This window comes from Meles meles, chromosome 7, assembly GCF_922984935.1.
Source record: "Meles meles chromosome 7, mMelMel3.1 paternal haplotype, whole genome shotgun sequence".
NCBI classification, from domain to species: Eukaryota; Metazoa; Chordata; class Mammalia; order Carnivora; family Mustelidae; genus Meles; species Meles meles.
The window spans coordinates 123,107,637-123,251,815 of NC_060072.1; the positions used below are offsets into that span (position 1 = coordinate 123,107,637).

A 144,179-nucleotide genomic window follows, 5' to 3' on the forward strand; every position below is an offset into this window, starting at 1 on the left:
GCCTCTGCCTTTGGCTTGGTCATGATCCCAGGGTCCTGGGATAGCACCCTGTATCAGGCTCTCTGCTCTGCAGGGAGCCGGCTTCCTCCACTCTCTCTCTTCCTGCCTCTCTGCCTACTTGTGATCTCTGTCCAATAAATAAAATCTTAAAAAAGGGGGGAAAAGGGAACTACAAGTTCTTTTTCTTTCTTTCTTTCTAAGTTTATTTGAATAATCTCTACACCCAACATGTTGGTCGAATTCATGACCCCAGCCTGAGGAAATAAGGTTCCACCAACCAAGCCAGCCAGACACTCCTTCCTTCTTCCCTTCCTTTCTCCCTCCCTTCCTTTCTCGCTCTCCCCTCCCTCCCTTCTTCCCTTCTTTCTTCCATCTTCCCTCCCTTCCCTACCCCTTCTTCCTTCTTTCTCTCATTTTTTCTCTTTTTCTCTCTTTCTTTTTTCTTTTCTCTTCTTTCTTTCTTTCTTTCTCTTTCTCTGTCTCTTTTTCTTCTTTTTCCAACAGTTTAAATACTTCAGGGACAAATAACCAGGATTCCAGCCACCATCATCAAGGTCATACACATCCATCACCTCTCAAAGCTCCCTCCCACATTCTTGCCCTCATTATTTTGTGTGTATGTGGTAAGGACACAACCATAAGATCTACTCTCTTAGCAAATTTTCAGTAGATAATGCAGCATTGCGAGCTAGGGACACTATACTGTATTGTAGATCTCCAGAACTATGTACCTAGCATACCTGAAACTTGGTAGCCTAAAACCATCCCCTCTCCATTCTCCCCTCCCTTCACCTCTAGTAACCACCATTTTCTCTGCTTCCAGGAGTTTGGCTCTTAAAGTCCTCCTATAAGTGGTAGCGGGTAGTATTAATCCTGTGATTGGCTTATTTTGCTTAGCATTGTGCCCTCAAGCTAAATCCATGTTGTCACAATGTCATTTGTAGTCACAAAGGGCAGGATCTCTTCCCTAATTAGAGTTGAGTCATATTCCATTTGTGTGCCTACCATATTTTCTTTATCCTTTCACTTGATGACAGATGCTGAGGTTGTTGCCATACCTTGGCTCTTGTGAAAATGTTGCAATGAACGTAGGAGTGCAGATATCTCTTTGAAATCTAATTTCAGTTTCTTTGGAACTGGAATCCAGTGAGATTCCTGGATCATATGATAGTTCTATTTTTAATTTTTTGAGGACCTTCTGTATTATTGTCTATAATGGCTATAAGAACTAGAAATTCTTTCTGGAATATCTTTCCCATCTAGTGTCTGCAGGTGACTGACACGGCATGTCACTGTTTCTTTGCTCTCCCTCTTTTTTCTCATTATTTCTTTGTCTTAAAGAGTAACTTCCTGAATGTCTCACCTTATAAACATGTTATTTCTTTCTTTGTAAGATTTTATATATTTATTTGTTCATTTGGGAGAGAGAGAAAGCAGGGGGAGGAGTAGAGGGAGAGGAACCAGCAGACTCCGAGCTGAGTGCTGAGCCAGAGTCCAGGCTCAATCTCCAGACCCTAAGAACACCACCTGAGCTGAAATCAAGAGCCAGTCAGTTCACGCATTGAGCCACCTGGATGCCCCTAAACATGTTAGAGTTTCTTAAGGCATGTCTTTATGGAATGTGGTGAAACTGCCATACTCACGGAGAAAAGCAGGCCAGGACTCAGAAAAGAGTTTCTTAGCTACTGCCTATTTCCTCTGAGGCAGGGTGGACAATCGTCAACACCCAGAGCAAGACTAGCCCTTTGGCCTTCATCTTTGGGTTCTCTCTCCCTTTTTCCATGATTCCTCCCCACCCAGACTCTCAGATTTGTTTAGGTTGACAGAAATGTCCTGGGCCTTCCCTCATTAGTGCTTCACCTCATCGCCCACAAATTGATCATCCCAGAGCTGGAACCTGATCCTGAACTCGTTGACTGGATTGCCAGGGGTCTTCAGGAGAGGCGCTTATGTTTATCATAGTTTAAAGTGAAGTATCTGGCCTTTGGTAAGTAAAGGAAAGGGATTCTCCATCTTTCTGCTTCTGAGAAAAAGGGCTCCTAGACAGGGCATGGGTTAATCCGTGAGTCCTTACTGCCCTCGCCTGGTGGAATGTAGGCACTGCAAATGTATATTAAATTCAGGCCAATCCAGATTATTTAAAGATCAAGGCACTGACCCACACAGGCCCTGAAAGTTATTGACTTCCCTTACCAATGGGAAAGACAGTGAGATGAGACTACCTACACCTGTAGTTTTAATGTCCACCCCCCGCAAATACCTCAATTTACAAGTGTGTGAATATCCCTGTCACTCTACTGTGAGCTGGTTTAACTGGATGGTTGGTTGTTCAGAGACGAAGGAAATCTTTGAATGCTTCCAATTATTGTCTGCCCCTTTATTTTTATTTTTTTAAGATTTTATTTATTTATTTGACATAGAGAGATCACAAGTAGGCAGAGAGGCAGGCAGAGAAAGAGAGGGAAGCAGTCTCCCCACTGAGGAGAGAGCCCAATGCAGGGCTCGATCCCAGGACTCTGAGATCATGACCTGAGCAGAAGGCAGAGGCTAACCCACAGAGCCACCCAGGCACCCCCGTCTGCCTCTTTTAAATGAAAGGAGGATGGGTATAAAATGTCTCATTGAAGATCCCACGGGGGAATTAGAACAATAATTTCTCCATAGGTAATTTGATGAATGTTCCCAGTTTTAAAAACAGTGATTTGGATTATGTGGAAATTCCTTAAATTCACATCTTTAATAACTGTGCTATTAAAATAAAAATATTTGAGAACTTTTGAAATGGAACATTAATGAAACCAACATTATCACAAGAATGATCATTTCTTTCTCCTTCAGCATTTGGCATTTATTGTTATTAAAGTTAGAATTTTGAAGATCACTTCATAATCACCTTTCCCCATCCTATTCAAGCAATGTGCTTCATTTCCCAAAGCACTGAAAGTGTCCTTGAAGACAAATATTGAAACACAACGGCTTTCAAAACCATCTAAGGAATACTTCTCCCCAGATGTGTAAGAAGTTAAAGAAAATGGTTTTTTAACAATAGCCATATTTGAGCAGTTAAAAAGATTAACATAACCAAAGACTCTTCAATTAAGTTGTTTACGAGTTGTGCACACTTATGACCATTTTTTAAAGATTTTATTTTTAAGTAATCTCTGTACCCAGCTCAGGCCAGAGCTCACATCCTGGAGACCAAGCGTTTCACGCTCCACCAACTGAGCCAGCCAGGTGCCCCCAAACTCTTTCATTATATGAAGGAGAAATTGCAATCAATCTCAGATTCAAATATGCCATTCTTCCCTGAGAAGAAGAGATGATCATATTCCAGTAATTCAGGACCAAGGTTTAAAGTTGGTCAGATTCATTCATGCATCAAACAGAAGCCAGCATCTTGGCCATTACCTGCAGCTCTCCCCATCCTGGACTGTCTCAGCTATGGTGGCAGTTCAGCGCTCCCAGCGAAGGCCAGCCCTCCCCTTGGGCAGTGACACCTATCTCCTGTCTTGACTATTCCAGAACCTTGTGCAAGCGATTCTCCTTTTCTTTTCCACCCTGTTGTATCCCCTCTTCCACCATTAGCATAGAAGCCTGCTGTCAGCTTCCCATCTCTTCGAGGCTCCCTGCCTTCAAGATGACATTTCCTCCATCTCTCACTCATACATTTCTGCATTCTTTCTGCAGCAAAGTTTGAAAAAATTGTGTACATTCCCTGTCTCCAGTTTTTCTCTTCTCCTTTTCTTTGGAAGCCCATCCATCTTCCATTCTGCCCAAAGTGCCTGTCAAAGTGGACCAGCGATTACCATGTGGTGCTCCCAAAGGGCGATTCTCATTTTGGAGCTTATTAGACCCCAAGCATCACAGGACTCAGCAAAACACACACACAACTTCCCTCCCTGTTCCTTCTCAGCCTCCTTCACTGGGTCTCCCTCACGCCCAGGCTCCTTTGACAATTCTTTTCTACACACACCACTTTCCCAGTAATCTCCATCTTGTGACTTTAATTTCCTTCTGTAACCTGATGATCCCCAAAGTTATATCTTTGGCCTGAACTCTCCAGAGGATTCCAGACCCTGCTTCCACATCGTCTAACAGACATCTCAAAACAGAATTCCCGAACTTCTCCCCTCAACAGTCACGCTCACCCACCAAAAAAAGTATGTTTATGTCCTAACCCCCAAAAAGTGAAAGTGACCTTCTTTGGAAAAAGTGTCTTTGAGGGTATGATTAAGGATCTCAAGATGAGATCATCCTGGATTATTTGGGTGAGCCCTCAAACCCAAGGAAAAAATCTCTCCAGGTGACGACATCTGACCATCCCCACTCCCTTTCTGCTGAGCACCACTGATCTCTCGTATTTTGTGATGAAACAGAGAGGGAGGAAAGAAGCAAAAACATTGGAGGTAAGGAAGAAACACACACACACACACACATACACACACACGTACCCAAGCACACACTCCACCCATTTCCATTCTTTTAGACCTGAAATACAATTTCAGAATCTGTCCCATAAAGATCGTGGTCTTCTCACATGAAAAAAATTTAAGAAAAACAGGATAAATCTAATTCTAGGAGCACAAATATAATTTAGCTAAGTGTTGTAGCTATAAGACAAGCTTTCTATAAATCATTTCCACACAAAGAGATGCAAGTGAATTTTCTCCGAGCCTGTTTCCGGTATCAGCCATAATTAAAAGTAGTCTGAGGGACTGACAGGGTGTGCGCTGCCCAGATTTGTGATCTTTCAGCATGAACTCGAACCTCAAAGATACATACGTATCAATCCAGCAGAAGATGAAAGGATAAAATTACCACTTACAGAATTGTTCCGGTTGAGAAATATCAAGAGGCCTGGCGTAAATTACGTAGCATGAAGTGAAGAAACATCAACCCACAAACCTTCGCACACTCCTTGAGCACCTCACTTGTGCAGGGCTGTCTGCAAAGAAGAGGAAAAGAGTGGACAGCCACCCTTCCTGTGAGCAGAGCGTTCATGTCCTAGCTGGGGAGAAAGACAGTAAGACTCTGGCAAGGGCAGGCATGCTGCAGTTGGAACTTCTTCCCCGGGCATGTGTGTGGCCAGAGGAGAGGGAGACAGGCACCAGGAGACTCTGCTGGGGGAAGCAGGGTTAACGGTCCTGATGCCAAATTGCCCAAGAATGAAAAGACCTGTCAGTCCTGCTGGAACATTCAGCCTTCCATGGCCCCTTGTGTATATTCCAGCACAGCATTTATAATTTTCATATATGTACACATGTTCAGGGGTGTTTGGGTGGCTCAGTCAATTAAGCATCTGCCATCGTCTGAGGTCGGGATCCTGGGGTCCCAGTGGGGAGTTGGCTTCTCCCTCTGCCTCTTCCCGTCCACCCGCTTGTATTTTCTCTCACTCACTCTCAAATGAATAAATAAAACTTTAAAATATATATTTAAATATATATATGTGTGTGTGTGTATATATATATATATATTTAAGGTCTGATGTTTTGTGATCAAATGTAGTACACATATGTATTGTAGAAAAATGGAAACTAGAGAAAGAATTTTTCAAAACTAAAATTCACTCATGATCCTGCTCTCTGGGAGAAAACTTGTGTTAAAATCCCGTGTATTTTTCTCCATTCATGTATAGTTGGAACAAGGAACCTGACGAGGGACTGGATCCCAAGACACTGGGATCAAGCCCTGAGCTGAAGGTAGATGCTTAACTGCCTGAGCCACCCAGGCATCCTAAATAGCTACTCTTAAAATCCTCAGATCTTGGGGCACCTGGCTGGCTCAGTCTAAGGAGCATGTGACTCTTTGTCTTGGGCTCATGAGTTCAAGCCCACGTGGGGTGTAGAGATTATTTGCATAAACTTCAAAAAAAAATCCTCAAATCTTACTAGCTAGGGTATGGATGTACAATATCGAGGTTTTCAACATTCCAAGGATTAGCACTGAAGAAAACTTAAGGTGAATGGACTGGAGACATTTGGGAATATCTTCAGTATTCATCTATATTTCAGCAACTGAGTATCCTGCAGCCATACAATGGAAAACCACAGGGGCGTCGGGGTGGCTGATTGGGTTAAAGCCTCTGCCTTCCGCTTAGGTCATGATCCCAGGGTCCTGGGATTGAGCCCCGCATAGGGCTATCTGCTCAGCATGGAGCCTGTTTCCCTTCCTCTCTCTCTGCCTGCCTCTCTGACTACCTGTGATGTCTGTTGTCAAATAAATAAATTAATTAATTAAAAAAAAAACTTAACATTAGGGTTAACATTAGGGTTAACATGAATGTGGATATTTCTGTGAACTATGATTGGGAATTATGATAGAAAATGATAGGAAGTTATGTGTAGGACATAGTAACTGAGAAGAAACATTTTGCTTAATTTTATATATATGTATATATTATGTAAAAATAATTATATATGTGACTATATATATATAAGTATATGCCAATTTTTTTAAAAAGATTATTTTAGAAAGACAGAGAACATGAGTCGGGGAGGGGAAGAGGGAGAGGGAGGACAAAAGCATTCCTCCTGCTGTGCATGGACCAGAATCAGGGCTCCATCTCGTGACCCTGAGATCAGGAGCCGAGCTGAAACTTAGACGCCCAACCGACTGAGACACTGTCCCTATGCCAATATTTTAAAAGTTGCACCTCTCATTTGATATTTCTCTTATTTTTGCTCACCTCAGTGATTTTATAAAATCTGCCATGGTAATGCTGTGGCTAGATTCATGGCACTCTGATCACCTGAAATCATCTGATCGTCTGGGGATGTCCCCACCCGCCACTTGACAGTGTCACAATGTCTGCAGTTTACTTATGACAGTGACCCTACCAAAACAACAAAGGAATGTTTACGTCTATGTCCGTATGTGTGCGTGTCTGTGTGCATATGTTCTACATAAGCAGGTGTGGTAGGATATCAGCAACTTAACATTTCTAGAGGTATCTGTTCTACTATTGTGTTAGTTCTTGCTTAAACTTGCTCAAAATAAAAGTTGGGAAACAGAAAGAAATGTCATCTGGATTTTAAGCACCCCACAAACTTACTGGAAGTGGATTTACTAGACTGATTTGACTCTCTGAGTTGGATGATGGCTATTTAGTTTTATTTTTAAAATTTTTAAAGATTTATTTATTTCTTAGAGAGAGACTCTCATGCACCTGTGCAGGGGAGTAGAGGAGGGGGAGAAGGAGAGAATTCAAATAGACTTTCCGCTAAATGCTGAGCCCAATGTGGGACTTGGTCCCATGGCCCTGAGGTCACAACCTAAATGGAAACCAAGAGTCAGATGCCCAACCAACACAGCCACCAGGGTGCCCCTTTACCGTTAACATTTTAATGTCCTGGTTAACAGTCTCATTCTAATACTTAAGAAATCCTTTATAGATGTATCTGATTCCTTTGTGTCTGGTGGGGTTTTTTTAGATTTTATTTATTTATTTGACAGACAGAGATGACAAGTAGGCAGAGAGGCAGGCAGAGAGAGAGGAGGAAGCAGGTTCCCCGCTGAGCGGAGAGCCTGATGCGGGGCTCAATCCCAGGACCCTGGGATCATGACCTGAGGCGAACGCTAGGCTTTAACCACTCAGCCACCCAGGCACCCCTTCTTTGTGTTATTTCTTAATGTGCTAGAAACAGAATCTAGCTTTTTACTTGAAACTTAAAACAGGAGTTCATGGATGGATCTAGAGGGTATTCTGCTAAGTCAGAGAAAACTGTACCATATTTCACTTATATGTATAATCTATTTTTTTAAATATGTGGAATCTTAAAAACAAACAAAAAGCAGAAATAGACCCATAAAGACAGAGTGCTGACAGTTACCAGAGGGGAGACTGGTGCAGGGATGGGCAAAGTGGGTAAAGGAGAAGGGAGGGGCAGGGACAAGTGTCCAGTGATGGAAAAGGTAAGATACAGAGAGGAATGGTACAGCAGAGGGAATATAGTTATTATTTTAATAGTGGTGACAGATGGTAGCTGTACTCATGGGGAGCACAACATGAGCATGGTAGGGTTCGACTACTATCATTTTCTTAATTATTCAGATGGACCAAAGTGGGGCCATGTTCCAGAAATCACTATATATCATTCTTCTCTACTAACCAGGCAAAATATAAGATGTGATATTAACTTATTATTTCATAGGTCTCCATGAACCTCTAGACGCATTTGCTTATGTTCTTGAAATACGGATTAAAAATATGTTGGCTATCCTGCAACCAGATCTCTAGAACAGGGAATTTTCTCTTTCTTTCCACAAAGTTTTGGCGGGCTTCATTATATGCCAGCCTCCCAAGCAGGAACCTCCTTCCACAAGCAACAGGACTGGGAAGGACAATCAGAAACCACTAAACACCCACTCTGTACCAAGTCAGAGATCAAATATTGACGAACTTAAAAATAGGAAATACAAGAAACCCTACAGAGAACACACCTGAGAACTATTCACCTGATGTCCACGGACCTACCCAAAGCAACTGGGAGACTTGGACTCTGAAACTCTTGAGCACATCTAGACCTCCAAGGGCACCCTGTCCCACCGATGGTTTCACTTGGGGATGGCCAAGCGAGACTATGGTTCACTAGGTTGAGCCACGTTTACATTCAAGACATGGAGACTCAACCAGAGGCAAAATGCTATTCATCATGCTCCACTTTAAGGAACTGGTTTTTGAATCTGTTGGCTTTCCTTGTGCACCTTGGCAGGTTCAAAAATTTCAATTGTTCATGTGTTGACTTTTTATGAGAAAAGGTACAACTTCCCGTTGAAAATAAAATTATATTATCTGGGCCACTAATACCTCATCTAGAGAAAAACGCTCATCTGAGCATGTGAAATGAGCAGCTCAGGGACGTAGGTAGAGAGAAATCCAGATCTTTCTATGTATACACACACTTGCACACACATGACAGTTAGTTATCTGAAGCATCATTATTTGTGCTTGCTTTATTACTTCTGAAAATAAAATACAGTAGTACTAGGAGTATAGTATAGCTATTCTGTCTCTCTTTATGCAGAACTGTAAAACTTAGAATTCAGATTTAACTCTTTTAAAGGAAACGCTAAATTCAGACTGAAACTGCTGGCTCATTCATCTAAAATCAGAACTTAAACACTCACATTTATTCATCATAAGGCATGCTGAGCTTGGGAGACTAGAGAGTACTAGTTCAAAAAATATTGCCCAAAAAGTACATATTGCTTACACAGTATTTTAGAGTCTCTTCCTGGAAAGAAATACTGGACAGTCCGTGTTTCCACACAGCCTGTGCAAATAACAAGCTAAGCTTGGATATTCTTGGGAAGTCACTCCTGTGGCCTGAAGGATAATTGAGCTCACCAGGGTCCCGCCTTTTCAGACTGTATGTAAAAAAATTCGGTACACATCCTCATATCAAGGAGATCATATGATAGTTGTCTTTCTCCGATTGACTTATTTCACTAAGCATGATACCCTCTAGTTCCATCCACATCGTCGCAAATGGCAAGATTTCATTTCTTTTGATGGCTGCATAGTATGGGATTGGGAGGGAGAGAAACCATAAATGACTCTTAATCTCACAAAACAAACTGGGGGTTGCTGAGGGGAGGTAGGATTGGGAGGGGGGAGGGGGTTATGGACATTGGGGAGGGTATGTGCTATTGTGAGTGCTGTGAAGTATGTAAACCTGATGATTCACAGACTTGTACCCCTGGGGATAAAAATACATTATATGTTTATAAAAAAAAAAAAAGGACTAATAGCCAACTTTTGTAGCAACATGGACGGGACTAGAAGTGATTATGCTGAGTGAAATAAGTCAAGCAGAGAGAGTCAAGTATCATATGGTTTCACATATTTGTGGAGCATAACAAATGACATGGAGGACTTTGGGAGATAGAGAGGAGAAGGGAGTTGAGGGAAATTGGAAGGGGAGGTGAACCATAAGAGACTATGGACTCTGAAAAACAACCTGAGGGTTTTGAAGGGGCGGGGGTGGGAGGTTGGGGGAACCAGGTGGTGGGTAATAGGGAGGGCACGTATTGCATGGAGCACTGGGTGTGGGGAAAAAGCAATGAATACTGTTATGCTGAAAAATTAAATTGATTAAAATTAAAAAAAAAAGAAGGGCCATCTGTACCCCAATGTTTATAGCATCAATGGCCATGGTCACCAAACTGTGGAAAGAACCAAGATGCTCTTCAATGGATGAATGGATAAGGAAGATGTGGTCCATATACACTATGGAGTATTATGCCTCCATCAGAAAGGATGAATACCCAACTTTTGTAGCAACATGGACGGGACTGGAAGTGATTATGCTGAGTGAAATAAGTCAAGCAGGGAGAGTCAAGTATCATATGGTTTCACTTATTTGTGGAGCATAACAAAGAACACGGAGGACATAGGGAGATGGAGAGGAGAAGGGAGTTGAGGGAAATTGGAAGGGGAGATGACCATGAGAGACTATGGACTCTGAAAAACAACCTGAGGGTTTTGAAGGGGCAGGGGGTGGGAGGTTGGGGGAACCAGGTGGTGGGTATTGGGGAGGGCACGTGTTGCATGGAGCACTGGGTGTGGTGCAAAAACAATGAATACTGTTACGCTGAAAGGAAATAAAATAAAAATTCGGTACATTTTAACAAGCTGTATTTTTGGATGCAGCTACACCATAGGATTTAAAGAAAATAAATCACTATACCGAGATCATTGTGAAGTTTGAAAGTACTACCAGGAAGCCAAATAATTGTCTATTAACTACTCACCAAATTTTAAGATACCTTACACAGATTTTGCTAGAAGTCAAAGATGCATCACTTGATTCAAGAAACTTTCAAAATAACGTGGGGTTTTTTTGTGTGTTTTGTTGTGCCCAGATGTCAATCCCCAGCGTATTCAAAATGGGAAAGAACAATTCCAGGACAAGTGCACTATGAGAGCAACTCCACTGTCCTCCCTCCTTGGCCTCTCCTGGCCCTTGGTACCTAACTTTGGCACGCTTGGCCACATTGGGGGTGTGTGTCCAGGTCGGATTCCCTAGACCACCCAAGCTCGGACTCTGCACGTCTGTGGCGTGACTGGAGAATGTGCCTGTGACAAGCAGCCCCAGCTGATGCTAAGGCAGGTGATCTGGAATGCTCTCTGGGAAACCCCACTTTAGAGACCCGTTCTTCCCCCTCGGGATCACACGAATTATCCAGACCACCAGGTACCCAGCATTTTCTAAATACAAATCTTCGGGTGCATAATCTGCTTAGCTCCCTTCCTCTCAGCAGGCTTGCCACTGAGGAAATCAGCATTCAAGACACGATCAACATTAAAAAGAATTCAGAGTTAGTCATCACTAGTGAAATTAAAAAAAAAAAAAAAAAAGCCGAACAGTCTGTTCACCTTACTCAGAGGTTTCCAACACATTTTATTTTTGTCGACCACTGGTCTTTAGCTTTTGAGGACCAACATCTGTATAAATCCCTAGAAAGTCCAACGAATGTCCGTTCCGAAGCAGCCTTTTGGGTCCGGCACACCGTATTCAGGGCTTGAGTTCCAGCTACACTTGCCAAAAGGCTGCCCTCTGGCTCCTGACGGAGGGCGCATCCAAAGGGAAACCTCTTCGGGGGTGTCCTCTCCACAGGGGTGGCTTCCTTTGGCAAGAAGATGTGTCGTCACGGCTTTGGTGCCCGGGCGCAGGAGGCATCAGAGACTCGCAGGGCCGGTGGCTGCTTCCCTCAGGCGGACACTCGAGGAGTCAGCGCGCTGCTTACTGACCACGATCCCTCCTTATGGTTTAGTGGGTTAAAATAGAAGGAAGCCTCTGTTTTTAAGTAACACAGATAAACACCTTTTTAGATCGTCTATTTGTTCTAGCACTACAAAATTTAATTCAAGAAAATATAGGTCCCATGAAAGACTTAAAAGTTTTATAAAACTAAAATCTAGTTTTCCCCAATAAATTGTACTTTTAGCCAAAACCCTCCCAACACTTCTCAAATGATACTAAAGGGGGCATCTGATTATACAAGAACAATAAAAAAAATTAAATATTTATTTGAATAACAAGTTTCAGTTCGAGCTGCGACGTTGGCAATGCAGATTTTTAACACAGATCACAAAAAGCGTGCACAAAAACGTACTGGCGCCAAGGACAAATAATGCTAAGAATTCGGCTAAAGAACTGCTGAGTTCAGGAAAACAAAAAGATTGAAATCACTATACAAAGTATAAAATGTAGTAACCACTACCATCCACAGAACAGTCTTTATTATTGATTATATTTCAAAATTATTTGTGTAGTTAATTATAGACTGAATTGTAAATGAGTATTATACATAAACCCCCTTCCGGAAGGCTGATTCCTTGTTGCACTAGCGAACATCTAATTACATTGCAGTAAGGATCCTTGCTTGCTGTCCATAAAGAAAACAGTGAATAGTATTACTGTAAATATTAGGAAGGCTACAAAAAAAGAAACTAGCTTTCTTTTTTTGTCTTCAAAGTGCTTTCCATGCAGAGTTAAGCACTTGCCTTGCTGAACTGAACACACTACTGGGGAAATGTCCTGGGTCCAAAGAGATACTCTCGAATGAGGAGACTGGGCTTTACAAAGCAAGGACTAGAAGGAACCATGCAACCCTCTCACTCATGGGATACCACTGTGTCACTTACCAATTCCATCTTTCCAGAATACCATCCAAGACACTTACAAAAGACCAGACTGAGAATGATAAATACGCACAAAATGGAAAGACACCAACTGCTATCTGAGACCACGACGGGCATGTCTGTGCTACGGGAAAGCACCTTTAAAAAGAGCCTATGCGGCAAGAGATAAGTGTCTAAAGATTCAAAATGAATCAACAGTATTGGATAACAGTATAATTCTCAACTCAGAAGCTGCCTCAAGATTAGGTGCATCTTCAGTTAATGTAACAGGAAAAAAAGGCGATGGATTTTATTTTATTAATTGCATCCACTCACAAATCGACCTACGGTCACCAGATGTGTAGACACAATGAGATTTTTTTGTGGCCGTTTATAGTCTTTAATTGAAATGATGAAAAAGGAAATAGATCTATTTAAAAACAAAACCAAAGAGCTACTTGGGTCGAGATTAAGAGGTGGCCCCCGGGGTGGGGTTCACGTTCTGAGTGGCCACCTGCGGTGCGACTTCGATGATCCGGGGCTTGTCTATGATTCTGGCCGTGCGGTTGCCCTTCTCCACGATCCCAATAATCCATGCTTGGTGGCCTTCCCCGTATTCGGGAGACTTGATCTCTGTGCAGAACCGGGCGGCTTGCTCTCGTGGTAACAGATGAGGAGGCCTCCTGGCAAAGGGAAAAAGAGAGAGAAAGGATCATCGTCTACTGGGATGCCCTGTTGGCGGTTTCTCGGCCCCTGGCTTTCCAGGGCACGTCCACCCCCACCGCCGGCTGGCCACCAACCCGTGTCTGCCTCTAAGTGAGCCGCCCTTTTCAGTCAACGGACTTTCCGCTGATGACACGGTAGAGCAATGTGCGGCTTCCTGGTGAACTGCTTACTCTATTAGAGGAACACACGCAGTGAACCTTAAGCTCTGAAAATGACCTCGTGAATCCCTGAACATCGTGCACGAGTGAGGGGTGTCAGGGCTCAGTAACACACGTGGTAGCTACTTTCTTCTTCCCACACTGAAAGTACTTGACACGGAAAGAGAACTTCTCTGACTTGATTTTCTACGTGGATTCCTCCTTTTATAAAAAAGACTTTCTCTATATATATTTGTTTAACTTAAAAGTTAAGACCACGAAGGGGTGCATGTCTCAAAGTACCAAAGGTCCTGTCACTGGCTCTGTCACCTCCAAAAGAGAAAAAGCATAAAATATGTTACAAAAGCCTTCACCGCAATGTCGCTAGCTAGGACAGAAAATTTATGTATTCGTAAACAGAAATGATACAATCAGGAAAAAATATAGATCCATACTTATTAAAAAGTAGAAACTTCTCATTTTTGAGTAAAGGAAACAAATGGAATTTGATGGTACTATTTGTTTGTTCATTCAACACTTACTCCAGGCCCACCAGGTGGCGGGCACTGTTCTAGCCCGATGCAGAACCAACCGTTCCCACTGTCCGCCTGGAACTTTCTTACTAGAAACTGGATTTTGGTTTGTTGTTGTTTTCAGGACAGGAAATTGCAGGCTCCTGGACAGCGGCCATGGGAAGCCTGTAGGCGAAGCACAGGCCTGTCTAGCTGGTGGGTGGGCAGAGCTCTGTGGTCTCGCCTCTGGCTGTACCCCCAGAAGCCCACTGGGGTGCTGGTAGAATTCCTGCACACCAGGCCCACCCCAGACTGCCACAGTCAGGTTTCCTGGTGGTCAGGTCTCGGTACTGGTATTTTTAAATCCCCAGATGATTTCACTGCTTTGTTAGGGTAGGGAAACTACAAAGTTCGAAAGAAAAGAGAAATAAGAAAAATTGAAAAGAGTGGGAGGACATCCAGAGCAAAATACAAGAGTCCAGGTAAAGGGCACTCTGGAGACATCAGATACTATCTCATTCTTTTTTTTTTTTTTTTAAAGATTTTATTTATTTATTTGACAGACAGAGATCACAAGTAGTCAGAGAGGCAGACGGGGGCGGGGGGGGGGGGGGGGAAGCAGGCTCCCTGCTGAGCAGAAAGCCCAGTGTGGGGCTTGACCCTAGGACCCTGGGATCATGACCTGAGCCAAAGGCAGAGGCTTTAACCCACTGAGCCACCCGGGCGCACCTATACTATCTCATTCTTAAAACAGCAATTTTGGACATTTTCTTCAAGGAAAAAAAATAGCATGTTCAATGTAACCTATAGGGAATCACAGTTCATTCAAATGCTAAGTTTCCCAGGAAAGCCGAGGAAGGACTCATTTTCCCATATTCTCCCTCCCTCCTGTCCTGTCACCAAAAAAAGCCACAGATTTCATGCCACCGGCTCACACACAGACGGGCAGGAGTCAGGTGACCTCAGCCCCCAGGGCCGCTGAAGACATTCATGTGAAGGCCTAGGTTATCTGCCAGCACTGACCTCACACAGTGGGGTCGTGCTCATGTACTCGGCTTCCTCCTTGTCAGGGGACTTTCCACTAGCCTCGCTAGTTTAATCCTCAGATCTGGACCCAGGATCCTTGTACCTGATGTCTCCGGGCAAGTCCCGTGCATGAGGCCAAACATGTTTCCACAGGCCTTGCTCACAGCAGCCATCTTGGCCAGGACAGGAAGGTTGTGGATCACGAAGGACACCTCGTTCCTCTGCTGCTTGGCCAGGTTCTGAGCATGACCCAAAATTCCAAAGCCTGTGATATCAGTGGCAGCGTGGGCATTGAACGTGTGCATGAGCCCTGCAGCTAAGAGAAAAGAGAGGAGCCATTTATGATCTGCTGACATAAATGAAGATGGACAAAAAAGCCACCTTTCCTCAACTCAAAATTGTACACACTTTGATCTCAAAATTGCAAATTTGTAAGGGAGGTGGCATATTGGAATAATGAAAATGTAAATTCTAAAACAAAACAAAAAAAAAGACCAGAGTGAAATTGTGAATGCGGATTTTTTTTAAAGATTTTACTTATTTGAGATAAAGCAAGAGAAAGAGAGAGAGCATGAGCCATGGGGAGAGGCAGAAGGAAAAGCACGCTCTCCTGAGGAGAGGGCCTGACATGGGGCTCAATCCCAGGACCCTGAGAACATGACCTGAGCTGGAGGCAGATGCTTAACTGACTGAGCCACCCAGGTGCCCTGAAAGCTTGTTTCATATTCTACAAGAACCATTTAGAACTATTAGCAGCTTCAATCAACAGTAATTTTCCAGTAAACTTAAAAAAAAAAAAAATCTGTCCGGAAGAATCAGATCTAAGCCATTCTAAAATCAAAGAACAAGACTTTGTAAGACAGACATAATTCAAAGCACTCTTAAAAGTGACTTGCCTAGAAGGTTAATTTTCTAATTAAAAAAATAGTTCTCTAGTTTTAGGTTTAAAGAAAATTGAGCAGGATTACCAGAGGTTCCCATATAGTCCTGCCTTCTCCCATTATTCTTATTATTTTTTTAAGATTTTATTTATTTATTTGACAGATAGAAAGATCAGAGTAGGCAGAGAGGCAGGAGGAGAGAGAGGAAGAAGCAAGCTCCCCGCTGAGCAGAGAGCCCTATGTGGGGTTCAATCCCAAGACCCTGAGATCATGACCTGGGCCAAAGGCAGACGCTTAACCCACTGAGCCACCCGGGTGCCCCCTCTTTTCCCATTATTAACATCTACACCTGTTACAAGGGATCCAAGCCATTACATCAATAATGATGCATTATTAAGTGAAGTTCATAGTTTACATAAACACCCACTTTTGATGCTGTACAATCTCTGGGTGCTGATGAGTGTATGATGTGGACCCATGATTACAGTATCATATACACTAATTTCACTACCCTAGGAATCCTGTGCTCATACCACCCCTCTCCCCAACTCCTGGCAACCACTAATCTTCCAACTGTCTCCACAGTAGTGCCTTTTCCAAAATACCAGAACTGGAATCAGAATATTTTCTCTTTTCAGATTGGCTTTTTTCACTCAGAAAGATGCTTTTAAGTTTCCTCCACGTCTTTTATGGCTTGATAGCTCATTTCTTTTTAGAACTGAATAATATTCCATTGTCTGGACGGACCTGTTTACTTACCCATTCACCTGCTGAAGGACTTCTTGATTGCTTCCAAGTCTTGGCAAATATGAATAAAGCTAGGACAAACATCCGTGTGCAGGTTTCCGGGTGGAGAGGTTTCAGTTCAGTTTGGTAAATACCAAGGAGCATGACTGCTGGATCGTATTAGTGTTTATTGTATTATTATGTGTGGTATAAGGACTTTCTCCCAGTCTGTGGCTGGTCTCCTTTCTTAGTGTCTTTCACGGAGAAGTTTTTTATAAAGTCCAATTTGTCAATTTTTTCTTTAATGGATCATGCTTTCAGTGCTGTATCTAAAAAAGTCATCACTAAACCTAAGGTCACCTACATCTTCTCCGAGGTTACCTTCTAGAAATTTAAGAGTTTGGGCCTATGATCCATTTTGAGTTAGTTTTTATTAGAAGTGTAAGGTCACTGACTTGGATTTCTGCCTGTGAATGGCCAGTTGTTCTGAGCCATTTGTTGAAAGGATGATCCTTTCTCCACTGAACTATGTTTCCTCTGTCAAAGATCAAAGTACAATTCATGTGGGTCCATCTCTGGACTGTGTATTCTGTTCCACCGATACATCTACTATTCTCAGACCAATATCACACTGTAGCTTACAGTGTCTTGAAACTGCTCTTTGGTATCTGTCCTCCAAATGCTCAACACTGTGTTGGCTGTTCTGAGTCTTTCCCTTCTGTATATAAACTCAGAATCAGGGGTGCCTGGGTGGCTCAGTGGGTTAAGCATCTGCCTTCAGGTCAAGTCATGATCCCAGGGTCCTGGGATCAAGGTTCGCATTGGGCTCCTTGTTCAGCAGGGAGCCTGCTTCTCCCTCTGCCCCTCCTCCCATTCATTCTCTCAATCTCTCTCTCTCAAATAAATAAGTTCTTAAAAAAACAAACAAAGAACCCCTCAGAATCAGTAATAACTGGCTAGGATTCTGAATGCGACTACACTGAATCCATACACTAGGTTGGGAAGAAGTGACATCTTGACAATGTTGAGGCTTTCTATCCCTGCACCTGGAATACTTCTCCATTATTTACATCCTCTGACTTCTGCCGTCAGTTTTGCAGTTTTCCTCATATGGAGCATGCACATACTGGTTAGATTCATACTCAAGTATTTCACTTTGGGGGGAGTAACTGAAAGTCTAATTTTTTGAAAATTAAGTATCATGAAATGAAATACATCCTACATTTACAGGAATACCCTGGAGGGAATGTGGTTTTTTGGTAAATATTCTCTTTGTAGTCCAACATTCTCAACCACAGAGGTGGAGAGAAGACTTGACATTTTCTGGTCCATCGTGGTAGTTACGCAAGCAGACATTCCATTCTATTAATGCATTTGCCCCACGGCAGTGGGGGAAGAAGCCAAGACCTGCACTTCAGAAGCTCTTCCTGGTGTCATCTTGGGTGAGCTTAGAGGCCCAGAGGATACAAAAGGACATGCTGAATCCTAGTCAGTAACAGGGATTCCATTTTTAGGTATCATCACCACCTTGTCCCTGTAAAGGAAACTACTGCTGCTAACATTTCCTATGGAAATTTTAACAAAACACAGAAGCCGAGAAGAATAGTACATTCTAACAAACTCCTGTGTGCCACACAACACCCAGCTTCATCGACTACCACCTTTCCACTAGGGTTCCCTCTCTTCTGGACTACTTGTTTGGGGATGTCAGAAAGGAGGATGGATCACTTTATTTTATTTATTTATTTGACACAGAGAGAGAGATCACAAGTAAGCAGAGAGGCAGGCAGAGAGAACGGGGGAGAAAGCAGGCTCCCCGCTGAGCAGAGAGCCCAATGTGGGGCTCCATCCCAGGACCCTGATATGACCTGAGCCGAAGGCAGAGGTTTAACTCACTGAGCCACTCAGGCGCCCAAGGGGTGGCTCACTTTAAAGCAAACCCTAGTCCTACTACTTCACCTGTAAATATTTTGATATGTAGCTCTTAAGGAGTTACGTATCAAATATGTCTTAACCACAATACCACTGTTATTCCAATGCAATTAATATTGTATGTAACAGATCTCTCTTAAACCTCTGAATTTTTAAGCTTCCCCTTTTCTCCCAGACGCCCTCTTTGTTATGGAAATGGAGTCAGTAGAATTTCCTGCATTCTGGATTTGGCTGTCCTCCCTGATGAGATAGATTCAAGTTCTTTTTTCTGGCAAGAGTACTTCATTGGTGGGGATAAGGAGCACTTGTCACCTCCACCCGAACCCTTCGACTAAGGGTTTTAGCAGCTGTTAATGCTTGTTGAGATTCCTTAAATCAAAGTGGGCAGCAAAAGTGGCAAGTGTGTGATTCAATCACTCTTCCTGCATTTATGAGAAGTGACTATTCTAAAGAGTTTAAAAAACAATTATTTGGACTTCCCGAAGTACAGCCCATACAAGAAAGGTGAAATGTGTGATTAATTCCTTTATTTTCAGGATGCATTGGTGTTCTAGCAACTTCCAAAGGTGGCGGCCCAAAATGTTAATTATTGTTATGGTTTCACTGATGTTTAGGTATGTGCTTCAGCTGGCTTCAGTCACTCTTCTTGCTGATGTCCACATGGCCCCTCACCCGCTGGATTGGTGGGAGCCTCCCCAAGTTCTGGTGCAGTGACATGACCCTGTTAGTTGACACCTCCGTTACTTTCAGGCACAGGAGGTCCCAGCCTTATCTTCTGCACTTCCTTTCCCAGAGCTGGAATCAACCGTTTCCCCCGGGAGTGCTGGCACTTTTTCGTGGAAATGTTAATTTTCAGATTAGAATCTGGGCTCTAGAAGTTCATTACTACAGGCTTATTATCGCTTCTAGGCTTAGAGATAAACATATTTGGGGGGGGGGATAGTCCTGAGTTCATACTGATAATCCAAAGTAAAGATTATAGTCTTTAACTTAACTTCTTCAGTCTTCTTTTTATTCTTCAAATCTTTTCTTCTAAACTGTATTAACTTACTTGCTTTCGGGGGTGCCTGAGTGGCTCAGTCAGTTGAGCATCTGCCTTTGACTCAGGTCATGATCCTGGGATCCTAGGATCAAAGCCTGTTGGGCTCCCTGCTCAGTGGGGAGTTTGCTTCTCCCTCTCCCTCTGCCCCTCTCACCTGCTGATGGCTCTCTCTCTCTCAAAACAAATCAATATTCTCACAAACGCAAGCCCGGTGAATACAATGAGATTTCTTTTTGGGTTTTTGTCCCAAGGATACACATTGAAAATAGTAGGCTCAAAGTGACTTGAAATAATTCTTCCCCAAGTGGTTTTGCCACTAATTTAGTATGTTAGGCAGCTTTAAAAAAAAAAAAACTGGTTTAGAATAGTAAGCAATGCTATTTTTTACATAATATTTAACCATAGAAAACATTCATTTTGAAGGCAAACTACAGAGAGTTCTATCTCCTCTTACATGGAACTTTTTTTTTTCAATATTTCATTTATTTATTTAACAGAGAGAGAGAGATAGAGACAAAGACAGAGAGAGATATCACAAGTAGGCAGAGTGGAAGGCAGATAGAGAGGGAAGCAGGCTCCCTGCTGAGCAGAGAGCCCAATGTGGGGCTCAATCTGAGGACCCTGAGATCATGACCTGAGCTGAAGGCAGAGGTTTAACCCACTGAGCCACCCAGGTGCCCCTACATGGGTATTTTTATTCATGATTCATTTTCCCGTTGTTCCTTTGTGAAAGTATAAAATACATATTATTCACATAAGAATGCACAAAATGTAGCAGACCATATATGTTCTTCTGTCCCTTTCTTGTTTGATTGTATCTTAGAGCATCCAGGAATAAAGAGCCTTCTTTCCTTTTCATGGCTGTATAGTATTCCACAGTGAACACACAGACTAGACAACTTAACACAACCAAACACTCTGTAACCTACTGGTGGACATGTAGATTGTTCCCCTTTTTTGCAATTATAATCAGTGCCCAATGCATAGTCTTATAGACATGCCATTTCATATTTTGGCCACTGCAGCTTTGAGGCAGTTATAGAAGTAGGACTGCTTAGGTCAAACTAAATGTACACATAATTTGCTACATATGATCAAATACTCCCCCATAAGCTTCTGCCATATTGTCACTACCAGCTGTGCACAAAAAGTAAGGACAGGGAATCTTAAATGCTCAAATACAAGGAAACTGAAAATTTGAAAATTACTGCAAATAAAAATTAATCCATTACAAATCCCTTACTGTTAAACGACTTACCTTAAAGAATCAGAAAAGGGAAAAAGACTCCTTGTACAGTTTAAATGGCACAGGAATAGAAAGGAAAAGCCTTGGTGGTACATGAAGAGAGCATCAGGGGACAAAGAATTAATGAATTATGATTTCACTTTGGAATAGGGTCAAAGAAATATTCCTGGAATGCAGAAAACAAACTATGGAAAAATCTGATGCCCCAAAAAACTATTCAGGAGTGGGCAAAAGGTAAATTACGGAGTACCTCTTTGGTAGACCATCCAGGCATTAAAAACTGTGTTCTAGGGTTATATAATGTGAAAAAAAGAACTCAAAAAGCAGACTCGAATACAAATAAAATGTATGATAACCACTAGCTGAGAACATGAACAATAAAGCAATGATACAGAAAGCCCCTATCAACCAGAGGAAAAAATACCCTGGAAGGAAACACAAATATACAGTAAGAGAAGCTGTTTTGGATGGTGAGACTATGGAAAAAGTTTCTTCTCTCCTTTTTTCATTTTCTAAGAACTTCTATAATCCGCCTGTCATGTTATTACAGTAATATATATATATACAATAAGTAGGAAGAAAAAACATATTACAGAAATTTTCTGAATGCAGCGGATCACTGGATGCCATCGTGTGTAGGCCCCCCGGAAACAGTGAGCGCCGGCCACAAAAGCCACAGCACCGCTGACCTCTTACACGTAGTATCCCCAGAAGCCCTCGCCTAGAGTGTTCTCAGCAGGAATGAATGGCCACCAGCAACAGACCATATAAGTCAGTCATGAAGTGGAAAAGTATACAGGGGAGAAAATGAATTAAACACAAGTGCACACACCAGGAGTAATGCTCAGGAACAAAACAGCAAGGAAAACACACAGGTAGGATTCAAATAAGCAAAAATTTAAAAACTAATTGCTTAAAGATACAAGTCTCTGCGATGAAGACTTTACAGTGCAGAGAATGAACATGAAATTCAGAGCAGTAGCTGCTCCCGCCCCGCCCCGCCCCGCCCCACCCCGGCAGCAGTCCCGGAGCTGAGTGTCGGGGGGGTACCTCTGGGCTTCCAAGGCCAGACTCTGTTTCTCATGCCAGATGGTGCTGCACTGCTGATCCTGAAGCCCTGCACAGATTTTATAAAGTTCTTTTGTATCAATTTGGGATCTCATAAAAAATTTTAACTTAAGAGGGGAAAGGCAAATACTGGAAAAAAAAATGTTCTCACATTTTTAAGTACCTTTAAAATCAGAGTGTCAGTCATCAAGATCTTTTCAGATATGCTGATCAACCCTAACATTTCTTCTTCTTTTAAATAACCGAAGACTCCACGGTTAAGTATTATATACATTTCGTTCAAAATCATTTGGAGAAAGGTGAAGAATAGAGGGAATAAGGCAGAGAAAATCCATTCAAATGCATTTCTTTTTTTTTTTTTTTTTTAGAGAGGCAGGATCTCAAGCAGGCTCCACACCCAGCAAAGAGCCTAACTCGGGGCTCGATCCATGACCCTGAGAGACCGTGATGTGAGCTGAAATCAACAGTCGGACTCTTAACCCTCCGAATCACCCAGGCGCCTCACATTCAAATCCATTTCTGGTTGGCGGCTTAGCGAACCCAGAAAAACTAAACGAAGACTGTTTTTTTGTTTTTTGTTTTTAAAGTAGGCTCCATGCCCTGCATGGAGCTCAGTGCAGGGCTTAAATTCACGACCCTGAGATCAAGACCTGAGCTGAGATTGAGAGCCTGATGCTCAACCAACTGAGCCACCCAGGTGCCCCAAAAAGTGACCTTTTTAAGGAAAAGATTTCTGAACTTCATTTTTCAAGTTACAAAATAAAATGTCACCCAACCCACATCCTTAAATACAACATGGCAATAATGATGAGAAAGAAAACTGGTATTTCCAGAAAAAAAAATCATAATAATTTCCATCACTGAGCCTATCAACATTGATGAAATGTGGTACTACAGAAAGAGCAGTGTTTATAGTTATACAGTTTTGGGTCTGAGAACAGGATCTGCCCATATTAATGCATTTCCTCTCAGGCAAAGGGGAGAAACAAGGTCGCGTTCTCATGATTATGAAAAAAAGGTCTGTGAAGTATCATAAAGAAAGCTAGCACATGGTATACAAAGTGAACTCATCCGGTCCATATTTAACGAAGACCTACAGTGAGAATGAGTCCCTCGTTCTTCGAAGCACTGGGGCCACCACAGTGAACAATACCAGTGGAAATCCCTGCCCTCTGGAAGCTGACATTCTACATGCTGGTTCGCTTCCAAATCATTTGCACAGATGCTTTTCTAGAAACACTTCCTCTGGCATGTCAGAGGTCAGGACTTCAAAGACCCAGGAGAAGAGCTTCCTTCTTAATTACACAATATGCCTGATATTTTCTACATCCATATGAAAGTCAAAAAAGGGGGGAGGGAGTATAAGATGCTTGAACTATATCAAGTAATTCCCTTGGCAAGCCTTGCTGCTTTCTAGAAGATGAATTGTGGTTCTTGAACTTTCCTGTTTCATTTTAATCTGCTTCTGAAACTTAATGTAGTACTAAAGCATTCACTCACTTACCGTGCATAAAGACTGTGGAATGGCCTCAATCTCTTACTTAACTGTTCAGAGATGACAGATAATAATACTTGAATGCATTGTAAGTGGTAGTTTAAAACCCCGGGTCACCACTAAGCACTGTGGGTCCCTGAGCAAGTTACCGCTCCATAACCAGATGAGCACTCCCACCCCAATACCTGTTCTGTTAAGCCTCGCCATGTTCATCATCGCCTCCTAGTACGCCAACTCGACGTCTTCTTGGGTGACCACTAGTTTGATCTTATTCCATTTTTCAGGCTAGTAACAGGAACAGAGGTTAGGAGGAAAAGGGGGGGAAATGTGATTAATCTTCTAACCACTGGAAGAAAAAGAGTATTTGTGGGGTTATCTTCTGGGGGTTTTGTTTACCTAATTTTGTACATAAAGTTAAGTTTCCAACTTTCGCTTCCTGTGACCAGTGTTTTAGGTGCCCCCATTGGATGCTGAATCATGCAATCTTTTCTGTTTTCTATCCCCGCTTCTGTGGTCCAGTCGTGCAGTTTCCTGGTAGGTAAAGGAAAGGGATTCTCCATCTTTCTGCTTCTGAGAAAAGGGGCTCCTGGACCTGGCATGGGTGAATCTGTGAGTCCTTACCGCTCTCGCCTGGTGGAAAGTGGGCACTGCAAATGTAAATTAAATTCAGGCCAAACCAGATTATTTAAAGGTCAAGGCATTTACCCACACAGGCCCTGAATGTTATTGACCTCCCTGACCAGTTGGAAAGACAGTGAGATGAGACTACCTACACCTGTAGTTTTAAGGCCCCGCCCCCCACCAAATTCCTCGTTTTACAAGTGTGTATATCCCTACCGTTCTACTGTGAGCTGGTTTAAGTGGATGGATTTTAAGAGAGATGAAGGAAATCAAATATTTCCAATTGTTGTCTGCCTCTTTTAAATTAAAGGACGATGGGTTTAAAATGTCTCATTGAAGATCCCATGGGGGAATTAGAACAATAATTTCTCCGTAGGTAATTTAATGAATGTTCCCAGTTTTAAAAACAGTGATTTGGATTATGTGGAAATTCCTTAAGTTCACATCTTTAATAATTGTGCTATTAAGATAAAAATATCTGAGAACATTTGAAATGGAAACACTAATGAAACCAACATTATTACAAGAATGATCATTTCTTTCTCCTTCAGCATTGGGTATTTAATCTTATTAAAGTTGGAATTTTGAAGATCACTTCAAAATCACCTTTTCCCATCCTCTTCAAGCAATGTGCTACGTTTCCCAAAGCACTGAAAGTATCCTTGAAGACAAATATTGAAACACAATGGTTTTCAAAACCATCTGAGGAATATTTCTCCCCAGATGTGTAAGAAGATAAAGAAGATGATTTTTAAAGAATAGACTATTTGAGCAGGTAAAAAAAAAATTAGCAAAACCAAAGAAACTTGAATTAAATTGTTTAAGAGTTGTGCACACTTATGACCAATTTTTAAAGATTTTATTTTTAAGTAATCTCTGTACCCAGCTCAGGCCAGAGCTCACATCCTGGAGACCAAGCATTTCACACCCCAAAAACTGAGCTAGCCAGGTGCCCCCAAACTCTTTCATTACATGAAGGAGAAATTGCAATCAATCCCAGATTCCAATATGCCATTCTTCCCTGAGAAGAAGAGATGATCATATTCCAGTAATTCAGGACCAAGGTTTAAAGTTGGTCAGATTCATTCATGCATCAAACAGAAGCCAGCATCTTGGCCATTACCTGCAGCTCTCCCCATCCTGGACTGTCTCAGCTATGGGGGCAGTTCAGCGCTCCCAGCGAAGGCCAGCCCTCCCCTTGGGCAGTGACACCTATCTCCTGTCTTGACTATTCCAGAACCTTGTGCAAGCGATTCTCCTTTTCTTTTTCACCCTGTTGGATCCCCTCTTCCACCATTAACATAGAAGCCTTCTGTCAGCTTCCCATCTCTTCGAGGCTCCCTGCCTTCAAGATGCCAGTTCCTCCATCTCTCACTCACACATTTCTGCATTCTTTCTGCAGCAAAGCTTGAAAAAAAATGTGTACATTCCCTGTCGCCAGTTTCTCTCCTCTCCTTTTCTTTGGAAGCCCGTCCATCTTCCATTCTGCCCAAAGGTCGATTCTCATTTTGGAGCTTATTAGATCCCAAGCATCACAGGACCCAGCAAAACACACACACAACTTCCCTCCCTGTTCCTTCTCAGCCTCCTTCACTGGGTCTCCCTCACGCCCAGGCTCCTTTGACAATTCTTTTCTATACACACCGCTTTCCCAGTAATCTCCATCTTGTGACTTTAATTTCCTTCTGTAACCTGATGATCCCCAAAGTTATATCTTTGGCCTGAACTCTCCAGAGGATTCCAGACCCTGCTTCCACATCGTCTAACAGACATCTCAAAACAGAATTCCCGAACTTCTCCCCTCAACAGTCATGCTCACCCACAAAATATAAAAAAGTATGTTTATGTCCTAACCCCCAAAAAGGGTGAAAGTGACCTTGTTTGGAAAAAGTGTCTTTGTGGGTATGATTAAGGATCTCAAGATGAGATCATCCTGGATTATTTGGGTGAGCCCTCAAACCCAAGGAAAAAATCTCTCCAGGTGACAATATCTGACCATCCCCACTCCCTTTCTGCTGAGCACCACTGATCTCTCCTATTTTGTGATGAAACAGAGCGGGAGGAAAGAAACAAAAAAATTGGAGGAAAGGAAGAAACACACACAAACACAGACACACACACGTACCCATGCAAAACCTCCACTCATTTCCATTCCTTTGGACCCAAATTACAATTTTAGAATCTGTCCCATAAAAATCATGGTCTTCTCACATGAAAAAAAAAATTAAGAAAAACAGGATAAATCTAATTCTAGGAGCACAAATATAATTTAGCTATGTGTTGTAGCTATAAGACAAGCATTCTATAAATCATTTCCACACAAAGAGAAGCAATTGTATTTTCTCCGAGCCTGTTTCCGGTATCAGCTATAATTAAAACTAGTCTGAGGAACTGACAGGGTGTGCGCTGCCCAGATTTGTGATCTTTCAGCATGAACTCGAACCTCAAAGATATATACGTATCAATCCAGCAGAAGATGAAAGGATAAAATTACCACTTACAGAATTGTTCTGGTTGAGAAATGTCAAGAGGCCTGGGGTAATTGCCTAGCATGAAGTGAAGAAATATCAACCCACAAACCTTCGCACACTCCTTGAGCACCTCACTGGTGCAGGGCTGTCTGCAAAAAAGAGGAAAAGAGTGGACAGCCACCCTTCCTGTGAGCAGAGCGTTCACGCCCTAGCTGGGGAGAAAGACAGTAAGACTCTGGCAAGGGCAGGCATGCTGAAGGCAGAACTTCTCCTCAGGGCGTGTGTGTGGCCAGAGGAGAGGGAGAAAGACACCAGGATACTCTGCTGGAGGAAGCAGGGTTAACGGTCCTGATGCCAAATTGCCCAAGAATGAAGAGACCTGTCAGTCCTGCTGGAACATTCAACCTTCTATGGCCCCTTGTGCATATTCCAGCTCAGCATTTATAATTTTCATATATGAACACATGTTCGGGGGCATCTGGGTGGCTCAGTCAGTTAAGCATCTGCCTTCAGCTCAGGTCCTGATCCTGTGGTCCCAGTGGGGAGTCAGCTTCTCCCTCTGCCTCTTCCCCTCCACCCACTTATATTTTCTCTCACTCACTCTCAAATGAATAAATAAAACTTTAAAAAATATATTTAAAAAATATATGTATATATATATTTAAGGTCTGATGTTTTGTGATCAAATGTAGTACATACACATTGTAGAAAAATAGAAACTAGAGAAAGAATTTTTCAAAACTAAAATTCACTCATGATACTGCTCTCTGGGAGAAAACTCGTGTTAAAATCCCTTGTATTGGAGGAGTCAAGATGGAGGAGAAGCAGCAGGATGAGACCACATCTGGTAGCAGGAGATCAGCTCGATAGCTTATCTAAACATTGCAAACACCTACAAATCCAACAGGAGATTGAAGAGAAGAAGAACAGCCATTCTAGAAACAGAAAATCAGCCACTTTCTGAAAGGTAGGACTGGTGGAGAAGTGAATCTAAAACGACGGGAAGATAGACAGCGGGGGAAGGGGCTGGCTCCCGGCAAGTGGTGGAGCAACGGAGCACAAAATCAGGACTTTTAAAAGTCTGTTCCACTGAGGGACATTGCTCCAGAGGCTAAACCGAAGTGAAGCCCATGCGAGGTCAACGTGGCCCCACGTCCCGCAGGGTCACAGAAAGGTCGGGGGTTTCAGAGTGTCACAGAGCTCACAGGTATTAGAACGGAGAAGCTGGCTACAGAGACAGAGCCAAGGACTGAACTCCCAGCTTGGGGTTACCTTGAACTGGTTGCAGGCTGGGTGAGCTGGGAGCGCGGCTGGAGGCTGGGGATACGGGAGTGATTGGGTGCTGTTCTCTGGGGGCGCACTGAGGAGTGGAGCCGCAGGCTCTCGGCTCCTCTGGGCCGGGGACTAGGAGGCCAACATTTTCATTCCTGTCCTCCAGAACTCTACGGAAAGCATTCAGGGAACAAAAACTCTGAAAAGCAAACCCAAGCAGATTACTTAGTCTGGCCCCCGGTAAGGGAGGTGCAGTTCCACCTTGGGCAAAGACACTTGAAAGTCACTACAACAGGCCCCTCCCCCAGAAGATGAACAAAATATCCAGCCAGGATGAAGTTCATTTATCAAGGAAAGCAGGTTCAATACCTAGGACAGAAGCGGAATTCCAGAGGAGGAGAAAGCAAAGCACGGAACTCATGGCTTTCTTCCCATGATTCTTTAGTCTTGCGGTTAATTCAATTTTTTTTGTTTTTGTTCTTCTTTCTTTTTTCTTCTTCTGCTAAATTTTTTATAACTTTTACCCTTTTCTTTTTAACGTTTTTTTAACTAGTTTATCTAAAATATATATTTTTCTTTCTTTTTTATATTTTTTCTTTATTTGTTTTATTTTTAAAATTTTTTTTCTTTTTTTTTTTCCTGAACCTCTTTTTATCCCCTTTCTACCCCCCACAATTTGGGGTCTCTTCTGATTTGGTTAGAGCACATTTTCCTGGGGTCTTTGCCACCATTTTAGTATTTTATTTGATCCTTCATATCCTCTTATCTAGATAAAATGACAAGGTGGAAAATATCACCACAAACAAAAGAACAAGAGGCAGTACCGAAGGCTAGGGACCTAATCAACACAGACATTGGTAATATGTCAGATCTAGAGTTCAGAATGACGATTCTGAAGGTTCTAGCTGGGCTCGAAAAAGGCATGGAAGATAGTAGAGAAACCCTCTCTGGATATAGAAAAGCCCTTTCTGGAGAAATTAAAGAACTAAAATCTAACCAAGTTGAAATCAAAAAGCTTTTAATGAGGTGCAATCAAAAATGGAGGCTCTCACTGCTAGGATCAATGAGGCAGAAGAAAGAATTAGTGATATAGAAGACCAAATGACAGAGAATAAAGAAGCTGAGCAAAAGAGTGACAAACAGCTACTGGACCACGAGGGGAGAATTTGAGAGATAACTGACACCATAAGACTTAATAACATTAGAATAACTGGGATTCCAGAAGAAGAAGAAAGAGAGAGGGGAGCAGAAAGTCTATTGGAGAGAATTATTGGAGAGAATTTCCCTAATATGGCAAAGGGAACAAGCATCAAAATCCAGGAGGTGCAGATAACTCCCCTCAAAATCAACAAGAATAGGTCCACACCCCGTCACCTAATAGTAAAATTGACAAGTCTTAGTGACAAAGAGAAAATCCTGAAAGCAGCCCAGGAAAAGAAGTCTGTAACATACAAAGGTAAAAATATTAGATTGACAGCAGACTTATCCACAAAGACCTGGCAGGCCAGAAAGAGCTGCCATGATATACTCAGAGCACTAAATGAGAAAAACATGCAGCCAAGAATACTATATCCAGCTAAGCTATCATTGAAAATAGAAGGAGAGATAAAAAGCTTCCAGGACAAACAAAAACTGAAAGAATTTGCAAACACCAAACCAGCTCTTTAGGAAATATTGATGGGGTTCTCTAAGCAAAGAGAGAGCCTAAAAGTAGTAGATCAGAAAGGTACAGAGACAATATACAATAAGAGTAACCTTACAGGCAATATAATAGCACTAAATTAATATCTCTCAATCATTACCCTGAATGTTAATGGGCTAAATGCCCCAATCAAAAGACACAGGGTATCAGAATGGATAAAAAATCAAAACCCATCAGTATGTTGCCTACAAGAAACTTATTTTAGATGCGAAGACACCTCCGGATTTAAGGTGAAGGGGTCGAAAACAATGTACCATGCTAATGGGCATCAGAAGAAAGCTGGGGTGGCAATCCTTATATCCGATCAATTAGATTTTAAGCCAAAGACTATAATAAGAGATGAGGAAGGACACTATATCATACTCCAAGGGTCTGTCCAAAAAGAAGATCTAACAATTTTAAATGTCTATGCCCCTAACGTGGGAGCAGCCAACTATATCAACCAATTAATAACAAAATCAAAGAAACACATCAATAATAATACAATAATAGTAGGGAACTTTAACACTCCCCTCACTGAAATGGACAGATCATCCAAGCAAAAGATCAACAAGGAAATAAAGGCCTTAAATGACACACTGCACCAGATGGACATCACAGATATATTCAGAACCTTTCATCCCAAAGCAACAGAATACACATTCTTCTCTAGTGCACATGGAACATCCTCCAGAATAGATCCCATCCTGGGTCACAAATCAGGCCTCAACCGGTATCAAAAGATTAGGATCATTCCCTGCATATTTTCAGACCACAATGCTCTGAAGCTAGAACTCAGTTACAAGAGGAAAGCTGGAAAGAACACAAATACATGAAAACTAAACAGCATCCTTCTAAAGAATGAATGGGTATCCAGGAAATTAAAGAAGAATTGAAAAAATTCATGGAAAGAACTGATAATGAAAACACAACGGTTCAAAATCTGTGGGACATAGCGAAGGCAGTCCTGAGAGGAAAATGTATAGTGGTACAAGCCTTTCTCAAGAAACAAGAAAGGTCTCAAGTACACAACCTAATCCTACACCTAAAGGAGCTGGAGAAAGAAGAAGAAAGAAACCCTAAACCCAGCAGGAGAAGAGAAATCATAAAGATCAGAGCAGAAATCAATGAAATAGAAACAAAAAAAACAAAACAAAAAACAAAAAAAAACAAAAAAAAAAACAATGAAATTAGGAGTTGGTTCTTTGAAAGAATCAAAAAGATGGATAACCCCCTGGCCAGACTTATCAAACAGAAAGGAGAAAGGACCCAAATAAATAAAATCATGAATGAAAGAGGAGAGATCACAACTAACACCAAAGAAATACAGACAATTATAAGAACGTACTATGAGCAACTCTCCACCAACAAATTTGACAATCTGGAAGAAATGGATGCATTCCTAGAGACATATAAACTACCACAACTGAACCAGGAAGAAAGAGAAAAACTGAACAGGCCCATAACCAGTAAGGAGATTGAAACAGTCATCAAAAATCTCCAAACAAACAAAAGCCTAGGGCCAGATGGCTTCCCAGGGGAATTCTACCAAACATTTAAAGAAGAACTAATTCCTATTCTCCTGAAACTGTTCCAAAAAATAGACATGGAAGGAAAACTTCCAAACTCATTTTATGAGGCCAGCATCACCTTGATCCTAAAACCAGACAAGGATCCCACCAAAAAAGAGAACTACAGACCAATATCCTTGATGAACACAGATGCAAAAATTCTCACCAAAATACTAGCCAATAGGATTCAACAGTACATTAAAAGGATTATTCACCACGACCACGTGGGATTTATTCCAGGGCTGCAGGGTTGGTTCAATATCCACAAATCAATCAATGCGATAGAACACATTAATAAAAGAAAGAACAAGAACCATATGATACTCTCCATAGGTGCTAAAAAAGCATTTGACAAAGTACAGCATCCCTTCCTGATCAAACCTCTTCAAAGTGTAGGGATAGAGGGCACATACCTCAATATTATCAAAGCCATCTATGAAAAACCCACCACAAATATCATTCTCAACGGAGAAAAATTGAAAGCTTTTACGTTAACATCAGGAACACGGCAGAGATGTCCAATATCACCACTGCTATTCAACACAGTACTAGAAGACCTAGCCTCAGAAATCAGACAACAAAAAGAAATTAAAGGCATCCAAATTGGCAAAGAAGAAGTCAAACTATCACTCTTCACAGATGATATGATACTATAGGTGGAAAACCCAAAGGACTCCACTCCAAAACTGCTAGAACTTGTACAGGAATTCAGTAAAGTGTCAGGATATAAAATCAATGCACAGAAATCAGTTGCATTTCTCTACACCAACAACAAGACAGAAGAAAGAGAAATTCAGGAGTCAATCCCATTTACAATTCCACCGAAAACTATAAGATACCTAGGAATAAACCTAACCAAAGAGGCTAAGAACCTATATGCAGAAAACTACAAAGTACTCATGAAAGAAATTGAGGAAGACACAAAGAAATGGAAAAATGTTCCATGCTCCTGGATGGAAGATTGGAAGAACAAATATTGTGAAAATGTCTATGCTACCTAAAGCAATCTACACATTTAATGCAATACCTATCAAAATCCCATCCATTTTTTTAAAGAAATGGAACAAATAATCCTCAAATTTATATGGAACCAGAAAAGACCTCGAATAGCCAAAGGAATATTGAAAAAGAAAGCCAAAGAGGGTGCCATCACAATGCCAGACTTCAAGCTCTATTACAAAGCTGTCATCATCAAGACAGCGTGGTACTGGCACAAAAACAGACACATAGATCAATGGAACAAAATAGAGAGCCCAGAAATAGACCCTCAACTCTATGGTCAACTAATCATCGACACAGGAGGAAAGAATGTCCAATGGAAAAAAGACAGCCTCTTCAATAAATGGTGCTGGGAAAATTGGACAGCCACATGCAGAAAAATGAAATTTTACCACTTCCTTACACCACACATGAAAATAGACTCCAAATGGATGAAGGACCTCAATGTGAGAAAGGAATCCATCAAAATCCTTGAGGAGAATGCAAGCAGCAACCTCTTCGACCTCAGCCGTAGCAACATCTTCCTAGGAACAACGGCAAAGGCAAGGGAAGCAAGGGCAAAAATGAACTATTGGGATTTCATCAAGATCAAAAGCTTTTGCACAGCAAAGGAAACAGTTAACAAAACCAAAAGACAACTGACAGAATGGGAGAAGATATTTGCAAACGACATATCAGATAAAGGGCTAGTATCCAAAATCTATAAGGAACTTAGCAAACTCAACACCCAAAGAACAAACAATCCAATCAAGAAATGGGCAGAGGACATGAACAGACATTTCTGCAAAGAAGACATCCAGATAGCCAACAGACACATGAAAAAGTGCTCCACGTCACTCGGTATCAGGGAAATACAAATCAAAACCACAATGAGATATCACCTCACACCAGTCAGAATGGCTAAAATTAACAAGTCAGGAAATGAGAGATACTGGCTATTATGCGGAGAAAGGGGAACCCTCCTACACTCTTGGTGAGAATGCAAGCTGGTGTAACCACTCTGGAAAACAGCATGGAGGTTCCTCAAAATGTTGAAAATAGAACTATCCTATGACCCAGCAATTGCACTACTCGGTATTTACCCTAAAGATACAAACGTAGTGATCCGAAGGGGCATGTGCACCCGAATGTTTATATCAGCAATGTCTACAATAGCCAAACATGGAAAGAACCTAGATGTCCATCAACAGATGAACGGATAAAGAAGAAGTGGTATATATACACAATGGAATACTATGCAGCCATCAAAAGGAATGAAATCATGCCATTTGCAACAACGTGGATTGAACTAGAGGGCATCATGCTTAGTGAAATAAGTCAATCGGAGAAAGACAACTATCATATGATCTCCCTGTTATGAGGATGTGGAGATGCAACATGGGGGGTTAGGGGGATAGGAGAAGACTAAATGAAACAAGATGGGATTGGGAGGGAGACAAACCATAAGTGACTCTTAATCTCACAAAACAAACTGGGGGTTGCTGCGGGGAGGTGGGGTTGGGAGAGGGGGAATTGGGTTATGGACATTGGGGAGGGTATGTGCTATGGTGACTGCTTTGAAGTGTGTAAACCTGGCGATTCACAGACCTGTACACCTGGGGACAATAATATATTATACATTTATTAAAAAATTAGAAAAAATAAAAAATTTTAAAAAACCCTTGTATTTTTCTCCTGTCATATATAGGTGGAACAAGGAGCCTGATGAGGGACTGGATCCCAAGACACTGGGATCCAGCCCTGAGCTGAAGGTAGATGCTTAACTGCCTGAGCCACCCAGGAATCCTAAATAGCTACTTTTAAAATCCTCTGATCTTGGGGCACATGGCTGGCTCAGTCTAAGGAGCATGTGACTCTTTGTCTTGGGCTCATAAGTTCAAGCCCATGTGGAGTGTAGAGATTATTTACATAAACTTCAAAAAAAAAATCCTCAAATCTTACAAGCTAGGGTATGGATGTAGAATATCGAGGTTTTCAACATTCCAAAGATTAGTCCTGAACAAAACTTAAGGTGAATGGACTGGAGACATTTGGGAATATCTTCAGTATTCATCTATATTTCAGCAACTGAGTATCCTGCAGCAATACAATGGAAAACCACAGGGGCGTCGGGGTGGCTGAGTGGGTTAAAGCCTCTGCCTTTGGCTCAAGTCATGATCTCAGGGTCCTGGGTTTGAGCCCCGCGTCAGACTCTCTGCTCAGCGTGGAGAATGCTTTCCATCCTCTCTCTCTGCCTGCCTCTCTGACTACCTGTGAGATCTGTCTGTCAAATAAGTAAATAAATAAAATCTTTAAAAAAACCTACATTAGGGTTAACATGAATGTGAATATTTCTGTGATCTATGATTGGGAATTATGATAGAAAATGATAGGAAGTTATGTCTAGGACATAGTAACTGAGAAGAAACACTTTGAACAACTATATATATGTATATATTAGGTAAAACTAACTATATATGTGACTATATATATATACATAAGTATATGCCAATTTTTAAAAAAGATTATTTTAGAAAGACATATAAAACGAGTGGGGGAGGGGAAGAGGGAGACGGAGGAGAAAAGCAGACCTCCTACTGAGCACGGACCAGACTCGGGGCTCCATCTCTGGACCCTAAGATCAGGAGCTGAGCTGAACTCTTAGATGCCCAACTGACTGAGCCACCCAGGTGATCCTATGCCAATTTTTTGAAAGCTGCACCTCTCATTTGCTATTTCTCTTAGTTTAGCTCACCTCAGTGATTTTTTTTAAAAAGATTTTATTTATTTATTTGACCGACAGAGATCAAAGTAGGCAGAGAAGCAGGCGGAGAGAGAGGAAGTAGGTGTGCCACCAGGCAGAGAGCCTGACAGGGGGCTTGATCCTAGGACCCTGGGATCATGACCAGAGCCAAAGGCAGAGGTTTTAACCCACTGAGCCCCCCAGGCACTCCTTGCCTCTGTGATTTTATAGCCAGAAGTTTTCGCATACTATAAAATCTGCCATGGTAAAGCTGTGGCTAGATTCAAGGTACTCTGATCACCTGAAATCATCTGATCGTCTGGGGATGTCCCCACCCACCACTTGACAGTGTCACAATGTCTGCAGTTTACTTATGACAGTGACCCTACCAAAACAACAAAGGAATGTTTACGTCTATGTCCATATGTGTGCGTGTCTGTGTGCATATGTTCTACATACGCAGGTGTGGTAGGATATCAGCAACTTAACATTTCTAGAGGTATCTGTTCTACTATTGTGTTAGTCTTTGCTTAAACTTGCTCAAAATAAAAAGTTGGGAAACAGAAAGAAATGTCATCTGGATTTTAAGCACCCCACAAACTTACTGGAAGGGGATTTACTAGACTGATTTGACTCTCTGAGGTGGATGATGGCTATTTAATTTTACTTTTAAAATTTTTGAAGATTTCTTCATTTGTTAGAGATAGACTCTCATGCACCTGTGCAGGGGAGTAGGGGAGGGGGAGAAGGAGAGAATCCAAATAGACTTCCCGCTAAGTTCTGAGCCCAATGTGGGACTTGAACCCATGACCCTGAGGTCACAACCTAAATGGAAACCAAGAGTCAGATGCCCAACCAACAGAGCCACCAGGGTGCCCCTTTATTGATAACTTTCTAATGTCCTGGTTAACAGTCTCATATTAATACTTGAGAAATCCGTTATAGATGTATCTGATTCGTGTTTGTATGTGTGTGTTTTAGATTTTATTTATTTATCTGACAGACAGAGATCACCAGTAGGCAGTGATGCAGACAGAGAGAGAGGAGGAAGCAGGCTCCCTGCTGAGCCGAGAGCCCAACACGGGGCTGGATCCCAGGACCCCGAGACCATGACCTGAGCTGAAGGCAGAGGCTTAACCCACTGCGCCACACAGGCACCTTTGGACCTCATTTTTTAAGATCTTCTTTGCTAAAGTGAAGTCTGAGTAGACGTCTCAACAAACAATAAGAACAGGAAAAAAATGTAGCCAATGCTCTTATTTCATTCCCTAACTACCCCCATGAAGCTCCATCTTGTAAATGAAGAAACTGAGGTCTAAGATGTGGAGGGACAGGCACAGCGAGTTAATAACACAGCTGGGATATCACCTCTGGCCTGTCTGAGGAGGATTCCTAAGGGAATCTCCAAGGAAAGCTGAGGACTCTTCTGGTTTTGTTTTGGCTTCTTTGGTGCTGTCGCTGGTCTGGGACATCGCCAGGAAATGCAGGTTTTAGACCATGAGGAGAGACTCCAAGGCACCTGGTGAGGAGAAAAGTGTTTCTTCACAGGGTGAGCCACCCCTGCAGGACTGAATCACAAAGCACCCGGAGTCTGTGCTGAACTGTGTGCAGAACGGTCTGTTCTGCTTCTGCTCAGGACTGACTGGCACCACATGGCCCTGAAGGGAGGAGCACCCAGCTGTGCGCGGACTTCACACGTGGCCCCTTTCTAAATCTTTGCAAGTGGGGAGAAGCCTTTGCCATCAGATTATTAGGGTGGGGTGTTGCAACGGTCCCTCAGAACAAGGTATTTCTTAAAATAGAATCCATGGGAAATTTTACTCGTTACCAAGTATGTTAGATATAGCTTTAAGAAAAACACATAATGGGGCACCTGGGTGGTGCAGTGGGTTAGAGCATTTGCCTTCCACTCAGGGCATTATCCCAGAGTCCTGGGATCGAGTCCCATATTGGGCTCTCTGCTCAGTGGGGAGCTGCTTCCTCCTCTCTCTCTCTGTCTCTCTCTGCCTGCCTCTGCCTGCTTGTGATCTCTGTCAACTAAATAAATAACATCTTTAAAAAAAAAAAAAAAAGAAGAGGGGTGCCTGGATGGCTCAGTGGGTTGGGCCGCTGCCTTCGGCTCGGGTCGTGATCTCGGGGTCCTGGGATCGAGTCCCGCGTCGGGCTCTCTGCTCGCAGGGAGCCTGCTTCTCTCTCTGCCTGCCTCTCTGTCTGCTTGTGATCTCTCTCTGTCAGATAAATAAATAAATAAAAATTAAGAAAAAAAATTAAAAAAAAAATAAGGAAGGAAAACACGTACTGGACTTTCTGGGAGACGACGATGTACGGCCTTGAAGCTGAGCAGCGGGGGACGCTTCATTTTCCCATTTTCTCCCCTTTCTACCCCGGAGAGCACCTGTGGCTACTTAGATAAGTCCTTTGAATGTGCTTGTTCAACTCTAAACTTTCTACTGCTTGACCAGACATATTTTGCCTTCCTTCTTGTTTATCTACAAGGCTAATATTTGGCCTTCTTCGGCTCTTCTGTGGGTTACGGTTTCTATCTAAATAAAAGAGGGCCTGAGGAGTTGTTCAGGACAAAAGTCTTTTCTACTGCTGTCCCCTGCTCCCTTTCTTTGTGGCTGACTTGTTTGTGCCTCATTCTTCTCCCGTGCACCGTCAGGAAGTGGCAGAGTGTATACTCCTTTCTAGTATCTTAGGACATTTGAGTGTTTCCTTTTCTCTGTATTAAATTTTTTTATTTTGTTTTTTAAGATTTTGGTAAAATGCACATAACGGAGGAGTTACCATTACATTACCATTAAGTAAAAGTTACTATGAACGCCTCAACCACTAGACTTAGCCCTTTCTACACCCATCACCACATTCACGTAGGCCTCTCTCCATTTTCCCAAACTGAAACTCGTGTCCCTATGAAACACTAACTCCCCATCCTCCCTGCCTCCAGTCCCTGGCCATTCTGCTGTCTCTATGAGCGTGACTGCTCTAGCTACCTCATAGAGATGGACTCATGCACTGCTTTTGCTTGTGAATGACTTTTTTTTTCTTTGGCATAACATCCCCTTGGTGCATCCCCGTGGTCGCGTGAGTCAGAATTTCCTCCCTTTTTAAGGCTGAATAATATTCTACTGTGTGTGTACCCATTGGTTTATGCACTGACCTCTTGATATACATTTCCTTCTGCCTTTTGGCTACTCTAAGTAATGCTGCTGTGAACACAGGCATACAGGCATCTCTGGAGACTTTGTTTTCAGTTCCTTTAGATATCCACCCAGAAATGGAGCTGCTAGATCGGATCAGTACCTTTTTTTTTTTTAAGATTTTATTTATTGATTTGAACTTGAGAGAGAGAACAGAAATGCAAGCATGAGTGGAGGGAGGGGCAGAGGCAGAGGGAGAAGCAGTCTCCCCGCTGACCAGGGAGTGTGTTGTGGGACTCCATCCAAGACCCCAGGATCATAACCTTAGCCGAAGGCAGAAACAACTGACTGAGCCACTAGGCACCTCCAGTGCATTTTTTTTTTAAGATTTTTTTTTCAGATTTTATTTACTTGAGAAAGATCACAAGTACGCAGAGAGACAGGCAGTGAGAGAGGGGGAAACAAGCTTTCCGCTGAGCAGAGAGCCTAATGCGTAGCTCGATCCGCAGACCCTCAGATCATAACCTGGACCAAAAACAGAGGCTTAACCCACTGAGACTCCCAGGCACCCCGCATTAGTTTTTAATGCAAGTTTCTTTCTTTCTTTCCTTTTTTAAAAAATTCAGTTAGTTAGTTCGTTTGCTTTTAGTAGTCTCTAAACCCAATGTAGGGCTCCCTTTAGTAGTCTCTAAACCCAATGTAGGGCTCCCCAAGATCAAGAGTTGAATGCTCTTCCGACTGAGCCAGCCAGGTACAGCTGGATCAGTGCATTTTTAATAGAGAAGAGTTTCCTAGTATACAGACTGTCCTAGTCACAGCTACATCGTCTGGTCAGCTTTTCTCCCTGCATTTGCTTCACCTAATCCATACCTCTTGTTCCTCAACCTTCATCCCCCACACCATGACACGCTTGACTGGGACTACTACTACTACTGTTAACATTATTTAAGGGATAAGCGGATCATGCTGAGAAATCATTGGATCTGGGCAGGGCACCTCATCTAAAATGAGCCAGTGAGCTTCTTTCCTACGAATCTGGAGTTTCAGGTGCCCAATACAGTGATTCAGCTATTCTGTACGTCACTCGTGATGATCACAACAAGTGCATTACTTAAGCCCTTCACCTATTTTACCCATCCCCACCCAACTCCCCAGTAAGCAGCAGTTTGTTTTCTATAGCTAAGAATCTGTGTCTTGGTTTGTCTCTCTTTTTTTTTCCTTTCAGCGTTTGTTTCATTTCTTAAATTCCACATTTGAGTGAGATCCTATGGTATTTGTTTTTCCCTGATGGACTGACTTTCTTAGCATTATACTCTCTAGCTCCATCCATGTCATTGCAAATTGCAAGATTTCATTCTTTTTTATAGTTGGTTAATATTCCATTGTGTATACATATCACCTCTTCTTTATCCTTTGGTCAATTGATGGACACTTGGGCTCTTTCCATCATTTGGCTGCTGTAAATAATGCTGCTATAAACAGGGGTGCACGTAACCCTTTTGAATTCGTGTTTCTGTATTTGGGGGGTAAATGCCCCAGTAGTGTGATTGCTGGATCTTAGGGTAGTTCTATTTTTAACGTTTTGAGAAACTTCCCTACCATTTTCCAGAGTGGCTGTACCAGTTTTCATTCTCACCAATACTTGTTTTTCCATGCATTTTTTTATGTTAGCCATTCTGAAAGGTGTGAGGTGATGTCTCATTGCCATTTTGATTTTGCATATCCTTGAGAATAAGTGATGTCGAGAATCTTTTTTTTTTAAAGATTTTATTTTTATTTATTTGACAGACAGAGATCACAAGTAGGCAGAGAGGCAGGCATGTGGGTGGGGCGAGGAGAAACAGGCTCCCTGCTGAGTAGAGAGCCCCATGTGGGGCTGGATCCCAGGACCCTGGGATGATGACCAGAGCCAAAAGCAGAGGCTTTAACCCACTGAGCCAGCAAGGCAACCTGTCGAGTGTCTCTTTCATTCGTCTTATTGGTCATCTGTATGTCCTTGGAGAGTTGTCTGTTTATTTCTTCCCCCCATTTTTTTTTAGTTGGAGCATTTTTGGGGGGCAATTGACTTGCAGAAGTTCTTCATAGATTTAGGATACTAAACCTTAGTCGGATATGTCATTTGCAGATACCTTCTCCCATACCATATTAGTTTTGTTGTATTTCCTTTGCAATGCAGGAGCTTTTTATTTTGATGTAGTCACAATACTTTATTTTTGCTTTTATTTCTGTCGCCTCAGGAGACATATGTAGAAAAATGTTGCTATGGCTGATGTCAGAGAAGTTACTGCCTGTGCACTCTGCGAGGATTTTAATGGGTTCCTGTCTCACATTTAGGTCTTTAATCCATTTCAAATTTACTTTTATAAATGATGTAAGAAAGTGGTCCAGTTTCATTCTTTTGCATACAGCTGCTCAGTTTTCACAGCACCATTTGTTGAAGAGACTTTTTCCCATTGGATATTTGTTCATGCCTTATCCAAGATTAATTGACCATAGAATTGTGGGCTTATTTCTGGGGTCTTTATTCTGTTCCATTGATCTGTGTGTCTTTTTTTGTGCAGTACTATACTGTTTTGACTTCAGCTTTGTCATACAATGTAAAGTCTGGAATTGTGATACATCCAGTTTTGTTTTTCTTTTTCAAAATTGTTTTGGCTACTTGTGGTTTTTTGTGATTCCATAAAAATTTTAGGATGGTTTAAGTTTGGTGAAAAATGCTGTTGGTATTTTGATAGGGATGGCAAGGAATCTGAAATTTAAACAGAGGTTTTTACTCTCTGACTACTCTGTTGGACTGGAGAGACATCAACTCAGCACTGTGGTGAAAGCCCATTTCTAGCATCAGCTGGGACCCAGGAGAAGCTAGTTTGTGGGGAGAGAGCTTGAAGCAGCTGCTGGAGAAGGGGAGACTTGGATTCTCTGAAGCACTATGTCCCTGGCCAGGGGGCCTGCGCTCCAACTCTCTCCATGTTATGGAGTGACCCAGGATCCTCATCATAAAGGTCCCTCTGTGCTCATACTGGTTCTGCAACCAAGGTTTGAACTTGCCCAACTCAAACAGATTCAGACTTAATGACTTGCTTCTGTATTGGTATCTGTTAATTTTTGTAGGACAAAACAAAACAAAAAAAATTCCTCAACCCCCCCCTTGCTTATTAGCCTAATGAAAAAGAACACATTGTGGTTTTACCACCAAGAGTCCATTTGCATGAACTTTAAAAATTAATTTTTTAACTACTGGAGTATATGAACACATTCTCTTTATAGAAATTAAATTATTATAGATGTTTCTATAGAACGGTTTATATATAACAGTAAAGTACCATTAGGGGTTTTTAATTCTCCTTTCTTAGTTAACAATCAGTACATTGCAGACACATGTATGAGCCCAGAGACACCCCCCACACACCACCACCACCCTTTGAGCTGAGGGCTCTCATAGCCCAGATGTGAGTTCCTTGAAGTCAGAAAGCATGTCCTAATCATCTTTATGTGATTCACGTGCAGTGTATGCCTGCACACAGAGTGTGGATAACTGAATGAATGAATGAAATCAGGAGATTGGACTACATGATCCTTAAGACCTTATCTGTTATGTCTTATGTATTCTGATTCTATAAACTATTCATTCCCCACTATTTATCAATGGATTGCTTGACACGGTTTCTGTGCATTCAATAGAATCCCTGTACAATGCCGACTACCATAAACATGATCAATTTCTATATTAAAGATTACTCTTACTGTTTGCCACTGTTGCATTTCAAGAAATACAAGTTGAATTGTAGAATAGCTGAAATTTTGGAAAAATTCGAGGTTCTCAACATTATATGGAGTAAAATCATTCACTGAAATTGTATAAATGACCATTTAATGCGTTATTCCAATGACCAAGTGGCAAGGACTCTGCAGCCCAGTTGTTGGGGTTCCAATCCTGGCCCCACAACTTGCTACCTATGTGACTTTAGGCATGTTCCTTAACCTTTCTGTGCTGAGTTGTCTCCTTTGTAAAATAGGGATAATGATTGTGTTTCAACTGTAGAGTTGTTGCAAGAATTAAAAGCATCAATATGGGAAACATAGATGACTCAATCAGTTCAGTGCCCAAATCTTGACTTTGGGTCAGGTTATGATTTCAAGGTCATGAAATCAAGCCCTGCATCAGACTGTGCACTGGGCATGGAGTCTGTTTAAGATTCTCTCTCTCCTTCCCCAGCCTCTCCTTCTGATCTCTCTTGTATATATATAATATGTATATATATTTATAAATACATGTATATAGTTTTAAGCATCAATACAAGTTCAGGGCTTACAACAGTGCTTGGTGCATAGTAAGGCATAATACAGGTGTTAGCTGCTGCTGCATTTACTTAAAGGAAAAGTTGAAATTATTCAAACATAATCAACTGCGAAGGCACCCCATACATGGCACAGACTGACCACAGAGGAACCTCAGAGGTTAACTTCCTTAGCAGTGCTTGGAGGGCCAGAAACACAACCCAAAAGCACAGGGCATCCATACTCTGATAGAAGGGGAAGACTCAGCAGTTCAATTGCTAAACTGCCTCCACACTCTTACTCCCAGAGTAGTGACTCCAGGAAGCCTCTGTGTAAGTGCCCTAGGATAAAGGAACAGGCTGTTTGTGGTGACACACTGGCCATTTGCCATGCACTCCCTGACCTTTCCTGCCTGGTGTCCCTGTCCCTCTTTCTGGTCTCCTGGGGCAGCATTCCCCACTTAAGTGTTGGGACATCTGTACGTGCCTGGGGGGGCTCAGTGGGCTAAGTGTCTGCCTTTGGCTCAGGTCATGATCCTAGGGTCCTGGTATCAAGTCCCAGGCACGGGACTCTCTGCTCAGTGGAGAGCCTGCTTCTCCCTCCTCCCTCTGCCTGATGTTCCCTCTGCTTGTGCACTCTCTGTCAAATAAATAAATAAAATCTTTAACAAGAGTTGGGATATCCACTTCTGCCTGCAGCCCTGATGTTTAAGGAATTGTGACTAAGAGAGACATTTCCCATTGCATATCCTCCAAGCTTCACCAAGGAAAATAAACCACAGCCCATGGTTTTCTTTGGAATTGTGAGTAAAGAGCATCTGTAAGGGGACGCCTGGGTGGCTTAGTAGTTTAAGCGTCCACCTTTCCCTCAGGTCATGATCCTAGGGTCGGTGGATCAAGTCCTGCATCCAGTCCCTGCTCAGCTGGGAGCCTGCTTCTTCCTCTGCCTGCTTGTGCTCTTTCTGCTTCTCTCTCTTTGACAAATAAAATCTTCAAAAGAAAATAAAACAGAAAACATTGCTTCCCTTACCTTAAGTGGTGCTGTCTGATTTCTTCTCTGTTTTCTCTTCTTCATTCTGTTTTATTTTACAGATTGTTTTCATTTGACAGACAGAGATCACAAGCAGGCAGAGAGAGAAGCAGGGAAAGCAGGCTCTCTGCTGAGCAAAGAGCCCGATGTGGGGCTCAATCCCAGGACACTGGGATCATGACCTGAGCCAAAGGCAGAGGCATTAACCCACTGAGCCATGCAGGCGCCCCTCATTCTATTTGATTTTATAATTTTATTTTAAAATTGAGGTTATGGGGCACCTGAATGGTGCAGTCAGTTGAGCCTCTGACTGTTGATTTCAGCTCAGGTCACAGTCTCAGGGTTGTGAGATCCAGCCAGCATTGGGCTCTGCACTGGGCATGGAACCTGCTTGAGTCTCTCTCCTTCCCCCTCCCCTCCCTATGCTTTCTTTCCCTCTCAAAGGAAAGAAAAACCAAAAAAACTGGTGGTGTGACCTACTGCAGTATTGGCAGTGACTCCATACTGATTCATCACCAGAGCCCTAAGAATGCTGCAGCAGGCCAGAGCTCCCAGGGGCCATGGTGTGCTTCCCAGATGATGAGTGATGAGCCTGTCTCGCTCGAGGACTGAGACAGGCACCTAGGACAGGCCTGAGAGGGCCAGTAGAGACACAGCCCTTCCCTTCATCAAGTTCACAGTGGGTTTTACTGTTCCCTGGCAGGCAGACTATGAAATCCAGATGTGTGGCTGTTGTAGCAGATGAAACATTTTGTCCATCTTCTTTCTTTTTGCTACCTGATCTTGCTTTGAGGCAATCCCACCCCACCATGAAGTGTGGTCTTAGGGCAGGTGGCAAAGAGAACCAGGAAAGTCCATGCTCTGATTCTACCTCTGTGGCAGCCAGGAATGGCATGTGGCTCACACTCTGTGCCCAGGGCTTTGACTCCAAAGCAACGTTCCAAGGACTGGGTGGTGGATGGTGGGGGAGGACATCCATCAGCATAGCCACTGTGCTGTGCTCCCATCCACGGCACACCTGGCCACATAGCATTTCCCTAAGTCCTAGAGAGCCTGCTAACATGGTCTAATTTCTGTTTCCCATGCTAAGGGTCAGCTTCTCTTGTTTGCACCAAGATTTTGGTGGATACCAATGTGCATATGTAAGCAGTGTCCTGGAGTACTGTGTATCACCCACCCCATCTCAGAGCATCCTCCTTCTGGGCTATATGTTACACCAGAGGACTTGGGATAATTCTACACAGGGTGTCCCAAAGTTAATCTACATTAACAATTGGCCACATCAGGGAAGAAAAAACAAACAGTTGTGCATCACCTAAGGAAGCAAGCTGTGCCTTGCATGGGGCAGTGCCAGGCTCCCAACACCTTCCTCTTCATCTCAAAGAAACAGGGAAGTGCTCTAAAGCATTGTTCCCTCACTTCCAGGTAGAGCTTTTTGTCAAGGGCCATGACAATTGTTTGCTTTCCTAAATACACAGAGTCATACAGTTCAGGGTAGGCATAAAAGAACCCCAGGGTCAAGACTGGCAGATATCCTGTTTCTGTGAATAGAGTTTTATTGGATCCTAGCCACACCTCTTTACTTAGCTGTTCTCCCTGACTGCCCTCCTGCTGTACAAGCAGAGCTGAGTCCTTGGGACACAGAGAGTATAGCTTGTGAAGCAGAAAATATTTACTATCTGGCTCTTGATAGTAAAGAGCCAGATCCTTCACAGAAAAGCATCACCAGCTCCCAAGAAAGGGCAGAAATCCCTAAAATAACCAAGAGAAAGGTTGTATTTCTGCGTGTCCAGTTTCTAGGTTGTTCATAGTTTCTTCCTGTTCATTTTGTGTTGTTGTTAAGATTTTATTTATTGATTTGAGAGAGAGAGAGAGAGAGCACAAGCTGGAGGAGGGCCAGAGAGAGAGGGAGGAGCAGACTTCCCACTGAGCATGAAGTATGAGGTGGGGACTTGATCCCAGGACCCTGAGATCATGACCTGAGCTGAAGGCAGATGCTTCATGGAATATTACACAGCCACAGAAAAGAATGAAATCTTACCATTTGCGAAAACATGGGTGGAATATGAGAGTATTACCTTAAGTAAAATACGTTGGAAAAAGACAAATACTATATTTCATAATACTATATTTCACAAATACTATATTCCTATTTGAAATCTAAAAAAAAAAAAAAAAAAAAAAAAAAAAAACCAAAACAAAACAAAATAAAAACCCAAGAAACCCAAACCAACAAAATTAATCTAAAAGATACAGAGAATACATTAGTGGTTACCAGAGGAGAAGTGGGGAAATGGTATGAGGGAGGCAACTGTATGGTGATGCTTGGTAACTATACGTGTAATGGTGATCACACTGTAGTGTATACGGATGTTGAATTACAGAGCTGTACATCTGGACCTTACACAAACATAGATATCTATATACATATGTATATATGTATATAAGTGAACAGGGGGACAACTTAGAGATGTCAAGCATCTTTTCAAGTGCCTTTGGCCACCTGTCTCCTTTGGAGAAATGTCTGTTAGGTTTCCACACATTTTTTAATCAGGTTGTTTGTCTCCTTGTTGTTCAGTTGTATGAGTGCCTTATGTATGTTGGATATTAACCCATTATCAGATATATGGTTTGCAAATGTCATCTCGCAATTGGTAGGTTGCCTTTTCATTTCAATGATGGTTTTCTTTGCTGGGCAGAAGCTTTTTGGTTTGATGGAGTCCCATTTGTTTATTTTTGCTTTTGTTTTGCTTGCCTTTGGAGTCATACCCACAATGATGTCACTAAAGCACATGTCAAGGGGTTTACTGCCTTGGTTTTCCCTAGGAATTTCATGGTTTCAGGACTTACATTCAAGTCTTGATTCATTTTGAGTTACGTTTTGTGTGTGGTGTAAGACAGTGTTCCAGTTTCATTCTTTTTTTTTTCTTTTATTTATTTATTTTATTTATTTTTTTAACATTTTTTTAATTTGTTTATTTTCAGCGTAACAGTGTTCACTGTTTTTGCACCACACCCACTGCTCCATGCAGTACGTGCCCTCCCTATTACCCACCACCTGGTTCCTCAATCTCCCCACCCCCCACTCCTTCAAACCCCTCTGGTTGTTTTTCAGAGTCCATAGTCTCTCATGGTTCATCTCCCCTTCCAGTGTCCCTCAACTCCCTCTCCTCTCCATCTCACCATGTCCACCGTGTTCTTTATGCTCCACAAATAAGTGAGACCATATGATACTTGACTCTCTCTGCTTAACTTATTTCGCTCAGCATAATCTCTTCCAGTCTCATCCATGTTGCTACAAAATTTGGGTATTCATCCTTTCTGATGGAGGCAATATTCTCCATTGTGTATATGTACCACATCTTCCTTATCCATTCATCCTTTGAAGGGCATCTTTGTTCTTTCCACAGTTTGGCAACCGTGGCCATTGCTGCTATAAACATTGGGGTACAGATGGCCCTTCTTTCACTACATCTGTATCTTTGGGGTAAATACCCAGCAGTGCAATTGCAGGGTCATAGGGAAGCTCTATTCTTAATTTCTTCAGGAATCTCCACACTGTTCTCCAAAGCAACTGCACCAACTTGCATTCCCACCAAGAGTGTAAGAGGGTTCCCCTTTCTCCACATCCTCTCCAACACACCTTGTTACCTGTCTTGCTAATTTTGGCCATTCTAACTGGTGTCAGGGGGTATCTCAATGTAGTTTTAATTTGAATCTCCCTGATGGCTAGTGATGATGAACATTTTTTCATGTGTCTGATAGCCATTTGTATGTCTTCGTTGAAGAAGTGTCTGTTCATATCTTCTGCCCATTTTTTGATATGATTATCTGTGTGTTAAGTTTGAGGAGTTCTTTATAGATCCTGGATATCAACCTTCTGTCTGTACTGTCATTTGCAAATATCTTCTCCCATTCCGTGGGTTGCCTTTTTGTTTTCTTGACTGTTTCCTTTGCTGTGCAGAAGCTTTGATCTTGATGAAGTCCCAAAAGTTCAGTTTCACTTTTGTTTCCTTTGCCTTTGGAGACATATCTTGAAAGCAGTTGCTGTGGCTGATATCGAAGAGGTTACTGCCTATGTTCTCCTCTAGGATTCTGATGGATTCCTGTCTCACGTTGAGGTCGTTTATCCATTTTGAGTTTATCTTTGTGTATGGTGAAAGAGAATGTTCGAGTTTCATTCTTCTACATATTGCTGTCCAGTTTTCCCAGCACCATTTATTGAAGAGACTGTCTTTTTTCCATTATATATTTTTTCCTGTTTTGTCAAAATTATTTGACCATAGAGTTGAGGGTCCATATCTGGGCTCTCCACTCTGTTCCACTGGTCAATTGTCTGTTTTTATGCCAGTACCACGCTGTCTTGGTGATCACAGCTTTGTAGTAAAGCTTGAAATCAGGTAACGTGATGCCGCCAGTTTTGTTTCTGTTTTTCAACATTTCCTTAGCAATTCGGGGTCTCTTCTGATCCCAAACAAATTTTAGGATTATTTGCTCCAGCGCTTTGAAAAATACTGGTGGAATTTTTATTGGAACGCTGTTAAAAGTATAGATTGCTCTAGGCAGTATAGACATTTTAGCAATGTTTATTCTTCTAATCAAGAGCATGGAACGGTCTTCCATCTTTTTGTGTCTTCTTCAATTTCTTTCATGAGTGTCTATAGTTCCTCGAGTACAGGTCCTTTACCTCCTTGGTTAGGTTTATTCCCAGGTATCTTATGGTTCTTGATGCTATAGTAAATGGAATCGATTCTCTAATTTCCCTTTCTGTATTTTCATTGTTAGTGTATAAGAAAGCCACTGATTTCTGTACATTGACTTGGGGTGGAGTCTTTGGGGTTTTCCATATAAAGAATCATGTCATCTGCGAAGAGAGAGAGTTTGACTTCTTCCTTGCCAATCTGGATACCTTTTATTTCTCTTTGTTGCCTGATTGCCATTGCTAGGATTTCTAATACTATGTTGAGCAAGAGTGGTGAGAGTGAGCATCCTTGTCGTGTTCCTGATCTCAACAGGAAGGCTGCAAGCTTTTTTCCCATTGAGGATGATATTTGCTGTGGGTCTTTCATAGATAGATTTTATGAAGTTCAGGAATGTTCCCTCTATTCCCATACTTTGAATCATTTTCATCAGGAACGGATGCTGGATTTTGTCAAATGCTTTTTCTGCATCAATTGAGAGGACCATGTGGTTCTTCTCTCTTCTCTTATTGATTTGTTCTATCACATTGATTGATTTGCGAATGTTGAACCAACCTTGTAACCCAGGGATGAATCCCACCTGGTCATGGTGGATAATCTTTTTAATGTGCTGCTGGATCTTGTTTGCTAGGATCTTGTTGAGAATCTTAGCATCCCTATTCATCAGTGATATTGGTCTGAAATTCTCCTTTTTGGTAGGGTCTTTGCCTGGTTTGGGGAATAGGGTAATGCTGGCTTCATAAAAAGAGTCTGGAAGTTTTCCTTCTGCTTCAATTTTTTGGAACAGCTTCAGGAGAATTGGTGTTATTTCTTCTTTGAAAGTTTGGTAGAATTCCCCAGGGAATCCGTCAATTCCTGGGAGCTTGTTTATTGGGAGGTTTTTGATCACTGCTTCAATCTCGTTACTAGATATCGGTCTATTCAGGTTGTCAATTTCTTCCTGGTTCAATTTGGGAGTTTGTAGTTTTCCAGGAATGCATCCATTTCATCTAGGTTGCTTAGCTTATTGGCATATAACTGTTGGTAATAATTTCTGATGATTGTTTCTATTTCCTTGGTGTTAGTTGTGATCTCTCCCTTTTCATTCATAATTTTATTAATTTGGGCTTTCTCTCTTTTCTTTTGGATTAGTGTAGCCAATGGTTTATCGATCTTACTGATTCTTTCAAAAAACCAGCTTCTAGTTTCATTGATACGTTCTACTGTATCCCTGGTTTCTACCTCATTGATCTCTGCTCTAATCTTGATTATTTCCCTTCTTGCGTGTGGAGTTGGTTTTATTTGTTGTTGACTCTCCAGTTCTTTAATGTGTAGAGACAGCTGGTGTATTCTGGATTTTTTAATTTTTTTGAGGGAGGCTTGGATGGCTATGTATTTCGCCCTTAGAACCGCCTTTTCTGTATCCCATAGGTTTTGGACTGAAGTGTCTTCATTCTCATTGGTTTCCATGAATTGTTTAAGTTCATCTTTGATCTCCTGGTTGATCCAAGCATTCTTAAGCAAGGTGGTCTTTAGCTTCCAGGTGTTTGCGTTCCTTCTGAACTTTTCCTTGTAATTGAGTTCCAGTTTCAAAGCATTGTGATCTGAGAATATGCAGGGAATAATGTCAGTCTTTTGGTATTGGTTGAGTCCTGCTTAGAGTGCTTAATAGAGTCTTCTATTCTGGAGAAGTTTCCATGTGCACTTGAGAAGAATGAGTATTCTGTTGTTTTAGGGTGGAATGTTCTGTATATGTCTATGAGGTCCATCTGGTCCAATGTTTCTTTCAATGCTCTTATTTCTTTATTAATTTTCTGCTTTGGTGATCTGTCTATTTCTGAGAGAGGTGTATTAAGATCTCCTACTATTATTTTATTCATATCAATATGACTCTTTATCTTGATTAATAGTTTTCTTATGTAATTGGGTGCTCCCATACTGGGGGTGTAGATATTTAGAATTGTTAGATCATCTTGGTGGATAGTCCCTTTAAGAATTATGTAGTGTCCTTCTGTATCTCTGACAGTCTTTAGTTTAAAATCTAATTTATCTGATATGAGGGTCGCTTCCTCGGCCTTCTTTTGAGGCCCATTGGCATGAAAGATGCTTCTCCATCCCTTCACTTTCAGTCTGGGTGTATCCTTAGGTTCAGAATTGGTCTCTTGTAGACAACATATGGATGGGTCCTGTCGTTTTGTCCAATCTGCAACCCTGTGTCATTTTATGGGCGCATTTAGGCCATTTTCTTCTGTTGCGTCTTCCTCCTCCTAGTCATTTTGGTAAGAGATGACTGAACGGATGTAGCTGGATTTATCGATTGTGGTGCAGTCAAGGTGCACCCTGGAACGCTTCTGTGCAATCAGGGTTCCCCACCCAAATGAGAGAAAAAAGAAAAGAAAAAGAAATAGAGAAAAAGAAAGAAAAAAAAGGAAAAGAAAAAAGGAAAAAAAAAAGAGAGAGAGAGAGAGACAGGAAAAAAAGGAAGATAAAAGAGAAGACTCAGGCCAAATGTGCCCCAAGGTAAGATTTATGAAGTATACAAACAAAAACAGACAAAGAAAAACTGATAAAAGTATATGACAAGAGAATTATATATATATATATATATCTGTATATATATTGCATATATATATATATGCAAAAAAAGGGAAGAGCCTCATCAGAAAGAACCCCAAGTATAAGATTTATATATTAGCAGGACAAACACAAATTCACAGAAACACTGGCAGAAGGAAAAATTGGGAGAGTGGTTATAAATTCTCAGTGTGGGTGAGGAAGTTTATTTTGAATCTTCCTGGATGTATCTTGATGTTTTTGTTAAGGGACTCAATTTTCCTAAGTTACAGGGGGATTAGAAACTGGTTTGCCTATAGGGGTAGCATTGATTGGGGAAAGGGGATTACCTTGAAGTTTAACTCTATATGTATAGTAGAAAATAAAAATTAAAAAAGAACAAACTAGACTAAACTAAGTTAAAATTTAAAAAGAATTTTAAAAAATAGAAAAGCAAAAGAAAACACAGGTGTATGTATCAAAAAGTTCAGGTTAGAAGGTTATTAAGGAATTTGATGTACTGGACATCTCAGTGTGATGGTAAATAGGTTAAAAAATTTTCTGTATGTTTTAAAAAAAGAAACAGAATATTGGTAAGAGTTAAAAATAAAATTGTATTTATGAATTAGTGGTGGTTGTTCTCTTGTAGTCTTCTTCCTTTTTTTTTTTTTCCCTTCCTTCCTGGTTGGATTTCTGGGGGAGGGGCCTGCCACGTGGGTTTTCAGACAATAATGTTCCCTGAGTTAGGTCCTCCAGCTCCCCTCAAGGGGTTGGGCTCTGAGGAAATTGTTTTTTTCAGGATTTTGTTCTCTGGGGGGTTTTATGTTCTTTCATCTCTTTTCTCTCGCCTTGACAGCTTTTGATGGTTTTTGGAGTTTTAGAGGAGAGCAAACAGCACCCCGACCTCCCTCTCAGAGAGAATCCTCAGAATGCTCTGCAGAGCTGCTGGCAGAGTCGGTTCTGAGTCAGGGTTCCTGGGGATGTGGGAGCTCCTCCTTTTACCCAATACCAGGGCAGTGGCGGCTGTCTAGGCAGCTCCAGACCACCAGAGAGGTTCCAAGCAGAGGTCACCCACTGAGATTTTCCCGCTGTCCTGGGCTGGGAAAGTCTGGCTTTTCTGGATGCCAGAGCTCCAGGCTAGCATCTATGAGCACCTCTCCCAAGGGAGGGTGTGGGACAGGCGCGTTTCAGGATTGCCGCCTGGCCAGGCTCCTAGCCCCTCACGGGAGACGGACCCCACTTTTTCTTGGGCGCGCTGGTGGCTCAGGCGCACTGGCGGCTCAGGGATGGAGACCTGATTTCTCTGCCGCACTCTCTCTGGCTCAGCACCAGGGGAGGCTGTCCTGGGTCCGGGGACTTAGGTCCCTGTCCCTAACCACCCAGATTCGCACTATTTCCCCCCGCGATTCTTTGCTCTTTGTTTTTTGAGTGCTTTCAACCAGACTCCAAGTTAATGCTGGTCCCCAAACACAGGGCACTCTCGTATTGGGGTATTACTTTCCTATCGGTCACCTCTGATGGCTCTCTCCCCCTTTTGTTTATCTTCTGATATCAGTCCGATGTTCCCACTCTGCTTTACCTGCCACTGGTGTCTTCTGCTCCTGTAGAGATCCAGACGTGTATAATTCTGATCTCAGGCTGATTTCATTGGTGGTCAGAGTTCTTTGGTAGGTAATCAGCTCACTTTAGGGTACAGGTTGAAATGGCGCCTCCTCCTACTTCCTTGCCATCTTGACTCCTCCATTATCATTCTTTTGCATGCGGCTCTCCACTTTTCCCAACATCAGTTGTTGAAGAAACTATCTTTCTTCCATTCTATGTTCTTGGTTCCTTTGTCATCATAGATACATTGTTCATATATGTGTGGGTTTTTTCTAGACTCTCAATCTGTTCCATTCATCTGTGTTCGTGTTAGTACCAGTAACATATACTTTGACTATAGCTTTGTGATGTAGTTTGAAATCAGGGAGGGTGATACCTTTCCTTTTTATTCTTAAGATTGCTCTGGTGGTTTGGGGATCTTTTCTGATTCCATACAAATTTTAGAATTATTTCTTCTACTCTGTGAAATATGCCAATGGAATTTTCGTAAGTATTACACTGAATCAGTAGATTCCTTTGGATAGTGTGGACATTTTAACAATATTAATTCTTCTCATCCATAAGCACAACGTTTCATTCCATTTATTTGTGTGTTCACAAATAGAAGAGGATCTTCCTATTTGCTTTGGTAGAAGGGGATCCTTTCTATTCACTTTGGTGTGCACTTTTAGTACCTCTTATAGTCCTTTGAGGTTCCTCTCCAGGCAAATAAAATGCTCTGCCAGGGTAAATCGCCTTTACACCCAAGGGATTGTTGGGTGTTTGTGAAATGAATGAATGCACAAGAGGGACACAGATAAAATGGGCGATGAATTGTTTCCTGATTGACTCATTGGCTTGCGCTCAAAAGTGCATGAGGGAAGTAACAAATTGTGCTATCTGGTTTTCCTATTGAAGTTTATTTTCTCTACTTTATTTTACATTTGAAATTAATTTTAAAGGCTTTTGGTGGAACAGGGCTCCATATATGCTGTTTACACAGGATTTCCTCACGTACGTTTTATGTCCAATTATACCGTAATCCATTTCCTTAAGCCCTGTCAGGGATAGTCTGGCCTTCTTCAGTTTCCAGCTGGACCTGAGCTTAAACAGGCTGCCCTCACAAAGAAACGGACAAAAACAGTGAAACTCGATTCAGGAAAACCTGTGCTTAGCACATTAACAAGAAAGGGACTCCTTTATTTCTTAGCAAATTGTTATTTTTAAAAATCAAGACTATGTCTCTTTGCTGCCCCAACTTCTGTACAAATCTGGCACTGGATAAAATAAAACCTCCCTCCATGAGGTCCCAAGGTGGCTCAGTGGATGAAGCCTGTGCCTTAGGCTCAGGACTTGATCACAGTGTCTTGGGATTGAGCCCCTTGTGGGGCTCCCTGCTCATCAGGCTGTCTGCCTCTGCCTCCACCCCTCCCGACTGCTCAAGCCTCTGTGTGTGTGTGAGTAGGTCTCTCTCAAAAATAAATAAATAAATAAAATATTCAAAATAAAATAAAATCTCCCAGTTCATGCCCATTAGAATCCTAAACGATCTAAAATTGTCCCTGTAGTTCGAAAGAGTTTAGGTTTTCATAATTCTGAAATTCTGAGGGTTTTCAGCTGCCTTACACAATAAAAAATACCAGATGCAGCCACCTTAGTCTTCCTTCTTCAGGGACAGAGAAAAACAACTTGGAAAGATCCAGACTTTTTTTTTTTAAGGAGGCTGCCTGGGTTGGAGAAGTCATGCAAAGAATCCTGTGTCAGAGCACCAGCATCCCCCTTATTTCTACTCCACAATGCCTTTCATTACATGTGCCTGTGTTAGATGGTGTTCTAGATCTGAGAAGTCTTTCAAGCCCTGAAGTCAGGGGGTGGTGGGTTTTCCAGAAGAGGGATGCAAGAGTCCACGTACCCTGAGTTTCAAAGGATACCTTTCTGCTTGGGCAAAGAGCTAACTGAATGAAAGGAACTGATGGAACACACTTAAATTAGACATGAAGCACATTTATTAGCTGCAACCCTCAGTTTTCCTGAAAACAGTAATCAGCCACTGTTACATATCTTCCTCCATGGAAGCAACAGCTCTGCACACAGAACTAACCACATACCAGCAAGTACTTCATCCTCATGTCATGATTTGGAGAACAACGATAGAAAAGATTAGGATAGCTTGTTAAGAAAACATTTTCCCCAGGCACCTTGATTTGTTCTGGTTTTCTCTCAAAGAGCTCAGCAGATGGCTACCTCATAGGTTGATCCTCTTTCCTTTCACCAGCCGCACTCTAAATCTAAACACATCTTGGAAATAAAACCAAGCAGAGTCAGTTGATGGAACACAGGGATCTGCTCAGCATGAGGCAAAGTAGATTTCTAGCATCTACCAACAGTTAAATGGAAAACTCTGCACAGTAGTCCTATCAACGGGTAAATCAACCATATTCTAAGACTCCAAATAATGTACTTGCCCACATCTAGAATAGTGTTGACCAAACTAAGAGAGCAAGTCCCCAGAAGGTCAGCCTGTGTTATTTGGCGCTGCTGTTGCCCACAGGTGTCTTCAACCGGCTGAGCACAGTGTTTGGTTACAACAGTCCACACTGCCCCTTGTCCTGCATTCCTTTAGACACTTCCCCATTTAGTGATCTGCTTCTAAGTGCAAATGTTGGCATGAGTTATGTCTTGATTTGTTTTTTTTTTCCTTTGTTCTTAGTAAAACAATTCAGACTTTTTTTTTCTTGTTTATTTTTGAGCCAATAGCTAGAGAAGTTGGAAAAACCGGTTTTGGAATTGGACCAGACTCCAAAATGTAGCTCTGTCACTTACATCACTCAGGCCAGCCTCTTAGACTTTTCACTTTCTCCCTAAGAGCGCGGAGTGAGGGGTTCCTGGGTGGCTCAGTCAGTTAAGTGTCCGACTCAGGTCATGATCTCAGGGTGCTGAGTTCGAGCCCTGTCTCAGGCTCCTCGCTCCGTGAGGAGTCTGCTGGAGATTCCCTCCCTTTCCATACTTTCTGCCCCCACTTGTGTGCACTCTCTCTCTCAAATAAATAAAGAGAACTTTTTTTAAAAAGTGAGAATGGAATCCATCAGAATCCTAGAGGAGAACATAGGCAGTAACCTCTTCGATATCAGCCACAGCAACTAGTTCCAAGATATGTCTCCAAAAGAAAAGGAAACAAAAGTGAAAATAAACATTTGGGACTTCTTCAAGATCAAAAGCTTCTGCACAGCAAAGGAAGACAACAAAATCCCACGGAATTGTTGAAGATATTTGCAAGTGAAAGTACAGACAAAAGGTTGATATCCTGGATCTATAAAGAATTCCTCAAACTCAACACACGCAAAACAGATATTCATATCAAAAAATGGGCAGAAGATATGAACAGACACTTTTCCAATGAAGACATACAAATGGCTATCAGACACATGAAAAAATGTTCATCATCACTAGCCATCAGGGAGACTCAAATTAAAACTACATTGAGATACCACCTGACACCAGTTAGAATGGCCAAAATTAGCAGGACAGGAAACAAAATGTGTTGGAGAGGATGTGGAGAAATTGGAACCCCCTTACACTGTTGGTGGGAATGCAAGTTGGTGCAGCTGCTTTGGAGAACAGTGTGGAGATTCCTCAAGAAATTAAAAATAGAGCTTCCCGATGACCCTGCAATTGCACTACTGGGTATTTACCCCAAAGATACAGATGGAGTGAACAGAAGGGCCATCTGTACCCCCAATGTATATAGCAGCAATGGCCATGGTCACCAAACTGTGGAAAGAACCAAGATGCCCTTCGACAGATGAATGCATAGGGAAGATGTGGTTCATATACACGATGGAGTATTATGCCTCGATCCGAAAAGATGAATACCCAATTTTTGTAGCAACATGGATGGGACTGGAAGAGATTATGTTGAGTGAAATAAGTCAAACCGAGAGAGTCAAGTATCATATGGTTTCACTTATTTGTGGAGCATAACAAAGAACACGGAGGACATGGGGAGATGGAGAGGAGAAGGGAGTTGAGGGAAATTGGAAGGGGAGGTGAACCATGGAGACTATGGACTCTGAAAAACAACCTGAGGGTCTAGAAGGGGCGGGGGGTGGGAGGTTGGGGGAACAAGGTGGTGGGTATTAGTGAGGGCACATGTTGCATGGAGCACTGGGTGTGGTGCAAAAACAATGAACACTGTTATGCTGAAAAGAAAAAAAATAAAGTGATATATGTTTAAAAATACTTTTTTAGGACTTTGAGAAAACAATAGATTTCTATTATGGTTGAACATTTAAAAAAGTGAGAATGACTAATGCGCTGGGTTTTGGTGAAGAAAGTAAGACTAGAGATATGAAAGAGCTCTCATTACTCACAAAGAACTATGTAGCAGAAATTAATATCATTATTCCAAGTAAAGCTGAGGAACTATATCTGCAAGACTGACATTTTCAAATAAATACAGGCGGGGCACTAGGGTAGCTCAGTCCATTAAGCATCGTTCTTTGGCTCAGGTCATGATCTCAAGGTTCTGGGATCCAGCCCCTCATCGCGTTCCCTACTCAGCAGGGAGTCTGCTTCTCCCTCTCCCTTTGCCTGCCGCCCTTCCTGCTCGCCCTCTCGCTCTCTCGCTCTCTCTCAAATAAATGAAATAAATACAGAAGGCAATCACTTACCACAACCTGACAAACCACAAACATAATATAGGCCTGGGTAGCTCAGTTGGTTAAGTGTCTGCCCTCAGATCACGTCGTGATCCCAGGGTCCTGGGATTGAGCCCCTTATCGGGTTCCCTGCTCAGTGGGGAGCCCGCTTCTCCCTCTCCAGCTCTCCCCTTGTTTGTGTTCCCTCTCTCGTTATCTCTCTCTGTCATAAATAAATAACATCTTTTTTTAAAAAGGCCCAAATTAGTGAAACTCAGGAACACTCAAATTACTTATGTCACTGTGGCTATACCTCCTGCATGCACACATCTGAGGGCCATGTTGGTAGAGAGTCCATTCTAGTCTTTCTTTAAAATGATGGCATTGTGCCCATCATGCATTATTTATTCTTTTCTTTTTTTTATTGTTATGTTGGTCACCATCGAGTATATCATTACTTTTTGATGTAGTGTTCCATGATTCATTGTTTGCGTATAACACCCAGTGCTCCAGGCAGCCTGTGCCCTCCTTAATACCCATCACCAGGCTCAACCATTCCCCCACCCCACCCCCTGCCCTTCTAAAACCCTCAGTTTGTTTCCAGTAGTCCCTAAATTCTCATGGTTCATCTCTCTCTCTGATGTCTCTCCCTTCATTTTCCCCTTCCTTCTCCTAATGTCTCCATGCTATTCCTTATGTTCCATAAATAAGTGAAACCGTATGATAATTGACTTTCTCTGTTTGACTTATTTCACTCAGCATAATCTCTTCCAGTCCCATCCATGTTGATGCAAATCCTTTCTGATGGTGGAGTAATATTCCATTGTGTATGTGGACCACATCTTCTTTATCCATTCGTCTGTTGGAGGCCATCTTGGCCCTTCCCACATTTTGGCCATTGTGGACATTACTGCCATGAACATTGGAGTGCATGTGGCCCTTCTTTTCACTACATCTGTATCTTTGGGGTAAATACTTAGTAGTGCAATTGCTGAGTCATAGGGTAGCTCTATTTTTAATTTTTTGAGGAAACTCCACACTGTTTTCCTAAGTGGTTGCACTCATCTGCATTCCCACCAACAGTGTACAAGTGTTCCCCTTTCTCTACAACTTCTCCAACATTTGTTGTTTCTTGCCTTGTCGATTTTTGCCATTCTAACTGGCGATCTTCTGGAGGATTCGGAGATACCACCTCACATCATGGATATTTTTTCAATTAGTTTTGATTTTCTAAATACTTCCCTAATATTTCATTGAACTTGAATGCTGAGGGTTTGTTTTTTTTTTTTGCACCGTTCCCCCACCCTCATTAAATTTTTTTTTTAATATTTGATTTTTTTTATTTATTTTTTCAGCGTAACAGTATTCATTCTTTTTGCACAACACACAGCACCCTCATTAAATTTTGATCCAGATGAGTGTCTTTCTGCCTCATCTTCATCATGGCCCCGTCATCCTGATGGAAATATGAATAAATAGAAGATGAAAACTGGAAACTAACCCTTGACCTCAGGGAGACAGTGGTAGTTGGTGTGAAAACAGGAAGGTTTCATTCAGCCCCCCAACACTCCCCAATATGTAGTATGGAGAGCCATGTTCTATGGGGAAATGTAAGTCCCCAGTACTGTCAGATCTGTTGAATTTTTGAGAAGCGAGAAGTCTGGGACTATGAGAAATTTTGTCAGTTTTAAATCATTAGGTGTTTCTAACATTCTGAAGCTAAAAACAACTTCTGGGACTCAGGGATGAAAAATATGGCTGCCTGTGAAATCTGACGTCAAGGCAGCCAATTCAAAACGTTTGCTTAGAATTGATCATGGTTTTCCAAATAACAAAGCTATTGTAAACCTTCCTCTTAGTGGTTACTATGAGCTATATACATTCCAAATTTTATGATTTTTATATGTCAGCCTTTGTTTCTGCCTCCAAAAGCACAGGCTATGGGCTCCCAAATATGTTCTTCTTCTGAAGCAATTCTATGAATGTTCATAATTCATTATCAGCAGGATGAGGATCCTGAGCTCACCTGGCTTCTTACTGATATGACCAAAAAAAGCATGAGGTAGCAAATAGATTTCCTAGTAAATAAACCAGACTAAACGCCAGTTTCATTCAATGTCACAAATCTCATGAAGTTTCACATATCTTGACATTTTTCGTTCTAATGTATTCATCGTTGGAAACTACAGTGATATGAATGCATACCTTCCGGTATCCTTGAGTTCTGTTCCAACCAGATCCATGGATGAGCAAAGGATGAAAGAAAACAGTGTCTCCCTTCTCCATCACAAGATGCACTCGGGGGCAGTTTTCATCATAGTCCTGAATCCCGTAGAACATCATGTTAACTCCTCCCTAGATCACATAAGAGAACCAAAACTATATTTGAGGAACCCAATGATTAAGAATTTTATCAATGCCTCATTAGTAAAAGCAAAGGTTTCCTAAGTTCTGCCAAGAGAAAGACATAAAAAGATTCTTTTTTCTTAAAGGTTTTATTTATTTATTTGAAAGAGAGAGAGATCACAAGTAGGCAGAGAGGTAGGTGTGGGTGGTGGGGGAGCAGGCTTCCTACTGAGCAGAGAGCCCAATGTGGGGCTTGATCCCTGGACCCTGAGATCATGACATTAGCCGAAGGCAGAGGCTTAAACCACTGAGCTACCCTGGCGCCCCGAAATAAAAAATTCTTTTTTTTAATAAAAGGATTATTAAAAGCAACTGTAAATATGCAAACCTTTGGGGCACCTGGGTGGCTCAGTGGGTTAAACCCTCCGCCTTCTGCTCAGGTCATGATCCCGGGATCCTGGGATTGAACTCCAGGTTTGGCTCTCCGTTCAGCAGGGAGCCTGCTTCTCCCTCTCCCTCTGCATGCCTCTCTGCCTGCTTGTGATCTCTCTGTCAACTAAATAATCAAAATCTTAAAAAATATATATACAAAAACTTCTTAGATATCTGGTTGTAAAAATCATGGATTTGGGGGACCAAATGAAGAATCTCAAATTTCTACTTATCCGTCATTACTGAATCATAAATGAAGATCTAGACCAACTTTGCATTTTGCAGTTAACATGGGAGATCCCCTTTCCAGCATGAATCTGTAATCACACTTTCCCAACATGATATTCTTCTCCCCCATAACTTTGCCGAAATCATTCTTCTATTATTCAGGAGTACCTCTGGGAAGCAAACTGTTTTCTCAAGCCAGAAGAGAGAAAATGTTCAAGTTTCCTCAGCTCATAAAGCACTCATGTCACAACCAGAGTAAAGAAAGAGTAGTACATTACAACACTGTGCCTTTTAGAACTACTTCCAATGTTAGTTATTGCTTTAAGTAATGGTTATGGGGGGACCACAGTATCCCAGTCCCCTTCATAAGACTGTCCCACATTCTTCTGGAGGAAGGATTCTTTCCTGCTCGACTGAGTTGGGACTTTCATCCAGTGTACTTCTCTCCTGGCTAGGTGGATATGTAACCTCTGCTAAGGCAATCTGACCTCCCACTGTCATCACTTTGTATCTGAACAGAGGATCGATCAAAGGCATTGGTCATGGTCAAGGTTCAACTGTCCCCACCAGGTGCCCCATCCTGACTTCCCACTCTCACACTCCCACTTTCCTGCTTACCAGAGTCAGCCAGCCTTTCCATGGACTCAGCATGTGCCTGCGCCCCTCCAAGACACTCTCTTTGGCTTAAGTCAGCCACAGCCCACTTCTGTTGCCTGCAACAAACTTTCCCTAAACCTCAACTCAGCTTTTCCATAAACGTCAACAGTTTATGAATCTCACAATTTCAGATTTTGTATCAGAATGCAGACTCAAATAATTTCAGTTGGCACCATTCCTCAGAGTACGAATTCTAACTAATTGAGACAGAAGTCCTGAAAGCCATATTCTTTGCTTCCTACAAAAAACCCACATGCATTCTTCCCACCTGAACAACACGTGCTCTTCTGAGGGTTTCAGACATTATTGTCTGAGGTCTACAACACTCATCGTCTCCTCTCTGGTATCTCTGCCTCTGGACTCCTCACTTCCAGTACCTCCTGCTCTAGATCTCAAGATTATCATACTTGAAGAGCCGATTTGATCTCACCATTCATGGGTTCAAAAGCATTCAATAATTCAATCAATAAATCATGCAACAGGCAGGCAATGGAATACGGCTCATCCTTCCCCAGAGCCTTCGCTGGTCTCTCTAGCAGGGAGGAGATGATTCCTCTGTCGTCTTTATCCGGACATCTAGCAATCAGTGGGTAAGAATTACTTGGCAGCAGATACAGGCATCTGGTGTTGTGGGTGTTTATGTCTGACCTCTGCAATGAGGCTTGATGATTGTAGATCCTATACAGTGCCAACCAGGGTTCCCCACACTGGTCAGCTTTCCAAAACTTGTTGAAAGAAAAATGATTATTCTACCTGATATCTTTGAATTTTCCCTGATCCTGGTTGCAAAACCTAAAACAATGTTTTGCTAAGAAAGGAAATGCCATCTCATTGTTAAAGTTCCGTATGGAATCTGATCTAAAATTAAAACAAAAGGGCACCTGGGAGGCTCAGTGGTTTAAGCCTCTGCCTTGGGCTCAGGTCATGATCTCAGGGTTCTGGGATCAAGCCCCGCATTAGACTCTCTGCTCAGTGTGGAGCCTGCTTCCCTCTCTCTCTCTGCTTGCCTCTATGCCTACTTGTTACCTCTCTCTTTCTGTCAAATTAATAAATAAAATCTTTAAAAATAAATAAAAATCAAATCAATAAATATTCTGGTAAAGATTTATCTTCTAGGGGCATCTCATTGGCTCAGGGAGTCAGATATCAGATTCTTGATTTGGGGATCAGGTTATGATCTCAGGGTCACAAATTCAAGCTGCATGTTGAGTTAGTGCTCACCAGAGTCTCCATGTCTGTGTTCCCCCCTTTCTGCCTCTCTCTGCCCACGCCACCTCTCACAAGTATCACGACCAAATATCATAAGCTGTCTCCCTTTATCCCTGTCTCTCTCTGTGTTTGACTCAAATAAATAAATAAATAAAATCCTAAAAAAGAAAAGGGGGGAGGAAGGGAGGGAGGAAGGAAGAAAGGAAGGAAGGAAAGAAAAAGATAAAGAAGGAAGGAAGGGATTTATACCTCCCACTTGGGATAAGCATGTGGCTTCAGGTCGCCTTTGTGACTGCCCGGGAGCACACACAGGCAGCCATTGTTCCGGTCGATGTGCTCCATGGCTGTCCAAACAGCAACTATGTTATTGCTGGGCCTGACGGGAAAGTAGTGCAGATCCTGATGCAAGGGGTGGCAGGATGTCTTCTTGCCTGAAACAGAACCTGCTGTTAAACCACACTTGAACCTCAGAATTCATCTCCTCTGCCTGAAAACCAGATCAGTGACTATCCCTCTAAAACTCAAAGACGTGAAACCACACTACAGACAATCAGCCTGGAGAGATAAGCACCAAACTGGAATATCAAATCGACAGGGTGACTCCAGATCCTACACTTTTTCTTCTGGGTCTCTGACAGCCAGGGATTCACACCATTCTCTGGCAACTCATAACATGTTATGATCTCTATTGTGCTTTATTCCTTTGTAACTCTGGTTGGTGGACAACCAGTATGTTCCCAGAAAAGGTTGGTCAACTGAAGAGAATAACCAAATTTGAAGTTCCCCTTTAGCCCTCTAAGTGGCTGACCCAAACACTCTCAAGTAACTAAATTAATAAAAGGCTTCCAAGAAATTCTTCCCGGAACTAAGAGCACTTGGTGGACAGTCACTATGTAGAATCAGAGATCATAGAACCACATTTACGTGGTTCCCTGTTTTGCACTCTGAACTTGGTACTGTTCCCCTATGCCCAACCTCAACCTCTCTAAGCAAGACATCCAGGGTAGGGAGATTTCGTGGTGCTACACTATAGCCTTGTCACTTAAAGCTCTCCTGGCCTCTTTTTCTCCAGAAAACGTGGAAAACAATAAAGAATTCTGAAGGACCAATTTATTACTGCTAGTAGAGTAGAATTTCTCAGCATGGACCAAGAGCTGTTGGCTTTAAAATTGCAGATTCTTGGGGGTACCTGGGTAGCTCAGTCAGTTAAGCATCTCTTGATTTCAGCTCAGGTCTTGATCTCAAGATTGTGAGTTCAAGTCCCATGTTGGGCTCCATGCTGGGCATGGAGCCTATTTAAAAAAAATTTTTTTTAGTGCACATATCTGGGTTTTAGCTTCCAAATCTCTGGGAGTGAAATCTTAGGAGCTACATTTTAGCAAGCACAAGACATTTTAAGTCAAGTGATGTATGTGATTTATAAAAAAGCTTTAATTTTGATAATAATAATATCTTCAATCAGGAAAACAGAATTCATACCATCATTGGTGAGAATAGTTAACAAAGCTTAGGGATGATAATTATAATAATAGGAGCCTATAGTATATGAACAGTCATGTTTATTAAACCAAACTTTTGAGCAGCAAGCCAGTCAGTCATCCGGAAATCCAACAATAACCCTACAGTAAATATCTGAAATCGCTATTCTACCTCACTATTGCTATGATGTATGCTATTTTGAGACAAATAAACGGACATATATTTAGTTATCCAAATTTAGCTGTTACACACACAGCTAGAGTTAGAACACCTTAAACTCTCTCATTTCCTTTTTTTTTTTTTATTTGGGAGGGGGCTTCTTCGTAACAAATAAGAACCCTTTACCAGAATCTGGAGGTTTGTTTATCAGCATTGTATGCAGGGCCACCATATCACGTCCAGTGAAGCACTCCACATATTTCAGAATCTAAGGGAAAAGAAGAAAAAAAGTTTGATGAGAAATCCAATGCACAAAAGTGTCACAAAGTACAATTACCTGTACAAGAGCCAAGATGCCTTCATTCAACACCTGGTAGGAGCGCCTGGGTCGCTCAGTCAGTGAAGCTTCCAACTCTTGATTTCTGATCAGGTCATGATCGCACAGTCACAGGATCAAGCCCTGCACTGGGCCCTTTGTTCAGTGGGGAGTAGACCTAAGATTCTCTCCCTCTGACCCTCCCCTCCAAACAAACAAATATATAGATATACATATATATATGTGTGTATATATATATATATTTTTTTAAACCACTTAGTATTTCACAACATTGCAAACAAAGCTTGAAAGCAGGAAAAAGTTGTAACAGCAAGTCTGCAACACTCTGAATTAAACAGGCTTTTCCAAGCCAGTGGAACCCTAACCAATTCAATGAAATAGATGGTATTGAATATCCAATTCTGTCTGACTCCAAAAATGAAGCACATTCTACTGCTTTCTCATTGTTTTATCCTGTGTAGAAGGAATATTGGCAACTTGAGCAGGAAATGCTTGAAATGAAACCAAAATCCTAGAAGTCAGGCCTCCTATTTATTTGTTTATAAAGCGTGTTAACTTTTGCAGTTTTCTTTGGCAGTATTTTCTTTCTTTCTTTATTAAATCCCTAATCCCACCATGGGGCTCGAACTCAGAACCTTGAGAACAAGGGTCTCATGGTCCCAAAGCTAAGCCAGCCAGGTGCCTCTGACCAGTATTTTCTCAACCTCAGTGACACTCATGAGCCATTTTACCATTTCTATCCTACTTTACAGAGGTGCCCAGTAGAGTTAGTCAATAATTTTTCCAAAATAACTTACGTCTTATCCTGATTAATAATATTCCTGAGGTCATAGGTTGGATGTGCTGGTTATTTTTTCCAATACACATGAAAATAAACACCTAACTACTAAAAGCATGACGTGCTGCCTAAAAATCATTGCATGAACCAGCAAGTGCATGGTTCAGATTTTAGAGGGGTGGGAAACCTGGATGTCCCAGTTGCGCTTAATCTACCCTGTGCTGCCTCTAACTTCAAGATTTTCCTCCTTGCTGGATGCACACAACTTCCATTTCCAGAGCAGGACTTGAGGTTGGGAAGTCATATCCCCTCCTGGCCCCAGCCCAAGGGACTGGACATCATTGTTGGCTTACCTGTACAGGCTTTTTTATGAGGCAAATTTTCTTTCTTTTTTTAAATTATTTTAAATGTGTTTTATTTTTAAGATTTTATTTATTTCCATAGTTTGGCTATTGTAGACATTGCTGCTATAAACATTCGGGTACACGTGTCCCTTCGGATCACTATGTTTGTATCTTTAGGGTAAATACCCAGTAGTGCAATTTCTGGGTCATAGGGTAGTTCTATTTTCAACATTTTGAGGAACCTCCATGCTTTTCCAGAGTGGTTGCACCAGCTTGCATTCCCACCAACAGTGTAGGAGGGTTCCCCTTTCTCCACATCCTCACCAGCATCTGTCATTTCCTGACTTGTTAATTTTAGCCATTCTGACTGGTGTGAGGTGATATCTCATTGTGGTTTTGATTTGTATTTCCCTGATGCCGAGTGACGTGGAGCACTTTTTCATGTGTCTGTTGGCCATCTGGATGTCTTCTTTGCAGCAATGTCTGTTCATGTCCTCTGCCCATTTTTTGATTGGATTGTTTGTTCTTTGGGTGTTGAGTTTGCTAGGTTCCTTATAGATTTTGGATACTAACCCTTTATCTGATATGTCATTTGCAAATATCTTCTCCCATTCTGTCAGTTGTCTTTTGGTTTTGTTAACTGTTTCCTTGGCTGTGCAAAAGCTTTTGATCTTGATGAAATCCCAATAGTTCATTTTTGCCCTTGCTTCCCTTGCCTTTGCCGATGTTCCTAGGAAGATGTTGCTGCGCCTGAGGTCGAAGAGGTTGCTGCCTGCATTCTCCTCAAGGATTTTGATGGATTCCTTTCTCACACTGAGGTCCTTTACATTATATGTTTATATAAAAAAAAATTGGAAGGGGAGGCGAACCACAAGAGACTATGGACTCTGAAAACAACCTGAGGGTTTTGAAGGGTCAGGGGTGGGAGGTTGGGGGAATAGGTGGTGGGTAATAGGGAGGGCACATTTTGGATAGAGCACTGGGTGTTGTGCAAAAACAATGAATACTGTTACGCTGAAAAAATAAATTAATTAAAATGAGAAAAAAAAAGATTTTATTTATTTGTCAGAGAGAGCAAGAAAGAAAGCAGTAGGTAGAGGGAGAAGCGGTCTCCCTACTGATCAAGGAGCCTGATGCAGGACTCCATCCCAGGACCCAAGGATCCTGAACTGATCCCAATGCAGATGCTTAACCAACTAAGCCACCCAGGTGTCCCATTTAAAAAAAAATTTTTTTTTTAAGTTATAAGTAACCTCCACAACCAGCCTGGAGTTCAAACTCACAACCCAGAGATCAAGAGCCACATGCTTGATCCACTTGGGTGGCTCAGTCAGCTAAGCAACTGAGTCTTGGTTTCAGCTCAGGCCATGATTTCAGGGTCCAGAGATCCAGCCCTATGTCAGGTTCTGTACTCAGCAGGGAGTCTGCTTGAGATTTTCTCTCTCCCTCTCCCCCTGACCCTACCCCTCCCCCCACCCTCTCTCTCTCTGTAAAATAAACACATAAATCTTAAAGAAAAAAAAAAGTAGCATGCTCTACCAATGGAGCCAGCCAGGTGCCCCCATGGGCAAATTCTCTAATAGCACTTGGGGTTATAATTTCTAGCATGTACTATATGCAATGTATCCTTTAAATCCATTCTAAATAAATTGTTCATAAACTTTGATATACTTATACAATGGGATGTTACATAATGGTTTAAAAGTATTATATAGATTAATGTATACATGATATAGAAAGATGTGTAAGATCCACTATAAGTGTAGAAACTAACTTGTAAAGTGGACAACCAGTGTGCTCCCACGTGACAGGAAAGGTGGGGGTAGACAGATGAACCTGCATAGCCAGGAAAGTCTTCTAGTTGAATTTTCCAGAAAGCTCAGCAGTGAGTGGGGCTTGATTGGGAGACTTTCCTTTTTCTCTCATATCGTTCTGGACTATGTGGATGTCTTTGTAAAATGAACTACTCTTAAAGAATATTGATTTTTTAAAAAATGAGTTAAAATCTGAACACAAACCTTAACCCCTACGGAACAGTTCATAAGACAAAAGAAACAATAAATGGATGTCCAGTGAATAGGATCTGCAATGTCCCTACTGTTGATTTGCCCATAGCCACAGTGAGAATGGATCTGTCTCTAAGGCAGAATTCCTGCCCATTACAACCAAGAATAATGACCAGACTCAAGAGGAGGGTTCTCCATCTGCCTACTACTGACATTTTGAGCTGGATAAGTCATCATTTGGGGGAGGGGACTATTCTGCACACGATAGGATCCCTGGGCTCCATGAGCAGCTCACCCACCCACCATGCCCACATCTACCCCTAGAGAAGCACACGGTCCCCACTGTGCGCCAACCCAACACGGCTCCAGGCACTGCCAAATGTCCGCCTCCATTTGAGAACCACAGCTCACCAGCCACAAAACAGAGGGGCCAGATAAAGTGTAAGCAATTCCGGAGGCAAGCATGCAGGTGCGTTATTCACTTAAAAAGAAAACGCAGGAAAGTTCTCGAACCTCAGGGAGAGTGCAGTATTTGAAGAGTTCCTTTCCAAGAAGATATTCTTGGAAATCCTGGATCTTTGAAACCGTCTTTTCACTTGGAGTAAATTATGATTTTGCAATGGTTACATCTCTCATTATCATCATTCCCTCTGGTTTCACCTCCCCTTTGCAGATCCTTTGAAATTCGTTCCTAGAGAATTAAATTGGCAGATGATGTCATTACTGCAGTCTCCAGGCACCTGTCTGGCTAGTGCTGGGGAAAGAGTCTCAGAGATTGAGGAGGGTGGTGTCTCTGCACCAGACTGACCTCCAGGTGAGGCTGGGTAGTTCTGATGATGGAGAGGAGAAAATGACCAGCGCAGCAGCCCCTGTCTCCTCATTGTGAGGCCAGAGCTCATTGCAGGGACTCACCTATTCCTTAGCCTAGCAGAACAGTGAGGAACTGTCTGTGTTATGGTGTACCTGAGTAATAATGGCAAATAACTTCTCTCACGCTTACCATGGGCCAAGCCCTGTTCAAAGGAATCTGTGTGTACTTCACCTTATCCAGTCCTCACAACAACACTAGGGCGTAAATACAATTATCATCCCCATTTTACAGGTGTGAAAACAGAGGAGTAGAAAGTACGGTGCTCCAGGACACACAACAGAAGAAGTCTGGCTAACATTAAAGCCAGCCAGTCTGGCTGCAGAGCTCATGTTCCTAACTGCTTCCCAATGAACCAATCACCTAAAAATATCTGAACACACACGCTAATCTTACTCACATTCCCACTGCAAACACAACATTTTTTTGTAAAACAACCAAGGGTTACTGTACCGAAAGCGTTCAATAGCAGCATCAGACACCAAATTTTTAATGACAGGAAACCCATTTTCTTCATAAAATTTTCCCTGTTCTAGGCTTAGAACATTATTATCCCAAGTATACCTAAAGGAGAAAAAGGAATTACAAATAAGTGTAACTGAAAAATCATAACCCAACAACATGTATCATGAGCCTGAGAAATGCTCATACTCTTCCACCCAGCATTTCTACTTTTTATTTACTCTCAGCAAATAGTCTGAACTTTTTTCTTTAAACAAGTCTAGGGGTGAGGGTCTATTTTTTTAAGTAATCTCTATACTGAATGTGGGGCTCCATCTCACAAACCAGAGGTCAAGAGTCACATGCTCTTCTCACTGAGCCAGCCAGGCCCCTAATCTGAACATTTCTTAAAAAGTTTAAAACTAAAATGTTAACTACTACTGTTACCAAAAAATAGAAGAATCATTAATTATATCCACTCAATGGGATAGGACTCGGGCCTTAGAAATGAAGAGGTTGGGGCCCCTGGGTGGCTCAGTCAGTTAAGCATGGGCTGGTTATTTCAGCTCACGTCATGACCTCATAGGTCTGAGATGGAGCCCCCAAATGGTCTGTGGGCTCAATGGGGAGACTGCTTGAGATTCTCTCCCTCAGCCTCTCCCCCAGCTTGCAATGTGTGCACTTTCTCTCTTAAGTAAATGAATCTTTTAAGAAAATGAAGCACATATACTATGTATAGTACTTATTATAATAAAATACACCTAGATTTGTGTAAAACCAAAACACAGGGTACCTGGGTAGTCAGTGGGTCGAGCATCTGCCTTGGGTTAGGTCATGATCCCAGGTTCATGGGATCCCACATCGGACTCCTTGCTCAGCAGGGAATCTGCTTTTCCCTCTGCTTCTCCCCCCGTTCCAGATCTCTCACGTGCATATGGTCTCTCTCTCTCTCTCAAATAAATAAATAAGATCTTAAAAAGGGTACTTGAAAAAATTGCAAATAAATTAAAAAAACACATTTTTTAAGTGATTACTTTTATGTAATGGAATTGTGAATGATTTTTCTTAATTCCTTTTCTTCCCTTTCAAATTTGTTGGATAATGACTATGTATGGTTGTTTGGGTAGGAGACAAATTCAATAGATTTTATACTTTAAATTGTCTGATCATATGCTCTCAGAAGAAATCAAAGGGAAAAATCCAAGTAAGCACATAGCATATGCACAAACTCAGATCACCCAGTCCATTCTTCTTGATGGGAAATGTGGCTCTATGAGAATACCCCATGGAGATTGATGTCTTCCCTTACAAAGGTAATTTAAGATAAACCAAAGACACTAGCTAATATAGCAATAGGACCACAAGCCATAGGCTAACTTGAATGAGATAAAACATGTCTGAATTTGAATGAAATCAGATTATACACCTCTGATATTATTCCTCTTTCTGAACTTTAAAATATATATAAAATTAAAGTCGTCTTCAAATTTTTTCCTACTTCTAATTAGAATTTGTCCTAGCAACACATGATTTGTGTAATGAATTTTTGGTAAGAATTTATTTATTCTCCGTAGAGATGGGGGGGCAGGGGGAGGGGCAGGAGCAGAAGGAGTGGGTGAAGCAGATTTCATGCTGAGCACAGAGCTTGACCCATGACGGATCCCACAGCCCATGAGATTCACGACCTAAGCCAAAATCAAGAGTTGGATGCCTAACCCAGTAGCCACCCAGGTGCCCCCACATAATGAATTTTCATCAGACAACATAAGATGTTGTATTTTATATCTTAATTACCACTAGGAAATGCTTTATACACATTGTATGGTTAAGAATGACAATTCAATCTACTTACTGGAATTGTGGAGGATGGAAACTGTTAGGAGAAACAGCCCCTGAAGTGGAGTGGGATACCTAGGTAGTGAATTAACGCAAATAAAATGAAATTTATGAGTCAACCTTTTCTAGAAACAACAGTCTGCCCAGAATTAGCTCTCATCAGGGAAGACTGGGTTTCACACACAGCTGCAGACAGGTACACACAGTTGCTTACATCATCTCATTTCACAGAGCCCAGAGTAGGGGCTGGAAGTCCCAAGACCTTCATCACCTTTCCTGCTGCCCAGAGCAGGAGAATGAGACTCACACGGCTCAGTAACTGGGTCCAAGATCATCCAGCAGAAAATGCCTCAGGCCAGACTCGACCCATACTCTTTACTTCATAGCTTTCACCAGTTTCTTCCACGTACTATTCCTTCCACTAAACTGCTGAACAAATAAAAATTGTAAGGTTCATTCATTTCGAAGATGGCGGAGAAGTAGCAGCCTGAGACTACATCAGGTAGCAGGAGATCAGCTCGATAGCTTATCTAAACATTGCAAACACCTACAAATCCAACGGGAGAGTGAAGAGAAGAAGAACAGCAACTCTAGAAACAGAAAATCAACCACTTTCTGAAAGGTAGGACTGGCGGAGAAGTGAATCTAAAACGACGGGAAGATAGACCGCGGGGGGAGGGGCCGGCTCCCGGCAAGCGGCGGAGGAACGGAGCACAAAATCAGGACTTTTAAAAGTCTGTTCCACTGAGGGACATTGCTCCAGGGGCTAAACCGGGGTGAAGCCCACGCGGGGCCAGCGTGGCTCCAGGCCCCGCAGGGTCACAGAAGGATCGGGGGTGTCGGAGTGTCGGAGAGCTCGCAGCTATTAGAACGGAGAAGCCGGCTGCCAAGACAGAGCCGAGGACTGAACTCTCAGCTCGGGGTTACCTTGAACTGGTCGCGGGCTGGGTGAGCTCCGAGCGCGGCTAGAGGCTGGGGATACGGGAGTGATTGGGTGCTGTCCTCTGGGGGCGCACTGAGGAGTGGGGCCCCAGGCTCTCGGCTCCTCCGGGCCGGAGACTGGGAGGTCGCCATTTTCATTCCCGTCCTCCGGAACTCTACGGAAAGCGTTCAGGGAACAGAAGCTCCCAAAAGCGAACCCGAGCTGATTACTTAGTCCGGCCGCCGGTAAGGGCGGTGCAATCCCGCCTCGGGCAAAGACACTTGAGAGTCACTACAACAGGCCCCTCCCCCAGAAGATCAACAAAATATCCAGCCAGAACGAATTTCATCTATCAAGGAGAAAGCAGATTCAATTCCTAAGACAGCAGAGCAATTCCAGAGGAGGAGAAAGCAAAGCACGGAACTCATAGCTTTCTCCCCATGATTCTTTAGTCTTGCGGCTACTTCAATTTTTTTTTTCTTTTTTCAATTTTTTTTTCTTTTTTTAATTTTTTTTTCTTTTTTCTTTTTTCTTCTTCTGCTAAATTTTTTAAAACTTTTACCCTTTTCTTTTTTAACATTTTTTGACTAGTTCATCTAAATATATATATTTTTTCTTTCTTTTTTGTATTTTTTATTTGTTTTATTTTTTAAATTTTTTTTCTTTCTTTTTTTTTTTTTTCTTTTTTTTTCAGAAGCTGTTTTATCCCCTTTCTCCCCCCCACAATTTGGGGTCTCTTCTCATTTGGTTACAGCGCATTTTTCCGGGGTCTTTGCCACCCTTTTAGTAGTTTATTTGCTCCTTCATATCCTCTTATCTGGACAAAATGACAAGGCGGAAAAAATCACCACAAACAAAAGAACAAGAGACAGTACCGAAGGCTAGGGACCTAATCAACACAGACATGGGTAATATGTCAGATCAAGAGTTCAGAATGACGATTCTGAACATTCTAGCCGGGCTCGAAAAAGGCATGGAAGATATTAGAGAAACCCTCTCTGGAGATATTAAAGCCCTTTCTGGAGAAATTAAAGAACTAAAATCTAACCAAGTTGAAATCAAAAAAGCTATTAATGAGGTGCAATCAAAAATGGAGGCTCTCACTGCTAGGATCAATGAGGCAGAAGAAAGAATTAGTGATATAGAAGACCAAATGACAGAGAATAAGGAAGCCGAGCAAAAGAGGGACAAACAGCTACTGGACCATGAGGGGAGAATTCGAGAGATAAGTGACACCATAAGACGAAACAACATTAGAATAATTGGGATTCCAGAAGAAGAAGAAACAGAGAGGGGAGCAGAAGGTCTATTGGAGAGAATCATTGGAGAGAATTTCCCTAATATGGCAAAGGGAACAAGCATCAAAATCCAGGAGATGCAGAGAACCCCCCTCAAAGTCAACAAGAATAGGTCCACACCCCGTCACCTAATAGTAAAATTTACAAGTCTTAGTGACAAAGAGAAAATCCTGAAAGCAGCCCGAGAAAAGAAGTCTGTAACATACAATGGTAAAAATATTAGATTGGCGGCAGACTTATCCACAGAGACCTGGCAGGCCAGAAAGAGCTGGCATGATATATTCAGAGCACTCAACGAGAAAAACATGCAGCCAAGAATACTCTATCCAGCTAGGCTATCATTGAAAATAGAAGGAGAGATCAAAAGCTTCCAGGACAAACAAAAACTGAAAGAATTTGCAAACACCAAACCAGCTCTACAGGAAATATTGAAAGGGGTCCTCTAAGCAAAGAGAGAGCCTAAAAGTAGTAGATCAGAAAGGTACAGAGACAATATACAGTAACAGTCACCTTACAGGCTAATAATGGCACTAAATTCATATCTCTCAATAGTTACCCTGAATGTGAATGGGCTAAATGCCCCAATCAAAAGACACAGGGTATCAGAATGGATAAAAAAACAAAACCCATCAGTATGTTGCCTACAAGAAACTCATTTTAGACGCGAAGACACCTCCAGATTTAAAGTGAGGGGGTGGAAAACAATTTACCATGCTAATGGGCATCAGAAGAAAGCTGGAGTGGCAATCCTTATATCAGATCAATTAGATTTTAAGCCAAAGACTATAATAAGAGATGAGGAAGGACACTATATCCTACTCAAAGGGTCTGTCCAACAAGAAGATCTAACCATTTTAAATATCTATGCCCCTAACGTGGGAGCAGCCAACTATATCAACCAATTAATAACAAAATCAAAGAAACACATCAATAATAATACAATAATAGTAGGGGACTTGAACACTCCCCTCACTGAAATGGACAGATCATCCAAGCAAAAGATCAACAAGGAAATAAAGGCCTTAAATGACACACTGGACCAGATGGACATCACAGATATATTCAGAACATTTCATCCCAAAGCAACAGAATACACATTCTTCTCTAGTGCACATGGAACCTTCTCCAGAATAGATCACATCCTGGGTCACAAATCAGGTCTCAACCGGTATCAAAAGATTAGGATCATTCCCTGCATATTTTCAGACCACAATGCTCTGAAGCTAGAACTCAATCACAAGAGGAAAGCTGGAAAGAACCCAAATACATGGAGACTAAACAGCATCCTTCTAAAGAATGAATGGGTTAACCAGGAAATTAAAGAAGAATTGAAAAAATTCATGGAAACAAATGATAATGAAAACACAACAGTTCAAAATCTGTGGGACACAGCAAAGGCAGTCCTGAGAGGAAAATATATAGCGGTACAAGCCTTTCTCAAGAAACAAGAAAGGTCTCAAGTACACAACCTAACCCTACACGTAAAGGAGCTGGAGAAAGAACAAGAAAGAAACCCTAAACCCAGCAGGAGAAGAGAAATCATAAAGATCAGAGCAGAAATCAATGAAATAGAAACCAAAAAAAACAATAGAAAAAATCAATGAAACTAGGAGCTGGTTCTTTGAAAGAATCAATAAGATTGATAAACCCCTGGCCAGACTCATCAAAAAGAAAAGAGAAAGGACCCAAATCAATAAAATCATGAATGAAAGAGGAGAGATCACAACTAACACCAAAGAAATACAGACAATTATAAGAACATACTATGAGCAACTCTACGCCAACAAATTGGACAATCTGGAAGAAATGGATGCATTCCTAGAGACATATAAACTACCACAACTGAACCAGGAAGAAATAGAAAACCTGAACAGGCCCATAACCAGTAAGGAGATTGAAACAGTCATCAAAAATCTCCAAACAAACAAAAGCCCAGGGCCAGACGGCTTCCCAGGGGAATTCTACCAAACATTTAAAGAAGAACTCATTCCTATTCTCCTGAAACTGTTCCAAAAAATAGACATGGAAGGAAAACTTCCAAACTCATTTTATGAGGCCAGCATCACCTTGATCCCAAAACCAGACAAGGATCCCACCAAAAAAGAGAACTACAGACCAATATCCTTGATGAACACAGACGCAAAAATTCTCGCCAAAATACTAGCCAATAGGATTCAACAGTACATTAAAAGGATTATTCACCACGATCAAGTGGGATTTATTCCAGGGCTGCAGGGTTGGTTCAACATCCGCAAATCAATCAATGTGATAGAACACATTAATAAAAGAAAGAACAAGAACCATATGATACTCTCCATAGATGCTGAAAAAGCATTTGACAAAGTACAGCATCCCTTCCTGATCAAAACTCTTCAAAGTGTAGGGATAGAGGGCACATACCTCAATATTATCAAAGCCATCTATGAAAAACCCACCGCAAATATCATTCTCAATGGAGAAAAACTGAAAGCTTTTCCGTTAAGGTCAGGAACACGGCAGGGATGTCCATTATCACCACTGCTATTCAACATAGTACTAGAAGTCCTAGCCTCAGCAATCAGACAACAAAAAGAAATTAAAGGCATCCAAATTGGTAAAGAAGAAGTCAAACTATCACTCTTCGCAGATGATATGATACTATATGTGGAAAACCCAAAAGACTCCACTCCAAAACTGCTAGAACTTGTTCAGGAATTCAGTAAAGTGTCAGGATATAAAATCAATGCACAGAAATCAGTTGCATTTCTGTACACCAACAACAAGACAGAAGAAAGAGAAATTAAGGAGTCAATCCCATTTACAATTGCACCCAAAACTATAAGATACCTAGGAATAAACCTAACCAAAGAGACTAAGAATCTATACACAGAAAATTATAAAGTACTCATGAAAGAAATTGAGGAAGACACAAAAAAATGGAAAAATGTTCCATGCTCCTGGATTGGAAGAATAAATATTGTGAAAATGTCTATGCTACCTAAAGCAATCTACACATTTAATGCAATCCCTATCAAAATACCATCCTTTTTTTTCAAAGAAATGGAACAAATAATCCTAAAATTTATATGGAACCAGAAAAGACCTCGAATAGCCAAAGGAATATTGAAGAACAAAGCCAAAGTTGGTGGCATTACAATTCCGGACTTCAAGCTCTATTACAAAGCTGTCATCATCAAGACAGCATGGTACTGGCACAAAAACAGACACATAGACCAGTGGAACAGAATAGAGAGCCCAGAAATCGACCCTCAACTCTATGGTCAACTAATCTTCGACAAAGCAGGAAAGAATGTCCAATGGAAAAAAGACAGCCTCTTCAATAAATGGTGCTGGGAAAATTGGACAGCCACATGCAGAAAAATGAAATTGGACCACTTCCTTACACCACACACGAAAATAGACTCCAAATGGATGAAGGACCTCAATGTGAGAAAGGAATCCATCCAAATCCTTGAGGAGAATGCAGGCAGCAACCTCTTCAACCTCAGCCGTAGCAACATCTTCCTAGGAACAACAGCAAAGGCAAGGGAAGCAAGGGCAAAAATGAACTGTTGGGATTTCATCAAGATCAAAAGCTTTTGCACAGCAAAGGAAACAGTTAACAAAACCAAAAGACAGCTGACAGAATGGGAGAAGATATTTGCAAACGACATATCAGATAAAGGGCTAGTATCCAAAATCTATAAGGAACTTAGCAAACTCAACACCCAAAGAACAAACAATCCAATCAAGAAATGGGCAGAGGACATGAACAGACATTTCTGCAAAGAAGACATCCAGATGGCCAACAGACACATGAAAAAGTGCTCCACGTCACTCGCCATCAGGGAAATACAAATCAAAACCACAATGAGATATCACCTCACACCAGTCAGAATGGCTAAAATTAACAAGTCAGGAAATGACAGATGCTGGAGAGGATGTGGAGAAAGGGGAACCCTCCTCCACTGTTGGTGGGAATGCAAGCTGGTGCAACCACTCTGGAAAACAGCATGGAGGTTCCTCAAAATGTTGAAAATAGAACTACCCTATGACCCAGCAATTGCACTACTGGGTATTTACCCTAAAGATACAAACATAGTGATCCGAAGGGGCACGTGTACCCGAATGTTTATAGCAGCAATGTCTACAATAGCCAGACTATGGAAAGAACCTAGATGTCCATCAACAGATGAATGGATCAAGAAGATGTGGTATATATACACAATGGAATACTATGCAGCCATCAAAAGAAATGAAATCTTGCCATTTGCGACGACGTGGATGGAACTAGAGCGTATCATGCTTAGTGAAATAAGTCAATCGGAGAAAGACAACTATCATATGATCTCCCTGATATGAGGACATGGAGAAGCAACATGGGGGGGTAGGAGATAGGAGAAGAATAAATGAAACAAGATGGGATTGGGAGGGAGACAAACCATAAATGACTCTTAATCTCACAAAACAAACTGGGGGTTGCTGCGGGGAGGTGGGATTGGGGGAGGGGGAGCGGGCTATGGACATTGGGGAGGGGAAGCGAACCATAAGAGACTATGGACTCTGAAAAACAACCTGAGGGTTTTGAAGGGTCAGGGGTGGGAGGTTGGGGCAACCTGAGGGTTTTGAAGGGTCAGGGGTGGGAGGTTGGGGGAACAGGTGGTGGGTAATGGAGAGGGCACGTTTTGCATGGAGCACTGGGTGTTGTGCAAAAAGAATGAATACTGTTACGCTGAAAAAAATAAAATGAGGAGAAAAAAAAAAATTGTAAGGTTCAAATCTAACAGTAAGAAAAATGTGCTCTTCCAAAGAGAAATTGAATTTAGTGGGAAGCCATTCTGAAATACAAGAATTTAGTGGGAATCCATTCTGAAATACAAGAAACATTAGACTTGTTACTCTTTAAAAAAAAAAAAGTCTATTAAATAGTGGCTAGGCTCTATGAAAGGTATGATCCACATAGTTTAGTATAATTTTAACTATCTTAAAGAGCTAGAAATTCTTTCTAGTTTTCTATCCAGAGAATGATAGAAAATTTACTTGCTTCTTCTCAATTGTTTTCATTGTTTCTTTAGCTTAGGAGTGAGTGTAAGAATGTCATAACTCATTTTTTCATGTTTTCGTCATGTCTTTATGTAACTGGGGACAGTGTAATCCTATTTTCCTAGGCAAAGAGTTAATGACCTTTGTCAGCAACTAGCAAGATGTGGTGGTCAGAAGGCAATATTTCAGTCCACAATTCTTCTCCTTACCATTGTGGGTTCTGGTGGCGGTGACTGCTTTCCTCGGAGAGTTGGTTTAATGATGTGGAAAAGTTTCACGTCCTAACTACATAATATTAGTAAACATGAAAAAATGGGTGCAAAAAGCTATCTCTACAGGATGACTATAATTATGTAAATGCACAAAAAAGAAACACACCAAAACGTTGACTGATAATGGCCCGTGAGAGTTTGAATTACAGGTCATATTTGTTTTCTTCTCAATGCATCTCTGCATTTAAAAAATGCATTGTGTTTTATGCATTAAGACCACTGCCTTATGCCAGAACCCACATCTCTTTAGAACTAGGTAAGGCTGGGAAGAGAAGCCCACATGATTTCCAGGATTGTTTTTAAGCCCCAACCACACACACGTTCACTGACTGTTTCAGCAGAGTTGTCCAATACCAGAGTCCCTGTCCTCGTCTGTCTCTAAATTGAAGAGAATGAAGGAGCGCCTGGGTGGCTCAGTGGGTTAAAGCCTCTGCCTTTGGCTCAGGTCATGATCCTGGGGTCCTGGGATCAAGACCTTCATTGGGTTCTCTACTCAGCAGGGAGCCTGAATCCTCCTCTCTCTCTGCCTGCCTCCCTGCCTACTTGTGATCTCTCCCAAATAATTAAATGAAATCTACAAAAAAAGAAAAAAGGAGAATGAAAAGGAAAATGCCCCTAGCCATATTTCAAGTGCTCAATGGCCACATGGGGCTCCTAGCAATGGATCTGGATAGTGCTGGTGTAGAACACCTCCACCATGGTGGAAGGTTGATAGGATAGTGCTCTTCTAGGAAACACAGATGAAAAAGAAGCTCTAACCTCAACACTATTAGACAAGTACCAGCAGGATCCGAATATTTTTTTAATCATTATTATTTTTTTAGTAGACTCACTGCCCAGCATGGAGCCCAATGCCAGGCTTGAAGTCACAACCCTGAGATCAAGAGCTGAGCCAGAATCAAGAGAGGTCTCTGGGACTGAGCCACCCAGGCACCCCAGAATTTTCATAGTAGTCCCAGACTGGACCAGACCCAGAATGGAAACCTTCATTCTCGTTCCAGATACCCCCAGCCCCCATACGTTGGTGGTTCTCGCAGGTGGGCATGTATCAGAAACGATTGAGAACAGATTGCTGCGCCCCACTCCGGGGTATGTGGAGTCCACATGAGCCTGGGAATCCGCATGTCTAACCAGTTTCTAGGGGATGTTATTGTTGCGGGTCCTGGGAACACACTTTGTCAACCACTGGTTCCGTTAATTAAATGTCTTTGGTCAAAAGTTTTAATGTCTCCTGGCCTGGGTTTCTGCAGTTTCCACTGGTCAAATGAGATTACATAATCACCATGATCCGCGGCAGATTCCAGGTTGCCAGTGGTTCTGCTACATCGTGGCTGGTAGTAAAAGTGAAATAAAAGTAACAAGAGACATTCGTAGAATCATTTTTAGGAAGGACGTCAGGATCCTGCACTCAGCAACAAAGAGCCTAATCCCATCACTTACGGGGAAGTCCCACGCAGTGTCCTCCTCGCCCCCAAAGTACCCCCTGAAAGAGAACACTTAATCAGAGCAGGAGAAACAATTCATAAAGCATCTGACGTCCGTGTCCTCTAGTGACATTTTCCGGGATCCAACACGGATGGCGCACACATCGCCTCCCAGAGTAACACCGAAAGGCCAACCGGGAGAGATCTATCCACTCCTGCGGGGTTCACGGACACCCTGGCGGAGCAGCACGCAGAGCTCTCCTCAAGGAAGAGCCAGAGGGTGCTGGCCTGCGCGTTGTTCCCAAGCCCCGCCGCAGTGTGCTGCTGCCTTAGGGTCCTTCCACCCGCCCGCCCGGGGCGCTCCAGGTAGCCCTGTGCTCCTGTTTACAAGTGGCTGTGACTGTGCTTTCAGGGCCGCGAAGCCTGGGGCAGTGCCACATCAGCGCCTGAGGCAGGCATTGTCACGTGGCAGCCCCGGGGGCACGCCGGGTCCCCCGCTGGGAACTTGGGGCTCCCCGCGCTGGGAACCCACTAGCCCAGGCTCCCCTGCCTCCCCGCCCCCGGGCGCCCGGAATTGCTGACACCAATACCGGTCGCGGGCGTGGAGGAAGGGGGAAGAGTCCTCTGATGGCTGTGCCATGAGCCGTGGAGGCCACCAAGCTTGCAGCCCAAGACCCGGGAAGCCCAAAGGATATGCCAGTGATTTTTTTCCTTTCACTTAACTTTTTTGTTTGTTTGTTTGTTTATTTACAGTATAACAGTGTTCATTGTTTTGGCATCACACCCAGTGCTCCATGCAGTACGTGCCCTCCCTATTACCCACCACCTGGTTCCTCAACCTCCCACCCCACCCCCCCACCCCTGCCGCTTAACTTTTATGTTAATTTTCTAGAGTCCAAAAGCACATCTTCGAAGATGACAAGTACACCTCCCCAAACACTCCGAACTACTCTTGGAAACAAACCTAGTGGGTTGGCCAGAGATCAGAGCACAGGGACCCCCAGGAGTTTAGGGGAACCAGCTCAGACAGTGGTCTCCGTGGAAGCCTTCTCAGGCCTAAGGCTCAGGTCAGTAACTGTAGAGTCCTCACATTCGGTTCTTATGGCCTCACTAGATGCTTTGTCCTCCTTCCCAAGGATTAAGGCTTTTTGAAATAATGTGTTTGTACAGCAGATCCACTTAATACCAACAGCTCTTGAATTTGGCAAAACTTGGCACTAAGATGAGCCCTAGCATTCAGTACAGTTTGATTGTGAAATGTTTAAAGAATGCATTTTCATTTATTCATTTCCTATGAATAAAAGATCATGTATCTGTAAAAAGGAAATGGACAAATAAATAATAGTTTATTTCATCAGAAACAGTGATGGAGACTATTTTTAAGTCCATAAAGTTATATACAATTTAACCAGGATAGTAGTACCTTCTTGTAATTAATGTTAAGAAAAGTACCTGTGGGGGCGCCTGGGTGGCTCAGTGGGTTAAAGCCTCTGCCTTCAGCTCAGGTCATGATCCCAGAGTCCTGGGATCAAGCCCCAAGTCGGGCTCTCTGCTCTGTGGGGAGCCTGCTTCCTCCTCTCTTTCTCTCTGCCTGCCTCTCTGCCTACTTGTGATCTCTGTCTGTCAAATAAATGAAATCTTTAAAAAAAAAAAAAAAAAAGAAAAGTACCTGTGCTCTTTTTCCTACAATGCCAGGTAATCTCTTAATTAGAGTAATAATCTAATCCTTGCTGGTTTCTTGACCCAGGCGGCCTCGAGTGTCTTCCACAGAGATGAACAAGAAAATGGTTGGCCGAAAACTGATCAGACTATCTCAGCTCAAGGAAAAGATGGCAAGTGAGCAGCTAGAAGAAGTAGACTGGGTGACTTTGGGGTTATATTGAAGAAAATCACTCCACAGAGTTCTAATAGTGTAAGCCTACTGATTTCTTGACTGCTCCATCACAAGCTGACCATGGGTGCTCATGTTCTTGATTTCTCTATCTTAAGCCTATCAGTATTTTATTTTGAGAATGCTGCTAGTAAGTTCACAGATGGACTCACCATTGTTGGATTGCTGTCTGAAGGTTAAATTTATAAAGAATGCCCTGCAATAACAAGACCTGGTTGTACAGAGTCCTTGGGCTTTTCACTGTAATAATACAGTAATAATAGCAGTATTATTACTGCTGCATTTCACTTGTCATTGTTTTGGGGGTACATGTGGTGGCCCCTGTGACACTGTCATTCCTCTTGTGGGAGAGAAGCCGAGTTTCTAGATGCTCCAGAGAGCGTGCCTAGAAGGAAGAGGTCGATCTCAGATGTTCTGAAATTGCCATCCTGTGCCAGCACAGTGGATCTTAGAAAAGATCTAACAGGTTTTAAAATCGCACTTGACTGAGAGGTAACAGGAAGATGACTTTGTGGCCTGGCAACTCAGAAAACCCGGGCCTGAGCCTCAGTCTCCCTAGCTATGTGAACTTAGGTTGACCTTTAATCTTTGCGGATGTCCATTTCCTTCGTTGTAAAAGGAAAGAATTGGCTTTTGGTTATACCAGAATTCTCTCTGAGCTCTCAAATACTATGCTTAATCATGCTCAATCCTGATTTTTTTCTCTAATTGAGATCTTGGTCAACCTTAGATTGTTATCCGGATCTTGATCTAGCCCTCTAACTGTCAAGGTGAATGTGAACACATCTGGTTCATTTGATTAAGTTCTTAATTGTGTCACAACTGGCTATAATGATATTGAAATAACAATGTGTGAAATTTTATCTGAACCCTTCCAAGAAAGATCTTGTACAAATCCATGGAAACATAGTTATAACACTGGAATCCAGTCAATAAGTCACCATAACCTATAACCACACCTGTTCTGGAATACCTGTGTGAAATAGTTTGATTCAATATTCAGATTATTTTGTTTAAGAAATAACTGTGAAAGTAGAAATTTTTATATAAATGGTTAGCGTTTTGAGTTGCATTTCTTCAGATATGTAATGCTTCTGAAATTTTACAGTTAAACATAACCAGCTATCTTTAAATGATACTTTTGTTTTTCTTCTAAGCTCGGCAAAGATTGAATAGCACAGAGCTGACATCTTTTTATTAATATTAATAATATAATTAACCAGTGGCAAATAATAGATCCTTTAAATTTATATCAGTAAATTTTTAAATGGTGGTGCCACAACCTTCTCTGGTCCTTTTAATACTCTGTGTGTGTGTGCGTGCATGCGTGCGCGTGCATGCAGTTAGAAAGACCATACTCCCATTGACTAGTTAGACCTGAGAATCAGAGACTTCACTAACATTTGTGCTACTGGCTTGCCTTACTTCACCTTCATTTCTAAAATGAGAAAGGTAATAAATACTAAAGCCTAGAGAGAGGTTTAATTTATAATGAACAGACATTCTCAAGATTTTATAGTCAGGGTGGTTTATATTTATATATGCTTTCACAGTAGAGCACTTAAACCATAAATGGAGATAGTATAGCCCATTGTGCAAAATTTATTAAAAATAAGAATAAATATTTGTTCCAGGGGAAAACTTTTAGTATCTGGCGACTGAATGATCTTCGTGACCTGACACGGTGTGTGTCATTGTTCTTGTTTGGAGAAGTTCACAAAGAACTCTGGAAGACTGAACAGGGTACTGTCATAGGGCTGCTCAATGCAAACCCCATGAAGCCCAAGGATGGTTCAGAGGAGGTAAGAGTCTGTTTCCATGGTTTCTTTCTTCCTTCCTTCCTTCCTTCTTTCCCTCCTTCCTTCCTTCTTTCATTTCTTTCTTTCTTTCCATCCTTCCTTCTGTCCTTCTTCCTTCCATCTTTCTTTCTGTCTTTCTTTCCTCCTTTCTTCCTTCATTCCTTCCTCCTCCCTCCCTCTCTCTCTCCCTTCCTTCCTTCCTTCCTTGTCTTTATAGCTTAGCCAAGTTCTATCAAAAACTTGTCTACCTCCAGATACTGAATCAGGCTTTTATATATCTCCACAGATTTGACTTTTTGTTTGTTCCTCACCCACCAATATTCTGAATTTTCTACCTACCCTTAAGTGTTTCATAACAGCTTCTTTCATTAAATCTTTCCACATCATTTCTGAGTTTCCTGGAGTGTTTTGAACTATTCTGCTCAGGTCTCCTTATATGTCTTTCACAGATCTCCGTTGGGAGCATCAAGCCGGCAGGATTTTGTAGTTGACGGGACTTCATTCCATTAGTTGTACAGCTGTAGCTGCAACTTAGAATCAGAGTGATTTCATCTTCTTAAGCAGCAGTAGAGTTTTCTCTGCTATTGCAGACAGAGATCTGTGAGAGGCAGAGTTTTTTCTCTTCTTCCTTTCACCATAGAATGGCAACAAATCATCTGTTGGTTCAAATGTGTTTAGGTACAATAGAGAAAAACTTCCCTACAGTTTTTTTGTTTCATTTTCTTTTTTTAAAGATTAATTTATTTATTTTAAAGAGAGAGGCAGAGAGCACAAGCCGGAGGGGCAGAGGGAGAGAGGATCTTAAGTGGAGCTGGATGCTGGGCTCAAGCTCATCTCCCTGGGATCACAACCTGAGCCAAAACCAAAAAGTCAGATACTCAACTGACCAGTCAAGCACCCCACACTACAGTTTGTTTTAATGGTAAACATTGGGGTATGTTTTTCTCCCATAATAAATAATCCCAGTGTAGGCAATGTAGTGATGTCAGGACCAGTGTCTGTGAGCCTCTCAGCCTTCTCCTCTTCCACTGGATGGCTTTGAAGCTTTTTCCCTTACATCGCCATTAAAGGCAGGAGTGAGCCAGCACCACCCTGTCTGCTTTTGTGGAGAACTCTTGTGTCGGTCTCTTTGGCCTGAACACAGTCCCATGACCATTGCTAGCTTCAAGGGACGCTGGGGAAATGAACAGGATCCGTCACCTGAGCCTGTGCGCTGGCCAGCCCAAGTGAGATCCAGATTCTGTAGCAGAGACACAGGAGAGAATGGATATTGGGTAGAGAATTGAACATGTCTCCTATACCTCCTATTCCTATAGCTGCTTTGCAGGGTCTGGCTTCTAATTTCTGTAGACTGCTAAAGCCTTGCTGACTCCCGCCAGCCAGACTCTTACTTATTCTTGCCGATGAAAGGGCATACCTTTGTGGGCTTTTAACTCCCGCCCTGTGTCTTCTCTGCAGGTGTGTTTGTCTATTGATCATCCTCAGAAGGTCTTGATCATGGGTGAAGCTCTTGATCTGGGAACCTGTAAAGCAAAGAAGAAGAATGGACAGCCGTGTACACAGACTGTTAATTTGGTTGGTTTCTGCCCTGTTGGGATGGCTTTTCCTAGAGATGGGATCTAATGGGTGTGGATTGTAGATAGCCTAGTGGTAATAATCTGTTTGCAACAGAGTTTTCTACATAACGGGAAGCACCAAAGTAAGAAAATTCAGTGTGTGGTGAGTAACTGCCAGTTTGAAAAACTGAGGACAAGGGAAGGATTTAATAAGGTGATCTTTTCCTGCCAACTGACTAGGAAGTTTAAGGAAGATGGAATTTGAGTTTGCCCTCAATTCTGAGCAGTGCCAGAGACCAAACACTGTAACGAAATGCACTAAAAACCTTATTTTAATCTCTGAACTCCAACATGTATTTTCTTAGAGCTTTTTAAAAAATAATAGTCATGATAACTTGAGATATAATTCACGTATCGTACAGTTCACCCTTTTAAAGTGTACATTATAGTAGTTTTAATACTGAGATGTGTAGCTATCACCACTATGTAATTTCAGACCCCCTCCCACTACCCTCCAAAAAAACCCCATACTCATTAGCAGTCATCTCCCATCACCCTCTTCCCCCAGCCCCTGGTGAGCACTACTCTGCTTTCTGTCTGGATTTGCCTTCTCTGGCCATTTCATATAATGGAATTGTACAGTCAATGACCTTTTGTGTCTGCCTTTCACTTAGCATGATGTTTACAAGATTTGTTCACGTTGTCAGTATTTCATTCTTTTTTGTGGTTGAATAATATTGCATCATATGCACAGACTGCTTTTGTTTATTCATTAGTCAGTGGTCCTATTATGAATATTGCTACTATCAGCAATCATTTGTCAGAGAGAGAGAAAGAGAGCACAGGCAGAGGGAACAGTAGAGGCAGAGGGGGAAGCAGGCTCTTTGCTGAGCAAGGTACCCAATGTGGGACTTGATCCCAGGACCCCAGGATCATGGGGCAGATGCTTAACTGACTGAGCCACCCAGGTGTCTCTGCTGTCAGCATTCTTGCACAATTATTTTTTTTCCATTTTATTTATTTTTTCAGCGTAACAGTATTCATTCTTTTTGCACAACACCCAGTGCTCCATGCAAAACGTGCCCTCCCAATTACCCACCACCTGTTCCCCCAACCTCCCACCCCTGACCCTTCAAAACCCTCAGGTTGCCCCAACCTCCCACCCCTGACCCTTCAAAACCCTCAGGTTGTTTTTCAGAGTCCATAGTCTCTTATGGTTCGCCTCCCCTCCCCAATGTCCATAGCCCGCTCCCCCTCTCCCAATCCCACCTCCCCCCAGCAACCCCCAGTTTGTTTTGTGAGATTAAGAGTCCTTTATGGTTTGTCTCCCTCCCAATCCCATCTTGTTTCATTTATTCTTCTCCTATCCCCCTACCCCCCCCATGTTGCTTCTCCATGTCCTCATATCAGGGAGATGATATGATAGTTGTCTTTCTCCGATTGACTTATTTCACTAAGCATGATATGTTCTAGTTCCATCCACGTCGTCGCAAATGGCAAGGTTTCATTTGTTTAGATGGCTGCATAGTATTCCATTGTGTATATATACCACATCTTCTTTATCCATTCATCTGTGGATGAACATCTAGGTTCTTTCCATAGTCTGGCTATTGTAGACATTGCTGCTATAAACATTCAGGTACACGTGCCCCTTCGGATCACTATGTTTGTATCTTTAGGGTAAATACCCAGTAGTGCAATTGCTGGGTCATAGGGTAGTTCTATTTTCAACATTTTGAGGAACCTCCATGCTGTTTTCCAGAGTGGTTGCACCAGCTTGCATTCCCACCAACAGTGGAGGAGGGTTCCCCTTTCTCCACATCCTCTCCAGCATCTGTCATTTCCTGACTTGTTAATTTTAGCCATTCTGACTGGTGTGAGGTGATATCTCATTGTGGTTTTGATTTGTATTTCCCTGATGGCGAGTGACGTGGAGCACTTTTTCATGTGTCTGTTGGCCATCTGGATGTCTTATTTGCAGAAATGTCTGTTCATGTCCTCTGCCCATTTCTTGATTGGATTGTTTGTTCTTTCGGTGTTGAGTTTGCTAAGTTCCTTATAGATTTTGGATACTAGCCCTTTATCTGATATGTCGTTTGCAAATAACTTCTCCCATTCTGTCAGTTGTCTTTTGGTTTTGTTAACTGTTTCCTTTGCTGTGCAGAAGCTTTTGATCTTGATGAAATCCCAATAGTTCATTTTTGCCCTTGCTTCCCTTGCCTTTGCCATTGTTCCTAGGAAGATGTTGCTGCGGCTGAGGTCGAAGATGTTGCTGCCTGCATTCTCCTCAAGGATTTTGATGGATTCCTTTCTCACATTGAGGTCCTTCATCCATTTGGAGTCTATTTTCGTCTGTGGTGTAAGGAAGTGGTAAAATTTCATTTTTCTGCATGTGGCTGTCCAATTTTCCCAGCACCATTTATTGAAGAGGCTGTCTTTTTTCCATGGGACATTCTTTCCTGCTTTGTCGAAGATGAGTTCACCATAGAGTTGAGGGTCGATTTCTGGGCTCTCTATTCTGTTCCACTGATCTATGTGTCTGTTTTTGTGCCAGTACCATGCTGTCTTGATGATGACAGCTTTGTAATAGAGCTTGAAGTCCGGAATTGTGATGCCACCAACTTTGGCTTTCTTTTTCAATATTCCTTTGGCTATTCGAGGTCTTTCCTGGTTCCATATAAATTTTAGGATTATTTGTTCCATTTCTTTGAAAAAAATGGATGGGATTTTGATAGGGATTGCATTAAATGTGTAGATTACTTTAGGTAGCATAGACATTTTCACAATATTTATTCTTCCAATCCAGGAGCATGGAACATTTTTCCATTTTTTTGTGTCTTCCTCAATTTCTTTCATGAGTACTTTATAATTTTCTGTGTATAGATTCTTAGTCTCTTTGGTTAGGTTTACTCCTAGGTATCTTATAGTTTTGGGTACAATTGTAAATGGGATAGACTCCTTAATTTCTCTTTCTTCAGTCTTGTTGTTGGTATACAGAAATGCAACTGATTTCTGTGCATTGATTTTATATCCTGACACTTTACTGAATTCCTGTACAAGTTCTAGCAGTTTTGGAGTGGAGTCTTTTGGGTTTTCCACATATAGTATTATATCATCTGCGAAGAGTGATAGTTTGACTTCTTCTTTACCAATTTGGATGCCTTTATTTTCTTTTTGTTGTCTGATTGCTGAGGCTAGGACTTCTAGTACTATGTTGAATAGCAGTGGTGATAATGGACATCCCTGCCGTGTTCCTGACCTTAACGGAAAAGCTTTCAGTTTTTCTCCATTGAGAATGATATTTGCGGTGGGTTTTTCATAGATGGCTTTGATAATATTGAGGTATGTGCCCTCTATCCCTACACTTTGAAGAGTTTTGATCAGGAAGGGATGCTGTACTTTGTCAAATGCTTTTTCAGCACCTATGGAGAGTATCATATGGTTCTTGTTCTTTCTTTTATTAATGTGTTGTATCACATTGATTGATTTGCGGATGTTGAACCAACCCTGCAGCCCTGGAATAAATCCCACTTGATCGTGGTGAATAATCCTTTTAATGTACTGTTGAATCCTTTTGGCGAGAATTTTTGCGTCTGTGTTCATCAAGGATATTGGTCTGTAGTTCTCTTTTTTGGTGGGATCCTTGTATGGTTTTGGGATCAAGGTGATGCTAGCCTCATAGAATGAGTTTGGAAGTTTTCCTTCCGTTTCTATTTTTTGGAACAGTTTCAGGAGAATAGGAATGAGTTCTTCTTTAAATGTTTGGTAGAATTCCCCTGGGAAGCCGTCTGGCCCAGGGCTTTTGTTTGTTTGGAGATTTTTGATGACTGTTTCAATCTCCTTACTGGTTATGGGCCTGTTCAGGTTTTCTATTTCTTCCTGGTTCAGTTGTGGTAGTTTATATGTCTCTAGGAATGCATCCATTTCTTCCAGATTGTCCAATTTGTTGGCGTAGAGTTGCTCATAGTATGTTCTTATAATTGTCTGTATTTCTTTGGTGTTAGTTGTGATCTCTCCTCTTTCATTCATGATTTTATTGATTTGGGTCCTTTCTCTTTTCTTTTTGATGAGTCTGGCCAGGGGTTTATCAATCTTATTGATTCTTTCAAAGAACCAGCTCCTAGTTTCATTGATTTGTTCTATTGTTTTTTTGGTTTCTATTTCATTGATTTCTGCTCTGATCTTTATGATTTCTCTTCTCCTGCTGGGTTTAGGGTTTCTTTCTTGTTCTTTCTCCAGCTCCTTTACGCGTAGGGTTAGGTTGTGTACTTGAGACCTTTCTTGTTTCTTGAGAAAGGCTTGTACCGCTATATATTTTCCTCTCAGGACTGCCTTTGCTGTGTCCCACAGATTTTGAACTGTTGTGTTTTCATTATCATTTGTTTCCATGAATTTTTTCAATTCTTCTTTAATTTCCTGGATGACCCATTCATTCTTTAGAACGATGCTGTTTAGTCTCCATGTATTTGGGTTCTTTCCAGCTTTCCTCTTGTGATTAAGTTCTAGCTTCAGAGCATTGTGGTCTGAAAATATGCAGGGAATAATCCTAATCTTTTGATACCGGTTGAGTCCTGATTTGTGACCCAGGATGTGATCTATTCTGGAGAAGGTTCCATGTGCACTAGAGAAGAATGTGTATTCTGTTGCTTTGGGATGAAATGTTCTGAATATATCTGTGATGTCCATCTGGTGCAGTGTGTCATTTAAGGCCTTTATTTCCTTGTTGATCTTTTGCTTGGATGATCTGTCCATTTCAGTGAGGGGAGTGTTCAAGTCCCCTACTATTATTGTATTATTATTGATGTGTTTCTTTGATTTTGTTATTAATTGGTTGATAGAGTTGTCTGCTCCCACGTTAGGGGCATAGATATTTAAAATTGTTAGATCTTCTTGTTGGACAGACCCTTTGAGTAGGATATAGTGTCCTTCCTCATCTCTTATTATAGTCTTTGGCTTAAAATCTAATTGATCTGATATAAGGATTGCCACCCCAGCTTTCTTCTGATGCCCTTTAGCATGGTAAATTGTTTTCCACCCCCTCACTTTAAATCTGGAGGTGTCTTCGCGTCTAAAATGAGTTTCTTGTAGGCAACATACTGATTGGTTTTGTTTTTTTATCCATTCTGATACCCTGTGTCTTTTGATTGGGGCATTTAGCCCATTCACATTCAGGGTAACTATTGAGAGATATGAATTTAGTGCCATTATTAGCCTGTAAGGTGACTGTTACTGTATATTGTCTCTGTACCTTTCTGATCTACTACTTTTAGGCTCTCTCTTTGCTTAGAGGACCCCTTTCAATATTTCCTGTAGAGCTGGTTTGGTGTTTGCAAATTCTTTCAGTGTTTGTTTGTCCTGGAAGCTTTTGATCTCTCCTTCTATTTTCAATGATAGCCTAGCTGGATAGAGTATTCTTGGCTGCATGTTTTTCTCGTTGAGTGCTCTGAATATATCATGCCAGCTCTTTCTGGCCTGCCAGGTCTCTGTGGATAAGTCTGCCACCAATCTAATATTTTTACCATTGTATGTTACAGACTTCTTTTCTCGGGCTGCTTTCAGGATTTTCTCTTTGTCACTAAGACTTGTAAATTTTACTATTAGGTGACGGGGTGTGGACCTATTCTTGTTGACTTTGAGGGGGGTTCTCTGCATCTCCTGGATTTTGATGCTTGTTCCCTTTGCCATATTAGGGAAATTCTCTCCAATGATTCTCTCCAATAGACCTTCTGCTCCCCTCTCTGTTTCTTCTTCTTCTGGAATCCCAATTATTCTAATGTTGTTTCGACTTATGGTGTCACTTATCTCTCGAATTCTCCCCTCATGGTCCAGTAGCTGTTTGTCCCTCTTTTGCTCGGCTTCTTTATTCTCTGTCATTTGGTCTTCTATATCACTAATTCTTTCTTCTGCCTCATTTATCCTAGCAGTGAGAGCCTCCATTTTTGATTGCACCTCATTAATAGCTTTTTTGATTTCAACTTGGTTAGATTTTAGTTCTTTAATTTCTCCAGAAAGGGCTTTAATATCTCCAGAGAGGGTTTCTCTAATATCTTCCATGCCTTTTTCGAGCCCGGCTAGAATGTTCAGAATCGTCATTCTGAACTCTTGATCTGACATATTACCCATGTCTGTGTTGATTAGGTCCCTAGCCTTCGGTACTGTCTCTTGTTCTTTTGTTTGTGGTGATTTTTTCCGCCTTGTCATTTTGTCCAGATAAGAGGATATGAAGGAGCAAATAAACTACTAATAGGGTGGCAAAGACCCCAGAAAAATGCGCTGTAACCAAATCAGAAGAGACCCCAAATTGTGGGGGGGAGAAAGGGTATAAAAACAGGTTCTGAAAAAAAAGAAAAAAAAAGAAAGAAAAAGAAAAAAATTTAAAAAATAAATCAAATAAAAAATATAAAAAAGAAAGAAAAAATATATATATTTAGATGAACTAGTCAAAAAACGTTAAAAAAGAAAAGGGTAAAAGTTTTAAAAAATTTAGCAGAAGAAGCAAAAAGAAAAAAGAAAAAAAAATGAAAAAAGGAAAAAAAAATTGAAAAAAGAAAAAAAAATTGAAGTAGCCGCAAGACTAAAGAATCATGGGGAGAAAGCCATGAGTTCCGTGCTTTGCTTTCTCCTCCTCTGGAATTGCTCTGCTGTCTTAGGAATTGAACCTGCTTTCTCCTTGATAGATGAACTTCGTCCTGGCTGGATATTTTGTTGATCTTCTGGGGGAGGGGCCTGTTGTAGTGACTCTCAAGTGTCTTTGCCCGAGGCGGGATTGCACCGCCCTTACCGGCGGCCGGACTAAGTAATCAGCTCGGGTTCGCTTTTGCGAGCTTCTGTTCCCTGAACGCTTTCCGTAGATTTCCGGAGGACGGGAATGAAAATGGCGGCCTCCCAGTCTCTGGCCCGGAGGAGCCGAGAGCCTGGGGCCCCACTCCTCAGTGCGCCCCCAGAGGACAGCACCCAATCACTCCCGTATCCCCAGCCTCTAGCTGCGCTCTGAGCTCACCCAGCCCGCGACCAGTTCAAGGTAACCCCGAGCTGAGAGTTCAGTCCTCGGCTCTGTCTCTGTAGCCGGCTTCTCCGTTCTAATACCTGCAAGCTCTCCGACACTCCGACACCCCCGATCCTTCTGTGACCCTGCGGGGCCTGGGGCCACGCTGACCCCGCGTGGGCTTCACCCTGGTTTAGCCTCTGGAGCAATGTCCCTCGGTGGAACAGACTTTTAAAAGTCCTGATTTTGTGCTCCGTTGCTCCGCCTCTTGCCGGGAGCCGGCCCCTCCCCCCCCCCGGTCTATCTTCCCGTCGTTTTAGATTCACTTCTCCGCCAGTCCTACCTTTCAGAAAGTGGTTGATTTTCTGTTTCTAGAGTTGCTGTTCTTCTTCTCTTCGCTCTCCCGTTGGATTTGTAGGTGTTTGCAATGTTTAGATAAGCTATCGAGCTTATCTCCTGCTACCTGATGTAGTCTCAGGCTGCTACTTCTCCGCCATCTTGACTCCTCCTCTTGCACAGATTATTATGTAGACAGATGGATGGATGTTTCTAGTTTCCTTGGGTATGTAACCTGGAATGTCTGGGTTGCACCATAACCCCTGTTTCAGCTTTTGAGGAACTGCCAGACTGGCTTCCAAAGTGGCTTTTACATTCTCACCAGCAGAGAGGAGGGTTCCTTTTTTTTTTTTTTTTTCCATATCCTGGCCAACACTTGTTTTTGTCTTGTCAGTGATGACAGCCATCCTAGTGGGTGTGAAGTGGTGCTAATTAGAGCTCTTTGAACAGATTAAATGGCAAGTTTTTGTTTTGTCTCCTTTTAGTTCCCTCATTCCTGCCTCCCAGATGAGCTAATGAGCAGGAAATAGTAGGAGGGAAATAGTTGGAAAAAGAGGTATCAGCAGGAAGTGCCTGACATATTTCTTCATAGCAGTGCTATCATTAAAACCCCATTGTTGCTGCATCTAAGAGCACACCCAGTGGAACATTAGCATGTTTCCCTTTTTTCCTTCACCAAAGGGGTAACATTCGTCCAGGAGGCAGCCAGAGGAATAGAAAAATTTCACTAGAACCTAATGTTTTATTCTTTTTTTTTTTTTTTAAGAGAGCTAGAGAGAGCTCTTAGGGGTTGAGGAGTAGGAGGAGAGCGAGAGAATCTTTTTTTTTTTTAATTTTTTTTTTATTTATTTGACACAGAGAGAGAGAGAGATCACAAGTAGAGCAGCAGACAGAGAGAGAGGGGGAAGCAGGCTCCCCGCGGAGCAGAGAGCCCGATGCGGGACTCGATGCCAGGGCCCTGAGACCATGACCTGAGCCGAAGGCAGCGGCTTAACCCACTGAGCCACCCAGGCGCCCCGAGAGCGAGATAATCTTAAGCAGACTCCACCCTCAGTGCAGGAACCGATGGGGGGCTTGATTTCACGATCCTGTGATCATGACCTGATCCAAATTCACAAGTCAGACACCCAACAGACTGAGTCACCCAGGTGCCCCAATGTTGTTTTATTCTTAAATCAGTTTGTATTGAGGTAAAATTCATATAACCTACAATTAACCATTTTTATATATACACCTGAGTGATATTCAGCATATTTACTCTCATGTAAACACCAGCTCTCTACTTCTGAAATCTTTCATTATCCCACAGAAACACACCATACCCATTAAGTAACCACTCCCTACCTCTCACCTCCATCCCCTGGTGATGTGGCCTTTGTGTCTGACTTCTTTCACTTAGCATAATGTTTTCAAGGGTCACTCTAGAGGCTGATTTTATTTCCATAGTAGCAAAAGGGCATATGCGGTGAAGAGTATCACTTTTTCTTTCACACAACTAGAGCTTTTTAGTGGAATTTCAGGGAAGTCGCTGCATAGCTGTACACTCATTAGTGCCCCTGAAGCTGGGAGAAAGGAATAGGTTTTTTTTTTAAAGATTTTATTTATTTATTTGACAGAGAGAGAGATCATAGGTAGGCAGAGAGGCAGGCAGAGAGAGATGGGGGGAAGCAGGCTCCCTGCTGATCAGAGAGCCCAATGCGGGGCTCGATCCCAGGACCCCGGGGTCACGACCTGAGCCACAGGCAGAGGCTCAACCCACTGAGCCACCCAGGCACCCAGGAATAGTGTTTATTGACACTGTCCCCTGATGTGTCGCCCTAGCCCTGAGACATCTGCTCTTCCTTTTGCAGAATGACTGTGAGTACTGTCAGTATCACATCCAAGCCCAGTACAAGAAGCTCAGCGCCAGACGAGCCGACCTGCAGTCCACCTTCTCTGGAGGACGAATTCCAAAAAAGTTTGCCCGCAAAGGCACCAGCCTACGAGAACGGCTGTGTCAGGATGGTTTCTACTATGGAGGGGTTTCTTCTGCATCGTATGCAGCCTCAATGTAAGACATTCTCTGGGGAGTCTTTCAGGATAGAGATCTTGCTTCTCTCCTTGTGAGAATAAACCCAATGTTTGTACTTTTCTGTAATGGTCCTAGAAGACTTGTACAGGTTTTATCTTTCATAAATTCATGGGCTAGAACAAGGTAGACAAGGACCGGGGGCGAATATTAGTTAAATTTTGTCATGACGGTCTTTAACACAGCCCACACTTCTTATTTTGCTACTAAAGTAGGTAGTACAACTTTGTCAGGTCTGATTGTATGGCCATCAAAAGTATGTTAATTCCAGTGTTGGCATCCATTAAGTCATTCCCCTCCCAACTATTACAGTGAGGTGGCAGACCTCTTGGAAGCCACATTTAACTCTGAATTAATAGCAGTAAAGCCTTAAATAGAGTGGAATGCTGCTGAGTCAGACATTCATGGCCATGTTTTAGGGATCTCCGGCCCTCTATAGATTCCCCAAAGTAGTTGATCAATGGCCTTGCCACTGTAGGATAGAAAGCGTATCTGAGGACATGACCGGTGGGGACCTGTCTCAAAGGAGCTACCCCTAGTCCAAGAACAAAATAGTTTGTTCCCAGGCAAACAGAAATTGGGCAAGAAGACCCTCACCTCCTACCTGACTTGTTATATCAAACACATTTTTAAGATTTAAAGTAACGTCTATATTTTTCCAAACTGCAGAAACCAATAGTCCTACATTATAAGAATGTATCTGTGTATATGCAATTCAGCCAAAAGGAGATGATAAAAACTAGGTGTAATCCTGCTACTGAGATTGTCATTAGTTCCTTGCTATCTGTGAACACATGCATACACACACACACACACACACACACACAGAGTTGTATATGCTTCTAGATTTTTTTTCCCATGTGTATAAATTTCCAGTAATATAAAGTGAGATCATACTGGACCTATATTTTGCAGCTTCCCTCTCCCCATAAAATAATTAATCCTTCCCTTATTGAATATGCACTTATGGCATTATTTTTAGTGGCCACATAATCTTTTATGTGGCTCTGTGATAAAACCTTCCCATAATGCTTAATGGATAAACATTAATGGTGCTTCTAACTTTTAACATTGCAAACAATATTTTAGCCCATTAATATCCTGTTTTTACCTATTCCTTAATTTCTTTAAGATAAATTCCAGACCACTTGATCAAGGTGGTGTCATATTTTTAAAATTTCTTTTGCCATCTTGCTTTTCCAGAATGGCCTCCACCAAATCTGCAGGTTGCCTGACATAATGCATTCACCAGCTATGCTGTAGGATTGTGGTATTAAGACAGTTCTTATACAGTGCTTTGAGAACCTTGGATAGTTTGTAATAAATGAATACTTCTGTGCCTTTACCTCATCAGAGCATTGAACTTTAGTGACTTTCCTTTTGGGGGGTGACTCTTGTCATTCCAGGGCAGCTGCTGTTGCTCCTAAAAAAAAGATTCAAACCACTCTGACTGATCTGGTCGTTAAGGGGGCAGACTTGATCATTCAGGAAACCCAACAAAAACTTGGTAACTTTGTTTCTTGATATTATATTTCTTTCTGCAGATTAAATATGTAGCCTTTAGCATTGAAAATGGTCACAGTTATTCATGCCCTAAATGATAAATATTCACTCATCACTATAGTTAGCAAGTGATGTGGCCTAAGCTGAAACAATCAGCCTTGCTTTGCAGTGTCTTAAGGAAAAACAACATATTAATCATGGCTGAGTCTTTGAGTAGATGCATTGTAGATTTTCTTGATGTATCTGGTCTAACTCTTAATGGCCAGGATTAAAATTGGTAGTATCAGGTTCCTGGTGATAGTCATCAGTTACCTCTCATTAAAAAAGGTCTAAGTCAAAGAATGGCACCTCTGCCCTTTTCACTGGGGACTTTGTTCCTAACAGTGGTGAGGGCCTAGGACAGACCCTACTCATAGCGAACGTTCTGGATGTAGTGTAGCAAATGACCATACAGATACTGGTGTCCTAATCATCACTTGAAATAAGATCTATTTGTCACAACTTTGCAGTCCTATTAGTCTACTAGAGACTAAGGATTCTTTTTTTCTCTTGGCATTCCATCTACTGCATTTACAAAAGACTAAGTTGTGAATGCAGAGTTTTAAAAGTGATGTCACATAATCTCAAACTGCCAGAACTTTGAGTCCTCTAAAGCTGATGTTTATATATTCCAAGAATACCCCAGAAGAGCTTGTCTTGTTCTGAGGAATTCAGGGAACTGATGGACTTGCCTACGTTTGGAGCCAGAAACTTAAAACAACATTTAGCCAAAACCAGGTTATCAGGTAGAGTCAGCTGTCCCTGCTCTAGCCCCACGTCTGTGCTCTCCTGGCCCCTCAGAGCCACTCAGTCTGTGGCTTTTGTTTCAGGGGTGATGGGGGGCTCGAAACCTGCTTTCCAGTCTGTCTCAGCATCAGCCCTCTTGAAGCAGCAGAAGCAGCACATGCTGGAGATGAGGAAGAAGAGGTCAGAAGAAATACAGAAAAGGTAAGAATAACTACTTTAATATTGAATATTTAGATCTCAGGGATCCTCAGAATGTCTTAATGGGTTTCCAAAATGTGGCTTTAGATTTTGGGTTGGCTACCATTTTAACTTTGAAAGTTCAAAAGTAATTTTAACTTAGCCTGAGAAGATAGCCTTTCGAGTTCTGTATTTCTGACTATCGAAATTGAGACCAGGTGGGACAGGTTACAGTAATTAACACCTCAGGGAAGAAGAGAAAGAAGGAACCCTCGAAGAGGGTTTTGGGAAAGGGGAAAGCGTGTGCTGACCTGTTTCCTCTCATTTCTTAGTTCTACCACAATTCCTTTGTAAATTACAAGCTAAGCCAGTCATTAGCAGTTGTTCAGATAGATGGTAAAAATGAGGCACTGAAAGTGAAGAGTCATTTTAGAAGCAGAAACAAGTGGAAAACAGTGCAGAAGATAGATGAATCAAAGATTCTTGCACTTAAGTTACCAGAATAGTGTAACAGAATAAGAGTAACAGTTTACAGACATGCCACGTGCATGAAGACGTGTACCGCACAAAGACAGTGTCTCACTCAGGCCTTAGCGTAATCTGTGAGGGGCTGTTATCCTTGTTTTATGAGTCATGTAACTGAGCACCAGAGAACTGGTTGGTGATGGAGTCAGGTTTGGACTCTCATCTGTTCTGCCCGCATTAAAACAGTTATCCCAAATCTGGGCCACTGAAAGATGGATGGGTCAATAAACAGGAAAGTCAACTTTAAGTCACCAGGAAACTCTTTGGGAAAATCCAGAGCATAGATCTGGCCTCGGGCAGGTGAGTTTGAGGTGCTGATGGAATATCTCTGGAGGTGTTCTTCATGTGGCTACAGATGATGTAAATAGATAATACATGGAATTGTGGCCTTGTGTCAAATACGGGTCACCTGCTCATTTGAAGGTTTTACAGTTGGAAGTTTTTCAGAATTTTGCTAGCCAAATGAAACATCTCTTTGGGCAGGGTCTCACAGGGAGGTTACAGGGGTGGGCATGTGGTAGTGAAAACAATCCTGGCCTGGGATTACCCAGTGCTAGACCTCAGCCTGTCACTTACGAGCAGTAGGGTCTTGGGCCTTAATTTCTTCATTTATTAAATGAGAGTTCTGGACTGCATAGTTTGTGGCAACTATTGTTTCTCAATAGCCTTTAAGACTATTTACCAAATTAATCACCATGCAAATTACAGGTTCTTTCTGTGAAGGACTTTCAAATGTATCCTATGTGTTGTCTCTTCCCAGTAAACTGAAATACCGAGAAATTCCATGAGTTCCTGAGGGTCCCAACTAAGCAGGGAGCTAGGAATACAGCCCACATCTCACCTTCAGGGCTGTGTTCTATAGAGAGGCACCCACTAGAAAACCTGTTAGCAAAAGTAGTAATCAGTTCTAAACTGGTGAAATGAGAACTTATCAATGAATAATCTGTTAACCAGAGTTAGTAAAGCCAGCATGTTCTCAGTGTGTGCTAATCTGAATTCTTGACCAAGGAGCGGCAGCTACTTTACTAATGACTACTTATCAGCTGGTGGCCTAGCCTACAGTGTCCCAGTCTGCATATCTGTGGCTGTGTATTTCTTTAAAGATTTCTCCAAAGCTCAAGCGGGGTCAAGAGCCCAGCTGTGCCACCCTCTTCTCAACAGGCCCCTTCTCAGTCTTTGCAAATGGGGGCTGCGTTGCCCATCCTGGAAGGAACACCAACAACACAAATGCCCAAATTTGGGCGAGGCATCTCAGAAGGAAATGATGTTCTCTTTTTTGATGAGTCACCACCACCAAGACCATACCTGAGTGCTTCAGCAGAAGCCAAAAAGGTAAGTGGCATCTATTTTCAACATTTGAATTTGCATTCTGTAGGACATAGCTGGAGTTACAAACTTTTTGTATCTATGATCAGAAAAGACAGACAGTAACAGCTATTTCTTGACCATGATAATTAGAGTCAAAGGAATTTCAAGTGATAATGGTATCAACATTGATTTAATCCAAGCATGTTATCTGTTCTCAACACTGTTCCTTGTGAGGCTGAGGGAAATGGCCTTAACGCTGGCCAGCCCAAAGGAAATAAATTCTGGGACTTGTTAAGGCAAGATCGTAAAATGGTTGTTTAAAGAATCCTTCTTTAAAAGAAATCTTACAAAATAAAATCTTGGGGTATCTAGGTGGCTCAGTCATTAAATGTTTATCTTTGGCTCAGGTCCTGATCTCAGGGTCCTGGGATCCAGCCCCACATTGGGCTCCATGCTTGGTGGAAAGCCTGCTTCTCTCTCTCCCACTCCCCCTATTTGTGTTCCCTCTCTTGCTGTGTCTCCCTCTGTCAAATCTTTTAAAATTTACACAGGAGCTAAATTACTCTGATTGACATGGAAGCTGGGAGTGCTCAGAACCCCCCTCTCCTCTTCCTCAGCCACTCTGAGCCCTAATTAGAGCCTGTCTTCTCTTTGTTCTGGTTAGCCACTACACCATGTGAAGGGCAAAGGCTTGTCATAAGCCAAAGCTGCACCTGCAGTAATGATAGTGATAACAAGTGCACATGTGATCTCAGGGTAATGAGTTCAAACCCCATGTCGGGTATAGAGATTACTGAACAAATAAACTGTAAAACAGAACAATTGCACATGTACCCGTGATAGAGACACACATGTTGTTTGTATAGGTTTGTGCTTTGCATTCATTCTCTCATTTCATCTGCACAACCTAGTAAACACTATCATCGCCGTTTTATAAATGTAGAACCTGAGGCTGAAAAATTAAGTAATTTGTGTAAGGTTACAAACTAATAAGTGGCAGAGCTAGGACCCTATGCTCATTCTGTTTAATTGTAAAACAAACTTCAACAGTGTTTATGTGATTCCTCTGTGTCCTGAAACCCACAGTATAACTGATGTTTAACTTAATATTTAAATAAACTGAAATTTTATTAGCTTATAAAACTGTCTCCATGCTTTAAAATTTTAATAACTGGGTTAATAATGTTAGGCCAAAAGAAGATATATTTTGCTTATTTGTATTTGAAAGCAGAATTCACTGGATGAATAACTAGAAAAGGGACATAGGGTGACAGATACCTGTCTCGTCATTAAGATTTTTCTCTTTTTTTTTGTAGTTAGCTGCTATAACCAAATTAAGGGCAAAAGGCCAGATTCTTACAAAAACAGACCCAAACAGCATTTAAAAGAAGCAAAAGGACCCCCAGGATGTCCTGGAAGTAAAGGAACGTGTAGAAAAGAACACCTTTTCTCCTCAAGGTACTGGGGATTTCAGAGTTAGTAGTGGGAAAGGCCGCCATCTGTGAGGAGGTGTTCCAAACCATAATCACCATCCCTGATACCGGAAGTCATTGTTTTACTTAAAGTGGACTCTCTGTGCGATACCTGAGTAGAATCTCTACAAACTGGAATGGACCATTTTCTATAAGCACATTGAAAGGAAATTATGCATAATCTAAAAACTTGAGAAAAAGATTACTCATGGATCTTTACACAGATATATTAGTGTAAAGATTTACTTTGAAAGAAGTGGAATTTCTTTGTTTGCAAATTATCATTTTTACTTTGAAAACTCAGAAGCTGGCAGTAATACTTTACCATCAATTTATTTAAAAAGTTTTTCAATGTTACCTATCAGCATAATCCACTCCTATTTTAAGGTGAAAGAGATTCTGATCCAGTGGTCAAATCTGCCATCCCCCATATTCTAGACCCTACTTCTCAGTTCACTCCTGAAGAGTTTTCCTCTGTGGTACCTAGTGGGGTAAATGACGTTTGAGGGGCCTGACTGGCAGAGATGGAGAGAACTAGAGGAAACTGAGTTCATGAGGCTGCTGGCTTTCTGAAATTCCACTGTGACAGCTACTGTGTTTCCTTTCTGCTCTAGCTGAAGATGAATTAGAGCCTGCCAGGAAAAAAAGGAGAGAACAACTTGCCTACATGGAATCTGAGGAATTTCAGAAAATTCTAAAAGCAAAATCGAAGCACACAGAGATACTTAAAGAGGGAAGAGCTCAAAAGGTCAGAAATGATAGAGATACCTTCCAGACGGGAGGCACTTTGTTGTTAGACTAAGAATCAATTTCTCTAGTTCCATCCACGTCGTCACAAATGGCAAGATTTCATTTCTTTTGATGGCTGCATAGCAACGACGTGGATGGAACTAGAGGGTATCATGCTTAGTGAAATAAGTCAATCAGAGAAAGACAACTATCATATGATCTCCCTGATATGAGGACGTGGAGATGCAACATGGGGGGTTAGGGGGATAGGAGAAGAACAAATGAAACAAGATGGGATCGTGAGGGAGACAAACCATAAATGACTCTTTTCTCACAAAACAAAGTGGGGGTTGCTGGGGGGAGGTGGGGTTGGGAGAGGGGAAGGGGATTATGGACATTGGGGATGGTATGTGCTACGGTGAGTGCTGTGAAGTGTATAAACCTGGTGATTCACAGACCTGTACCCCTGGGGATAAAAATACTTTATATGTTTATTAAAAAAAAAAAAAAAAGAAAGGATGAATACCCAACTTTTGTAGCAACGTGGATGGGACTGGAAGTGATTATGCTGAGTGAAATAAGTCAAGCAGAGAGAGTCAAGTATCATGCGGTTTCACTTATTTGTGGAGCATAACAAATGACATGGAGGACATTGGGAGATGGAGAGGAGAAGGAAGTTGAGGGCAATTGGAAGGGGAGGCGAACCATAAGAGACTATGGACTCTGAAAAACAATCTGAGGGTTTTGAAGGGGCGGGGGTGGGAGGTTGGGGAAACCAGGTGGTGGGTAATAGGGAGGGCACATATTGCATGGAGCACTGGGTGTTGTGCAAAAACAATGAATACTGTTACGCTGAAAAAAATAAATTAATTAATTAAAAAAAAAAAGAATCAATTTCTTTGACCTCAACCAAGATGTACTTATATGTCTGAGTTAACTTTGAAGAACAGGAACATTTCTGATAGAATTTAACTTTGCCCCTCTCCTTGAATTGAAGAATATCATTTATCATTATTTTAATGGACCTCAATGTTATAAAAAATATTGCCTCATAATTATGGTTTTGCATTGATGTTTAAGCAGTTCACCACTATAGCTCTTCTTTTCTGTCCTGCTATATGGGGAGGGATTTTTTCCCCCATTCATGTATTTTTATATTGTGATTTCAAATACTGTAAGTCAGTTACCAACCCATTGGGGGTAGTTGCTCCCAAAGCTGTCTATTTCGGATTGTTCCCTTATTACCCTGAAATAAGATTCTTGGGTAATATAAATTAATCTTCGACAAAACAGGAAAAAATATACAATGGAAAAAAGACAGTCTCTTCAATAAATGGTGCTGGGAAAACTGGACAGTGATATGTAGAAGAATGAAACTCGACCATTCTCTTACACCGTACACAAAGATAAACTCAAAATGGATAAAAGACCTCAACGTGAGACAGGAATCTATCAGAATCCTAGAGGAGAACATAGGCAGTAACCTCTTCGATATCAGCCACAGCAACTTCTTTCAAGATATGTCTCCCAAGGCCAAGGAAACAAAAGCAAAAATGAACTTTTGCTACTTCATCAAGATCAAAAGCTTCTGCACAGCAAAGGAAATAGTCAACAAAACAAAAAGGCAACCCACGGAATGGGAGAAGATATTTGCAAATGACAGTACAGACAAAAGGTTGATATCCAGGATCTATAAAGAACTTCTCAAACTCAACACACACAAAACAGATAATCATATCAAAAAATGGGCAGAAGATATGAACAGACAATTCTCCAACGAAGACATACAGATGGCTATCAGACACATGAAAAAATGTTCATCATCACTAGCCATCAGGGAGATTCAAATTAAAACCACATTGAGATACCACCTGACACCAGTTAGAATGGCCAAAATTAGCAAGACAGGAAACAACGTGTGTTGGAGAGGATGTAGAGAAAGGGGAACCCTCTTACACTCTTGGTGGGAATGCAAGTTGGTGCAGCCACTTTGGAGAACAGTGTGGAGATTCCTGAAGAAATTAAGAATAGAGTTTCCCTATGACCCTGCAGTTGCACTGCTGGGTATTTACCCCAAAGATACAGATGGAGTGAAAAGAACGGCCATCTGTACCCCAATGTTTATAGCAGCAATGGCCATGGTCGCCAAACTGTGGAAAGAACCAAGATGCCCTTCAACGGATGAATGGATTAGGAAGATGTGGTACATATACACAATGGAGTATTATGCCTCCATCAGAAAGGATGAATACCCAACTTTCGTAGCAACATGGACGGGACTGGAAGAGATTATGCTGAGCTAAATAAGTCAAGCAGAGAGAGTCAAGTATCATATGGTCTCACTTATTTGTGGAGCATAACAAAGAACATGGAGGATATGGGGAGATGGAGAGGAGAGGGAGTTGAGGGAAACTGGAAGGGGAGATGAACGATGCGAGACTAAGGACTCTGAAAAACAACCAGAGTGTTTTGAAGGGGCGGGGGGATGGGAGGTTGAGGAACCAGGTGGTGGGTAATAGGGAGGGCAAGTACTGCATGGAGCACTGGGTGTGGTGCAAAAACAGTGAACACTGTTATGCTGTAAATAAACAAAAATAAATAAATAAATAAAATTTAGAAAAAAAAATCGCCAGATGCTTTCATACTTGTTTTTGGAAAAATAAGAGCTTATGTTTACTAATGATCATCTTTTGGTTTGCAGTTCTTGATCTCTTATGAGGTGTCCTTATAACAGCATGTCTCTTTGGTGGTTTTTATTATGGTTATTGAATTGGTGCCTGAATACATTTTGGATTTGGTGCAAGGTCTTTTGTATGCCTTGTTGTTGCAGGCTGAGGCTGAGCTGCAGGAACGCTATTTTGAGCCATTGGTGAAAAAAGAACAAATGGAAGAAAAGATGAGAAGCATCAGAGAGGTGAAATGTCGAGTAGTGACACGCAAGACAGTGAGTGGAGATGTTTCTAACCCTGGGCCCTTTTTGGAGCTGTTGTGACCTCTAGTGACTCAGCGGGACACGGAGATATATGGGATATGGGGCCATGTCTTGTGGTTGCGGTCCTGCACAGGTCATTTATTTAGGCTGGAAAGCAAGCTGCTCATGACAGCCAAGGACCTGGCTGCCTGCCCACTTGGCCTCCAAGCTGTGGTGGCAGAATGTTGGTGGTGAGATTCTCCTCTGATTTGACCACGGCTCCTGGTTCTGCAGGCGAGCCTTGTCCATTGGACCCAAGTTCTTCTGACCTATGCTTCTCAAGTTTCTGGCACACCCTCAGTCCACAGCTCACAGTCCTGGGACATCAGTTGAATGATTTCCTTGGGCATCACCTGTTAGGACCAATTACTCTTAACCCTTTCTACTCAGGGCTTAACCTGCTAAATTGAATCTCAAGGCAAAAGATAAATTGCATTATTTTCTATGTTTGCAGAATTTTTACACTAAGTCTATTAGAAGATGATATACCATCCATCCTTCAACACTGATAAAATAGGATGAAAAATATTTCTTGCAGAACTGTATCCTTCCATTACCACTCATTTTATCCTGCCTGACTCATCCTCCTCATATGCACATGTGAGAGAGAGGAGGAACAGGCTTAGCTTACCAAGTACCATTTTCTCAGTCTTTATTCCTTTTCAAACCTCAACATTCTCCTTTACATTTAGGGGATGGCCCCGAACCAGCTGTCACCAAAAGGTAGGGATTCCCTGAGAAAATTCAGAATAAGTAAACGTTTCTCCTGAGATAACAGCTTGTACTCTGACAAAACAGCAAACCTAAGGACATAGCTGGTGTGTTAGTTTCCCATTGCTGCTCAGACAAATAACTACCACCTTGATAGTTTAAACACAACTTTATTATCTTGCACTGCAATAGGCCAGAAGTCTCTGTGGGTCTCACAAGGCTAAAATACAGGTCTGGCAGGACTGTGTTCCTTCTGGAGGCCCTAGGGTAGAATCCATTTCCTTGCCTTTCCCTGCTTCTCAATCCCACACATATTCTTTGGTTTGCAGCTCCCTCCTCCATCTTCAGAGCCAGCCATGGCAGGCTGAGCCTTCCTCTCACATCCTCTGGTCTCCTCCCTGTGCATTCCACTTCTGCTTTTAAGGGCCCTTATGATTCCATTGGGCCCACCCAATCCAGGATCATTTCCCAAGTTTAAGATCAACCAACAACTCCGGTCCCCCTTTGCCATGTAGCCTCACATGCTCATAGGTTCTAGGGAGCAGGGTGTGTATCTCGTGGGGGTGCGGGGGGCTGTTTTGCCTACCACAGCTGGCATACCACTCTGCTCTGTACTTTCTGAGGCTGCCAGAACCAAAAGTTACTTACCTAGACTCTCATTACCAGAAACCACAGTGCTCTGTCCCAGCAGCTCTTTCAGTGTTCACCCATCATTTCTTTCTTTCCTTTCTTCCTCCCTCCCTCCCTATCTCTCTCTTCCTCTTTCTTTCTTTTCTTTTTTTCTATCATACGATTCCATTTATGCAAAATTCAAGACAGTCAAATGAATCTCTGCTGCTAGAAAGGAGGGTAGTGATCACCCTTGGGGTGCGGGGGGAGCAGTGCCTGGAAGGGGGTACAGAGAGGACTTCAGGAGTGCTAGGGAGATTTGTTTCTTAGACTGGATGCTGCTTATTGTTTCCTATACTCTTCAGTCCTTTTGAGGATCAAAATTACAAGTGAATTATTACTATCTCTGCTTGGTTCTGCTGCTTATGAAATAGGAGTAGTAATAAGCTTACATCCTATTCTGAGGCTTTTTAAGAGGAAATAAAAGGGCTACTGAAGAGGCCCCAGTGTCCATGTCCTATCACCAAGCGACAGCAGTAAATTTAGGACAGACCTGATGAAGCTATTGAAAGGTTTCTGGTGCTTTTGTTTTGATGTTACAGAAAGTTATTGTGTACTTCATGCCTGACCCAAAATTGTGGCAAACATAAGAAAAAGTGGCACCAGTGTGCGAGACTGAAGAAATCACTGCAGCTAGTAGATAAGATGGTTGCTCTGCTCACAGCTGCCTGAGCGGTGGCGAGAAAACAGAAGTCCTCATGGAACAGATTGCCCTCTTAGCAACTAGCCAGAGGGCAATCTGTCAAGGCTCTTGACAGATGTGTCCTCCTGTTGATTTTATGCAGTGTGCCTACACCCACTTCAAGCCTTTGGAGACCTGCGTCAGTGAGCAGCATGACTACCACTGGCATGATGGCCTGAAGAGGTTTTCAAGTGTCCCTGTGGAAACAGAAGCATCTCCCTGGATAGACTCCCCAAAAAGGACTGCAGGTAGGAGATCTCGCCTGGCATTCTTAAACCCTCTTTTCAGTTCCTACATTATGCCTTTCTCCTAGAACACTGGACAATCTGTTTTAAGGTCAGCCCTTATTTCCATGCCTCTTACAGCTTCAGGCCATCCCTAAAAGCACATGGAGGTAAGGGATCCTGAACTCTTCAATGCTTTACCCCCAATACTTAGACTCCCCAAAAAGGACTGCAGGTAGGAGATCTCGCCTGGCATTCTTAAACCCTCTTTTCAGTTCCTACATTATGCCTTTCTCCTAGAACACTGGACAATCTGTTTTAAGGTCAGCCCTTATTTCCATGCCTCTTACAGCTTCAGGCCATCCCTAAAAGCACATGGAGGTAAGGGATCCTGAACTCTTCAATGCTTTACCCCCAATACTTAGTATAGTGCCTAGCCCATAGGGGGGTCCTCACAAATGTTTGTTGAATGAAAGACAGAAATCATTTCTCTGAAGGTCCTGGAATTGCTGGGACAAGAAGTAGGGAACCAGAACCAGGGTAGAACCTTAGAGTGATGAGCCAACTTCTGTGGCCATTTCTGCCCTGGGAGGTTTGGCGGACTCTAGGCCAGGGAGCTGAGAGTCTGGGTCTTGTCCTGGTGGAGGGCCACCTCCCACAGTGGTTGATGCTCCCTTTAGGATATTTATTTCTTTCAGGTTTTCTAGTTGTTCTCAGAGCACTAGTCTAGGGACTAAGTTGTATGGCACTCAGGAGTAGAATTAAGATCACATTACATGAATAAAACAATTTTGTGGGGCCTAATGTCTTTTATATATGAAATCATCCCTTTTTAAGATCCTGAAGTATCTTCCCATTTATTCATCCCATCCTCTATGGCTTTTATAAATTTTTTAAATTATCTCCACAGAAATGTTGAGTGTTCTTAATTCTTAGATGTGTCATCACTTGTGTTGATACTGTGAATGGCAACTTGCTCTCTAGTGTATTTTTTAGTTGCTTACTGTTGGTGTAGAGAAATATTATTAATTTGTTATATGGTGATCTTGCCTCTGACAAGCTTATCGACTCTTATGCCAGCAATTTGTTGATTTCTCTACATAACTGATCATTCACAAATAAAGACAATTTACCTGTTTTGTTCCCATCCTTACACCCTCTATTTTTTGTCTTTCCTGATAGGGTTGGTCAGACCCCCAATACTATTTCCATTTCATGATCCTTATCTTAAAGTGAATGTATCCTTCACAAATTTCTTCTCCAAGTATAACATTTACCAACTTAAGGAAAATCCTTTTTATTTCCAGTTTACTATGATTGTGGGTAGATAACTTCTCTTCATTTGTATGATCTTATCCTTTAGCATATCAATGTGTTAGTAAGTTGACGAACTTCTTTCTTTATTTTGAATATTAACCCCTTGTCTGATAGATGCCTGGCAAAATTTTCTCCTGTTCTGTAGGTTGTTTTTTCACTTTGTTACTTGTTAATTTTGATGTGCAGAAGCTTTTGAGTTTGATGGAATCCTATCTGTCGATTTTTGCTTTTTTTGCCTGAGGTTTTGCCATAAACTGTAAGTCAGTTACCAACCCATTGGGGGTAGTTGCTCCCAAAGCCATGTGTTGAAAAATCAGGGCTAAGACCAATTGTGTTCAATTGTGTTCCAAAAATCCAGGGCTAAGACCAATATCGATGAGCTTTTTCCCTACATTTCCTTCGAGGAGTTTTATGGTTCCAGGTCTTCCATGTAAGTGTTTCATCCATTTTAAGTTAATTTTTGTAAGGGATGTGAGTTAATAGTCCAATTTCCTTGTTCTGTGTGTATTTCTCCAGTTTTCTCAGCACTGTTTGTTGAAGAGACTGTCCTTCCTGTCCTTCCCCATTGGGTACTCTATTTTTTTTTTTTTTTTTAACTGAGAGAGAGAGATCAGAAGCAGACAGGAAGAGAGGGGGAAGCAGGCTCCCTGCTGAGCAGAGCCCAACACAGGGGTCCATCCTAGGACCCTGAGATCATGACCTGAGCCAAAGGCAGAGGCTTAACCCACTGAGCTACCCAGGCGCCCCTACCCATTGGGTATTCTTGACTCCCTTGCAGAACATTAGTTGAAATATTAGTTGACCATATATACTGGGCTTTAAATCTGGGCCTTCTAGTCTGTTCCTACTGGTCAGTATATCTGTTTTTGTGCCATTATCATCCTGTTTTTATTACTGGGGCTTTGTAGTATAGTTTGAAATCTAGAAGCATGATGCCTCCAGCTTTGTTTTTTTTTTTTTTTTTTTTTTTCCTGACATTGCTTTGGCTTTTCAGGGTCTACTCTGGGTCCATACAAATTTTAGAGTAGTTTCTTCTTTTTTTTTTTTTTTAAAGAATGCTTTTGGTATTTTGATGGGGATTGCACTGAATATCTGCAGATTGCTTTGGGTAGTTTGGCCATTAAAACAATATTAATGTTTTTTTTACATCCATGGAATGGGGTGTCTTTCCGTTCATAGGTGTCTTCAGTTTCTTTTAGAAAAGTCTCATAGATTTCCATTCACTTCCTTGGTTAAATTTATTACTAAATGTTTTATTGTTTTTGAGTGTATCCTGAGTGTAAAGGAACATAATTGATCATTGAGATGATCATGTGATATTTTGTATCTTTCATTTTATTGATGTGATGTATTAAATTTGTTGATTTGTGTATGTTGAATCATCCTTGTATCCCAGGTATAAATCCCACTTGGTCATGGTGTATAATCCTTTTAATCTTGAATTTGATTCACTAATGTTTTGTTGAGAATTTTTGCATTTATATTCATCAAAGATAGTTTGTCTACTTTCTTATTTATTTTTTTTTTGGTGGTATCTTTCTCTGTTTTGTTTTGTTTTGTTTTAAAGATTTTATTTATTTATTTGACAGAGATCACAAGTAGGCCAAGAGGCAGGCAGAGAGAGAGAAGGAAGCAGGCTTCCCACTGAGCGGAGAGCCGGATGTGGCGCTCCATCCCAGGACCCTGGGATCATGACCTGAGCTGAAGGCAGAGGCTTTAACCCACTGAGCTACCCAGGAGCCCCTGCTTCTCTGGCTTTGGAATCAAAGTGATGCTGGTTTGTTCATTATCGGTCTGTTCAAATTTTTTATTTCTTTTTGATTCTGTCTTAGGTTGTAGGTTTCTAGAAATTTATCCATTTCTTCTAGGTTATGTAATTTGTTGGCGTATAATCTTTCATAGTCATCTTTGGTGATTCTGTGTATTTCTGTAGTATCAGTTGTAATGTCTCCTCTTTGATTTCTAATTTTGAATCTTCTCTTTTTCTTTTTCTTTTTTTTTTTTTAGATTTTATTTATTTATTTGACAGAGAGAGATCACAAGTAGATAGAGAGGCAGGCAGAGAGAGAGAGAGAGGAGGAAGCAGGCTCTCTGCTGAGCAGAGAGCCCGATACAGGACTCGATCCCAGGACCCCGAGATCACGACCTGAGCCGAAGGCAGCGGCTTAACCCACTGAGCCACCCAGGCGCCCCGAATCTTCTCTTTTTCTTAGTCTAGCGAAAGATCCGTCAATTTTGTTTATCTTTTCAAAGAATCAGTTCTTAGGCTCGCTTTCTTTCCTGCTTTTCTGGTCTCTTTTTCTGATCTTTATTATTTCCTTCCTTCTGCCACTAAATATGGGCTTACTTCTGTTTTTTCTAGTTCCTTGAGTATAAAATTAGATTATTTGAGAGGTATCTAATTTATTAACAGATATTCCATCCCTTCACTTTAAACTTTGTATGTTGTTAGAGCTGAGACGTGCCCCTTTAGGCAGCATATGGTTGGTTTGTTTTCTGTCCATCCAGCTACTCTGTGCCTTTTGACTGATGGATTAAATCCATTTAAATTTAGGGTGGTTATTGGTGGGTAAGGATATACTACTGCTATTTTATCTTTTGTCTTCTGGTTGTTTGGTCTCCCCATTGTTTCTTTTTCCTTGTTTCTGCCTACTGTATAAGTTGGTGGTTTTCCATGGTGATTTATTCAGTCTCCCCACCTTTTTTATTTTGTGTCTCTTCTCTAGAACACACATGCCTGTGGTGACCATGAATGAGGTTCGCATAAAACATCTTTTTGGTAAAATAATCTTTTCTCTGGTGTCAGCAATTTATCTTCACCTATAAAGGATTCTTCTTTTTTCTCTTCCCCTTTTATATTTTTTGACACAAATTATTTTCTTTATGCTGCGATGTCATCACCAAGTAGTAGCCATACTTCAATTCCCTTTTTCTTGAATCTTTATACTGTAATTAAGAGTTTAATATGCTATTCTTGATAAGGGTTACCAGTTTTCTAATTCTGACTATCACCTTAATCGGAGTTTTGTGTATTTCTTTTTGTTTCAGCTCTAAGAGCTTTTAGCATTTCTTATTATAAGGCAGATCTAGTAGTGGTGATGTCCTCAGCTTTTGTTTGTCTAGGAAAGTCTTTATTTCTCCTTCCCATCTAAAGGATAACTTTGCAGAATAGAGTATTGTTGGCTGGCAGTTTTTAATCTTTGAATATTTTTCATATGTCATTCTACTGTCTCCTAGTCTGTAGAGTTTCTGCTGAGAAATCTGATAGCCCGATTCTTTGTAGGTTTCTATCTTTTTTCCCCCCAGTTGCCTTTCAGATTTTTTCTTTATCATTGACTTTTGACAGCTTTGATATAATTGTTTCTTGGAGAGGTCTTCTTGCATTGAGTTAAGAAGGTATTCTACTAGCTTCCTAGATTTGTGTATCCAGTTCCTTCACTAGGTTTGGGAAGTTCTCAGCTATTCTTTAAATAAACTCCCCTTTCTTGTCCTCTCTTCCCCTTCTGGAATACTCATCATTCTTACATCTGCTTTTCCACTGGGATCTGTTTCGATGTGGCATCTCAGAGGACTTCTTTTCTTTTTTCTTGGGTACCTGGGTGGCTCAGTGGGTTAAAGCCTCTGCCTTTGGCTCAGGTCATGATCTCAGGGTCCTGGGATCAGTTCTGCATTGGGCTCTCTGTTCAGCAGGGAGCCTGTTTCCTTCTCTCTCTCTCTCTCTCTGCCTGCCTCTCTGTCTACTTGTGATCTCTCTCTCTCTCTGTCAAATAAAAAATAAAATCTTTGACATCTTCATTATCTCACCTCTTCCACCTGAATCACTGTTAGTTTCCTGACTTCTAATTCACTAATTCTCTCTTCCATCTGATTTGCTGTATTTCCAACGTATTCTTTTGCAGTCTTCATCTTACTTAGTGAGTTGTTCTGCTCCAGAATTTGTTTGGCTCTTTTTTAGAATTTCTTCTGTGAAGTCCTTCTGTTCATTAATCCTGAGGCCACTGAGTTGCCTTTCTAAGTTTTCTTATAGCTCACTGAATTTCTACATAAAAGCTGTTTTAAATTCTTTATTGGTTAGATCGCACTATTCTTTGGGCTCCTTTGCTGGAAAATTGTCAGGTTGTTTTTGTTTTAATTTTCAGTACTGTATTACCATGGTTTTTCGTGGTGCTTCTTGAAGAGTATCTCTGTGACTGCATTTGTAGTAATGAACACCTATCTTGGGCTAAGTTTCGTTCACTCTGATTCTGACAGTTCAACCTATAATTAGGAGCATTTTTCTTATTTTCTAGAAGGTGGCACTATAGCACATGTTTTTAGTTTCTCTAGGCTGTGAGCACTTAAAAAAAAAATGAGGAGGGGCAGTGGCCAACTCAGGGGAGGTGTATACTTAGCATTTGGGTATTTGGGTGAGCCCAGAAGTCCATGGGCCAAAGGCCCGGACAGGAAGGAGGAGACACTTTCCTGCGGTCCCTCCAGCTGTAGAAGCTGCAGAATGGGTGGCTAACGACACCTTCACCCTCCACCTCCTGCCAAAAGGGTGTTGCTGACCTGCCATTTCCATGACAGCTCTCCTCCTTTGCTGCCCTCCCTGCTCCCATCCACCCTTGGTGACCTGGATGCTGTGCACAGGTGCTTTTTTTTGTGGGGGGTGGGGGGGTGGTGAGGGGGAGGTTATAGATGTCTACTTCCTTATAAACCATAGGGGGAGAGAGGAAAGGAACGGCTCACCTTGTGATAGTGACATGACTCCCAGAAGTTTCCTTTCATTCTTTGGGTAAACCCTACTTGATTTTTTTAGTTTATTTTATTTTTTATTTTAAGATTTATTTATTTATTTATTTGACAGAGATCACAAGTAGGCAGAGAGGCAGGCAGAGACAGAGGGGGAAGCAGGCTCCCCACTGAGCAGAGAGCCCAATGCGGGGCTCCATCCCAGGACCCTGAGATCATAACCTGAGCTGAAGGCAGAGGCTTAACCCACTGAGCCAGCCAGGTGCCCCCTTGATTTTTAGTCTGACATCCCCATTATCCATTCCATCTCCCCACCAGCCTCCCCTCTGACAGCCACCAGTTCTCTGTATTTAAGAGTCTGGTTTTATTTTGTTGTTGTTGTTTGTCTCTTTTATTCTTTGTTCATTTGTTTTGTTTCTTAAGTTCCATATATGGTATTTGCCTTTCTCCAAATGATGTATTTCACTTGCTGTTACACCCTTGAGAGCCATTCATGTTGTTGCAAATGGCACAGTCTTCTTCCTTTTTTTATGACTGAGTAATATTCTGTTGTGTGTGTGTATGAGTGGGTAGGTGTGTGCTTCCATAATTTGGTTATTGTAAATAATGGTGCAGTAAACAGGGGTGCATATATCTTTTCAAATTAGTGATTTCATTTTATTTGGGTAATCCCAGTAGCAGGAATACCAGGTCATAAGGTAGTTCTAATTTTTATTTTTTGAGGAAACTCCATGCTGTTTTTTTAGTTTACTTTATTGTAGGAACATGATGTACGATACATATACATAGTTGGGTTAATTGACTTTTATCAGTAAGGCTTTGGTCAGCAATAGGCTATTAGTAATGAAGTTGTGGGGGAGTCAAAAGTTACGTGAGGATTTTTAACTGCATGGGGGTGGTACCCCTATGCCCATCTTGTTCAAGGGTCCACTGTATATTTGTAAGTGAATTAGACCTATTTTGTTTTTTTGTTTTTATATAGGCTTTACCTGGTTTTAGTTATTTCTTGTCTTTTTGATTTTAGCCATTCTGAGATGTTTGAGGTGATATCTCCTTGTGGTTTTGACTTGCATTTCCCTGATGATCAGTGAGGTTGAACATCTTTTCATGTGTCTGTTGGCCATCTGTGTGTCATTAGAAAAATATCTATTCATGTTTTATTCATGTTTCTATTCAATGTTTTCTGTCCATTTTAATCAGATTATTAGTGGTTTTGGTATTGTGTCGAGGATTTTTTATTTAAGTAAACAGATATACTTAATTAGCTAGTATTTTATATAGGATTTTTATATCTACAGTTAACCCTTCAACTGCACACTCCACTTATATGCAGATATTTTTCAATAAATACGGCACAGTATCTAAATGTATTTTCTCTTTCTCATGATTTTCCTAATAGTATTTTGGGTTTTTTTAGTTTACTTTATTGTAGGAATACGATACACAGTCCATATACAAAGTTGGGTTAATTGACTATTATCAGTAAGGCTTTGGCCAGCAATAGGCTATTAGTAATTAAGTTGTGGGGGAGTCAAAAGTTACGTGAGGATTTTTAACTGCATGGGGGTGGTACCCCTATCCCCATCTTGTTCAAGGGTCCACTGTATATTTGTAAGTGAATTAGACCTATTTTGTTTTTTTTGTTTTTACCTGGTTTTAGAACAAAGATTATATGAGACTCATAAAATGAACTGAGCAGCTTCTGGAAATAATTTATATTAAATAGTGATTAATTATTTCTTAAGGTTTTAATAAATCTCAACTGTAAAGTTATTTAGGCTTAGGCCCAGACCCAGGTTTTAGGGCCCGAGGTGGCTTGATAACCATTTCAGTTTCATGCTTCTCCAATTTCAGATTTTTTTTTTCCTTTTAATCATTTCATTTAGGTTTTTAAATGTATTGGTGTATGGTTGCTCCTAATAAACTTTCATTGTTTTTAATCTGTCTCTTGTTATTTTTTATTAATAGGCATTTACTGTATTTTGTGCTATTATTTTTCTTCTCTTTTTTAAGATCAACCTTGACAGAAGTCCCTTTATTCTCTTTTTCTTTTCAGAAAACCATCTTTTAACTTTCTTAATATTTATTGGTTTTTTTCTGTTTACTGATTTCTGTCCTTATCTTTCTGCCCTTGTTTTTTTTTGGGGGGGGGGGGTTGCTCTGTATCCTTTTGCCAACATCAGTTAATTGCTTACACTCAGATTACTCATTTTTAACTTTTCTTGTCCCCTCATCAATGTGTTTAAAGCTACATGTTTCCCTCTAAGCACTCATGCTTTAGTGTCTTCCACAACGTTTGGCCTGTAGTTAAAAGTATTTCTTGGGGTGTCTGGCTGGCTCAGTTGGAGGAACATGCAACCTTGGGGTTTAAATTCAGGCCCCACATTAGGTGTAGAGATTACTTAAATAAATAAATCTTTCAAAAAAAAAAGGATTTCTTAATGCCTTTGATGATTTCCTGTTTGACCCAAGGGTTAGTAATGTTGCTTAAATTTCAAATATATGGGATTGATTTTTATTCTTTTTTAAAATAATTTCTGACTTTATTGGCTTATCCTTAAAGGACAGAAGTTATATGATAATAAGTCTTTGGAATTTGAGGCACTTTCAAGATCACCTTCAGTCTTCCCAAGAATGTCTCACCAGGATAGTCTCACCACCTATTTGCTTGCTTGTTTGTTTTTTGGGTTTTCTTTACTAACTAGAACCCCTATTTCACTCTAAGTATCTCCAGACTTGATTGGGGTTAGGGAGGGGACCCAGACCCCATGCTAGTTCATTACCTTGTTGGGAGTTGGTTTGTGAAATTGCTACGATCTTGATTATAATTGTTGAAAGTATCTATCTGTATATTGATACTTGACTTCTCCAAAATATTTTAACAGCAAGAGCTTATGTAAAACATTTGAGTATCAGAAAAATTCCATTAATAAGCAGGAAGTACAACTCACAAATTGAAGAGCAAGATGCTTTTCCATCCTCCAGGTGGCGCTGTGATTTTTGTAACAACTGCTTTTCTAGACTTTTTCTTGTCAATTCTTGACCCAGAGCAGAACGGGGCAAACTTTTTCTGTCAAAACCCAGATAGTAAACATATTTTGCTTCGTGAACTAGGCGGTCTGTTTCATAACTACTCAGCTTTGGTGTTATAGCTCAAAAGCAGTCATAGGTAATACAGAAACAAGTGGACATGCTGTGTTTAAATGAAACGTTCTTTACAAAAGCAGGTAGCAGGCTGGATTGGGCTCAGGGGTAGTAATTTGTCGACCCCTGACAGAATATCTGTTATATGTAATTTCATCATTAATCTACCAGTAGTCTAGAAAATTTCTCTCAATTGATATTGAGCTAGTCTCTAGACAGGGAAGGTGGTGGAGGGGCTTAGGACCAAGGCCACTAGTATGCAGACAGACTCTCAGGGCTGGAGTAGTCTAGACTTTTAGGGAGAAGGATGAGGCAGGTAGGGCAATCCCCTGTGCCCTAGAGCCTCTCAAATCTAAGAGTGCCGGCAGCCATATTTCAGTGAGTTAACAGTTTCTTTTGTTTGTTTCAGCAGAGGGAACATCATGGAAAATAAACTTTCTCTGTAGTAGCCACATCTCTGCTCAGGGTCAGACTCACATAACATGTTAAAAAACGAGAATAAGAGTCTTTAGGCCCTTTGAACAATAAGAAGTAAACATCTTTAGGTTTGAAAAGAGAAGGATTGGGCAGATCAGGAGGAAGAATAGTTCTTTTTTATCACAAGCTTTTCGTTCCAGAAAAGGGGAAGGGAGAAGTCTTTGTATATGGCATCAGAGGGCTAGCTTCCTCTTCTGAGTCTTTTCCCGACGCCCAGCAAGGGAAACCAAGCTTGTGTGCATCACCTGCTGTGTGCATACCCTGTATACTATCACTGGGTGTTCCATCTCTGAAGTATCTAGCTTCTGACAGATTTGAAGACCACTGGAGTGTGTATTTTCAGTAGCATTAGAGCATAGCCTGTAATATGAGCATTACCTTGATCATCTTCTGTTTGAATGGAGAATATTCTTCCTGTAAGTGCAGTGAACCCGGCTGACTATGTGTCCCAGCTCACTACTGAGTAAATCCCCTTTACTGTTTCAGTAACTGTGGCCTCTTCAAATGGGAACGAGACAGAATGCTAAAGGTATGTCGTTTGCAAGGTGACCAATTTTAGTAATCCATGCAAAGTATGATGACCCATTTCTCACTAAACTATTTTCATTTTTCTAGGAAAAAACAGGACCAAAGATAGGAGGAGAAACCCTGTTACCACGAGGAGAAGAACATGCCAAATTTCTGAATAGCCTTAAATAGCCCTGACTTCAAACAGGTACTGATGGCCTACGTGGCTTCTTATGGTTCTGGAAAAGGAAGAGTGTTGGCTCTGTTTGTTCCTGATTGACACAGTCCAAACAAATACTTGTTAAGCTTACACGTTTTGCCGACTTATTTTCTGTTGTATTGGTTTGATATCAAATTTAACATTGACCTTTAGGTGGTAGATCAGAATACCATCATCTTCCATGTTCTTGCTAGTGATGGCTGCGTTCGTGTAGATTTTTTTGCTCAGAAACTGGAAGGTAAACTGAGAGCTGTGTTTCTATATATTTTGGGTATAGAGTGTGCAGTGTTGCTTCTTATTCAGAGTAAAATTCTGGTATTTATATGGGCACACAGAGACCAAAGAATGCCTCTTCTGCAGTTCAGTTTTCTTACCTAGAAAATGAGGAAGCTTGGAGTAAATGATCTTGAAGTGTATCTTTCAGCACTCAAATTCTTCAGATAATATGACTTTTCCCATATAAATAATTACACTCATGAACCTTGACATAATCTCGATATTTTGACATCAAGCTAGGTTCCTTCTTTCATTTCTATTTTTACCTCTCTTTTGTTTTGCAAATTAATTCACTGACTCACATGACATTTAATTCATATCTATATGGTTCTCTCTGCCCTTATAATATTGTGGAGCTCTTTAATAGAAACACTAAAATCTCATCATTTTTTTTAAAGATTTTATTTATTTTTTTGACAGACAGAGATCACAAGTAGGCAGAGAGAGAGGAGGAAGCACGCTCCCCGCTGAGCAGAGAGCCCGATGCGGGGCTTGATCCCAGGACCCTGAGATCATGACCTGAGCCAAAGGCAGAGGATTTAACCCACTGAGCCACCCAGGTGCCCCTAAAATCTCATCATTTTAAAGTATGACTTTATTTAAATACGGCTTAAAGAGATTTCAAAACCTGTAACTAAAATGAATGCAGAATTTAAGCTGTGAACAATGATTGAAAAACAGAAACATCTCAGAACTCAGGGAGTTTGAGATTTACAGATATAATTTATCATACACATCAAGAGTTAGAGGTCAAACCATGTGCAAATTAGCACCCCAAAAATGCTGTTTAGGAGATTCCTCTGCCAGGCAACCTGATTTTCCAAAGTGAATGGTGATATCATCCTAAGATTGAGTAAATTGGTAGGATTATTATTACATTGGGATTTAAACTCTAGCTAGAAATAGATCAGGTTTCAGCCAAGATGGTATTATGGTAGACACAATGCTTACAGGAGCTGGTTGTGGGAGATACTTGATTTAGATTTTCAGGAGCCAGAAAAAAACATGTACATGCCTTAAATTTCATCAAACTCTGTCTACTCAGTGTGAGTAGAAGGTGCTGTGTCTGACGCTTGTGTTACTCCTAAGGTTATATTGCAAAATATAACTTATAGTTTTAGGAGGATTTCCCTTCCCAAGAGGTGTTTGTTTTAACTAATGAAGAAAAGAATAAAGTGTTTATTAATTCTTAATAAGAACCAAAGGCACTCAAAATGGTGATATTTTTAATGGCTCATTTAGAGTAGATTTGTTTATCCCATAAGCTTAAAATAGAGCCATGGATTTGAAGGTCACAGCTGAGCGGCTGCCAAGGACCTGAACTCCAGGCTGCTCCTTGAGCAATCCCCTTCTCATGAAAGAAGCGTATTCCTTTTGAACCAAGGGTACCGTCGGAGTCCTTGTTCATATATAAGTCCCTTGTGTGTCATATATAAGAATTGTAAGGTACTGTAATAATTTAAAAATCATTGAATTACTTCTCAGTTACTCTAGATCTTGGGGGCTTTCACAGGAGGTCTTTATTTGCTTTTGTAGGTCAGCAATGGGAAGGGGTGGGTGGGCCAGATGGGGATGTCCTTGTTTGCATTGAAATTATGATTTGTCAGTGAAATCAGTCTTTTAATCCTATTATCTTCATCAGTGTATTAAATGCTTTTATATAAATCCAAAATGTTTATTTAGTTTTTCCTCACCTGTCATTGGCAATGTATTGTATAATCATATTGTCATAGGCCATCCAAACAGAGTAAGTATGCAGTGACCTAACTTAGCAAACAGAAACTTTGTATTTTGTGGGGAAGAAGTTGATTTGGATGTTCTGATTGTCACAGCAGATTATGTTTGTGCTGTGCTTTTTCCTTTTTTTTCTTTTTTTTTTTATGGAGAGCACAAAATCTGGGGCGAGTTTGCAGGGGGAGAGGGGGAGAATCTAAAGCAGACTCTCCACTGAGCTCGGAGCCTGATACAGGGTTCAATCTCATGACCCTGAGGCTGTGACCTGAGCCAAAGTCAGGAGTCAGTCGCTTAAACCACTCTGACCATCCATTTGCCCCTGCCTTTTTTTATTTAGAGGAAACAGGTGGCTTATCTTTTTTTAATCAGCTTTCTCTTGAGTTTTGTTTAAATATATTTTCTCTTCCAAACAACAGAAGGAAGACTGAAGTAATTTAGATAACAGTGATGTAGAGTAGCAAATAAGAAGCTTTTGAGTGATCAGTGTGGAATGTTCCTCAGAGGCAACTTAGAAAGTTTAAAAATTTTAAAGTTTTCAACTTCTAAAAACGTTGCAAGTTGACCGTTCCATAGCCATAGAGATTTCATGAACTGGGTCGTATAAAAGTTGATGACGTATGGGAAGCTTGATTGTTTATTGCAGATTAAATGTGTCTGAGAACATGGATTTTTAAGTCCAGAGGCTAAATCTGTTTGCCTAAGTATGTCATTCATAGCAGCCCACTAGAACTCCACTTGACAAGTAAAATAGACATCTCTGATCCCATGACTAGAGATTTGGAAACAATACAGCTCTCAAGGATGGATGGCTTAAAAAATGAAATTCCATATTCACCAATATTGAAGAAAGAAACAGGGATATAGCTACGGAAAATAATAGAGAGGCACAAAATGGAAGAAATCAGTTAACTTAATAGCAGTTTGTGGAAAAGCTGTGAAATTTTTGGAAATTAAAAGAAGCCAAGAGGCACCTGGGTGTCTTAGTTGATTGAGACACCAGCTCTTGATTTCAGCTTAGGTCATGATCTCAGGGTCCTGGGATTGAGCGCTACATCAGGTTCCATGCTCTGCTGGGTGTCTGTTTGAGGCTTCTTTCTCTTCCTCTCCCCCTCACCCTTCCCCCCTCAAATAAATAAATATATCTTTAATAAAAAAGCTAAGAGTATAACCACAATGTCAAACCATGTAGAGCAAAGTGGGAACATGGCCTGCTGTGTCCTGCACGGGTCAGACCATATTGACTTACTTTGGTTTTTTTTGTTTGTTTTTATGGTTTTTTTTTTTTTAGATTTTATTTATTTGACACAGAGAGAGAACACAAGCAGGCAGAGAGGCAGGCAGAAAGAGAGGAGGAAGCAGGCTCCACACAGAGCAGAGAACCTTATGCGGGGCTCGATCCCAGGACCCCAAGACCATGACCTGAGGCAAAGGCAGAGGCTTAACCCACTGAGCCACCCAAGTGCCCCTTGACTTACCGTTTGTAGAAAAGCCATATGACAGTAATCAAGATGGTAAAAATTCAAAACCATTTCAGAAAAGGACAGAGCTAATAATATATGTACAGTTTATTTTTGTTATTCACAGTAATTACATTTTGTAAAGCCATCACTAATGGAATTAGCAGATACTGAGTCACTGTAACTAGCAGGGAATATAAGGGTAGGTTTCAAAGAGCCTCTTATCAGATTTTGGTCAACAATCCATACATAACCTTATTTTACATCTGTTTCTGTTTAGACACCATATTTAATATATAGTTGATATATTAACATGGAACTCAAAGCGAACAGTACTATACATCATGACTGAACGAAGCTTATCTAGCACACATATCCTCTCTAGATGGCACACACAGCCTTCTTGTAATAAAGAACACTAGACAGCACTTCAAGCATTATGCTTGGGCCATTTTAAATAGCATGATCATCCACAAAAAGCACAAAGTCTGAAAAACATGAACAAAAAGGACATTTGCTTACAATATGAGGGCTGAAACAAACAAGAATATCACTTTGTTTGACCCTGTCTGGGAGTGTGTGCATTGGGCAACTCATATTTTTCATTGCTCTTCACATCCATAAATGACCAAAAAGACACCCCAAATATTGATTATTGTTTTGGAGTTACTAATAAATTTTAGCCATTATGGGAATCCATAAATAATGAGCAACCATTTAATTTTTTGAAAAACAGGACCAGATAGACAGTGTCCCCATTTTGCAGATTAGGAAATTGATTAAGGGATCTGAAAACGTAAGTTGAAATTCAGATGAGAACAAAGGCTGTGGTAATGACGCTTGAGCAAAGACTTCTCTGTTGCTATTTTTCTTCCCAGTTTTAGTATACCTGATGCCAAAGTAAGCAAATCTTGATCTCTTTCTTAATCAACTTTATTAAGGCCTAAATTTCACACAGTAAAAGGCACACATTTTAACTGTATGATACTATAAAATGTCGATGAACCTAGACACCACACAAGCAAGATGTAGGACATTTCCATCCCGTCAGTGGCTTGTGTGATTTTCCCTGTCCTCCCCCACCCATCACGGATCCGTGTTCTGTCCCCATAATTTCCTCCATTCTTGTGAGTCTCACTTAAATAGAATCATGCAGAACACACTCTTGTATCTGGCTTTTTTCATTCAGCATATTTCAAAATACATATGTGTTGTGGCATATATCAGTAGTCCATTGTTTTTTTCATTGTTGAGTATTTTAGTGGCTGGATATGCCCCACACTTTATTTATTCACCTGTTGATGGACATCTGAGTTGGATTATTTTCGGTTTAGGGCTGTTATGAATAAAATCTCTACCAATATTCAGGTAGAAGTCTTTCTGTGACTATGTGTTTTTGTTCTCAGGTAAATACCTAAGAATGGGATTTCCAGGTCAAATGCTAAGTGTATGTTTAACTTTATAAGAAACTGCTAAACTAGGGGTTCCTGGTGGCTCAGTGGGTTAAGCGTCTGCCTATGGCTCAGTTCATGATCCCAGGGTCCTGGGATTGAGCCCTGCATGGGACTCCCTGCTCAGCAGGGAATTTGCTTCTTCCTCTGCCCCTTCCCCCAGTCCTTTGCTCATGCTCTCTCTCTAATGAATAAAATCTCAAATTAAAAAGAAAGAAAGAAAGAAAGACACTGCCAAAATATTTTCTAAAGGGGTTGCACTAGGGCACCTAGTTGGGCCGGTCAGTTATGTATCCGACTCTGGGTTTTGGCTCAGGTTTGATCTCAGGGTCGCAAGATCAAGCCCATGTGGGGCTCCACGCTCAGCAGGGAGTCTGCTTGGTATTCTTTCTCTCCCTCTGCCCCTCCCCCTGCACATGCATGTGCACTTTCTCTCTCTAAAAATAAATTAATCTTTGAAAAATTTTTAAAAATAAAGGGGTCATGCCATTTTACACACCCATTAATAATGTGTGAGAATTCAATTTGCTCCACATTTTCACCAGTATTTGATACTGTCAGTCTTTCAGTTTTAACCATTCTAATAGGTGTGTGGCGGTATCTCTTTGCAGTTTGAATTTTTGTTTTTCTCGTGACTGTTGATACTGACATATTTTCACGTGCTGTTGGCATTCCTGTATCTTCTTTGGCAAAATACCTGTTTACTGATTGATTGAGTTGAGTAGGAATTCTTCCATGTATTTTTATGTGGAATTTAAGAAACAAGTCAGATTGGGGCGCCTGGGTGGCTCAGTGGGCTAAAGCCTCTGCCTTTGGCTCGGGTCATGATCCCAGAGTCCTGGGATCGAGCCCCGCATTGCTCTCTCTGCTCAGCAGGGAGCCTGCTTCCATTCCTCTCCCTCTGTCTGTCTCTCTGCCTACTTGTGGTCTCTGTCTTTCAAATAAATAAATAAAATCTTTAAAAATAAAGAAACAAATCAGATTAACATAGAGGAAGGGAAAGAAAAATAAAATAAGTTGAAAATTGAGAGGGAGGGAAACCATAAGAGACACTGAACTCTAGGAAACAAACTGAGGGCTGCTAGAGGGGCTGTGGGTGGGGGGATGGGGTAACTGGGTAATGGGCATGAAGGAGGCACTTGATGTAATGCTCACTGGGTGTTGTATGCAACTGATGAATCACTGAATTCTTACTCTGAAACTAATAAAAATAAATATTTTTTTAAATGTTCTTCCCATAATCTGGATACAAGTGTTTTGCAGATATATGTGTGATGAATATTTTCTCCCACTGTGAGACTTGCCTTTTCATTTTCTCTTAACAGCGTCTCAAAGAGCAGTTTCTACTTTCTTGTAGTCCATTTTATCAGATGATCCACTTTTAGTTCATGCATTTTGTCTTCTAAACTTCTTTACCTGCCTTAACAGACCTGCCTGTCTTCTTTACCTGCCTTAACAGTCACAAAGATGTTCTTGTGGGATATTTTATTATAGTTCTAGCTTTCACTCTTCCATCTATGGTCCATTTCAAGTTAATTGTTGTATAAGCCGTGAAGTATAAGGGTTGAGGTTCATTGTTTTCCAAATGGACACTCATTTACAGCATCACTCAGTGAAAAGATGAGCACTTCCCCCATAAGATTATTTTTCCTTCTTCGTCAAAAATCAGTTGATCCTGTATTTCGGGGTCTACCTCTGAACTCAGTTTTGTTAAAGTAATGATATATTCATACAGTGTGTGTCAATCCTTATGTCAGTACCGTGCTGTCTTAACGATTATAGCTGTAACAAGTGTTGGTATCAAGTAGTGTTAATCCTTCAGCTTTGTTACTTTTAAAAGTTGTTTTGGCAATTCTAGGGCCTCTGCATTTCAGTGTAAATTTTCGAAGTGGCATGCTGATTTCTACTGAGGCGGGGGGGAATCCCTACTGGAATTTTTATTAAGATTGTGTTTAAGGAACATCTGGGTGACTCATTAAGCATGGGACTCTTGGTTTCACCTCAGGTCAAGATCTCAGGGTCATGAGATTCAGCCCTGCATCAGGCGCCACCCTCAGCATGGAGTCTGCTTGAGATTCTCTCCACGTGTGCACACACTCTTTTTCTCGATCTCAAATAAATAAGTAAAATATTTAATTTACAAAAAAAAGATTGTGTTTAATCTACAGATCAATTTGGGGAGATTGACATCTTAAGACTTTCTGTCTGTGAATGTAATACATCTCTCCCTTTATTTAGGTCTTTAATTTTTCTCAGCAACATTTAGTAGTATTTGTGCCTGTCTCAGCCAGTGTTGTGGTTGTTCTGGCCTTGGTGATGCCTATTATGATTGCAAGATGCCCTTCAACAATAACCATCAGTAAACTTTGAAAAAATAAAGGTTTATAAATTATAACCCCTGGAAATCACATAGCATACCAAATAGCAAGATCTACTGTAGAAGGGTGCACATGAGCCTGGGGCTCTGCTTTCTCTAGGGTCGGGGCGGGGGTTAGTATTTCATGGGCTCATGCTTTACCGGTAAGTTTAAAACATATGAGTGAGGTGGCCTGGCTCTTCAATCTAGTGGTGTAGCTGGCCATGTGTATGTCCAAGATAGCCATCTTTCAAGTATATAAACTGTATTTATATTTTGTCCTGTTTATTTCTAAACGTCTTACAGTTTTGATGGCATTGTAAGGGGTACTTTGGGCACTGCAATTCCCAGTTATTGCTTGCTAGTATATAGAAATACAATGCATTTTTGTCAGTTGACCTTGTATCCTGGGACCGTGTTAAACTTACATATTAGTTGAGCAGCTTTTTTATAGATTCCTGAGGATTTTCTACATGTTGGATCATGTTGCCTGAAAAGTTTGAACACTGCAGTTCTTATCTGTGACTTATGTTGTTGTTGTTCCCATTCTAAAGAGGAAAGCATTTTCTTTCACCATTAAGTATAAAAGTTTTCTGAGTAAGGTTTAACAAGAAGATCTATAAATAATAGTGTGGGTTTTGTTTGTCTTCTCATGCATCCTCTAGTGATGTCATCAGTTGAGCACCAGTGGGCTTGACCTTGAGAGGGGAAAGTCATGTCAAGTCCTGGGTTGAGTTCATTTTCAGGTTGTGCTGAATTTTATCTTCACATAATTTTCAATCATGCCAAAACAACAATGGTATCCATGTCATTTGGGCACTTAGGGTTAAAGGTACAGAAAGAGTGTCCTCAGTGATTTAATAAAGGAATGAAGTATTTTCTTTTTGACCAGTGACTTCATGACACCAAGCTAAGAGTATTTTAGGGTTATCACCTTACAAAATATAAAACGTCTTGCCCCTCAGTACCACAATTCTGCACTGGGTGTGTGATAAACAACCAAACATGAGCGAATAAAATCTTAAGCTAGTGTACCCTGACCTCACTGCCTCATATTAATGAGGCTACCATTTTTATTTAGGAAAGTTTTTTTACTTTCTGGGGGCCTGTTCCCTAAATGATTCATACTCACCAGTGTGTCATTTGAGATACATTATTACTGCTCTAAATTAATGAGAAATTATGTAGAAAGCAATTATTCCCCTTTGTTTTACATATTAAGTGAATGTTCTTTTCAGACAAATGTGCTCAAACACTGTCATTCCCACAAGAAGCTTTCTTTTTATGACTTAATGAAAACTTCTCAACTCTAACTATGCAGATCCTTAATGAATAAAGTGAGCATCATTGGTCAAAAATGAATTTTAAATTTGAAACATAAACGTGAAAAAAATAAAAATGAAAAAATACAGGTAGATAATTTAAAGTGCACAGATCTCTTGAAGGACACTTAAGACTTGAGAGTAATGATTTTCTTTGGGAGGCAGAACGACACTCTATTCTTTTATGTCCTTTAAATTTTTTTTTTAATTTTATTTATTTATTTGACAGATAGAGATCACAAGTAGGGAGAGAGGCAGGCGTAGAGAGAGAGAGAGAGAGGAGGAGGAAGCAGGCCCCCTGCCAAGCAGAGAGCCCAATGCGGGGCTCGATCCCAGGACCCTGGGATCATGACCTGAGCGAAAGGCAGAGGCTTTAGCCCACTGAGCCACCCAGGCGCCCCTGTCCTTTAAATTTTTAAACCATATGTATGTATTACCTAATCAAAGTATTCTTAATTTAAAAATTCAAAATAATTTGTAATCTCTATGCTCTGTCTTGCTCAGTTTCTCCCGAATAAATAAATAAAATGTTTTTTTCAAAAGTGTTAATACATTGCAAGATCGCAGGGTATACCAAAGTTGCCAGTTGTGAACTAGACTATCCATATATTTTTTTTAAGATTTTATTTATTTATTTGTCAGAGAGAGCACAAGCAGGAGCAGCTGGCAGAGAGAGAAGCAGGCTCCCCTGCTGAGCAAGGACCCAGATGCAGGACTCAGTCCCAGGATCCTGGGATCATGACCCCTGCCGAAGGCAGATGCTTAACGATTAAGCCATCCAGGCATCCTAGAACATCCATATTTTTAACCAATTTGCTTTTGGACAAATCCCTTAAGAACTTTTAAATTATGAAAAACTTGTCAGAGAAATGGAGTATAATTGGTTGAAAATGAATTAGAAATGAGCTACCCAACCAAATTAAACTGATAAAAAAGCATGTACCACATTTTTTAAATTAAAAAAAAATCATTCTGAGGCTCACAAAACTGACCACTTCCTCCCCCCCAAAAAACTAAGTAAGCAAAGGCACATGATAATAATTTGTAAAACTCTTCCCTGGAGCATATGCACACACTCCCACCCCTCCCCAACCCACCCCCCGAAAAAAGAAGCAGGAAAAAGCAAATGGCAACATAAAAAATAGTGATTTAAAAATAATGAGTTTTCAGGGCTCCTGGATGGCTCAGTCTGTTAAGTGGCCGACTCTTGGTTTCGATTCAGGCCATAATCTCAGGGAGCCTGCCTCAGGCTCCCTGTTGGTCATGGAGCCTACTTAGGATACTCCTTCTCCCTCTCCCTCTGCCCTTTCCCCCACCCTGTTTGCTCTCGCTGTCTGTCTTTCTCTTAAACCGTAAATGGAAAACTTTTTAAAATAATGTTTTCAGGGCACCAGGCTGGCTCAGTCAGTGGAGCATGCAACTCTTGTCTTGGTTTTGGGGTTGTGAGTTTGAGGACCATATATTGGGTATAAAGATTACTTAAAAATAAACTCTTAATAAATAAAGTAATAAAAATAATAAATTTTCACCAATTCGTCCTTTGACAAATTTGTTTTCAACCACTTGCCTGGAATCCCTAAAGGACCAGGGGAGAGTAATGAAAGAACAAAAAAGTGTCCAAAAGGCCACACTTTTGACAAGGCCAGTCTCTAAAATTACGGATTGCTCCATTACTTATTTCCTAGTAAATGTGGCTGCCCAGATTCCCGATTGTGTTACCTTTGGCATGTTTCTCCCTGACCAGGAAAAATGACTGTGATTGGTTTTTAGTGAAGGAATTCAGGGCAGAATTTGAAAATGCTGAGGTATAATGGGACCCCTGTTATGGAGGTAAAAGTTTTATTTTTTCTGCCAGAGGTCTTTATCTGGAGCCAACATTCCAAGCACAGCCATTAAAGAGGCAAGTACAGACTGTTTTATTGTTTTAAAGGGACTACTCAGCCAGACCATTCTTGATTCTTGCCATCTGCCTGGCCTCAACGTCTCTTCCTGCAGGTGTGGGTGGCTGAGGGTATGATTCCACCAGCTGCTCTCTACCTGGTTGCTGGCCCTCTTACTAGAAGGCATTTGGGTGTGTTCTAACCAAGATGACCCAGAATGTGGCCCCTCCATTTTTATGGCTAAGGTGGAGAGCAACGCTTTGGGTTTGTTTTTGTTTTTTTTTTTTTTCTGTTGCACAGCTGTGTGTGTAACCATACACATCCCCCTTGTAAATTAGGGTTACCAACTGAAAGCTCTTGGATCTGGCCAAGCAGGAGGGCAACTTCGTGTGGGTAAAGCGCCAGCTCACCTGTACCCCTGGGCCAGCAGCCTGTAGTCCTGCCCCGGGTTCAGAGCTAGCAGTCAGCCAAGCTGCATCGCTGGTACCCAACACCCAGCCGCAGCTCGTTGGCTCGCCACATCTACTCTCACTTAGTAACCCAGCTAAGTACAGGATTGTGTTGCTCCTATGCGCCATTCGGCAGGAATTTCTCTTCTAGGTGTGAGATGAGGTGCTGAGAGGAGCCCCACCCCACAAGAGCAAGACTGAGGCAGGGGTATATCTGGCCAGTTCGCTAGGGCTCCCCGTGCTGCCACTGTCACGGGTGCAGTAGGAAATGGATGGGACCCCTGCGTACATCTCCTGCCCAGTATTCCAGAGAGGAATGCCTCTGACCTTTGTTCTGCCCAAGCTGACTGAGTTCTCCACTTAAGATCAGAGATGGAAGATAGCATACAGAAGAATTCCGTTCCTTTCTGTTGAGATATATGTTTTGAAACTTTGAAATATTCATACTCAAGTAGTAAGTTCTTATCAGGTAACGAGTAAAAATAGTAAAGAAATTTTGAGGCAACAGCAAGTTTTTCCTTGATGCCAGTTTCCTCCAGTGTGATCATGTTCTCATTTAAAGCTGTTGGGTCCTTTCAGTGAAGGCTGCGGAGAAAAGCAGATTTCCTAAAGAGACTTTCTGTTGAAAACAGGCCGAAAGCCTGTGGGGTAGCTAGTGGAAATGTGTGGCTCCTGCAGATGGGATGTGATTTGGAGACTAGAGCTGAGGGTGACATTTTCTGTCTGAGGAAACACAATGGACAGTGTATTCTGAAAGAGTTCCCCATTCCTGACCTTTCTGCCAGTATTCTCAGTTTGCTTGTTTGAGAAAGGACCGGCAAAGGTGTCCAGTGACAGAAAGCACATATAACTTCTTCAAAGAGAAATCTGATTTGTCCAGTTTAACGTGTGTAAGTTATGACTCATCATTTCAAGAAACCTTTTATTAATAGAGGAATGGGTAAGTTAAGTCTAGCATAGTCACTGACATGCACAGGGAACAAAGACACACACAAACACTAGGCCATACGACGTAAATAAAAAATAGGGCTTACTGGAGAAAACTTAGGAGCACAAACAATTCCCTAAGCACCCATTACCTCACAGAGAAGTGTATCTTAAAGCTGGGAGAGCTGCACCAGCTCCACTGTGAAAAGGATTATAGTAAAAGGACCCAAGCCCATGATGCTATCCTTGCTTATGGAAAGAAGCAAGGACCATGCCTGTGACAATTTAATAATGAGCTACTTGGTTGAGGCAAATACTCTTGCCAGACCTCGTTAGAAAGAGGGAGCTTCCAGGGGCGCCTGGGTGGCTCAGTGGGTTAAAGCCTCTGCCTTCGGCTCAGGTCATGATCCCAGGGTTCTGGGATCGAGCCCTACATCAGGCTCTCTGCTCAGCAGGGAGCCTGCTTCCTCCTCTCTCTCTGCCTGCCTCTCTGCCTACTTGTGATCTCTGTCTGTCAAATAAATAAATAAAATCTTTAAAAAAAAAAAAAAGAAAAGAAAAGAAAGAGGGAGCTTCCAGAACTCAAGTTTGGTACCAGCCAGTTCCATGTGACCAACTCAGATCTGCTAAGTAGTTCCTTTCTGCACTGATTGTGGGGCCATCTGGATTTGCACACTTAAGTGTTATTTTGCCTTTAGAAAGGATGAATTATGTGTGTGAGAAAGACAGGAAAAGTGGAAGGATACATACCAAACCACCAACGGGGCTTATTACCTCAGTGTAGAATTAAATTAAAGTAGCAAAAAGGAAAAACTCTCATGTATAATGGATTTCCTTTTTTTTTTTTTAAGATTTTATTTTTAAGTAATCTCTACACCAGACGTGGGACTCGAACTCAGAACCCCAAGATCAAGAGTTGCACACTCTACCGATTGAGCCAGTCAGGTGCAGCCAAGCACCCCGTGTGGAATGGATTCTCTGTTGTTTGAATTTGCTACATTGACCACATACTATAAATGAAATAATTTTACAGGGAAATGTTAAAAAAGATTGGGTGAGGATGAGTAAACACGTGAAGAACACTTTAAGTGGTGAAATAGCAGTTCTCCGTTAAGTATCATGTGCATGTTTTTCCAATTCGGAGGAAAGTTTTCTTTACTCTCCTGGTTTCCTTACGGAACCACTCAAGTTAGATCCAGTTCAGACACTCACAGACCGCAAAGGTGCAGACTGATAACAAGACTTCAGAGTACACTCTTCGGAGCATAATCGGAGGATTCCGGAAGGTCGGCTACCTGTCTCCATGCTTAAGGCAAATTCAACACAAGTGCATCATCAACACAAGCGTGGACAAAATGGACACTCCTGTGGCTTTTGTGCTGGGACTTGGACCCCAAGCCCGAGTCTCCACAGTATGAATCCCGGGACTCCTGAAAAGAGAACGGCTCCCCTATTCCACCTGCCCGGGTGACAGTGTTTGGTGATAGAGTTTGCCCTATGCCCTTCTTACCTTCCCAAGGCCGGTTCAGCTCCTGCTTGAAGTTTGTGTGAGAAAATACAGTGCTGACTAGATGAGGTAATCTGGAATATGCATGATTGCTTCATTACTAGATTTTATCAGCCCTTTAAAAGATTATTTAAAAATACATGCATTCATTATAAAATGGCCTGCTCTAATTGTGCCAACTCTGGTGGGGTATTTTTTAAAAAAGATTTTATTTATGTATTTGACAGAGATCGCAAGTAGACGGAGAGGCAGGCAGAGAGAGAGAGGGAAGCAGGCTTCCTGCTCAGCAGAGAACTGGATGGTGGGGCTCGATCCCAGGACCCTGAGACCATGACCTGAGCTAAAGGCAGAGGCTGTAGCCCACTGAGCCACCCAGGCGCCCCTCTGGTGGGGTATTTTACCACAGTGAGCAGCTTCTCCTTAAAGCAAAGTCCACCTATGCTGCTCTGGGATCCCAACCTCAGAAGCAGGCTGGACCAGCAGGCCATGGACCCAAGTCTCAGGGGAAACAGAGGGCCCAGTGTGGAGACAGGGAGATGGCTAAGAGGGGGTGCTTGTAGTTCATCTAGAGTCCTCTATCTTCTAATGCACTGTGTCCCCACAAAAGTGCCTGTTGTAGTTGTTCTTGATTGTTCTGCATTCTAAGTAGGGAATTCCTGAGGGTAGTTGAAAGCAAACATAAATTAAGATAGATGGTGAATCTGGGGCAGGCAGTGGGGTAGTCAGGAGAGGAGAAAGGGACACTGTTAGAAGCTGAGTTGGGTCCCCCTCCCTCCTTAATTCAATATGACTGGTGTCTTTAAATGAAGGTAGAACGTGTGACTCTTGATCTTGAGTTTGTGAGTTCAAGCCCCACATTGAGCATAGGGTTGACTTTAAAAAAAAAGTGATATCAAGAAGAGAAGAGACACATACACATGGAGGCAAGATGATGTGAAGACAGAAAAGGCCCTGTAACAATAGACGCAGAGATTGGAGGGACAATGCCACCAGCCAGGGAGTCCTGGAACCACCAGAAGCTACAGCAGGCAAGGCAGGATCCTCCCCTAGAAAGGAGCACCCAGGCTCTGCTGACACCTTGAATTCGAATTTCCATCTTCCAGAACTGTAAGAGAATCCATTTTTACTGTGTCAAGCCACCCAGCTTGTTACACGATGCTATGGCAGCCTTAAGCTAAGGCCTACAGGCACTAGGAGGGAAAATTAAGTAATACCAATGCTACATTACTTCTGCTTTATAGTTTTGGTTACAGCTGGCCTTGCTGTAACCTCCCTTTTGAATCGATGTAGTTAAGAAACCACAGTTGAACCCTGAGACTCCTCAGAGTTGTAAGGAAGCATCTGGGCTCAGTAACAGTCCTGGAGAATGGTCTTAACCTAAATAATTGTGTTAACATTTCCCTTTCACATGTGTGACTTGCTGAGACAGGCTGAGAAAATCATGAGCAATGTCCCTTGAGTTCAGGCTTTCAAATGCCTAAGTCAGTGAGAGTAATGGGTCAGTCAGGCTCAGGGAGAGAAGTTGGCATGACTCGGTTTGAGATTTCACAAGATAATTAATACACAGTGATGACTCAGCACTTTTATTTCTAAGCTGTAAGCAAACATCATCTTTTCTCTTCACTGTGGTCCTTTGCATTGTTCTACAGGACAGGAGTCTTACCGTGGGAACAATGGCTAAGTAAGGGGAAGTCACTGTGGGTTTGGTGTTAGGAAGCCCCACAGGTGTTAGCCCACCTCAGAAAATCATCTGCAAAGAAGCGAAAGCCAGGGCATCTTAGTCCATCAGAGCAAAAGTCATGTGTGTTTACCACAGCAGGCCCCGAGTTGAGACCCTTTGAAGGGGCCTATTCACGTGGAAGTGTTGTTCAAACACCTGGGGTGGGTATGTGAGTTTCAGGCTCCACCGTGGTCTGTCAAGATGAGGTCAGATATGGTGGCGGTTATAGAGATATGATGGGTACAAGCCATCATAATGCCACTGGCACCACTGCTCAATAGCTTCCTGGCTTCTCTCTTCTTGTTCTGGGGAACAGAGATAAAATGGTCATGTTAGCATGGAGAGGAAGGACTCTGATCTGAGGAGAGCCATCAAACTCTTGGCAGCCTCTATCCAAACTACCTACCCTGTGGTGACATGAGCAAATGGTGCAGAACAGAACAAAATGTCTGAGCTGAAAGACCTGACAGAATGCTGAGTCACTTTGGGTGCCAAGCGCAGTCAGGAGACAGAGCTGGTAGCCAGTAGAGTCAAGATCAAGACCTATGTCCCAGCCTGTGCTCTTTCCCTTACACAGCCCATAAAGCAGGGAGAGGCAATGGAACAAAAATGAAGCATAAAGAGAACAGAACGGTAATGAAAAGAGACAACAGGCTTTATGGTTAAAAAATGACATCACGGAAGGAAATAACTGTCAACTTCAAGTGATGGCATTATGAGTAATTTTTTTCTCAGGCTTTGAAAATAAAATTGCGTTTCAAGAACTACCCAGAAAGGTTAAGCAAAGTGGAAGGAAATGTGATAATCGTTGATTCTGGGTGGTGGTTATATGGGGGTTCACTGAACTATATACTTTCCCATGTGTTTGAAATTTTTCCAAGTAAAAGGGTAAAAAGAACAGAAAGGAGTTTTTAGTAAGAAAGTCTTGATTCTGCCGTCTATAATCAGCCATGTCTCTGAGTAACAACTTTGTTCAATTGTAGGATTAGGTCCTGATGCCAAGTCCACACTGCTTGTTTTTGTTAGGGACCATAAAAGCACGAGCAGATTTCACAAGTCCCTCAGTGTGTAAAAGGCAACCATAAGACTCCTCAAAAGGTAAACAGCATTACCACATAACCCAACAATTCCACTCCCTGTATGTACACCTAAGAGAAGTGAAAACAGGGACAAATGAATGGACAAACAAATAGTTATCCAAATACACACACATACATATGTATTATTCAGTCATAAATAGGAATGAAGTTCTAATAACATGCTACAGTATGTGTGAACCTTGAAATACGCTCTATGCCAGACACAAAGAGATGTGTACCGTGTGATTCCACTTCTATAAAAGACCTAGAACAGACAAATTGGTAGAGAACAAAATGTACTAGAGGTGAGCAGGGATTGTGGGCGAGTTAACTGTTGCGTAGTGGGTACAGAGTTCATCTCTGAGGTGATGCAAGGGTTCTAGGAATCCATAGTCTTGCTGGTGGCACAACAGTGTGAACGAGCCAAATGCCACTGAGTTGACTTGAACACTTAAAAGTGGTGATGATGGCAGATTCTATGTAAATTTTACCACAGTTTTTAAGTGTTTGTGGAAAATGTTGGGAGGATCGGAAGTTCTAACAGAAAAAAATGGTATCAAGGATTCAGACCCCCAAAAGTTGTACTTATTTTTTTCAAATGTGGGCTTCACCACCAAAAAGCCTGTGAACCTGACTTTGATGCTAGTGAACCTCATTCTCTGGAGCACTGGGCAAACAGGATGACCTGGTGACATCAGGATGCAGAGAAAATGTGTGTCTGTGTGGTCCTGTGTCTGTGTGGACCCCTTTGAAGGTCCATCACATGCCCTCGACAAGAAGGACCCCTTGTTACAGCTGGGTATTCAGGCATAATGGCTGCTGTGTATGTTTCCTTCCTCTTTGAGCTTGGAGTCATGCTACCCTTGATGCTGGAAATTGCCTTTGGGACTTAATACCCCAGGACAGCCTGGAGCTTAGAGTCAGGCCCCGGCTGGAGCTTTGGGTCTTCCTACCTTTCTCAGGCCAGATCGGCTACTCTTTGCCAATCTTGAGAGCATGATTTTGGCATAGGAATTGATTTTTTTTCTCTAGGTCATGCCGTTTTCTTCATACACCATTTCACTTAGACAAAGGGAAATTCTCCCTGACAAAGGCCCAAACAGTGTGGCTTTTGTGTAAGGGACCACCTGTGGCTGAGCATGTTTAGCCAAGCCAGGTGTCATGTGGCCAAGTCCAGATGGGCCGACCCAGGCTTCTGGATTTGAAGGTGGAAGCAGACTTTGGCTCCCACACAGACCTCAGGGGTAGGAGCTCAACACACTGTTTATCCTGACACTTCCAGACTCAGAACTCAAAGGCATAAAGGCATCTTTGCCTCATCAAACTGGGGGTTTTGAGTAGAGAAATAGCCAGGAACCATAGCTCTCCCAGAACAGCTCCGGTGTCCCGGATGGGCTCATGGGGCTGCAAGATTGGCTTCTCAAGCTCTCAGGAAGGTCACCTGCCTAAACTTACACCTTCGGAAATCCTAGGCCTTTCATTTATCCACAGTCTTTCCTTAGCATTTGTTTTTAAGGGGTGGGGACAAACCTGCAGCTGCTGCCATTTATTCTGAAAATAGGTGACATGGTCAGATGAAAATAGCCAATCGAAAAACAGGGTCCTGACTGAGGAGTATGTGGGGGCATCAGAGAAGGACTGAGTGTTCTGCCCTGGAGGAGAGGTTTCACCAACTCGTCTACCACAGCTGGTGCTGCCGCTCGGAGGGGTCAGAGGTGAGGGCAGAGGAGGAGAATTGAAATGTGTTTCACATCAACATTTACCCTCTGGCAGGCTGGACCTGCTCCACTTCTGCCTCCTTTATTTCTTCAGCTGCGGGGGTACTGGGGCAGGGATGGCATGCTTTCCTTACCTCACTCCGTCCCATTGCAGGGACTAATTCCCAGATGGAAGAAGGTCCCCCGAAACCTCCATGCACCCGATCATCCTTCGTTTGTAAGAACAGTTCTTGGCTGGCAAACATACCTTGGTTCAAATCCCTGACTAGCCATGGCACCTTGGATATTCAGGCACCCTTTCTAAGCCCGAGTTTTTTAAACAAAAACAGAAATTTTTAAGACCTGAGAACCTGGGTATAAGGGTTGGGTGGTTCAGAGCAGTGCCTGACAGAGCCGGTGCTCAACCAGTGACAAAAGCTCCAATGTTACAACTCCTGTAAGCCCACGGCCTGGCCGGGGGTCTTCATCCCTGTGGACAAGGCCTCAGGCCCCGATTGCTGTCTCTATGGCTTTGGTAGAGGACTGGTCATACCTCACCCATAACCCTAATTCATTGTGAAAGGGAAAACAGTGAGTGTTCTCCAACCAGATGCTACGTATGGGGACTGGAAACATTTATAAATGCTCAAAATAAAGTCCTATTATTAATACAGTGAGTTAACAAAACAAAACAAAAAAAAACCCTGAAGGAATTTTTCAGGCCACATACTCATATTTCAAATGCCTCTCCCCAAACTGTCCATCAAGGTAAACAGCTGTCCAACAGAAATATTTTGCTTCTGAGTTACAACATCCTAGCACACAACACCCCCCCCCCCAAGATGTTTCCAGGAAAGCTTGATTTAGTGGGATCCAAGCCCACCACCTGTTTGCAGGGCTCAGGTGCCACCTGTAAGCCAGTGGGCATGACCTGCAGCCCTTGAGTACCTGGTGATTTTATCCTGTTCCCAAGAGAAGTTCTCAGAGAATGTTACCTCCCAAATCAACCAGAGCATACAAGCCAGGAGGCTCATGACATCAGAATGAAAATCAGGGACTTTCTCTAGCAAAGGTCACCTAAACTGGGGCCTTTTGTCTAAGCTCATATACATTCGGGAGCTTGCCCAGGACCATTTTCTTCTGGAAGTGTGGGGGAAAGACGAAACAGAAATAAACATAAATAAACACTCTGGCTTGCTAGCCTCAGCCCTAATAAGTATTTCTGTGGGGTTTTGGTCTGAGTGACACTTGAGGACACTTAGTTGATGCAAAGTGCCATGCCATGCCAAGGAGTCTGGTTCAAAAACAGCACCTCCCTCTGCCCCCGCCCAGCCCACACCCAGCTCTCACCTCTGAGGCTTTGGTGAAATCAACATTGCCTGAGCTGGGCCAGGAGCCTTACCTGCCCTAGGGCTGAGGTAGGGAATCAAGTGTGTTGTTTGCTGGCAAGAGACACTGACACAAAGCTGAGGCTTAGGAAAGACAAGAGCAGTTGTGCAAAGCCTATAAAACTTAGAGCCTGCCCGACACTGTGAGTTGCTTTCTGAGGTCGGATTTCCTGGTCTGGTTACAACGATCAGATAAGATACTGATTAAAGGGGTGCCTACGTGCCTTAGTCAGACACTTAGTAAGCGTCTGTCTTTGTCTCAGGTCATAATCCTGGGTCCTGGGATCAAACCCCACATCAGGCTCTCTGCTTGGGAGGAGCCTGCTGCTCCCCCTGCTTGTGTTCTTTCTCTGCCAAATAAGTAAGTTAAATCTTTAAAAAAAAAAAAAAGATACCGATGTTAGTGAATAGGTTATGGAAGCCAGAGTGAGTAGTTCCTAGAGCTGTTATGTTGCTGTGAATCCAGGGGAGTTGAAAGTGAGTTTGAAATCTTTCCAACACACCTGTAACCAGAGCTAAGCCACTAGCATAGGCACTAAGACAGGGAACACAGGCCACCACCTCAGTCCCCAAGTGGGAGAAGATATGATCAGCCAAAAATTCCCTGAACCAGTGGAAATCTAGGTGTTGTGTCCTCTTCTGTTCCTTCTCAAGTTCTGTAGCCATTTGTGTGACTTTCTTCCTTCAAGACACCAGTAGATGTGAACTGAGGAAAGAGCCTCTCTTACCCCTCCCTCTTCTAATTCAAATTTAGGGAAAAGTGGAAGCAACTTTTTATTTTCCCCCAAAGGCCCACTTCCCCGAAGACACTGGCTGAAGAGCTCTTACCATCATTTTCTCCTCCACGAAGTTCTCAAACTCGTTCCTTTGTTCCTTGTAATATTCTCTCCGCAGCTCGTCAGCACACAGCTTCTGCCTGTTCTCCGCTGGGAAATGGCAAGAAGCAAGATTTGCCTCCAAGAATGGGGGCAGAGGCATGCATTTAGGGGAACAGGAACACTGATCATTTGGCCTGAGAAACTCGAACGTGGTGGGGAGAGGTGGTTTGGGGGGGCTTCGCGAAGATGGTTTACTCCTGGCACAGACTTTAAAACTTGAAGGAACCAGGAACTCACCCCATGCAAGCACCACGTTTTGCAAATGAGAAAAGCAGTTAGGCTTTTACTCATAAAATTAGTGGTGCATCTGAATATACTGGGCCAGTTAGAACTAGAAATCCAATGATTAGAAATGAATTCTAGGAGGAATAATCAACTTAAAGTTTATTTCACATTGGGGACGCCTGGGTGGTTCTGTCAGCCAAGCATCTGCCTTTGGCTCAGATCATGATCTGACGGTCCTGGGATCAAGTCCCACATTGGGCTCCTGATCCCATTGGGCTTCTCCCTCTCCCTCTGCCCCTCCCCCACCTGTGTTTTCTCTCTCTCTCTCTCTCTCTCTCATGCACTCCCTCTCTCCAATAAACAAAATCATTTTAAAATAGTAAAGTTAATTTCATGTTAATACCTTCAAGTCCATCTTTGAGCAGCTGTCACAGCCAAAATATGTGCCAGGAATAGATTAAAAAGGCAAGAAAGATTCTGTCCCGCTATTCTAGAGGCCTATAATCCAGATAAGGAGAAAAATACAAAAATGTCATACCCAGCAGAATGGCTGCTGTGATAGAAATGTATACAGGGCACAGTGATGTTGGGGGTGATAAAATGAGGTAGGAAGATCTGAGAGGATCCTTGGTATCCATGTGTCCTTAGGCTGTTCACTCCCTTTGTGTGGGCTGGCCTTGATGACTCTCTTCTAATGAACAGAAGTAGGCAGACATGACGGAATGTGGTTTTCTTCTTGGGCATCTCGTTCTGAGCAAAGCCAGCTGCCATGTTGTAAGCGGTCTTACAGAGAGGCCCACTCATGGCAAGAAACTGGTGGCCTTGACGGATAGTCAGCAAGGCATTGAGGCTTGTTCGAAGGCAGATCTTGCAGTCGGGCCTTGAGAGGACTACAGCCTGGGATAGGTGCTGAGCCTGAGGCCCCCACTTAAGGCATATCTGGACTGCTGAGCAACTTAGGAGACAGTAAATATGGTTTTAAGTTGCTAAATTCGGGGTCCATTGGTACACAGCAATAGGGAATTGGTGCAGAATATGAGATGATCACGTCAACTTCCGGATGTTGAAGATACCGACTTCTTGTATCCCTTATTTTGTAAAGCAATGCATTCTAGTAAAGTTGGCTATAAACTTCTTTTTAAAGATTTTATTTATTTGAGAGAGAGAACAGGGAGAGGAGAAGGGCGAAAGGGAAAGAGAATCTCAAGCAGAGTCTACACTGAGCATGAAACCGGACGTGGGGATTGATCTCATAACCCTGACAATTACCTTGATCTCATGACCCTGACCTTGAGCTGAAACCAAGAGTTGGACATGGTAACATTGGGGCGTATACCTCTGTGGTCAGAAGAAATACCCCCAGTGATATGTGAAAACTGTCACCAAGAACGTATAAATATGGTGACCATTCCTTGGCAGTTGAACAGTGAAGCGCCCCCGGCAGCACCTTGAGCCCCAGCGGGAATCCCCTCCGCCCCCCCACCCCGCCCAAACACCACATCACACTTAACCAGCAGGTGCAGCTGATCCTCACTTGCTTCAATTTAGCCTGAAAAAAATCTTTCTAGATTGGGAGATCTTTTGGTGTAAAATAGTTTCCAGGTTCATCTCTTTCTACCCTTAAATCTTGACCTCTTTGGTATGAGAGCTCTAGTCGTCTGAAGGAAATTATTGAAAACTCTCGTAGTAGCAAAATAATTGCTTTTAACTGGGCTTCAACTGGACAAATTCACAACAGCAGGAAGGCCATGTCTGGTCCAGGAACTGTCCCTCAAGGACACCTCACACTCCTCTGGTATGATCACATCAGAGGGGAGACCAAGGCACCGTTGTCCCCATCAGCTTAACTGTGCAGGAAGTCGGGAAACCAGTGATGATGGAAGCAGAGAAACTGAGGAAGCCGTTGGGGTCCTGCCCCACCCCATATTACAGTGGTGCTAGGACAAACAACGGAGCATTTCTTTGTGCAATAATTAATACCATGAACCATCTGAAATGTTTGAAAGTTAAGGGGCCTGCAATAATAAGTGAATTAATTAAATACTTGTTATTTGTATTACATTATTTTATTTAACTCAGAGTAAAAAATCCAGTTATCTGTGAATTGGTCTCAGTGCAGATTTCTTAGGTAAACCCCACGCGTTTCCCACACTATGTCTTTACCAATATAGTTGTAGGATTCTTGAGTCTGGCAGAAGGAATTGGTTTTCCAGTCCTTCCCCCACACTTACGCCCCTTGCCCCATATCCACACATTTCTTAGGAGGGAATTGAGGCTCAGAGAGGTTCAGTGACCTAATCAAAGTCACACAGTTGGTCAAGGCATAGCTTGGGACAAACCAGAGCCCACACTCACTACTTGGCCCAGAACACACCTTTCACCTTACCATCCCCTTACGATGCACCCTGAGCTCCAGTGTTGCTCCAGGTCCCAGAAACCCCATGGGGATGGGAGAGAAGGGGTTTGGAATGTAGGAAGCAAGTGCTTAATGAGCCATCACCAGTTCCTAAAGAAGAATCTTCCATTTCTATGGACTTCAAAAAAGAAGCTGTCTTCCCAAATTGCCTTTCTGGGTGTACGACAAATGGAACCCTTGACTCAGCAAGGGCTAGGAACAATTTAAGTCTTTGGACAAAATGCCATGCTGACACCATGCACCGTGTACATCCCTTCTCAGGTTCTGTGTTTCATTCTGAGTGCCTCCTGTCATCCTAAAGGAACCTCCTGCATCTTCACCCTGAAGCTTAGAGATGTCAGGTACCTTGTTTCCTGGTTCCAGATTCCAGCCTATCTGTGTCACTTGCCTGTGTCACTTGCCTTTTACCCAGCCTGAGACATAACTGAGCATTGTTCTCCTGTCCATGCACGGGACTCGCCCAGGGGACAGCAGGTGACCTCAGGCGCATCCTAACATCCTCACCAGGCTCCCCTGGACCCCCACGACTGACACACAGAGCTTCTGTTTGAGGTGAGGGACCTCTGGCTTCATCACACTCCTTGTGGTTCTGAATCAGCTTATGAGGATGGAAACTACTCGCTTCTCCTACAAGAAGAGGCCGCTTCTCTGATTTCCATCAAGAACTGCCTGGCCAAAAAAAAAAAAAAAAAAGAACTGCCTGGCCTTCATCATAGCCCTTCCTGTGTTTCTGGATGTTTGCTAACTTCTAAATCTCAGGTTGGGTGAGGCCTGGAGATTTTCCCAGTGTAATTCATACTTATCCAGTTGGTTGGGGGCTGGGGGAAAGGAATTTCATCTCCACACATTTTCATCATTTGAAAACAGTCCTGTTATTTTTACTGAGCAAGTAAGCCTTGCTGAGCGTGCCGAGGGACACAAAAAGATTATTCAGACACACGCGTAAGTAATGAATCAAGCCACAGACTCAGAGACAGAACTCAGAGTCCTTAGAAGAATCTAGTTCAAGGGCAAAAAACTCAGATGCCTTCAAGGGTCCGCAGGTCCTGGAAACGAGGGTCCCTGCCAGGCAGGGGACGCCAGGCCCTACTTCAGACATTAGAGGGTGAGACACACTTAAACTCATAAGGCTTCCAGAGGCATTGGAAACCAAAATCAAAAATGAAAACAAAAACCTTTACTGGCTGAATACTACAATTTCAGGGGCTTATAAGTAAGGAAACTTGGGGCCAGGGAGAGGGAGCTGTCACCAACCCCACAGTCCCAGCTCCCAGTCCCAGGCGCCCTCTCCCCGCCTCTAGTGCTGTTGGTAGCTGTTGCGCATGAGGCGCTGTCTGATACCCCCAGAAAACACACATCTAGGTACTGTGTTCCCTCCTGACTAGAACGTATTTCTGCTTCCGTTTGAAACTTCCTGAAATTGGGAGGCATCTCAGTCTCTATTAAGTGCTTTCGATATAGCACTGCCCCTTTTCATTCCTTACCCTGTCAGTGTAGTCCAAGATGTGACCCGCAGCTGAGGAAAAGTGGAATTCCTAATTCAGAGCCGCCATCACTTGGATACCCAATGGCCTAGGTGGAGGCCCTCCTTGGTCCCCTTGTAGTCCCCACATCCCAGCTGACTGTGAGAAAGGAATGGGAGGGGCAAGCAGAAGTTAGACCTCCAGCAAACTCACCATTGGCCTCGTCTCGGGATTTGGGAGACCGCTTGCCCCGCTTCTTGAGGAAACTGGAGGCATCTGATTCCTGCATGAAGATCTTCTGTTCCACATCTAAAACCCGAGAGAGGCCGGTCACAACCAACCCAGGCTTGCCAGGGCCACCACAGCGGCTGGGCTACCGCCTTGCACCCCTGGGTGGCCCTTGCACTCACCTTCCTGGGCCTCTTGTCTTGCCACCTGCTGGGTACCCACTGATGCACCAGTCCCCTCCTGCAGCACTGTGGGAGAGCACAGGTTGAGGCACGCAGCACCTCAAAGGGAGCCCTCACCCAGAGCTGGGCTGGAACAGTCCTTCCCCACCACTGTGACTTGCCAGGCCCCAGTGTGGCTCCCTGGAACCCTCACATCCCAGTCCTAGAGAGGTATCCCCAGGAAACCACCAAGTAAGCTGTTCTTTCTATGTTGTGTGACAATACACACACACACACACACACTCTCACACATACACACCAGGCACAGCCCTCTTAACAGTAAACAGCCCCTCTTTTTACCTGGACCAGCTGAACAGCCTCACCTAACCCCAGTCCTCTCCATACTCACTGGTCAGGAGCACAGCAGCTGAGAGACAGGAGGCCAGAAAGAGCTGTCGCCACGCCATTTTTGGAAGGGCTGAGGCTCTGTTTGGGAACCACAGAACAGAGAGGGTTCAACAGACCCTGAAGCCAGCCACCAGATTCCTCACGTCTGGGCCAGGCATGCCAGGTGGGAGGGAGGCAGGAGACCTGGGTGCCTGGGGGCGGGGGCGTGGGAGGGGGAGAAGTGACAGGAGGGTATTTTTAGAAACATTATCATCCCAGTGATGTGGAGCATGGGAGGGATTAAGCACTAGGACTTAGGGAAGGCTTTTGCATTAATCCAGGTGGGAGATGGTGTCAGCAAAAGGCCGGAGGAGCAGGAATGGAGAAGACAGAGCATTTCAAAAGACTGAAGAAAGAATCTGTAGGGCTCGACTGATTAGCTAGGGGCAGTGAGAGGCTGGGAAGTGTGCATTGGGGAACGGGGTGGTTGGATGGCAAGACCACTCAATGAGGTGGAGAACACAGGAGGAAGTTCGAAGGACATGCATTGGACAAATCAAGTATCTGACACTTGTGGGATCTTCTAATGGTGAACCCAGTGCTCTTCTCATTTTCCCACAAAAGTAATTTTGTGAATATGTTAAACCATCACCACAATCAACTTTAGGACACTTTCATCGCCCCAATAAGACATCCCATACCCATTAGCAGTCACCCCCCAAGTTTTTCAACCCCCAAAGCCCTAGGCAACCACTAATCTGCTTTCTGTCTCTGGTTTCCCTGTTCTGGGCATTCCATCTAATTGGAATCATACAATGTGTGATCCATTGAGACTGTATTCAAGGTTCATTTCTGTTGTAGCCCACATCAATACTTCATTTCTCCCTGCTACAGAATAATATTCTATTGTACATATATGCCATATTTTATTTATCCATTCATCACTTAATGGGCATTTGGGTTGATCCTACCTTTTGACTATCGTAAATGAGGTTGTTATGAAAATTTTGTGCACAGTTTTGAATGGACATATGTTTTTATTTCTTTTGGGTAAATACCTGGAGCAGATGTTAGGTCACATGGTACATTTGTACTTTTGAGGAACTTTCACATTATATTTTCCAACTTCATTTACTCATCTTCCTTCTCGAGTGTTCTGAGATCTCTTTGAAGAGAAGTTTCTAACTTACTCTATGGAAATGATGCCCAGCACAGAATAGGTACTTCATAAATGTTTATTGAATTAGTCAGTGAAAATACTCTTGAGTGAGGGCATTAAAAGGGGACATTTATAAGCTTATTTCAATGGGCTATTCATAAGAAGGTACCCACATGGGGACCCAGAATTTCTAAGTTAATGTATCCCTGGGTCCAGGATTATTCTCAAGCGGCAGGAACAAATTTTGTGGCACATTTCTGGATTGCCTTAGAGGATGGCCAAGTTGGCTGTAACAAACATTCTCCTCAACTTGACCAAAGTTTAGACAGTTTTCTTCCTGATGATAGGCCCCTGACCTCCCTTTTCTTAGAGTATTTACTTTAGAAAACTGCAACTGTAAATTCTTTCTCTGCCCCTTTGAAATCTATGCAGATCTCTTCTCCTAGTCTTGTGCTGCTCTTTCAATCCAGGATTGTCTTTCTTAGGGACCTGGGGACTTTCTTTTCAAAACGAAAATGTCACATGAGATAGCACCCCTATCTCCCAATCTCTGTGGGAGGAAAGACACCTGGCTTAGGTGGACACCTTACTCCAACTGTGAAGAGCAGTTAACAAAATGCAGCCCACCCCATCCCACCTCTTAAAATCCCTCCAGGTCCTTGCTTCAGTGGAATTGAGTTTAGCATCACTCCTCTGTTGCAATAGTCCTGAATAAAGTCTTCTTTGCCTGTTTAACTTTGTCTTTTACAATTTTAACTCTGACAAGGTCATCGGTTCAACATATCACCTGATCCACCGGGGCCTGCAGACATGACTCATATAAGTGGAAATGACCCTTGGGGACGGTGTGTCCAGGTAAAATGAAATCACTAGATACTATGGCTCATGTTAAGTGTTCTTCCAAAACAAATATGTAAAAGCCCATTAAGAATATGTTATGCTCTGGAGTGCCTGGGTGGCTCAGTCAGTTGGGCTTCCAACTCTTGATTTAGGCTCAGGTCGTGATCTCAGATTCATGAGATCCAGCCCTGAGGCAGGCTCTGCACTCAGCAGGGTGTCTGCTTCTCCTTCTCCCTCTGCCCCTCCCCCTGTTCGCACACTCTCTCTGTCTCTAAAAATAAATAAATGGGTCTTTAAAAAAATATATATATATGCATATATATATTTCATTTTCAATGGACTAATTATGTTACTGAGCCTGATCCCACTGCCCATTTGATAGGAAGAATTAAGGATTATACCAAAAGAGGTACTCATGACCCTGGGAACCAGGGGATCCCCAGGACTCAACTTCCTCAGGAGTCCCCATAGCAAATATAGATGAGCATTTTTCTGCTACCTCCTCAGGTCTCAGGAGTGGTGAGAATAAAACACCTTAGACGTGAATGTGAAGGCTTGTTTCTGGGGCTAGAGTGACAGTTTGTGAAAACGGTTTCAGCGTTTTTGATGTGCCTCTGGAGCTGACTGTGTTGACACAGCTGAGTGTGGAAAATGAGAGCTTCATGAGTCAGGACGTGTCTGAAACCTTCCTCATTTCTTATCTTCCTGCAAAAGGCATTCATTTCTCTAAGTGCCTAGCTAGAGTGTCATGGAGCTTCTTTACAGCTTTTCCCTCCCACGTTACAGAATATTATTAGTCCCTATGAAAGTGGTTTCTAGAGGTCTCCCTGTAGAATTAAGTCTGAGAGGAGATGTCTGCATTCAGAAAAAGGCATGAAACATTCTATAGCTGCATAGAGTACTGCCAGGAGAGCACCCATGTCCAGGTTGATATCAGCAGGCAAGCTGTGATGGCTATACTATTACTAAAATAGTAAGATACTTTCCTATTAGTTAGGACATGTCTGAAACATGAAAAGGAAATGAACATGAACATGACAATGAAAATGAAAAATAAAATGAAAAAACATGAAAAAAATGAAAATTGCCACTTTCCTGAGCCATCTTCCCAAAGCCCTCTACTGCTGCCAGGGCTCCGTGCTCTCCCCCAGAACCCATGCTTTCCACAATTCGTTCTCGAAAGAAGTGATGATCGGCCCAGCAGGGAGCCTGCAAAACCCTGCTCTGCTCCCACAACCAGCCTTGATTCTGATTGATCAGTGCCTGTCCTGTGCCAGCTAAACATATCGCCAATCACTCTGAACTCGGAACTTTCTGATTACTCAGTGTTCCTCTGAACTTGCCTTGTATTTTGTCTATCTCTTCTCTTTGTCACCTCTGTTCTGTTTTCTGTGTGATGTACTACCCCCAGCCACCATCAAAAGTTCCATACCGTGGGCACCTGGGTGGCTCAGTTGGTTAAGCACCTGACTTTGGCTCAAGTTATTATCTCAGGGTCCTGAGATCACCCCGTGTCCAGCTCCATGCTTAGCGGGGAGTCTGCTTCTCTCTCTCACTTCGCCCCTCCTCCTTCTTGTTCTTTCTCTCTGAAATAAATAAAATCTTTAAGAACAAAAATCCCATACCTACTACAAAGCAGGGCATATGTTAGGGTATATGTGTGAGAGAAGGATATGTATCAAT

General features: G+C 42.0%; 2 protein-coding genes and 2 pseudogenes across 4 annotated transcripts; 1 reads left to right on the forward strand and 3 right to left on the reverse strand.

Moving 5' to 3' along the window:
- Window positions 1-13,047: 13,047 nt before the first annotated feature.
- On the reverse strand, window positions 13,048-36,225 carry LOC123946495 (annotated as a pseudogene).
- A 21,791-nt stretch (window positions 36,226-58,016) lies between these two features.
- On the reverse strand, window positions 58,017-78,841 carry LOC123946496 (annotated as a pseudogene).
- A 19-nt stretch (window positions 78,842-78,860) lies between these two features.
- LOC123946497 (protein MCM10 homolog) lies at window positions 78,861-116,219 on the forward strand. The gene is given in 19 exon segments (XM_046011861.1): window positions 78,861-79,074; window positions 79,601-79,775; window positions 80,456-80,571; window positions 80,574-80,620; window positions 82,234-82,401; window positions 83,857-83,973; window positions 93,126-93,325; window positions 94,750-94,850; window positions 95,521-95,631; window positions 95,716-95,833; window positions 97,438-97,666; window positions 98,959-99,100; window positions 99,729-99,853; window positions 102,680-102,787; window positions 104,980-105,058; window positions 105,061-105,124; window positions 115,256-115,298; window positions 115,385-115,484; window positions 116,197-116,219. Coding segments are annotated over 18 exon segments (2,241 nt in total). The 3' UTR covers window positions 115,469-115,484; window positions 116,197-116,219.
- Window positions 116,220-130,697: 14,478 nt separating this feature from the next.
- Window positions 130,698-140,596, reverse strand: LOC123947562 (unique cartilage matrix-associated protein-like). 3 transcript variants are annotated; one of them, XM_046013884.1, is made up of 5 exons: window positions 140,520-140,596; window positions 140,132-140,197; window positions 139,935-140,030; window positions 135,574-135,665; window positions 130,698-130,887 (listed from the first exon to the last, which is right to left on the reverse strand). In XM_046013884.1, the coding sequence occupies exons 1-5, from the start codon at window positions 140,575-140,577 to the stop codon at window positions 130,783-130,785; spliced, it is 417 nt and encodes a 138-aa protein (XP_045869840.1). In that variant the 5' UTR covers window positions 140,578-140,596; the 3' UTR covers window positions 130,698-130,782. The 3 variants fall into 3 exon arrangements, with proteins under 3 accessions (XP_045869840.1, XP_045869841.1, XP_045869842.1); XM_046013885.1 differs by lacking the exon at window positions 139,935-140,030; XM_046013886.1 differs by lacking the exons at window positions 139,935-140,030; window positions 140,132-140,197.
- Between the last annotated feature and the right edge of the window lie 3,583 nt (window positions 140,597-144,179).

Excerpts from the sequence above, each read along its gene's own strand:
- LOC123947562 (XM_046013884.1), bottom strand. The coding sequence starts at position 140,577 with ATGGCGTGGCGACAGCTCTTTCTGGCCTCCTGTCTCTCAGCTGCTGTG. Across the intron at positions 140,198-140,519 it reads AGCTGCTGTGCTCCTGACCA|TGCTGCAGGAGGGGACTGGT; the intron begins GTGAGTATGGAG and ends GCTCTCCCACAG. Across the intron at positions 130,888-135,573 it reads AGAACTTCGTGGAGGAGAAA|TCCCCAGAACAAGAAGAGAG; the intron begins ATGATGGTAAGA and ends TTTTATCTCTGT.